At 31.5% G+C, this 139752-nt stretch overlaps 2 protein-coding genes across 2 annotated transcripts; both read left to right on the forward strand.

The window, feature by feature from the left end:
• Positions 1 to 1393: 1393 nt before the first annotated feature.
• LOC115883656 (probable palmitoyltransferase ZDHHC1) lies at positions 1394 to 98763 on the forward strand. Its single transcript, XM_030902046.1, has 9 exons — positions 1394 to 1557; positions 5246 to 5417; positions 22763 to 22941; positions 34981 to 35182; positions 84774 to 85081; positions 86927 to 87080; positions 94781 to 95015; positions 96869 to 97082; positions 98163 to 98763. Exons 1-9 carry the CDS (start codon positions 1481 to 1483, stop codon positions 98386 to 98388), a joined length of 1767 nt encoding a protein of 588 aa, XP_030757906.1. The 5' UTR covers positions 1394 to 1480; the 3' UTR covers positions 98389 to 98763.
• A 9026-nt stretch (positions 98764 to 107789) lies between these two features.
• On the forward strand, positions 107790 to 113379 carry LOC115883676 (tRNA-dihydrouridine(16/17) synthase [NAD(P)(+)]-like). Its single transcript, XM_030902062.1, has 7 exons — positions 107790 to 108236; positions 108294 to 108453; positions 108515 to 108710; positions 108765 to 109013; positions 109066 to 109327; positions 109396 to 109551; positions 113051 to 113379. The coding sequence occupies exons 1-7, from the start codon at positions 108024 to 108026 to the stop codon at positions 113246 to 113248; spliced, it is 1434 nt and encodes a 477-aa protein (XP_030757922.1). The 5' UTR covers positions 107790 to 108023; the 3' UTR covers positions 113249 to 113379.
• Positions 113380 to 139752: the final 26373 nt, after the last annotated feature.

The following is a 139752-nucleotide window of genomic DNA, read 5'->3' on the forward strand; positions in this document are numbered from 1 at the left end:
TATTGTGTTTGTCCCCCTTCTATATCTGCACCCATTCTCCTATCCCTGTGCCCTGCACTAGCTTATGCAGGTCCTTGATAGGATGGGAGCATAGTTCCTCCGGTTCTAGCCTAGCTTTCCCAAATAAAGAGTGTCGCTTGCGATCCAGAGCCTCGCAATGACATATTATGTGCTCCGCTGTTTCAGGATCTTTATCGCAGAGTCTGCAGCAAAGACTTCCTTGATACAGGCTGAGCTTATTCAGATAACACTTGACAGCCATGTGTCCTGTCAAGAGGCCTGTTGTAATCCGCACTTTATTCCTGCTAAGCATTAGCAGTTCTTTTGCGGTTTTAGAGGTAGGTCCTTGGATAAAAGCCTTGCTGTGCCTGTGCCCCTGTCTGTTTCTCCAGTGGACATTGTGCTTTTCCTTGATCCAGAGTTTTAGTGCACTACAGTCCATACATTTGGGTATTCCCAGTACTGGCTCTGGACCAAGATAGGATGCCGATGATCCCTGCCTAGCTAGCTCATCGGCTTTTTCGTTGCCTTGGATGCCGCTGTGGCCCGGCACCCAGAATAATTTAATTCTGTTCCTTCGCACAAGGGTTCTGGTCCAGTTAGTGGAGTATTCGCTTCTTTTCTAGCCAGATCGTTTACTTTGTTATTAATTAATTAATTACTTTCTACTTTTTGGTGGGTTGATGCTAGGAAGACAGTAGGAGGATTTTTTTTACCTAATTTTACATAAAGGTGGCTATTTGTGGTTTCCAATTATTCCTACCTAAAATAAGTTGTACGCGTCTTTCGATGGCGTAGATTTCTGCCTGAAGGGTGCTAGGTAGGTGCCCATTGATTTGGAGTATTTAGTTTTCAGCCGAAATACTCCTATCCCTGTTCCTGTTTTGGTTTTGGAAGCATTGGTGTACCATGTTATATTATGGTTTAACCGCTGATCCAACGTTTCTCCTCTTCAATTCTTTTTGTTGCTCAATGCTACAGAGAGGTGTTTCTCAAAGTTGTAGATTCTTGGTATGTCATCCACTGGGAGTTGAAACGGTTTCTTCACATTAATGTTTTCCATTGAGATTTCTTGTAGACAACTCGAGCTTCTTGAAACTAGATATGTTCTCTAGGTACATTTGATAAAGTTAGTTATACAAGTTTGTATATTTTCCCCAGATTTTTTATAAAACGCTCGATATTTGTCTGGCCCCTGTATATTGTCCCGTCACTGGTCATCCGTCCATCCCCACGCCCCGCCGATGTCTCTTTCGGTCGATACCCCGCGCTCCCCCGCCCCACGGCGCTTCCGTGTCGTAGCGTCGCGGCGCTGCCGCCTCCCTCTACGCTCTTTCTGCACGCCAGTGTGCACGTGACCGCGCCGCCGACCGCATGCCGCCCTCGAGGAGCAGCAGCAGCCGTAGTAGCAGCAGCAGCAGCAACGTCATGGCCGCTCGCAACAACGGTAGCAGCAGCCGACGACAGCCGCCCCTACGCGATGACGCCGCCCACTTCGCAGGCGACGGTCGCCCCTGAGTCGCCGGCTTCGGGCCGCGGCCGGCTGCGCAGATCTGGGTAAGTCGGTGCGGTACTCCAGTCATGACTAGTACTACTATCAGCACAGACCAAAAATTCAAATCATCGTTTTTAAGTCCCGTCTGCAAATAAAGGTTCTTGTCATTTTTACTTGTTCAGTCAAAACACACAGTGTTTTACTTGATACGTTTTGGCCGAACAACCAAAAAAAAAAACGTTTTGCTTTTAATTTACTAATTAGTATTTTAGTAATTAATTGATTTATTTGTTTTATAGCTTATTTTACTTATTACAATATTGGCAAAAACTATTCTATTGATGTACATCTTACAACACTACAAATCGTAATAACAAGTAAGGGGGTGCCATTAGAGCACAATCTAATAATCACAGTATTTGATAAAAACTAACGTGTTTAATAAAAATTTTGAAAGTGGTATGATGTGCTTACCAATCAAACTTCTTCTTTGTCTGCAGTCAAGGGTAATAATTAGGGTAAAAATGATTGTCACGTTCTCGTTCAAAATAGTTTATCAGAGAAACTACAAGCTCTTTGCTTCGACTGTTTAAATGCATATTTTCAACACACAATTTCAAGAAACGCAATACAAAATACAAAAGTACAATTTAAAAATAAACTATGAAAATAAGCAAAAATTTAACAACAACGCAATATTATACAAAATAATGACTGACATTATAATAATTGTCAAATAATAAACGACAACGTTGCTGAACAGGGCGCAATGTGACCAACATAGCGATAATAAAATTCGGTTTACAGTAATTTTTGCAGCTTTAATATAAATAAAATATCTGTTACAATCATTTGCCCTATAAAATAAAATGAAGAGTTGTTCGATATCTTAAATTATACAATAAATTTAAATATTTTTGCCAAAATTTCATTTAGTCAGGTTTATAGGCTTTAGTGTCAATTTCGATATGATTGATGACGTGAATCGGAAAATGTTTTGCGATTACCGTATATTACAGTAAATGCATCATCATTAATAAACGACTTTTAAAAATCTAATATTTTTGCATATTTTCACAAACCAATATAATTTTACAAAATTGTTTACAGATATTAATGATATGACCAAACGATATAATTTTCACAATTAGCATTAGGTGTTTGCAAATAAACTTTGAACTATTAATATAATTTTTTTGGTAAAAATTAATAATAAACACAATACTGTAAAACCGCACTTAAATCATTTAGTGTATACCCTAGATTTCAATCGGTCTTACTTACTTAACTGGTAAAACGTTATGGCTGCAGGCTGCGCAGATCTGGGTAAGTCGGCCGTAGACAATCATCAGTAGTAGTATCAGCACAGACCAGAAATTCAATTTATCATTAGTTTTTTTTATGTAAAAAGTCGGATTATAAGCTCCATTGAAGCTCCGTTTATAAATACTATCGACACTGGGGTTCCGACTGCCGGCATGTGTACCAAAAGGGACAAGGCAAGTAAAGAGCGGGTACTCAAAAAAGTCGACTGTTCGTCGGCTGTTTTTTATTATTGACATTTTGAGAAAAATGCATTTCTCATAAAAAAAATTTCCTTGTTCTAAAATGGTTAATGCCATTTATACTTTTACAAATTAAAATAATGGATGAAAAATATAGTTAAATTTCTTCTTAAATAAAAAGTCTTAAAAATCAAAAGACGTTTCTGTGGCAATATATTTTCGATATATTGACATTATTTCCATTCTTTATTACTTATTATTAATGTTATTAATTTTGATTAACATCATATTTTTTGCTATTATTAATTTATCACATATACCCAACTATTATCGCCCTTTCAGTAGAATTGAACTGAAGAAATTTGGTGCTTTAAAGCTTCATTCGGAACCTCGAAATTAGAGAGAAACAAATTAGGGGTTTCAATTAGACTTTACACTTTTTACTGTATTACACATGTGTTGTGATCATTCACAATGTCTAAAAAATACAATTAAAATTAATAGAATATCCTAGCAACATCTTGCGATAATCAGTTGTATCCACAGAGAAAACCTAATATTTAGCTTATACAGGGTCCGGCAATAGTGCGTCGGGCATCTGTAGCTCCTAGAATAAAAAATTTGGAAATTTTGTTTAAGTGCAAACCTAAAGTACGTACCAGGATGTAATTCAGGAAAATATTTTAACTTCTATAGGGTGGCTCAAAAAAGTGTGAGTGAATCTGGATGATTTTTTTTAAATGGAACACCCGGTATATTATTGCATTTTTGGCTTCCTTTCTGATCACTTTACATAAGCCTAAGATATTAGTAAATATATTTCGATAGTTTCAGAGATATTAAAAACTAAATCAAAGATATATATTTTTCAACCCTTCTTTAAAAAAGAATATTAAAAATACAAGAACTGTTCTGAAATCAAAACTATATTAGGTATTTACTTTAGATGGTCTGTTCTTACTTTGCTATAAATATTGTAATCGTAAATCATACAGGATGTTCAATATTCTACGCCAAAGTTTCTAAAATATCAAAGTAAAATATAAAATATTTTTTCTTTTTTTTTTTAAATACCACACCCTGTATATTATATTTTTATTATATGGATAGTTAAAAAATAAACATTTTTTGCATTTAAAGTATTTCAAAATTTTTAATAGTTTTGCAGATACACACAGTATTATTTCAAATGGCGCATTCAATGGTAAAATACGAGAGAAAAATCATTGGGTGACTTTGATAAAAATTTACTGTGGAAAATGCTATATGAAATATAAACCGCGAATATTTGCGAAACCATTTAAAAGTTTGAAATACTCTAAATACAAAGAATGTTAATTTTTTAATTCTCCATCTATTGATATTTTTTCAATATACAGGGTGTTACATTTAAAAAAACGACGAATAATTATTTTACATTTTAGAAAGTTTTGCGTTGAATTTTAAACATCCTGTATGATTTACGATTTCCATAATTATAGCAAAGTAAATATAGACCATCTAAAGTAAATACCTAATATAGTTTCGATTTCAGGACAGTTCTTGAATTAATTATTCATATTTTTTTAAGAAAGGTTGAAAAATTTATAATTTTTATTTATTTATTAATATCTCTGAAACTACCAAAATACATTTACTCATGTCTTAGGATTATGTTAAGTGATCTGAACGAAAGTCAAAAATACAATAATATACAGAGTGTTCCGTTTAAAAAAACTCATCCCGATCCACTCACACTTTTTTGAGCCACCCTCTAGAAGTTAAAATATTTTCCTGAAATACATCTTCGTACATACTTTAGATTTACACTTAAACAAAATTCCAAAGTTTTTTTTACAACGTTAACTAGAAATTGTTAGAATTTAGCGAGAAACGACTGGAAAACCACAAATTTAATTGATATCGACTGTCGAAAACAAGGTGTGTTATTTTATGGAGGACAATGCACAATGAATGACATAATGCCTCTATTCAATTACTAAGAATGGTAAACAAATGTCTAATGGATTATGTTAGCGGTACGCCTCTGAAAAAGGGCTTTATCTATGGAGTTTCGTAAAGCATACAAACAAGTCCAAGTGGTGACTCTCTATGCGCATTCTGTTAATTTATCTCCGAGACAAACATTGCGACAAGGTGACCTTGTCTGTCTAATATAAAGCAAAAATAATTATTATTTTATAAAATGATAGGTTATTAATATTATAATCTGATTACTAATGGATTATTTCTGTTTACTTTGTAGGTCTGTCCGACTGCGCAGACAGCACGGACTTCAACCGCCCCTGCACCCTTTGCAGCTGTGCGGTTGGGTGGCGCTGGCCGCTCTGGCGGGCGGCTCGCTTCTCCTGCTGGTGCCGGGCCTGCCGCCGCACGCGCAGCCCGCAGCCGCATCAGCCGGCTCTGTTCTGCTCTTGGTAAGCCAAAAATTATTTTACTATTATTATTGATATTGGTTAACCTGACAGACGTTATAACATCTTGTGCCGTTATAACATCTCGTGCATTTTTTTGTGAGATTACTTTAGATCCTTTTTTAAATTTGTAAAAGCTATCAGTAGTCAGTGATCACAGTCGTTCAATCGATCACAAATGCAATCCATAAGTTAAATTTTATATTCTCCTAGTACAGATACAGATTCTTTTAATAGTATCGTTCGGATTCGGCTAAAAAATGTAGGTTTCCTATTCATGTGAAAAAAAGTATTTTTTAGTTATTTATCTTAAAAAAAAATCTTAGTTTAACATGTCTTCGGAATCGTAATGTAAATATGCCATTTTTGCTCTGTAATATTTCTTAATGGACCAATATTAATATGGTAGATTTGCGTCCAAGGTCGTTATGTTATATGAAAATTATGTATATAAAATGGCTTGAAAATGATATCTCCTAAGGAACAACTAGTTACAGCACTGAATTCTACATGAAAAACTCTATGGGACTTATTTCTCACTTAGAGGTTTCAAAGGGGTGATGATAAAAAATGTAAAAATTTCAAATTTTTTTTTTGAAAATATTGTTTGTCCTAAAATTTTTTAGTATGCATTAGTAAACTGTATTAGAAATGTATGAAATGAAATATTATTTGAATTCAGATATTTTATCAATACCAATAATAATTTCTGTATATATTAGGTATCTTATGCATAACTCATTTATCTAATGTTTGCATCTTTGGGGGTAATTATCGATTAAATAAGTTTCATTCTTGTTGCCACGAGACAATAACTAAACCAAACACCTGATTTAGTTGTAACTTTATAATAAAAACTATGTAAAAATTGCAGATCTATAAGAATATTCAAAAACGGAGAAGAATTTTTCAAAACTCTATTTAATAACTGCGTTCCTTTGATAGAGATGAGACTGTAGTGTTTTATAGAAAATAGTTACTTGTCGATTATTATCAATGATGAGCAAACACCCGGCATATTAAATACGCAACCTCTTACACGCGGTATATACCCTGTGGGTATACAAAGGTTATATTGAATTTTGGTAAATATCATTATAACGGTATACCGGTATCATACCTGGTATATACCCAAGTATACTTACTTTGTTATTTAAGGTACTCTAACAAATTTTGACAACAATTTGTTGTTTTCAGCATTAAAGAAACATCTACATACATACATACTGCCATTACTCGCTGACGAGTATTCGACACTCATCAGAAGATGGTCACGCAAGGCGTTTTCTTTCATGAGCTTTTCTGTGACTGAAAAGCCCTATACGTGATGTTATTTGCCTACTGCACTCCAGACATTCAATCTCATTGCTTTGTTGCCTCTTTATTTTTTGGTTGTCGCTGTTAACTGAGAATTCTTCTCCATTGAGTTCTATTGTGAACTGATTCTTCCCACTCCTTCTGCATGTTAATCCCCTTTTAATTTAAATTTTCGTGGAAAATATCCTTGTACCTTTTGAGTTGTCCACCCGGCCTCCTCTTACCGTCTATAAGCTCACCGTAAAGCAGAGATTTTGGTATGCGGTTTTCTTGCATTCTGCATACGTGACCAGCCCATCTTAAGCGGGATTTTGTAACCATGACTTCAATACTCTCGCAGTTAGCTTTTTCAAGAACCGATACGTTTGAGACATGATGGAACCACCGGATTCTTAAGAGTTGTCTAAGGTGTCTCTGTTGCAACTTGTTTAATGCATTCAGTACAGCACGGCACCCAGGTTTCGCTCCCATATAACATGGTGGGGATTATAATTGCTCGTTACAGTGCAAGTTTCGTTGTTGTACTCAAGTTATAATTGTACAAAACCCTGTCTTTTAATTTTCAGAATGCTCTTGAGGTGCTGCTAATCCTGTGCTGAATTTCAGAGTCGATATTGGCCTTTTCCGAAATAAAACTGCCGAGGTAATTAAATTCCGCTACATATTCCAATAGTTCTTCTCCGATTTTTATAGCATTGTTATGACCTTCCGAGGGAGTGCACATGGAAACATCTAAGAATAAATTGTCAGACAAAATAGAACATAAATTCTATCAAAAAATACTACTATAAAAATTACCATGCTTTATACAGACTGTCCTAAATTTGAGGTGAAATTATGACAAAAAAAGATTAAATAATAGCAAAGCTGAGGAACTAGAGGTGCTTAGGTAAAAAGCGATTTAAAACTTGGAAAAATATTGGATAGTTCCGTAGATTTTTGAATTTCTGACATTAATCCTCTTCTTAAATCTTTTTTAATGTTTCATTTAATATTCGTGCCATTGAAATGCGGATCTCGTATGGAAAAACTTCTCAACGTTATATAGGGTGAGTCTTAAATAAGTGGAAATATTTTCAGGGCTGGTAAATATCGACAAAGATATCGATTAAAGAAACATATTTTCTTTTTACCGTTTTTCAAATAAGTAAAAAAAAACGAGTTATTTTACTTTGAAAATTTTCCAAAAAAATATTTTTTGCTTAAATTTTGAGAAACACTGGATCTTTTCTGGGGTTTCTTTCTTGTAAATTTAATCTACTACCTCTATTGCTATATTATCAAGAAATTATGTTTTTAACTGAAAACTAAAAAAAATCCAAAAATTTTTCAAAAAAATTCAAATTTTCAATTTCTTTTTTCACGAAAGGAATTTCATAATCGTGTGTCTAGGGTCGAAATATACTACCCTTTAAAATATTTTCACTTATTTAAGACTCAACCTGTATACCAATTTCTTATAAATTTTAGGTATAAATAAAGCTTTTCAATAAATTGACCCAAAGTCCCAAAGAAATTTGAAACTGTAAACGTTGAAGGAAATATATTTTCTTGAAGTTTTCTTTTAGGTTGCAAAGAAACCGGAGGTACGCAAAGAAAATATTTTGTTTTATTTGCTATAAAAAACACAAGCAATTAAAACTCCGAGAAAAGAGTCATATAATATACAAACCCTCGAGAGTTGAGTGTTCTTTCATCCCTTGAATTTTAATGCCTACACTTTGCGTCAGGTGTCAAATTATTCTCAAGAGGGAAGTAGCACTTTTCCCAGAGGGCTCTCAACAATCAACTTTCATTTTATTATTAGTCACATTTTTATTATAATTTCTAGGTATTATAATACACGACGATAAAATACCATTTTATCGTCTTGTATAAAAAATAACTATTATTTATTAGACAAAAACTGCGTAAAACTGTATCCAATAATTTATTTAGTTTACCTTCACTAGTCAGGAGCCAGTGAATTTTTTTTTGTATTTATTTTTCCAGACATTAAATGACAATTAGTGAGTCTGGCTAAAAATTTCACTAAATAAAAAATTAAAAAATCCACTTATGTCCCTAGTCATAAATATTTAACATTTGTTAAAGTTAATCATTTTATTAATGGAAATATCAATCTGGCACATCCCAAGTCTGGCTGAAAATTTGGGGATGCAAAAATTTGACAGATTTTTGAAATCCGTCCCTTATTTTCCCATGCTTGAACTTTAACGTATTATTTGATACTATCATAAACTATATAGTCAAAGCAAGTCTGGCTGATTTACGAAATTGGCAAATGAGTCTGGCAGCATCGGCATCTTGAAAATTGCAAAAATTACAAAATGTTTGCTCATGTTTTTCCGGATTTGAAAATTTTTCATATAATAAATAATACTATAATTTCATAGAAAATACACGTCTGGCTGTCATTTACCATCACGAAAGCTATAATTCAAAAACTAAAGGAGATACAAAATAAAATCAATAGATCGATTTTGTAGAAATTAAAATTACTACTATAGTCTGTCTATAGTAGACAGACTATAGTACCTACTATAGTCTGTCCAAAAGCTGTCCATCGACAAGATCCTTGACAGTGATAGATGTGTCTGTCATTTTATTTTCAAAGTGATTTATTTTATTTTACAAAGAAATAAGTTGGTACAATCGAAACGCATAGCAGAAAATTAATATCAAAGATTAATATATTTAAAATTTGATTGACAAGTGATTACTTCAAAATATTGTGAAAAAAAACTGTACAAAATTGAAAAAATCTAATCGAGTTATTTTATTAAAAACAATTACAGTATGTGTTAATACAAAACAAGCAAGGGTGTATTTTAAGAAAACACCACATACCAAAAAAAGATATAAAAAAGATTTTCTGCTTTCAAGCCGTGTTTCAAGCTCAAGCAACTTCCTGCATTTATTGTTACATTTATCAATATGATTATTCAATATGATTATTTACCTATCGTGTGAGCTGCTATTTTACAGAGACTCCAGTTTTTGGTTTGGTACAATACATATATAGGTACAAAACAGTATACAAACTTTATTTGTGGCTTTAAAAAATACGAAACACACGTAAACACAGCCCAAAATAGAAAATGCAAAATATTTATCATTTCTATTTGACATAATTTGATACAAAATTATAATCTATAATTTCTCAAGAGTTTGAGAACTCTCAAAAATTTTAAGTCGAGTTCATACGCATCGGCGTCCGTTTGTCGTTCATCGTTCCGTTGAACCAATAATATTGAAATATGATCTGTCATTTTTGAAATAAACCAATAAAATTGGTTAAAAACAACACGAGATAACGCATGACAGATTTATATATAAACCTATCCATAGTTAACTTAAAATTATTAGAAACTTGTTTTAGTTAAATAAATGGATTGGTATGGACGTCATCTGCTTTTTTTCGGTCATCGTCTGTCGAAATCTTACCTGAGAAAAAAAAAGTATATAAACAATATACAACTTTTTTGTATCTTTGATAGTTATAAAGTTATTGGCGAATGAGGGTTTTTGATAACGGACGGACTGACATTTTGTTAAAACTTGGTTTTTGGATTCCTGGGGTCTCAAAACGTTGAGATAAGCAGAAAACGTTTTTAACCATAGCCAAAAATTTTGCCCTAAACCAATTTTTCTTATCATAAATTATAAAAAGCAAAAAAACTTTAGACAGTCATATTATATTCATGCGAAATGAATTTAAGTGACTTGATGAGTTGACATGATTCATAAAAAGGCGCCAAACAAAAATTTATTATAATTTTCTTAATAGAAAAGTATTTTAAGATTTTACGGAAGACGGAAGGTTTTACGGAGGTTTTACGGACGTTTTACGGAAGTATTTTAAGTTTTTTCTTCACCTTATTTCAAAATTAAAATACAATTCACGGGCTAAAAAAATATACAGGGTGTCCTAAACTTGAGGTTAAATTATTGCAAAGTTGCGGAATTAGGTGCTTCTTAGGTGATAGTTTCAAGTTTAGAGAATATTGAATTTTTGACATTAATCATTTCTAATGTTTCATATAATTTTCGTAACATTGAAATGCGGATCTCGTATGGAAAAATAACTCAACGTTATAGGTATAGTAATTCCTGATAAATGTTAGGTGCAAATAAAGCCTTGCACAATAAATTGACGGAAAGTTCCAAAGAAATTTGAAACTGTAAACGTTGAATGAAATTTATTTTCTTGAAGTTTTCCTTTCAGGTTGCTAAGAAACCAGAGGTTCGCAGAGGGAACATTTCAGTTTTATCCGGAGCTTTTACAAATATTGATAAAACATCCAAGTTCAATTTTAACTGAACAAACTAGAATGGAATTGGATTTGATAATTGTCGTAGAAAATAAGACAAAATAGAAAATGGATTTTTAATTTCTTTTAATTCCTGTAAACTCAGATATTATTTTACATAAATATTTAATATATCCACTATCAAAATTTAGATTTATCGTTAGTAGAGAACAATACATTTTAGGTATATTTCATGGATCATACTTTCGTCTATCCAACGAGTCAGGGAAGACTTTGACACACGACGTCCAAAATATGACAGAAAATGCAATGTACGGTAGTGACACAGCTGTCATGCACCCTCCTCTTTAGATGTGTTATATTGTTGATGTATACCTTAAAATAATTCCTAAGTTTAATGTTTTCATTCTTCATTGCTCGACATATACAGGGTGAGTTTTATAAGTACAAATATTTTAGGGGTGGTATATTTCGATCCCAGAAACACGCTTACAAAGTATTTTTCGCGATTTTTTTTTTAAATTTGGAACTTTTCGAATTTTTTTAAATATTTTTAATCGTTAGTTAAAAAACATAGTTTCTTCATAATATAGCAACATAGGTAGTAGATTAAATTTACAAGAAAGAAAAGTCATTTAGGTAACATACAACGGTTCTCAAAATGTAAGCCAATTTTTTTTTATTTTAAGAATAAAATATATTTGGACTTATTTGGACTTATTTGAAAAACAGTAAAGAGAAAATATCTTTCTTTTATCGAGATCTACCAGCTCTGAAAACATTTGCACTTATTTAAGATTCACTCTGTATATTCTGAATATTCTTCTTCATCAGTGTTAGAGTTTCGAGTTATATGGTTATAGATAATACTATATTCTCCATTGTGATTTTAATATATAAATGAGATAACAACGTAGTTCTCTAATGATATACAATTCCTAACATACTTATTCAAATGTTAAGTTATTTGTGCAATCTATTTTAAAATAATTTGGTATTTTATGTTTTTGATATTGAAATCAACACTATTATAAATCTGGCTCTGGATTGAACATCAGACAAGGAAGTTAAATGTCGCATCGAACAAGCCTGATGGATACTTTTGAGGTTTCCAAGAGAACTTATCTGTTCCGATTTTGACATAGACCTAAAGTTATGATTCGTTTATGAAGTGCTACGTGTGGTCGGTTCTCCTTTTGAAATTTATGGTAGAATCCAAGATACCTTCGACGGCTAGTCTAACAAATGAAGAAATTATAAGACGTGTTAACAAAAAATGATTGAATTGATTAAGAAGAATGAAATTAATGATTAAGAAGAAAAACACGCATATCTGAGGCATATATTGCTAAACAGGAAATATCAATTCTTGCATCTGTTTATCGAATGCAAAATCGGAGAGGGATTGTAAGGAAGAAAATGTCTTGGTTGAGGCTTGGTGATAGGTCTTGGTGATAGGTCTTGGTGATAGGGCTACACGATGTACATAGTCGTTAATACAGACAGCCATGTTATAGCAAACATTCATTAGTGAACATGCACTAGAAGAAAAAGGTATAAACATTATATTTAGATATAAAATTAAGTCACTACAAATCCATGTAACTTATCACATATTTGTCTAATAATATTTCAAATTTAATTTTATATGTTTAAAGTTCACAGAAAATAAAATAAGACAAAATTTAAGCCAGTGATGTTTTTTCAATTTTTACAAGGATTTAGACAATGCATTTTTTTAGTAGAATGTAGCTATTCATTTTTCAAAACTTATTTTATAACTTTGTTTGAATAAAAGGATATATATTTACTTTGTACTGCACTCAAACTCCCGTCATAACGAACAAAACTTTTTCTAACTTATCATACAACAAAATAATAATGGTTTTGACCTTTAAAGTTTAAAATAAAAATTCACTGGATTATTTTATCTGAAACTAAATGTTAAAGAGAAACTAAATGTTAAATATGAAGAGGAAATAAACATATTTTACCAATGAATAAGAAAATTGTAATCTGCATGAATACATCGTTCCTGCATTTAACAGTCCGCATATAACTCAAATGGAGCATATTTTTCCGCTTTCACGCTACCTTAATTTTGAATAAATCTGCGAAGGATATACGGTTTATGGTCGATGGTTGGCTAGAGGGAACATTTTTGACACTTTTTCATTTGGCTTGAATAAGTACGATTTGGGAAAGCATACAAATGGACATCATTTTGAGTTTATGTACAAAAAAACCTTAGTGTGATTCTATATGTAAATGGTAAGTAAGAAGTAAATCACAAAGTAAAAAAACCTTGTTATGTATATCACAGAACTTACAGTGATGGATGAAAGGTATTTAAAGATTTGCAAATCAGAAATAACTAAATTAATATTTAGTTATTAATATAATATGATCGAATAGTTACATTACAATTCAGCGAGAGTACACATGATTTCCAAATGAAGCAAAAATATTCAAAGTCTCGGATTTTGGATTTAAAAACCAGAGGTCTCTTTGGGAATAATGAACGCCTTTTTAAATACACGATCTCTACAAAAAACTCCATTATAACATTTAATACAAGGCCCATAGAAAGGACAGATAAATTTAAGTATTGGGCATCTGGCTCTCCGAGGGTTGGACATCAGACAAGGAAATTAAATGTCGTATCGAACAAGCTCGGCAGGCATTCTTGAGGTTTCGAAAAGTACTTGTCTGTTTTGATTTTGACCTAGAGGCTTTCGAAATGTGGCTATCGCAGAATTTTGAAGATATCTTGGATGGCTAGGTTAACAAATGAAGAAGTTATCTGGGGCATATAATGCGAAACCCCAAATATCAATTCTTGCATCTGTTAATCGACGGCAAGATCGAAGGCCGGAGGGGTATCGGAAGAAAGAAAATGTCTTGGCTGGGGAATGTTAGACACTGGACAGGCTACACGATGTACAGTCGTTAATAAACACCGTGCACCGCCAGGAACAGAGAAGCGATGGAAAATGTTATCGCAAACATCCATTAATGGATTTGCACTAGAAGAAGAAAAAGATCTCTACAAACGATATCCAAAAAAATATTAGAACAAAGAAAAATAGATAGAAAATCTGTTTTTAAATGAACTGATTGATAAATGAACTTATCACTGTTACTATAACTTATTATTGTTGCGGAACACGGTTCCTGAAAAATATCTGTCATTATTGTCACTGAATTAACCAATGCAAAAAGCTGGGTTTTACTGGTTTATTTGTCAAACTAGTTTACTAGAATGTCAAAATAGTCAAAGTAGCCTGCCCAAACATCATTGCCAAAACTCATTTATATATTATTTTATAATTGAGAATTGAATAAAACAAGTGAAACAGTTGTATTTCCATACCTTTTAAGTGAAATCGAAGCAGCTGCTGTTGAGTATGATACTTTCAGAATTGGAACTGTACTGTTCCAACCATGAATTTGATCAAAAGTGCGATATTGTAATAAGGTTTAATTTTTGTTTTTGTTTACGATTGCCATTGGATTTAAGTCCATGAAGATATTGTATGTCATAATTCATTATATTATGTTTCCATATCTGTTTGCAGGTTATACCCAGAATATACAATTAAGATGATTTTTCTTATTGTGGGCGTTCTGGAAGGGGTGAGAGATTTACTGTTAACAGAATTTTTTACAGAAAAATTCGATTTCACAGAGATTCATCCGAGCTTAGTGGTGGCAGCTCGCTATGAGTATGTGAAAGGTCAAGGTGTACACAACTGGATCTTGAGTCTCTTCATTTATTGGCAAATGATTTTGGCCTACAAAAAGCATTTTTTCACAAATCATTCGATTATTTCTGGTTTTAAAGATATTTTTTAAATATTTAAAAGAACACAAACTCTTCAATTGTCTTCAAAACCTAATTGTCTGTCAATGCTTTTGTTTATAAAGTTTTTGAAAAGTCTCTACTGTTGTGCGCTATTGTGATTTGTTAATGTTTGTCAAAAGTATAAGACCGCAAAAGAATAGAGTGATACGACAATAGACCCAGCTAATAAATGTCATCCACAGAATCAAATCCCTCAAGTGACAATGGACAGGACACCTGGCAAGAAGGACGGACAACAGATGGACCACAAAAATTACAGCATAGTACCCACGAGGAATTAAGAGATCTAGAGGAAGACCAAACCTGAGACGGGACCATGATATTAGTAAATTAGCAGGGATAACTTGGGACCGCATATCCAACAATAGACAACAAGGACCCTAACTACAAAGGGGTATCTAAACATGTGAAGGCGGCTACACCATAATCGGAAATGGTTGAATCAGCTGAGAATGATAATGATGAATATTTGTCAATATCAACTCAAGACCAGCAAATACTGTTATAAGAATACTTCATTTTTATATATTTGTCTAAATCATTTGTTGAATATATTGCTTGCAAATTTCTAAATTCTAAAATACGTTTCCATATAAAAGTAATACAAATTTCCAACAATTGCACTCTGTATCTTTTATTAATTTGAGATTGGTTATTGTGAATTTTAGCATCTTCTCGTCTTATTTGTCACGGGACAATATTCCAGCCTAAATTGTATACAATTTGTTGCGCGCAACATGTTCTAAATTCTTGCATGCAATTAGCCAAACCTGCGCAATACATAATTTCATTTCTCTGATTTTGTGAGGTTATATTTATGTTACATTTGTTTGTTAAGTTAATTTTTTATGTTTGCCCTATGTTCGATTGTGAGGCTTTTACTGACTGTAATTTGTGCTTCAAATTAAAACATGTCGTGGTCTCAGCAGCAGGTAAAAATGCTTATAGGGCTCTATAGGGAACACCCTTGTTTATATGCAGTAAAAATTATCGAATACAAAAATAAACATGCCAGAAATAGTGCACTCGAAAATTCATTCAGAATTGAAGCTAATTCGGCCATGTGTATCTCAACAGACATGAAATCCAAGTTTAACAATATTCGTACTAACTTTCTATCTGAACACTGAAAATATGTGAATTCATTAAAGAGCGGAATGGGAACTGATGAGGTAAGTTACTACTATAATAATAATAATAAATGGGGTAGTGCAGGTATACTTTTACCTAATATTCACGTTCTTTTTGACCATGATCACAGATGTACAGGGTGAGTCAACGATTGAGTAAAGTCTATTATCTCATTTGTTTCGAGGTTTACAAAAAAATATTAAATATAAAAGTTATAGAGATGGTTAAGATACACATTTTAAAACTATTATACAGTATGCAGGGTGCTTCAAAAAAGTGTGGCGAGTATAACATATGTTTTTTTAAATGCAACACCCTATTTTTTATTTTATCTTTAGATTCTGCGTAAAATTCCATAACTTTTTTTATATATAATGTTATATACCTAAAATTAATAGTTTTTGTTATATCTAAATTTGTTTATACAAATGTTAGATTGCAGTGGGTTAAAAAATTGTCAATGATGGCATTGATTCTGAAGTTGGACAACTAAAATTTGGTAGGAGAATTTTATAGAGATATAGAAAAAGACCTATGTAAAGATATTTTAGTTAGATGTTACAGGGTGTTCAAAATATATTTAGGAATTTGAACTAATTAAAATTAAGGTATTTCAATTTTTTTAAATGGTACACCCTATATATTATCATTTTTTCTGATAGATTTTACCAAACCCTTCAACTTTTATTAAGAATGTCATATACCTATTTTTATTAGTTTGCGATTTATTCCAATTTTTTCTATTTTTACCCATATTTTTAATACAAGTGCGCTATAACATCATAGTTGCCATGACAAAAAGTAATAATTATCACAATTTCATGTCTGTTAAGCAAGTTAAGAGCAAAATTTTAATTTTAGTTTAATTTGTTGTAATAAGTATAAATGGTAGAGATAATAGTTACAGATTTTCTTGAAATGAATTAGTCAATGTGATTGATATACACGGACAAGCTTAGAAAACCACATTTTTTGGTTCAGTACTATATATTATATAGTACTTTGCTAACTACTATAAGGATATAGATGTATATTATCTAGAAAACATCTTCAGTGTGTAATGGGACGGTTTCGCGACAGTAGTAATATTGGCTTTACCAAATGAATTATAAACCACAATTACTACGAGAAAAAACTTTACTGTATGTCGGAGAAAATTCATATATCAGTAGTCTTCAGCAATTAGGTAATGTAGTATTACCCTAATCTGTGACTATTCGTCCCGACGAAAAATCCCAAGTGTCATCTTTCATAATATAGAAATACACCAAGAAATTCACTACTGCGATTTAGTTTATTTGAGTAAAGTTAATTAATTTTAACTAATACCAGCGATTGTAACTAATTATGAAGCTATTTGTTAAAGGTAAGTAATAAATAGTTTTGTTTTGTCATGGCAACTATGATTTTATAGGGTAATAGTATTAAAAATATGGGTAAAAATAGAAAAAAATGGGAATAAATCGCAAACTATTAAAAATAGGGATATGACATACTAATAAAAATTGAAGAGTTTTGTCAAATCTATCAGAAAAAATGATAATATATAGGGTGTACCTATTTAAAAAATTTCAGATTTTTTAATTTTAACTAGTTGAAATTAATAAATATATTTTGAGCACCCTGTATCATTTAACTAAAATATCTTTACATTTCATCTCTATAAAACTCTCCTACCAATTTTTGGTACTCCAACTTCAGAAACAATGGCACCACTGACAATTTTTTACCACACTGCATTTTAACATTTGTCTAAATAAATTGAAATATTACAAAAACTATTAGTTTTAGGTATATAATATTATATATAAAAAAGTTATGGAATTTTGCGCAGAATCTATAAATAAAATAAAAAATAGGGTGTTGCATTTAAAAAAACATATGTTATAGCCGCCACACTTTTTTGAAGCACCTTGTATACTTTATAATAGTTTTAATATGTGTATCTTAACCATCCCTATAACTTTTATATTAAACATTTTTTTGTAAACCTTGAAACAAATGAGATAATGGACTTTACTCTATCGTTGACTCACCCTGTACCACCAAACATATGGTATTACGAGCAGATGCAATTTATTCTTGAACACAGTATTCCACGCCAATCTGTAGATAGCATTATGTCACCGCAAACATCTTCCAACATAACTGGGTCTTGTGAGAACTCTTGTGAAGATTTACTATTATACTCTCAATCTGAAGACAATGTCGATAATACTGAAATTGGTACACTAAATGAAGAGGTACTGTATTTACATTATTTTTATGCATTTAATACTAAATATTGTGCTCACATAGGAATTGCAATTGATCACTGAGGAAACAGATTTTCAACAGACGCAGTCTACCCAAAAATATAATATTATTAAAGTTGAAAACATTCCTCCAGTAGTTGATTATCAGCGTATACAGCCAACACTCACAGCAGTTATTCCAAGGTAGCCCCGGTTAAAAGTCTAACCCCAAATGTAGTTACGAACGTTAAGTAAAAAAGGAAAAGAAGTGACATCAATGAAGATGATGCCATGAAAAATGCCAATAAAATCTTGAACGAAATAACTACAGCTATTACCTCACCTTTAACTAACACCCAACAGGAAAAATCTAAAATCCGCTCAGAGAGTGAAATTTTTGGTAAATATGTTACTAAGCAATTAACAGCAATAGAGGAGGACGACGAACTCTTTTTAGATACTGCTCATAATTATTAACAATGTGTTGCATAATGCTAGGAAAAAAATATTGCAAAAAAAACATGTAATAAAAATCTCATTTTGATATTTTCAGAAATAAAAAAATGTATTAAATAAGTCTACATATTATGTCTTCGAACCATATCATCTTACCATTCCACACTCTCTGAACTATTAAAATAATTTTTAAATTCCTCCCATATCAATTGTGCAAACCCTACACTTCTGTTACTTCCTTGTTGTAGAAGCTTTTCTAATAAATTTGCTATAATTTCATCTTGAGATTGTGTAATTTCTCCAATTTTCTGTAGCCAGATAATTATGAAGAGCAATACATGCTAAAGTAATAATTTTAACTTTTCTGTGTTTAAATTAATAGGGTTTAAAAGAATTCTGAACCTATTTGCTAAAATTCCAAATGCACTCTCGATAATTCGACGAGCTCTGGAAAGCCTGTAGTTGAAAACTTTTTGTTCATATGTTAACCCACGACATGGAAAAGGCTTCATTATTCTTGCAGAAAGGGGGAAAGCATCGTCTGCCACAATCACATACGGAACTTCCAACATTCGTCCAGGCAGTGGTCTATTTTGTAAGTAAGTAAGAGTAAATTCCCTGAAGACATGGTTTGAAACAAACCACTTTCTCTAAAAACTCCACTATCACTTGTCCTTCCATTTACTCCTACGTTACAATAAATAAATTTGTAATTTGTATCTGCCATAGCTAAAAGAACAATAGAGTGATTACCCTTATAATTGTAATAGTAAGATCCTGCTGAAATGGGTGCTCTAAATTTTATGTCGTCCATCTAAAGCTTCAACGCAATTAGGAAAGTGCCATAATGCATCAAATTCTTCGGCTATATTCAACTAATCTTTTCAATCTGGTGTCTAAAAATACAGAAATCGGCGTAATATTACATCCATTTATATAGGTATACTTATAAAGTTTGTAATTATAAATTTGGTATATGTATGTTGACGTCCAATTTTTTTTTGGCTGGAGCACTTTAAGTCGCAACCAGAATCACCCCTATGTATCATTTCCTCTGCCAATTTTTCTTTCTACACATATTTTCACGATTCCGCCTTCTTTTTTTAGTATTAATATTAACGAAATTACACCAACTGCACCGGCTACTAATATCAATTTTTCTTTTTCCATAGTTATAGTATAGTTTATTTTTTTTTGTATTCAAGAATCAACAGCAAGAAATTAATAATAACGTCAATAAATCCCGCTCTTTTCTGCGCATGCACTTGTACTAAATTTATTACCTGTAATCATTGTATTGTGACATACATACATATTTCTTGCGTACAATATTTTATAAAATATAACCCAAACTATTTTTCAGTTCTTAAATTTAAGTCCCATGTCAAACGGTCCTTAATTTATAATTATTAAAATCGGTTCAGCAATTTTAATAAAGGAAATGTAAACGAGTGATGTAATTTCTATACAAGGTGGTGCAAATAATTGTATTCGGGAAACTTTGGCAGCATATTCTGGCAGATAAAAATACTTAAAAAGGTTTATAGAAATTTAGGTCCTAAAATGCTTAGTTTTATAGATACAGGTTGTAGAAGTTTCATTTTTATTTCGATTTTTTCGAAATAATTTTTCCAAAAAAACTAATGTAGATATTTGGTTGGAAATTGGTGTTTGACATGAGAAATTTGATTTTGATGTCAATATGACTCTCACTTATAGGGGGCGCCACCTACATATTTTTTAAGAGGTTAGAAGATCAATGACTTTTCGTTCGTACCTGTATAAACCTACTAGGTGAAAAAATATACATTTCCGTCGTTTTTCAAATCGCTACGGGCAACCGTGCTCAAGATATTTCTAATCTAAATAATCAACACATGTCATCATTTTTGTGTCAAAGATTTTACAAAACTGTTTTATCATAATATTTACAGAAAAAATTACAATTAATTTAAAAAAAATTATCCATTATTATCATGAACGTTTTGTTTAAGATTTAGCAAATTTTCTTGGAAGAAATGAAGGAAAGAATTGTTTGGAAAGCAACAAGCTATATAAAAGTAATCAATAAAACGATTCTTGCTTCTTTACTAAGCGTAATATATACCAAGCCTCCTTGATTTGAATTTTTGTTCCAAAAAGCCCACTCTATCGTTTCGAATAAATAAATTATTCGCACGGTCCCATGTCACGCAATGAGTTATACTAATTTAACCTTTAAAGTAATTAGAGAATTTTGATTTAAACATATTCTTTTTCAAAACATTTTAGGTACATTTTTGCTATCATTGATAGATTTGGCTGAATTATTTCCTTGCAGTTGGTTAATGCATTCACACATAATTTTAAACTGTAGCAAAATCTTCCGAGTAAGAAAAAAAAGTAAAATTATGCCGGTCATTGTGTATTTCTAGAATTAAAAATATACTAATTGTATTTTTCCCTTTTTAGCTTGTTTCTCTTCCTTATAACTTACTCACTTAACTTTACTTCCAATTTAAGTAAATTCTCTTAGGAAAACTTGGTCTTTCTCCCAAAAGGGCCCCCCAACGCCTTTCAATAACAATAAATCACACTAAACAAAAGCAAACTAGGAATTATTGACACGAACTCCCATCACGCGATAGACCGGCTTAAACTAAATTAACGCCCTAAGTGGATTAAGGGCACTGAGTATGCCCAAAGGCAACGGACAGAGCGAGCGGTTTGGGCAACCATTCTATAGGGACTTATTAAAAAAGGCTTTGTCCTAATCAGTTTCCATGCAAAGTTCCACAATGACTAATTATATAATTTATCTCACTTTAAATATGAATTCAGTTGAAATGGAATTAGTCGATTACATATTATAATATACAAACATAACTTTCGTGGTAACATATATAAGGTGGCGCACCTCATTCGCCTCGGTTGATTATACGAAAACGGAAAGATGTAGAAACACTTTTTTTATGGATATATGTAGTGAGGCAATGTGCATAATTTAAAATTATTTTCAAATGTACAGGGTGTGTCAGAACTAAGATCCATAGCAAAGTTATATTTTTTCTTATGGAACACACACACCCGGTATTTTATTTTATTTTTGGATTCTTGGGCATAAAATAAGGCATTTATTATAAAGGTTCAATATGTCTAAAAGCTGCATTTTATACTCTTTGTTGTAAATGTTGAGGTATATTGATTTCACTTTTACAAATGACGTCAAGTAATGCCTCCGCCCCTTGGCGACAGGTTTAGGAACCTCGCTGGCCATTATGCTGCTCCACCATTCCCAATCCATCTTCTGAGGAAATTATTTTATTGTTTATATTATTTATTTTATATTATTTTTTATTATTTTATTGTATTTGATTTTCCATATTCAATGTTTTATCTCATGTCATTGTCCAATTTTAAACTCCTCAATATTGTAACAATGAATAGATTAAATATTAAAAAAAAAACAGAACCGGACTTGAAATTAGTTTAAATAAATTGTGTTCAAATTTCCGAAACAAAAAAATATAAGAGTGGCATATCATTGTACTCAGGAGGCCGAGTTCTTTCAAAATCTGAAACAAAAAATGCAGTGCCGTATTTAGAGAAATCAAGTTGGCCTCTGTATCTCACAAATTATCAGATAATTTATAAATCTGAAAATACTATCAGATAGTCCTAATAAAGTGGCTATGAGAATGTGCAATTAGTTTTTTGAACTTTTAAAAAGTAACGACAGGAAAAAATAAAATTGATTTTCAAAAAAATTCGTTTTTTTTTAAACTCAGCAATCCTTGATATTTTTAAAACTTTTTTGATGGCATCTTGGTGAACATCCCAAGGCGCAACTTTGCCCCAATTTAACCATCTTCGTATCTATTACGGTATCCGAGATACCAATGCTCGTACCTCGAATTTGTAGCACCCTGTATAGATGAAAGAAACCAAATTGTTTGTGAAAATGTTTGCAAAGAAAAAGTATAAGAACCATCGTAATAATTAAACAACAAAGAAAATTACAAATGGATCTCAATAATCACACTCATGTGTGGGCTAGCTCTCAAGCTATTAGCTAATTAAATTATTTTGCAGATTCATCTGGCCACCCATCTGGCGGCCGCTCTTATAGATCCGGCGGAAGAGGCTCTACGCCACAGGGAGATATTGCCCCTGCCGCAGCTCGACAGAGACAAACACGCTCATGTAATCGAGGGAGGCACTTGCCTGCTCTGTCATATAACGGTGACAAGTTCCAGAACTAAGCACTGCAGGTATTAATTAGTTAATTGTATAATTAATATGGTATAATATGCTAATACGTTGAACTAATTTATGTGGTTATCGTGCTCACGTACACCGACATATTGTTAGAGACACTAGCATACGTAAATTGAATTAATGGTAATTTTGTCTCTGATGTCTACAGAATAATTAAAAGACATGATATAAGTGATAGGAATGTACGATATCATAAAATATTCCTGAATATTAATAATTAGTAGTCATAATAAGTACTTGCAAGAAAATTATAATAAATCGAAAGATTATTAAGAATTTAACACCCTGTAGCTACGAAACAAAGCAGAATCGGACCTATGTTGATATGAAAAATAAGTCTTATTATTACGTGAGGAATCTCCCCCCCAAGAGATGGCACATGTTTTTTAAAACACCCTGTATAAGGCGAATTAATGGTAGACCTTTATGGAGCTTCTCCATAAAAGCCTAACTGGTTGCCGGTAACAGGATTTTTTTGAAAATTCGGATTATAGCATAAAGGCATCTGTTAAGGCAAAAAATATAAAAATAAAGGCAACATAGGCAAACATAAAGGCAATTTATCTTTGGTATTTTAAATGGAACACTTGGTATTAGAGATGAGCAAAACTGCGATTCTCCAATTGTAATTGAAACTGCGACCCGCGATTGCGATTTTAATATTTAAATATTGTACTAGGTATATAATTGTCTGGGTATGTATCTTAACAGTTCAAAAAAGTTAATAATAATCGGTAGTTTAGTATTTAAGTTTTTTTTAATTTGCAACACATTATAGGGATTAAAACTTTATATATGCTGCAACCTGCAACTGCTGCAACTACACATACCTACTCTTTCTACGGTTCTCAATTATCTAATTCTTTATCCAATTCTAAAAAAATCTAAAACAATTATTTTTTAAGATGGCTCACCCCTCACCCCTTCGTAAAAAATGCTTTTTCTAAATATGCCAAGGAGCTAACCTCGTTCCATTTGAAAACATTGAGATATCATTAAAAATACGATTTGGACATCTTTTAACTGGCCAGGAGAAGACACGAAAAACAATAGCTGATTAAATCTATTTTTCAAAGGCATCTTGATTAAAAATTTGTGTTTTTAAAATAGCCATGATATTCTAGATTGAAATTTAAAATACCATTTTTTAAGCGAAAATGTCAAAAGTTGCCATATGACACACCATTCTATTCAGAGTGTCATTTTCTATCGAATAAATATTGTATATACCGGGTGCGTCTCAAAAGTGGCTCACCCCTATAACTTTTTATTTTTTCAGATAAAAAACGAGATTTGGTATGTTAGAATATGACACAAATTAGGATTGATTGACGTAATCATTTGTTTTTCGTCACTTCTTGTTCTGGCCAGTTAGAAAATGCTCAAATCGTATTTTTGTATCATATCTCAATTTTTAGCCGACCATACCAACAGGTATGGTAGGCTATTAAGATCGGCAAAAAAAAGTTTTTTTAATTTCACTCAAAATGAGTTATTTGGTTTGGTCTGTCCGTCTGTCCGTCTGTAACACGCTAACTCAAAAACCGCTAAACCGATTTTAACCAAATTTGGCACAAAAATACTGTGGCACCCGAGAATCTGGCAATTAGTTTGGGGGTTGGTAAGGGGGGGTATGGGAAGGGGGTTAAAAATTTTAAAAAATCGTAACTCCAAAATTACAGTAGCTAGCGAAACGCGGTTTTCAATTTAAGATTAGGATAATATTTGCAACAAAATTTGTAATAACATCAAAATCAGTCAAAGTCGGATACAAAATTGAAAAAATTCCTTTACTTTGAAATTAAAAGAACTGCCTACCAACTTTTTATTAACATATTTTAGTATGGGCGGCTATACGTGCCTCCCGACGCCAGTTTTTTCAAATTAAACGAGGGTGGCTCATTAGCATATTTGGAAACAGCATTTTTTAACGAATAATTTGATACCACACACTTGTTATTTCGAGTTAAATTTTCGTTATAAACCGCAAGTTATAATTTCAAATAAACCATATGCGAAAATGTCGAAAGTTGACATATGATATGTCATTCTATTCAGAATGTCATTTCCTATCAAATAAAGTAAAACAAATACCGAGGGTGCCATTTAAAAATCAAAAGTTTTAGTAGTTTCCGGTGAAACAGGAAGTGACCGAAAACAATTGAATACGTCAATCAATCCTAATTTATGTCATAGACTAACATACCAAATCTCGTTTTTTAACTGAGAAAATAAAAAAGTTATAGCGGTGAGCCATTTTTGAGATGCACCCGGTATATATAAATTATTTTCTATAATAAATCAATGAAATAATTACTACTTAAATATAATAACCTAATCTATTTAATAATTATACAGCAAAAACTGTAAAATTTTAGAATTACTGTGACATACTGTACTACTCTCCATAAACACAATTACCATTAATCTTTTTAATTGATATTCATGGTTGTATTATTTTCTACTGTTGAACAGGTAGGTAATACTTTATCCACCTGTAACTATATAGTAAGCTCGCGTGTTTTAAGACAAATAAAACTTTGAAACCCTGAACTTTAAAAAGAGTTTAGTCATACAGATGCAGTGGTAATAAGCGGTGTTTAATATTATATATATTTATTTAAATCATATTTGAAAAATATATAATAACTTCTTATATTTTTTACAAAGATATTATATTTTGTACAATGATATACAGGGTGGTCCGAATTGTATTCGGGAAACTTCGGCACCATATTCTGCAGATAAAAATAAGTTAAAAAGTTCGTATACATTTATGTCCTAAAATGGTTAGTTTCCGAGCTAAAGGGTGTAACATTTCATTTTGTTTTGATTTTTCCTACCAACCTCTATATTTGGATGAAAATTGGTTTCTCATGTCAAAAAACATGTAAAAAAATGGAGTTTTTTGACATGTGAAATTTTAATTCGAAGTCAATATGTATCCTACTTGCAGAGGGCGCGACCTACATATATTTTAAATAGTTTGAAGAGTAATCAATTTTCGTCCGTAGCTGTAGAAAACTAATGAGTAAATAAATATATATTTTTGCCGTTTTTTACATAAAAAAGAGATTTTAGTAAAAATCGGTACGAGTAATGGTTCTTGAGATATTTGGGCTCGAAATAAAATCAATACATGTCATCAATGACATAAATTAAACATGTTAACGTGTAAACTACAGTTCATACCAAATAAACGTGATTTAGTCACGTGATTAAACTTGACCGGCACAGCGTTGCCCACTTTTATATATTTTCTTTTAATCAAAATATTTTAGGAAACAAAAATAAATTAATTATAAATATATAAATAGTTAGTATTTACATCAACAAAATTCACCTTCTTAACGCCACTTAAGGGACATAAAGGACCATTACTACCGGTTTCCCGTTCAAAATATTCTAATAAAGTTGCGATGAGCTTTTTACGGCACTTGTTTTTTACTAATCTTGTATAGTTCGCACTAAAAGAGGTTCTAAAAATAACTATGTTCGACTGCAAGGTCTGAAAATAAACATTTTTAAGCTTAAAATATCACAACACTGTTTATTTAAACCAAAAACTCGTAATACAAAGCTAAAGTGTCAAAACGAATGACAATGTCAGGAAATAAATAAATAAATGCGGCAACTTGACATTTATTACAGCAGAGCTACCACCTGATTCCTCAGCGCGAAATTTAAATTCCAGTTAGTCAGCACGGTGCCGGCGCCAAATATGTCGATGGTTGGCAACAATGAATTTAAAAATTGCTCCCTCGATGACGTAACTAAAAGTTCAATTCATATGGAATATAGATAATTATTAGACTTAAATAATACATTTGAAATGTTTTTGTGCCAAAAATTCAACAGAACCTATTTTATCATAATTATTTCAAAGAAAATTTATCATTAATTTAAAAAAAATTAAAAGTTCCCAAATTAATCCTTTTCATTCAAATAACTACCTATTCAACAAATTTTTTTTTAAATAACGACATGTATTGACTATTTCCATTCTAAGTATCTTGAAAACAAGTTGCTTGTGGAGATTTTTATGAAGAAAGCTTTTTTACGTATAAAAAGACGGAAATGTATATTTTTTACTCAGTAAAATTACAGGTACGGTTAAGTTGTTCCTCTTCAAATATAGAAAAAATCATGTAGGTGGCGCCTCCTACAAGTAGGAGTCATATTGACATCAAAATCAAATTTCTTATGTCAAAAAAATATCCAGACCAATTTTCATCCAAATATCGATATTAGTTCAGAAAATATTTAGAAAAAATCGAAATAAAAAAACTTAGCTCCGAAACTAAACATTTTAGGACTTAAATGTATACGAACTTTTTTACTTATTTTTATCTGCAGAATAAAGCTTTCCTAGTACAATTCCGATCACCCTGTATATTAACATTAATACAATATAATACCAAAATCCACTATAATAACAGATACAGTATTTATAGCTGGTAATAATATAATATTGAATTTCATTTAATACTTAAATTTTTCGCATTGTTAGTAGACAAAGCCTGTATATTAGTCATTTACCACCATAAAATAAATAAAAGTGCAATGTAATCTATTCACCATCAACTGGAACTAAATTAAAACTTACTTTATTTGTCATTACCGAGTATTTCTTATCAAACACAGTTTAATTACTTTACATGCTAGTGTAGTACAATAAGGGGATATAATTTAATTTGTATAGTTATTGCTTACAGTTAAATTATACCGTGCTGGCAACTATTACTTTTGGGTAGGCATTTATATGTGTGGAAGTAAATCGCATAGAGATCTTATTAAGTCGGAGTGGGGGAAATGTGACGGTGTGCTGTTGCGGCGTTGCCGGTACGCCTTTCCCTATCTAGTAAAGTAAAATCACGATCGCAAACCGCTTATTTTTAAAAGACTTTTTATTCAAGAGATAACTAGATAAAATCATTAGATATGTTTCTAAGCATCTGAAATGGAATTATAAGAATATCGTTAGGGCGTCATTTTTTTATAACGAGAAAACGTCAGTAATCGCGATAATTTAAAAACTCAACTTTTTAACACATAACAGGCCATAACTCAAGGTACCACTTTAGATATTGAAACTTTTTTTTATTTTTAAGATCGGGTATTTTACAATATGTTTACATAAGAAAAATTCGATAAGGTTGTTTTTTTCATTCAAAAATTGTAAACAATCCATCCATTTACTTTTATAGCATAGCAATTTTCAGCAATTTTGTAATTTTTTATTGATAAAGATTTCCACATACTGTCTACAAAGAAAATACAGCATAAATATTTACAAAGTTCTTGAAAAAACTACAATCTATTATTTCTAATAGATTTCGAGATATCGATTTTTGAATTCAAAATTCTAATAGCACGACCACTATCGAACACCCACTCAATTCCATTTATTTTTACCAAAAATGCAAGTGTTTCTAGCTTGCACTTAAAAAAATTCAAGCGATAGGGAAAATTACGACTCGTTAATAAATAAACAAATTGAGTATCACGAGACGTATTTAAATCGTGAAGCTGAACGCATGACATACACCTTTTCTAGAACTGTAAGTACTGACAGAGGTATTGATATTGATTGGGTCGACCGGTTAACTGCAACAAATCTGCTATATCCCCTTCCACGTCTCTTAGCGATGTGCACAATTTCTCGATTTATTTCATACGTTTGGCAACGTATTTACTGTCCTCTCTTTGTTCAGTACATTATAAACGCATTATACTCTTCTTACATACGGAAATCTCGACCCAAGACTAACGTTTGCCAGCCCTTAGTATATTAGGCTTATTAATCTTCTGGTTAAATGGTATATAATTTGCTATTGTTGTCTTGCAATATATTATAATATACAGGGTGTTTCAAAAAACATGTGTCTTTTCCCGTGGAGAGATTCCTCACGTAAAAATACGATTTATTTTTCATATCACCATAGGTCCGATTCTGCTTTGTTTCGTAGCTACAGGGTGTTAAAGTTTTAATATTTTTTCGATTTATTTTAATTTTCTTCCAAGTACTTTTAGTGATTAGAATGAAATTGAATGAAATTTTGAGGGTAAAAGTTACTATAAATGCGACATATTATAAATCTAAAAAAGTGTCGACATATTCCTCAGGGACGTGCATATGGGTTATCACTGGAATATTTTTCTAAAAAAGCATGTACGCTACTGACATTTATTTCTCTTTTTAGCGAAATAGTGCAAGCAGTTTAATGCCGATTAAAAGTTGTCTCTTGATATTTTGTCGATTTTGGTCTCCTTGATGAGAAAAATGCAATTTTATGAATTTGCATTGATCCAAGTATAATAGCAACCTTTAAGAATATTAATATCATTAACTTACGAAAGTTTTAAATAAGTACTTATTGATTCCTCATCAAAAAATATGAAAAAAAGTTCTATAAACATGGGTATGGAAATGCATAGTTTTAGAGTTACAGGATGTTAAAACTTCTTAAAATTAGGTGTTTTGTAATTATCTTAAATACCATTATTTCTTTATTTGAAATTGCTGTATGTTGGACTAATAGTAATAAAAGTAATAACAACTAATAGTATTAGTATATAATATTAAATTAGTTAAAATATACAATTTATTAATTTTATTTTTATTAATTGTGATTAATAAAATTGCGTTTATCTCATCAAGGAGGCCGAATTCGACAAAATATCAAAAGATACCTTTTAATTAGCATTAAACGACCTACACCATTTTGATATCAAAAGAAAAGTCAGTGACGCAATTGTTTTATTTTTGAAAAATATTCTAGTGATAACCCATATGCACGTCCCTGATGAATTTATCGACATTTTTTTAGCATTAAAATATGTAGCACTTATAGTAACTTTCACCCTCAAAATATCATTAGAATCACTAAAAGTACTTGGAAGAAAATTATAATAAATCGAAAGATTATTAAGATTTTAACACCCTGTAGCTACGAAACAAAGCAGAATCGGGCCTACGTTGATATGAAAAATAAATCTTATTTTTACGTGAGGAATCTCCCCACGAGAGATGGCATATATTTTTTGAAACACCCTGTAGAGGTTGAATATTAATATTTGAAATTTGATACAAATGATCTCCCTTATCCTCTAAACAAATTATTTATAATCCAGCTAATTATGTAATTTTATATACTAGTTATATGACATATAATGTTTTATTCGAAATTGTAATACTATAGATACAATATAAAAAACATTTATGATAATTTCCACAATTTACTGGTATATGAATTACCCTTCTTTGCTATGTAACTTTAGGTCAAGTACAAGAAATGTAAAAAGTATTGATTCTTTACCAATTTAGAGTTTTTCTAGGACAAAAGAAATATAAATATGTATATTTTAATATACATTTTTTAATATTTTATTTTTCATTTTTTAGTCCGTTTGTTACATATTATTATGCAATTTATTTAGAGATGGTATTTATTTTTTAACTAGGATTAGATATTTCAACTTTCGCAAATAATTTATATTACGTATCAAATAATTTATATTACGTATTATTATATTTAGGTACTTAATATTAACGAGAATAGGTATTTTTAAATTATATTTTTTTATAGCAAATTATTAAAATTTAACGTATTAATTTTAGTTAACAATTAAATTATATACACAATAGTAGAATTTTATATAGTAGAATTATTTGTGTGAGGAAATGTTTTAAAACACATTTTAGCAATGTTTAAAATGTAATAATTAATTTATTATGTCTGACTGTTTAATTAGGCAGCTTAATTAAATATTGTATTTAACACACTACGACCAGTAATTGAATAAACTGCTTTCAAATTGTACGTCGTATTTAAATAATAAACAGGGGAAATGTTTTATAAGGTACACGTTGTATTTAAACTAGATTTAAATACACAGGGTGTTTTCATAAACATGTGCCATCTCTGGAGAGATTCCTCACGTAAAAATAAGATTGATTTTTCATATCAACATAGGTCCGATTCTGATTTGTTTCGTAGATACAGGGTGTTCTTAATATTTTTTCGATTTATTATAATTTTCTTCCAAGTACCTTTAGCGTTTCAAATAAAATTTTGAGGGTAAAAGTTACTATAAAAGCGACATATTTTAAATCTAAAAAAGTGTCGACATACTCACCAGGGACGTGCATATGGGTTATCACGAATATTTAAAAAAAATGCATGTACACCACTGACTTTTTTCTTTTGTTAGCAAAATAGTGTAAGCAGTTTAATGCCGATTAAAAGTGGTCTCTTGATATTTTGTCGATTTCGGCCTCCTTAATGAGATAAACGCAATTTTATTAATTTGCCTTTATCCAAATCTAATAGCAACCTTTAAAAATTTTTAGTATCATTACCTAACTTGCGAAAGTTTTAAATAAGTACACATTGATTCCTCATCAAAAGATATGAAAAAAAGTTCCTATAAACATGGGTATGGAAATGCATCGTTTTGGAGTTAAAACAGGATATTAAAACTTTTTAAAATTAGGTTTTTTGTAATTATCTTAAATACCATTATTTTTTTTATTTGGAATTGCTGTAGGTTGGACTAATAGTAATAATAACTAGTGGTAATAATATTTAATAATTAATTAGGTAAAATGTATAATTTATTAATTTTATTTTTATTTTAATTTTGTTAATTGTGATTAATAAAATTACGTTTATCCCATCAAGGAGGCCCAATTCGAGAAAATATCAAGAGTTAACTGTTAATTAGCATTAAACGGCCTACACAATTTTTATATCAAAAGAAAAAAGTCAGTGCAGCACATGATTTTTTTTTGGAAAAATATTCCAGTTATAACCCATATGCACGTCCCTGAGGAATTTATCGACACTTTTTTAGCATAAAATATGTAGCACTTATAGTAACTTTTGCCCTCAAAATTTCATTCGAATCATCCAAACCAAACCAAGCTAAATGTACTTGGAAGAAAATTATAATAAATCGAAAGATTATTAATAATTTAATACACTGTAGCTGCAAAACAAAGCAGAATCGGACTTATGTTGATATGAAAAATAAATCTTATTTTTACGTGAAGAATCTCCCCACGAGAGATGACATATGTTTTTTGAAACACCCTGTATATGTATATCTACAGTGTGGTGCATCGGAAAACGGGACATAGGAAATCCCACGTAAAGTTTGAAGAGATCAAATAGATTATCTGGGATCTCCCCAGATAATCTTATTATGCGAAAGTTATATTAGGCTTTTTTGAAGAGGCTTTAAAGTTGTACTTTTGTCTGTAATTTTGTTTCATTTGGAATAGGCATTTAAAAGTTATTTGAAAAAATCTACCTTCGAATTAGAAAAAAATTAGATTACGACCCCGAGAAAGCTACAATTAAAATACCAGCAAAAATGTGATAAATGTGATAATTTGTTTACAAGAATTTGAAGGTGATTTTGTATAAAGAAATTATCATTTTCAGAACTTCTGATAAAGTTACGATGTCAAGAGTTTAAAGAATAAAATAGAGGGTTGAAACTAAAAGCACGGAAGCACATGGAAGTGTGAAGACAAAAATAATGAACAGGAAGAAAACAGCAATGACTTTGCTGTGACTTTGCTGTTTTATGGCAAGAAAAACATTGATTCCCGTCTGTTGGGAATACAGTAGGAGAAGACCACACTCAAAAACAGTCTTTATGGGATATTAAATACAGAAATTTAGATAAACTGAATACGGCCATTTCTGTGGAATGCTAAAGATTCTCCCCTTAACAGCTTCGTATTATGAGGCGTGAATTTTACACTCATTTAGGGTATTGTTTGGCTGTGAATGGGAGATTATGTGCACATTTTATTAATTAGTATAAATTGTCTAAGAAAGGTTTTTGATTACAAATATTTCGATTATTTTTTAAATTATTGTGGATGTATGAGCGAGGCCCGAGAGTGATCGAGTAATGAACAGCAAATACACCGCGAATAGTATTCTCAGTTCAATTAATTCTTTTGTTTTCTGATAAATCAGATCACAATTCAGAAAAAAAATAACCAGCCTTTCCAAACTACACCACACAAATCCTTGTATACAAAATATGACATTGCAATTGACAATGACAAAATCATATTTTTGTTGGTATTTCAATTGTAGCGTTCTCTGGGCCGTATTATAAATTTTTATTAATTTGAAGGTAGATTTAAATGCCTATTCCAAAAGCAACGAAATTCTAGATAAAAGTACAACTTGAACGGCTCTCTCGCAAAAAAGTCTAATACCACTTTTGTATAAATAAATAAATAAATAAATAAATAAATGCCTCTATTGTCAAACAAATTTTCAATTTGTAGACAAAGGTAAACTAACAAACAAAGTAAAAAAACAAGGTACATAAACAAACAAACAAAAGATAATACAAAACATTATACAAATAATATTGTCAGTCTTATTGTTAAAATAAACATTTATAAATGTTTACATGTCAAAGAACAAAAAATAAAAATAATATTCAAAAATATTTAACTAGTTTATAGTAAAATATCAATGACCTCTAAATAAATTCATTTCGATGTCATTAGTAAATATAGCAATAGCAAACATTAGACCAGTGTTTACAAGATCAAATTCGATTTTCAAAATATAATTCATTTACAGCGTAGAAAGCCTTGTCTAGTAAATAAGAGTTCAATGCTTGGATTGAGAATGTTATGGATTTGATTTCAAATGGCAGGTGATTGTGCATTTTTTTCGAGTTGTATAATATTGAACTTTTAACTAACTCTGAGCGTGGGGTAGGTAGATAAAGATCTTGCTCCGCGTTCCTGAGTGGATAAGTGTGAGATGGCCTTTCTTGAGAAGCTGATACATGTTTACGTATTAGGCAAACGGATTCAAATATAAATAAGGAAGGAAGAGTCAATATTTTTAATTCTTTAAAAAAGTCCTGGCAATGAGTTCTGCTGTTTAGTCCCAGTGAATATCAAACAGCTCTCTTCTGGAGCTTGAAAATGCGGTCAAATTGAGTCGCACAACACGTACCCCAGAATGGAAGGGCATACCTGAGGTGCGACTCAAAGAGTGCATAATAAACAGTTCTAGCCACTGACAAGTTAATCTCCTTAGAAACAGACATTGCAAAACAGGCAGAGCTCAATTTTTTCGACAAAGCTTCGATATGTATGTCCCATTTCAGAGAATTGTCCACAACAAGCCCTAAGAATTTTACAGATTTTACGACGTCAATGGTGGTGTTGTTAAGTACAAAAGGCTGCAACGAGTTTTTATACGACAAAGCTTTAGTTTTAGAAATGTTGAGACTCAGGAGGTTCGAATCGCACCAAGATTTAATGGTGATTAAGTCATTTGATATAATCCTATGAAGTGCCGTGATGTCCTTGTTGCTGCAAGTGAAGCTAGTGTCGTCCGCAAAAAGACATATTTTGCCACTGATATTTATGTTAGCAATGTCGTTAATAAAAAGAAGAAACAAAATAGGGCCTAGTACTGAGCCTTGTGGTACTCCACATTCTATTGGCTTGCTAGAAGACAACGTGGTACCCACCCTCACAAGTTGACTTCTGTTGCTCAGATACGACTTAAACCATTCGAGAGATGATCCCCTGAACCCATAGTGCTGCAGTTTATTAATTAGGATCTTATGATTTACACAATCGAACGCCTTAGAAAAAATCATATATATTATGTACATAAAATCATCTGGGGAGAAAATATTTGAACTTTTCAAAATTTACATGGGATTTCCTATGTCTTGTGTTTCAATGCATCACACGGTATATTAATAATTATTGTAGACATCTCTATTTTGTTCTATATTTTTTTCAAAGGAAGTGGGCCAATACAGTTTATTTGAATACTATTTACTAATGATTTATGATAAATGAATTTAAAATCAGTGATAAACACGTATACCTTAATTGAAATTGTTACTGAAACTGTCAAAAGAAGTACCAAACAAATTCCTTCGCGTGAACACAAATGCGTAGATATTTTTGCAAAAAGCTCCAGTGATGATAAAATATTTACAATAATTTTCCTTTTTCATTTTAGCGTTTGCAACAAGTGCGTGGCCAATTTCGACCACCACTGCAAGTGGCTGAACCACTGCATAGGAGGTCGCAACTACGCACTCTTTCTAATGTGCGTTTCCAGTGCAGTAGCTGCTGCAGCCCTGGTGGCCGTTCTCGCTGTTGTCAATATTGTATATCATCATATAGGATACGGCGACTCTTCAGATGAAGCTGACCAGAAGGTAAGAGCATTTACATATTAATCTGCCGTCTACATGAAAGTGATTATAAGTGCGGGCAAACTTATAATTTGTGCAAACTTCTTTTCATATGTCAGAAACTGATATCGAAAAAACATGTAACATATCTGTTACCAAAAGTCGTACACCACTGTGACGTGATCACGACTTTTGGTAGCAGCGTTTTTCAGAATACTGCGGACAAATTCGTCGGTCGGTGTTAGTTGGTATCTAGCGTAACGTAAATGCCACCTGCATTGCTGCTATTATTATTCGTAATTTTCCGAAAACAATTCGAAAGAGAATCAACCGAAAACAATTGATCGAAAAGAAAATTAACCAAAAAAGTAGTCGCCCGAAAAAAAAAATCATCGAATTACAATTGACACAAATAAAAATTTCTCAAATTGTCGATTTTTGGTAAAAGATTGTCCTAATACAGGGCATTTAAATACACGGTCCATTTAATAAAAATCAAACTAAACAAAAAGAACACATGTTTCTTCACCCGTGCCTTTTTGATACAAATAACTGTGGAGTAACAGTTTGTGTTTTCCCTGTTCACTGATTAGAAATTCGGCTTCCATATTACATGTTTATGCCGGATGATGATAGGCACAATACATACAATTTTCCAGAAATTCGGGAAACTTTCTTGTTCGCTCAAATGTTTTTAGGAAAACTCTGATTTCGGGCAATTTTTCATTAGAGCAGTCTTCTTTTCGGTGATTTGCTTTCGGTCAATTTTCCTTCGGCTATTTTTTCTCGGACAATTTTCTGGATATGCAATACAGCTATGTGCAAAGTCTATCCCATTCTAACCATAGTTTGTGGTAAAACATCAGAGATTTTCAAGTGTGTTGAATTAGCCACACTATAAAAGAGAGCTGCTGCCTTACTTTTATTTTGTCCCAAGTGACCATCACAAAATAATAGGCAGAATGTGTCATTTTCTCTCGCACGCATTTTCATAACTCATCAAAGGACCTATCTCAAATTCCATATTTCTTGTAGTATAAAAATTGGTTGTGATAGAAAAGTATGGCAGACAACGTGGAGGGTCTGCAAACGCTTCTACAAAGACTAAACAACACGTGTAAAGTCTATGAACCTTAAGAAAATTAAATTTATGATAATCACTAAGAGAGAAGATGTCCAAGCCAATGTTCTAATAGATGATACACCTATGGAGAGAGTACAAAAATATAAATATTTTGTCAGTTGGTTGACCGAAAACTTGGATCAATCAGCAGAAATAAAAGCTCGAATATAAATAGCCAGAGCATCCTTTGTAAAACTCAAAAAATGTCTCTGCAGTTGAGACATCAACTTAAAGCTTAGATTAAGAATGCTAAGGGGTTACATATTTGCAACTCTACTCTATGGTTCAGAGGCTTGGACACTTAAAAGGCCGAAATGGAGAAGCTTGAGGCATTCGAAAGATGGTGTTATCGGCGTATGCTGAGGATTGCATGGACTGACAAGGTTACAAATGTAGAACTGCGACGCAGAATTCAGGAGGACGAAGAGGTGATTAATACCCTTAAAAGGAGAAAACTTGAGTACTTTGGACATATAATGAGAGGACCTAAATATGCCCAGCTGCAGAACATAATAGAAGGAAAGATAAAGGACAGAAGGAGCCAAGGAAGAAGAAGAACATCATGGCTCAAGAATTTGAGAGAATGGTTTGGAATGACTTCAAACCAGTTATTCAGAGTAGCCATTAACAAAGTTAGAATTGCCATGATGATTTCCAACCTCCATTAGGAGATGGATCCCGAAGAAGAATTGATATAAAAAAAGAGTCCTATCTCAACATACGTCTCTTCGTCAGTTTGTATCTACAGTAGCGTAAATGCCTCCTGCATTGCTGCTTATGACTGACTGCATTACTGCTTACTGCAACAAGTTACGAAATGACCGGAAATCGGATGTTAACGTATCGTAACGGAAAACCATGAAAGACCGTTCAGGATAAACAGTTATTTTGTTTAGAACTGTTTCCAAACAATATACGTAATATATTATGTTGTCAGCCTATGCTGTGAAATTATTTAATTATTAGTCTTATTGTTGTTTAAAATGTAATAATGTAATGTAATAATAAGTTTTAATTGTTTTAAAAAATCTGTTTTTAAATGGGCAAAAAGAAAAGATCACGTGTATAATTGTTGAAGTTTGTTGAGCTGTTTCCCCCATTCATCAAATCTATTTAAAGTTCTTATAAATTTGTATACCTACAACTAATTTGAAATATTCTATTTATAACACCAAACTATCTATAAATAAAACTAGAATATTTAGTGATGAATATAAAGGGAATGGCACAAAAATAAATTATTCCGCTGTTTTCCTCGACAAACAGGAGCGACTTTCCGTGAAATAACGACAGTTCGATCGGTATAAGCGGGTTTGGCCCGGTCATTTATCGAATTCTCCATGTTTCCATGTCCATCGACCTTTTCTAATGTGTTTTGATTCACCAGTCGCAGGTGGATGCGCATTATTTGCCGAAATAAAAATAGATTTAAAAAGGAATAAAGGGATTTTATTCGAACCTACGGAATTTTGTTTCTCCTAAAAATAATACTAGGAAAACTGTGAAAATGTGTGACTGTATTTATTGTTTTTTATTTGTATTATTTATTTATACAGTGTGGTCTACTAAATATGCAACATACGAGATTTTTTTTTATTAGAAGTTCTATCCAAATGGGAATACTGTTAAAAGTTAGTGCAAATCCGATAACCATATCAGCGGTAGTTATGATGACTTCAAGTTAAACAACCTACAGGGTTAAAGGAGGATGCCTAGAGGTGGTTGAAGAGTACCTTTATTTCAAAGAATTTTCAAAAATACTACAAATAAATGTTGTTTGAAATTAAAATGTAAGCAAAAATAGCTAAATACAAAGTTACTTACTTACTGCCATTACTCTCTGACGAGTATTTGACACGCATCAGAAGATGATTGCGCAAGGCGTTTTCTTTTGCGAACTTTTCTGTGACTGAAAAGTCCGATACGTGATCTCTCTTTTTTCTCTTCGGCACTCCGGTGTGCTCTATGTGCACTGATTCGGCATAGTTATCCCCTTTAAGTTTTCATGGAAAATATTCTGGTATATTTTGAGTTGTCCAGCCGGTTTCTTCTTACCCTTTATAAGCTCACCATAAAGAAGAGCTTTCGGTAGGCGGTTTTCTTGTATCCTGCATACGTGGCCAGCCAATTTTAAGCGGGATTTAGTAATCATGACTTCAGCGCTTTCGCAGCTAGCTTTTTCAAGGACGGATACGTTTAAGACATGGTAGTACCATTTGATTTTTAATAGTTGTCTAAAGGTGTCTCTGTTGCAACTTCTTTAATGCGTTCATGTGTCGGCGGTACGGCACCCAGGTTTCGCTTCCATATAATATGGTGGGGAATATTATTGCTCGGTACACTGCAAGTTTTGTTTTTGTGCTCAAGTTATGATTGTAGAAAACCCTGTCTTTTAATTTCCAGAATGCTCTTGAGGCGCTGCTAATTCTGTACTGAATTTCAGAGTCGATATTTACCTTTTCCGAAATCAAACTGCCGAAGTAATTGAATTCCGCTACATATTCCAGTAGTTCTTCTCCGATTTTTATATTACTGTTATAAATTTCCGGGGGAGTGCACATGACTTCAGTTTTATCGATGTTCAGCTTAAGGTCCAAAGCCTCGTATGCCCATGTATATGTGTTCAGCATTTCCTGTAATTGCTGTAACGTTTTTGCAACTAAAGCGCAGTCATCAGCGTATTGAAGTTCTCTGATAAATTTTATACGCGTTTTTGCCCTAATTATTTTATGTTGAAAAGACCACCGTCCCCGTACCTGTATCTAACATCCATTCCTCTTTCCTGCAGCTTGCTCTCCACTATAATAGAGAGCGCTGCCATGAGTATGTTGAATAAGAGAGGAGCTAAGAAACATCCCTGCCTAACTCCTATATTTGTCAGGAAGGGATCGTTCAGTGATACATGATGGTGACACTCTCGACTTGTTGTTATAGAGGCTTTTACACAAACTTTTACAAATACACAGAAAAAAAAATGTCGATAGTTAAGCTCGGAAATACTCGAGTTTTTTAAAGATTTCCAGAAGAATCAGCAAATGTACCAGACTCTAAATAGATCAAACTATTAGGAATAGCAGTTTAATCAAAATTATGTTACAGTACTAAAATATGCAGATGGAAATTAAACTGAGCCAGTAATTAAAAATCCTTTATTTCAGTATGTCGTGTAAATAAATATTTATGGTTACTATAATAAGTGTAGTAAGTAGTATTAAATTTAAAACAGTAACCTTATCAACAAATTATCCCGTTGAAACAAGAAATATTGTAATATAAGATATTTAGAATATTTTATGCATATACAAGGTGTCCCAGAAATAAGTGCAAGTATTTTAACTGGTAGTATAGTTCAACCCCAGAAACACACATGAGTCTCTTTCCGCGAAAAAAAAATTGAAAATTCGAAATTTTTTTGGAAATTTTTCCTACACTTGGCATTTCATCAGCCGACTATTTTTATTAAATTGAAAATAGTTTGGGTACCTAGGTCGACTCAGCCTTAAATGAATTCTTGGGATTCACAATCCTGAGGTAATAATAGGCGGTTGAAGCGTAGTGCTAGCCACATTACCTTCCTTGTACACCGAACGGTTCTAGCATAGCAAGCTGTACCTTGCTACTCCCAAGGCGTTTAACGCTATATACGGGAGCTATTATTATTATTATTCTAATTTTTCGTTAAAAACATAATAAATCTTGATAATGTGGCATAGGTAATAGATTAAATTTACAAGAAAGAAAATCCAGAAAAGATCCAGTGGTTCTCAAAATTTTAGCAAAAAATCATTCTTTTGGAAATTTTGAAAGTAAAATAATACCGTTATTTTGGACTTATTTGAAAAACTAAATTTATTTTAGAATTTTAACATAAGGAAGTTTAAATTAAATTTTAGATAAACGTAAACTCCTTGTTACTTTTGAGTTTATGACATGGAAACCTGTGAGGTGATAAACCAGCTGAAAGCCCATTGACACGTCCATTTTTTTCTTAAATTATTTTTTATTTTAATATTTCAATAATTCTTAATAATTATTAACACGTAATTGCTAATTAAATAAACAAAACAATTTATTCTAAAATTCATTAAATTAAATCAAAGTAATGATACTTGGTCATAGTTAATAATAAAATTTCCGAACGACAATCTATGTTTTTAAACTTTTTATCAATGAAATATCGTCTTATATCATATTTAAAGTCGTAATGTAAAGCATTGTTTATGCCATTATGTGTGTAATTTATTGCCCTATTTTTTTCGACCTTATCTTCACCAGTTTTAGTGCGGTTTCACATGGAGCGGACCGTAATCGCTTATTTTGTGTATTTTCCTGCAGGGCCATGTAAGTTAATTATTCAAAATGGTTCCAGCAAAAGTTTTCGATATACGACGACTGTTGGCGCTGATCGTCAAAATCATGTAAAAATGTTTGTACAGGGATTTTGCTTACCGACAATACGACGTGAGCTACGACCGGACCAGGACCATCAGAACGATCAGTCCACAGAACACACTAAAGAAGAACGCTAACTCCCATGCATTTTTTAGTTTCAAAACGGTTTCAAATTTGTAAAGAAATCTGTATTCTGTATATTGAAGTGGCGCCATCTAGCCACCCAGGAAAGTAACAAATGTAGCGGCAAATTTAAATAGATGCAATTTATTTTTAAGCAAGACGTATTGACTTGTTCGCCAATTAGAGCCAATCAGATTTCTACAAAATAATGTGTAGTCATCTGATTGGTCCCAAGTTGGCAAACAAGTCAAATGGTAAAAAACAAGGATTTATATATAAAGGTTAAACCAGGTTAAACTATTGTAAAGTGTTAAATGGTTTGCTTATATCATTTTATGTGCATAAAAACCTACAATAAATAATTTATTTTAATTTACAGAAAATTATACCATGAAACATTTTACAAACAAATAAAACAACAGATTAAAAAGTATAATATTTATTATAGTACCAGATTTAAGAACACATAACAAATATCGTTGGAATACAAGAGAAAGTGACGTCCATTAGAAACAATGTTTTATTTACGTGTATTTTTATATATGGACTTGAACAACTGTGTAATATCACATTGTGAAGTTTATGTACAAAAATATGGAGTTGATCAATTTTTTTTTGTAAAAATATATGGCGTTGTAAATATTACATTGTTAAAAAATAAAATTCACGAACATTTGGACTTGGTTAGGTTACCTCACCTCACTTTCTCAGATTATTAAATAAAATTATTAGATAAATCAAAGACCTTTAACTTAAACCTTACCTTTAATAAAAATCTTAAAAATCAAACACAAAACAAAGTTCAAAAAAATTCAAAAATACAAAATCACGATTGTAAAATGTAAAAAACACAGGCAAACAACCAGAAAACAGCGAAACGTACATCTCCGTTCAATTGCAAAACACAACTGGAGAGGAAGGAGGAAGCCGGAAACGGAAATCTGATTTGACATACAGAACAATGACAGAACATAATTAATAGGCCTATTTAGGCAACTATAAAAACAATTTTGTACGCAATTGTTAGGCAACTAGAAAAATTAAAATAAAAATACGCCATCTAGGGTCCCAGGAAATTACTACCCCAAAAAAAAGATCGTTCAAGGTCGTATATCTCAGTTGACTGGCCCTGGATCAGTCTTTCTTGGACATTTGCCGCGGAAGTGTGTGTTAATTTCTGTTGTGATAAGTGTGGTTGTGTTTGCAGTTTGATTTTTCGGTTTTGATATTCTGTTAAAATTAATTTTGAAGTATTGTATCACCTGTTTTTATGTAATAGTACTTTTTTTAGTTCTATGATCTGATATGTTATGATTTGTTAATGTTTGTTTAACAATGTTATACCAAAGAGGTTATACTTAATATATCAATTTGCATAGCATAGAATGTAGAATGTTTAGGAGGGGAGTTAATCACCGCGACTTTATAGATCTATTGTGTGTTCCCCTTTCTTGAGTTATAACGAGTTATAACTCATCATACAGTCTTAGGGCTTTAAGAAAAGCCATTATCTGAAACGGCTCCACAGAGGCCAGCTCTCCATCCTCGTTGCATAGCATAACTTTTTATCAATAAACTTTGTAGATTTTCAGATTATTTAATTCCTTTTGTTTCCGTTTGTAATTTTATTTTTAAGACATATTATGTGATTGTTTCACATAATATGTTTTAAAAATAAAATTGCAAATAGCGAATAAAAATAATTAACATAATAAAGTGTATTTTACAATTCCCGCCTGTTGCCCCCGGCCCCGCACCCCTTTGGCTATCCTGTAAATGTCAGCTACAACTAGAGATGGCGCTACGAAAATGGAACCGATTTATTGTAAGGAACTTGGGTTTCTTTTTCGTTAGTATATTCTGTGGTCACCTGTACTTTCAATCTGCGCATATGGAACAACGTATTTAGCCATGTAGCATAGCCACGCGCGGATGGTCCGTCAAGACAAGGGCTTGCCGTCGGACGAAATCATTCAGACGGATCATCCGCGCATATCGTCAGCTTTATAACGAGAAGACGTATCTCGATTTTTGCTACTATTCGGGAGGACAATTTAAAGGAAATCACTTTGGCCAATAAATGTAAAGTCTTTCATTTTTTAATAGTGTTTACAACACTTAAATGGAGACCTTGATGAAATGTTCTAGAGATAAATTAACAGGAAATTCTAATAAATTATTTATTTCTAATTGTTTAGTAGAGATAGGCCTTTTTGTTTTAATATAATAAATTTATTACCGAACGAATAAGTATACATAAGCCTATATAAAATAAACTAACGTGTACCCGCGACTTCGTTGGCGTCGAATTAATCATTTGTAATGGTGATGATAAAGCAAAGTAAGAATTTCCATTAACATACAAACTGGATAAAATTTTCTCACATTTATGACAGCATGAGAAAAAACAATATGACGATATTATTATATAACTTGGTAATATTTGAAGGGTAGTTTCATCTCGTTGGAATTTGACTTTCGAAAAATCCGTTTGCCAAAAATAAGCCATTTACTTCAAGCAGTTTAAGCAGAATCGTGGTTAATCAATTACCCAACTTTTTGGAACACCCTGTATGATTTTTTAAAAAATTTCAAAATATGTTAAAAAACAAAATAAATTATGCGTGTTCAAGCGTTTTCCCGAATGACTAACCGTTTTTTAAATAACAAATATTCTAATATTTGAGGGGCGTTTTCACTTGGAATTTGAGATTCGAGAAACCCCTTCTTATCGAACCTCTACACCCCACAGTCAATCTGTTTGCCAAAAATCAGCTTTAAACGTCAAGGAGTTTAAGCAGAATCGTGATTACTCAATGGTCTCAATTTTATGAAACACCCTGTATAAATTTTTAAAAAATCTTAAAATATGTAAAACAACAAAATAAAATACACGTGTTTAAGAGTTTTTCCGAAAAACTCACCGGTTTTTAAATAAAAAATATTCTAATATTTGAGGGGTGGTTTCACCCCCTTCGAGTTTCGAAAAATCCCTTATAGAAAATCGAACCTCTACACCTTAAAGTCAATCCGTTTTCCAAAAATCAGCTTTTTACGTCAAGCGCTTTAAGCAGGATCGTGATTAATCAATGACCAGCTTTTTCGAAACACCCTGTATACATTTTTAAAAAATCTTAAAATATGTAAAAAAAAACAAAATAAAATAGACGTGTTTAGGCGTTTTTTTCGGAAACTTGGCCGTTTTTTAAATAAAAATATTGTAATATTTGAGGGGTGGTTTCACCCCCTTGGAATTGGAATTTCGAAAAATCCCTTCTTATCGAACCTCTACATCCTAGAATCAACCTGCATGCCAAAATTGAGCTTCTTACGTTGAGTGGTTTGAGCAGGATCGTGATTAATCAGTGAGTCTCTTAAGGATTTTATATATTAGTATAGATATAAAAATGATGATAAAATGTTCTTAATAAGGAAAAAAATAATATAATATTTACTTTAGATACATACAACAAAAAAAAATAGAAATCGCCAAAATATCAGAAACAAAAAAAAAATAAATTACCTTAATTCTCGTTGGATTAAATCAACTGAAAACAAAGACAGTCTTCAATCTAGAAGCAAAAACTACTAATATATTTTTGGTAATTATTTAGTTTATTGAGGCAATGATTTGAAATAAAACATCTCCTGGTGATTTAATGACAGGTTTATCACCAGTACTTGTTGTTGTAGATCTTGATATTTTCGTAATATTATAATAGGTTTTGGCCCTGAGTTTAGAGTAGAATGAGATGTTTCAAAAATTAGCTTTCGTTAAATTACCGGTAACAGCTGGTTAGGCATAAATAATTGCCTGTTTTTTTTTATTGCATGAGCAATACAACGGATTTGGTAAAATTGCCCGAAAACAATTCGAAGGAGAATTACCCGAAAACAATTGATAGAAAAGAAAATTAACCAAAAAGGTAGTTGCCCGAAAAGAAAAATGATCGAATTACAATTGACAGAAATAAACATTTCCCAAAATGTCGATTTTTGGTAAAAGATTGTTCTAATACAAGGCAAACTAAACAAAAACAACAAATGTTTCTTCACCCGTGCCTTTTTGATACAAATAACTGTGGAGTAACAGTTTGTATTTTCCCTGTTAACTGATTATGAATTTGGCTTCCATTTTACATGTTTATGCCCGATGATGATATGCACAATAAATACAATTTTCCAGAAATTGGCAGTGATGACAATGACAATGGCCTGACAGTCATAATGAGCTGACAATTATTGTATTTTTTCGAAAAACTTTTTGGTTCGCTAAAATATTCTTAGGGAAACTATAATTTCGGGCAATTTTCCATTAGAGCAGTCTTCGTTTCGGTGACTTGCTTTCGGTCAATTTTCCTTCGGATCTTTGTTCTCGGACAAAAAGTCTAACTGATTCAAACCATAGTTTGTGGCAAAACATCAGAGACTTATTTCTTTCAAGTGTGTTGAATTAGCCACACTGTAAAAGAGAGCTGCTACCTTACTTTTATTTTGTGCCAAGTAACCATTAGAAACTAATAGGCAAAATGTGTCATTTTCTCTCGCACGCATTTTCATAGCTTATCAAAGGACCTGAGATTCCATATTTCTTGTAGTATAAAAATTAGTATAACAATTGATATAAAAAGAGCCCTATCTCAACATACTCGTCATAACGAAGAAGTCTAGCATTTGGAATGGAGCAAATTTTTAAATTAATATAAAATGAAAAAGGTATAATATAATGAGATAGTATAATACAAATACAATTGAGATGCGCAAATGCGCTATGTTAAAAAATGACCCAATGGGCATGTCGTGACATTAAAATTTCAAAATCGCCAAAAATTGAGTTACGTCTTTTCGTCATAAATCCGGTGATATGTGAAAATATTTATATAAACTTATGGTACCTGTTCATCTAACGGAGGATCAGCGCGCGGACGGTCCGCTCCATGTGAAACAGCACTTAGTTAATCAAATTGAAATTATACGTCATACCGAACAAAAAACATTATTTTATATCTCGGGCGAGCCCAAATTTGATATTTAATGAGAACGCAGTAATTAAATACCAGAACCGTATTTGTTTCTTTTGTGTTAATGTACCCATTAAAATAAATAATAACAAAAGAGTTTGTTTTGTTTCTTGTTATTGGCCAGTGCTAAGTGCGATTAAGAAATTATTAAGAATTGTAAAATATTAAACAAATCTATTTTAATTCTATTTATCAAGTCGTATTATAAATCTGGATTTATTTCTAATATCTAAAAACTATCAAAAGTATTTCCCCAATTGAGTATATTAGGCTGCATATTAACCATGCAGTGACGGCGTGTGACTCTATACTTTGTGAGGGTACTACTAAAAATTAAACGATTATGCCACTATACGCTCAAAAAAGGATCTTTTTGGCTCATCATCATATCGGCAATCTATGACTGCAATTTAAGAGCCCATTTCACTAGTCCGAAAAAGTAGCAAAATAAGCGTTCGGCATTTAACGTTTTATGTCAAACTGGCTAGGTATTTTTACATAAATGAAGAAGGAAATTAAAGATAAAGGATTATACTATATCCGTATTGCAGCACATTTTTAGACAACTTCTTTATTTTTAAGATTTTGCTGGTCAAACATCAACAAAATATTCCTTATGTTTGGAATAAATTTTCTCGAAAATAAAGACATAATTTAAAGATATAGATTGAAGTTTTGTGAATTACAGTGATATGTAATTTATATAGTTTCGAACAAATTGTTCGCTATTTTATGGCAAATGCTGAAGCTCTGCAAACCTTATTCAAGCCTTAATCAAAGCACGTGTGTTTGGAATTTTGGGTGTCGCTTAACACGACAGGGTTGGGTTAAGCCTTAGGCAGATTTTTGAAATATAATATATATTTCCTTCGGCCACGCACCCGCTTTACCCAACCCGAAAATACAGCGTAATAGATTCTTAAAGGATCCTGTTTTCTATAAAAACTGAAAAACCCATCTATCAAAATTATAACACTAGAATGTTAGTTGATAACACTAGTTGATAACACTAGACTAGAATGTTAGTTGATAACACTAGTTTGTATTGAAAAATAGTAATTTAATATATTGAAAAATATGTCCATATTAAATCTCAGGATATGGTGATATAGAGACGGAGGTGCGAGAACGGACAACGAAGGCAACGGTACGGCCAATAGTGACATACACTGCAGAAACTCGACCTGATACAACGAAAACTAAACAACTACTAGAGACAACTGAAGTGAGAGTACTACGCAGAATAGCTGGAAACACGCTTCTGGACAGGGAGAGAAATGAAAGCATAAGAAGAGCATGCAAGGTGGAAAATGTAAATGAGTCGATACTCAGCAGAAAGAAAGAATGGAACGAGCATATCAGCAGAATGGACAACAGAAGGATAGTGAGAGTTGCACGCGACAAATCACCGCTAGGTTGCAGAAGCTTAGGACGTCCACGAAAACGATGGAGGGACGAGACCAAACAGGCGATTCGCCTAGTATGAAGAAGAGAAGAAGAAAAACATGTCGGATTTACAAAGAACAAAGTCAAAACCCGAAATTTTCAAGTATATAGATAAAGAAAATCCAAAAAATGAATTGATATTATTTGCTAATTTTTCAATGGAGAAGTACCAATCACTAATCTTAAAATCCTCTATCATTGTATTCTTTACCCGATTCCTTAAAGGCGTGCTACCGAAATTCCCGGTTCCGAAAAACTGTTTCGAGTCCGGAAACCCTACTCCGTTCATGGAATATGTATATTAATATTATCGGAAAACTTGCCTAAGCCTGAGCTCGATTGGGTCGCAAATTATAACGCGAAAAAAGCTTTTGTACATTGGTATATAGATAAAGGTGAGATCTCTGAATCAATAAAAGGTACAACTTGTTACTGCTTCGGAAACGACGAAGAAGAACTAGATACTGGAGAAAGCGAAGGCAAAGATGGCGAAGATTTGAGTATTAATAAGAGTACTAACACGATCCTTGTCCATAAGTAATTTATTTGTTATAAAAATTCGAAAACAAAATGTAAAGAAACGTACATACGCCATTGATATAACCAATTTTTAAACTTAAACCGTAACAAAATCAATTTTCAAAAGGGAACGTCTTTAAGGAGTAATAGTCCCTTATCACGTATTTTGAGAATCCAAATCGGGTTATACCCTCTGCACCCTATTCTACGTTTGACTTTTATTCTAGCAGACGTTGGCTGACTGCCAAAAATTATTCACTGAGAAGCAGTTATGAAATTTGGAAAAGTTATTGGCGTTAAGTCGACGCTCCTGAGAGTAATGGAGGATATTCAAGCTTTTTAGATCGGGTTTTAAGGATGCTGTGGTGAAAATAAAATATTTAAGAGTACCTAATTAATATTTTAACTAACATAATACAATTTTGATAATATTGCAAACTACTTGGTTTTGTAAATTCCAATTCTGAGAAGAGCAAGTATCTATTTGTGAAAATCATGTTAAAATATTAAAGATTTTTTATGCGGAAAATAGTAAAATCGAAGTTATAATGCTTTAATATAACTAAAATACAGCATACATATTTGGTGCAACCAAACGAAATGTAGTTTTTGAATAATATATACAATAATGAAGGTAAATTACCCCTATATAGCGACCTACATTTATCAGTGGATAATGTATTCTCTACGCTTCTAGTTTTTGATTCTCTGTTCTATTTTTATTTATATATTTTCAGTATATACACTCATAGAGAAAAATTTTGCATATTTTATTTGAAGTCATTATTTTTAGTTTATTTATTTTCCGTTAACACTTTTTGAGTTGTTTAATGGCGGATCCCTTGCAGTGGAAGGTTTTACACTTAATTTGACTTAATTGTGGACAAAATAATGTTTAGAGATAGACTTATACTGAAGAAGCAATAGAGTTACAAACGACAAACATAGCACAAATGTATCATATTGTCCCTTGACAGCTAATATGATGCTGTTTTGTTTGTTTGTTGTCAGAATTACATTTCCAGTGATTTATTTTTTGATTTTGTATTTTTGGTGATGAAGATGTCACATTTAAGTGTGTTAGATTCTGTTAAAATTGTTATTTTATTCATTGAAAAATGTACGATCTCTCTCAATGATGTACAAAGTCTACCTAATGAAAAATATCCTCTCAGAATTATTACGGTTTTTTATACTATCGCCATTTTTTTGAAAATAAACATATGTGTATGCATATCAAATTTCAACAACCAATATTTTTGAATTAACAAAACATTATTTTTAATTGTCTTTTCGAAGACTGTAACTTCCTCGGAAAGCATCTTTGGGCATATAAACATAGGAACTTTTTAGAATCAACCAATAAAGTTTGGTACACTATGTTTTTGACACCCTGGTCTACGAATCCTTTGCCGCGCACGGTATATAAGATTTTATAGTGTTGTATGCCCAAAGATGTATTAAAATAACTTATTTCAATTCTATTCAGCGCCAAAATAAAACGGCAAAGAAAATATGTATCATAAAACCTTTATAACCCTTAAAGCAAACAACCGGCTATATATTTTAATTTATAGCTATTGTTGGATTATAGCATGGTGGAATTTCTTGTGGTTTATTCAGTAAAGCCATTTAAAAGATAATAGTTCTACTGTTTGATAAAAAAAACGGCGACCAGTTGGCTGGGAACTGATGATCGATGACATTTCCCATATAAATTTACATATAATATGACAGCGATCTTCATTTCACAGCCATCGCTGACGCCGACGATCGATCATACGGTATATGTAGTGCTTCCTTTAAAGTACATCGTTACCATGACAAATATTCAAACTTTATAAGTATCAATTAGACTTTACTTGCTAAATTTTTAAAATTGTCATGGTAACGAAATTTTTGAAATATATAATATAATATAACAATAGAATTATTAATTTTTAAAGAGCTCTACTTAAGAAACCGGAAGGTATAGGTATAGGAACATGATATATCGTTGAAAAGCTATTTTATCAATCTTAATCTTGATTTTTTGTTTTTCTGTGTAATATCCGATTAGTTGGTTTAGGCAGATCGAATATTGTGACTTTCGTTAATTTATAATCCAGATTTCAACTTTTTTAAAATGTTCAACTAATACTTTTTTACAAATGCTTATTCAAAATCATATTTTTGTCAATTTTACATATTATGTTTTATTTATTATCTCAAAAAATATTAGAGATAGGTATAGGTTAGTATAATAGAAAAAATATGAGATATGAAAGTAGTTTCCAAAAAAATGTATTAATATACCAGGTTCCATTTAAAATAAGAAAGATGCTACCCCTTTTCAAATGATGCGGCAACATTGTAACGCTGAAAATATTTTAGAGAGATGGAGTAGGTCCTTTTTTCCAAAAATTCAAAAAAATCCAAATTTTCCAAAAAATTCTATCACCGCTTCTTCATAAAAGTCTAACGTGCCATCGGCATCGGCATCGCCGTGAATCACCTGATACGCCAGGTACCGCAAAAAGTTAAATACAAAAGTTATAGGATTTTTAAATATCTATTAGTGAGTAATAAATTTAAGTATACAGGGACGATCATAAAGTCGTGGCACATAAAAGTTTCATTTTTTTAATTAGAACCCCCTGTATATTATTACATATTTCAATTCTTCCTTCAATTCTAAACAAAAATCGAGATACACAATATACCTCCAACCAACTGTTTCCGAGTTATTGACTTTTGAACATATCACTTAACAATTTGATTTAATTAATTTCGATATGTTCAGTTTCATTTAATGATGCTATTCTGCCCAAACTGTGATACTGTTATAATGAGTTTTTAAATGCCTATTAGCTACTAGTAAATTTAAATATACAGGGTCGGCATAAAGTTGTGGCACATCAAACTTTATTTTTTTTAAATGGAATCCCGAGGGGTAAACCGCAGAGGAATTATGGTGTACACTATGAAGGAATTCTACAGGAATTCCAAGGAATTACGAGGAATTCCAAGGAATTCCATAGGAATTACTGGGAATTCCAATTATTTCCGTAAGAATTCCAATGAATTCCAAGGAATTCCTTAGAAATTTAGAGGAATTCCACAGTAATTAAGAGGAATTACAAGCAACTTTATAAAAAATTAACGAACATTAGTAAACCATGAATACTATAATAGGTAGTACTAAATTTAAAGAAAAACGTTTTACAGGCGATTTTTTACTATCCGTTTTTCGTTTTCGCTTCCAAAATTTCCCAATATCAAATATCTACAGGTTAGATATTCTTTTAATTTAATATTGTACCCTCGATTATATATCTAAAATATTTTCCAATAGTACGGCCGAACCACCCCCGAGAGATCTACTTATAACGTTCCCTGATTTCGCCATTTTCAAGAAACCCTCATAAGATTTTTTTTATTCAGTACTCAGAAAGTGTAAAGTTGATTTTTTCATTTCCTCGGAATAATACCTAGGTATATACTATAGGGAAATTAATACAACTTTAGGTGCACTTCATCAATGATACCATGCGTAATCTTATGGAATTTACTGGTGATCGTATTATGACGTGCAACTGAAGTTTTATTAATTTCCTTTCCTATAGACGATAGAGTAGATAGAGTATAACTAGGTACCTAGCATTTTCAAAAAATCCCGAGAAAAAATAATTTTAATAAGTAAGTGCCGACATATTTCCAGTATTTTTACCTCATGATCCCCTATTAGTCCTAAAATTTAACTAAAAAAACGTAAATTTCGTAATAGTACTTTTTATTGTTAGATCTAGTACTTATAGAGACATTAAACATTTATAAAAATCACCAGAAAATTCATAGCGGAACTGCGAAACCGAGGTGGCAACGCTGGTTCAGACTGAAAGAGTTACCGAGTTCGTACCAAGGAATTCCAAGGAAGACCTTGAATGATTGACCTTGAACTTGAAGACCAGGAAATCCAAGGAATTCCGAAGGAATTACGAGGAATTCTGAGGAATTATTTGAGTAAAAGGAATTACGGTGTACACTTTTCCCTCTGCGGTTTACCCCTCCTGGAATCCCCTGTATATTTTTGCATATTTCAATTCTAAGCGATAATCGTAATACACAATGTACATAAATTGAAGAATTGAAATGTTAAACGAAGATTTTGTAATTTCCAGACTTGATATAATCTCATTTCATACATACATAAATGCTAACTTGAGAACTGATGTCAAATATTATTAAGTATCACAGTTTCAGCAGAACATATCAAAATTAATTAAATCAAATTGTTAGTGATATTTTCAAATGTCAATATCTCGGAAATCGTTGGTTTGAGGTACATTGTGTGTATCTCGATTTTTGCTTAGAATTGAAAGATGGCTTTATGACCGACCCTGTACACTTAAATTTATTACTCGCTAATAGATATTTAAAAATCCTACAACTTTTGTATTTAACTTTTTGCGGTACTTCCTATATTTTACCAAATAATCGATGTTTCCATACATAACAGCGACCCTGTATACAGAGTGGCGCACCTCATTCGCCTCGATTGATTATACGAAAACGGAAAGATGTAGAAACAAAATATTTTATGGGTATATGTGGGGAGGTAATGTGCACAATTTAAAATTATTTTGAAATGTATAGGGTGTTTCAGAACTAAAATCCATGCCAAAGTTATATTTTTTCTTGTGGAACACCCCATATTTTATTTCATTTTTGGATTCTTGGGCACAAAAAAAGTTATTTATTATAAAGGTTAAATATGTTTAAATCTTTGGTTTTTGAGATATTGAAAGCTATTTAAATTTGCATGCTACAATCGAATAGATTTTCTTAAATGTATACAGGGGTATTAAAAATTGCTAGTCTATTTTAAATATTTATTTTTCATAAAAACTACGATATTTCAAATGCAACACTATCTATTTTTTTAAATAAGTCGAAGCAGATTGAAATGCTCTTTCAAACTATATTAGGGTTTCCTATACCTATCTGGCTCAGATTTTGAATAAAAAGCGATTTTTCAATAAAATTGTAATCAAGATGGCTAGTGTTGTCATGGCATATTTCTAGTGACAGTTAGTAGATATTTTCAAAATCGAAATTAGTTTATGGACTTATTTAAATTTATACCAGTTCATTTTTATTTAATTTACCTACAGCAGTTTAATAAATAATATTTATTAAATATGTGTTTATTATTCTATCAAGAAAAACAAAGAAGTAGTATTTGAATTATTTTACGATGAATTGTAGATACATGGATTTTCTATAAAAGAGCCAATTACGGTAAATTAATTTTCTTCACTTCCAACGACAGGTTTCTGCCTAATAGGTTTTTTTATAAACCACACTACCAGGCGAAATAGGACTAGAAGTTTTTCAAAGAAACTCTTATCAGGAAGATTCCTATTTGGATATCTTTGAGCATAAGCCCTTGAGGCCAAGAAGCAATTTTCCTCACAATATATTATCACTAGTAACATATCTATTCGTTCCGTCAGCAGATACTGCTTTATTTTTCTTGATAAAATAATGAATGCTTACTTATAAAACTATTGTAAAATCGCTTATTTCTGGGGCTTACTCAACGGATCTTACAATGCATATTCACCTCAAATATCCATTTAGTTGGTCATTGGTAAACACTCTCTCATTGTACATGAAAATAACAAAACAAACATTTACTGATCTGGATAAAATTGATAGTTAAATAGTAAAACTCACCCGGGGGTACTCCGCCCCCTAGCCACTGTCATCACTGACATTCTATTCAATTTTTCACATTTCATACCTTCCATCTAATTCAAATATTATTCGGATCTATTGGTTAATAATCTTCAACAACTAGCTAGTGTCACCTGAAATAGTATAGGGGCTTCCCCCGGACGCAATTCTGCCGCTAAACAGATTCGCATCCCAATCGAATAAGCTAATTGAGGTAGCTCACTACCCCAACGCCTCATCGTGTCAATCGAGAAGACAAGGGAGACCTCAAACTCTCAAGACCAATCTCGAAGGCAAGACATCACAAGAGGTTTTCTTCTCATGGTCAAACGGCCCGTTGCCTTACAGTACATGCAACGTTTATAGTCAAAAGACTCTCAACCCCCAAATATCAGCTCTATGACAAAACACAACACAACAGCCGGCAGGCCTATCAACTACTGATTAACCTGCCGCGCGTCGGCAAGCTAAGCCTCCTCTTACATCACAATTTTACCGGATCGCAAATATTTTCATTACTTGCCAATGAATCATACTATTTTCTCTAATCGACTTTAAAATAGAGTGTTTTAGCATTACTAGAAAAATAAATAGAGAGTTTGCGAATTATAAAACCATTATTATAACCAACTTATTTTCCAAGTTTTACACTATTGTAGGTAAATTTAAGTAAACTGTTATAAATTATAAATAATAATGTCAATAAACTAATGTTGACTTTGAAAATAGTTACCAGCCATCTTGATTACAATTTTATTTAAAAATCGCTTTTTATTCAAAATCTGAGCTAGATAGATATAAGAAACCCTAATATAGTTTGAAAGAGCATTTGAATCTGCTTTTATTTATTTAAAAAAATACAGGGTGTTACATTTGAAATAACAAAGTTTTTATATAAAATATATCCTTAAAATAGATCAGCAACTTTTGATAGCCCTGTATAAATTTAAGGAACCAATACCATTTTTCAGTAAAGTTTATTTTTTTACCTTTAAACTCAGCACAATAATTAAATATGAAAAGTAATGTACAGGGTGTTAATAGTCTATTCTATTTTAGCATGTAAATTTAAATATTTTTAAATATCTCAAAAACTAAAAATTTTAAACATATTTAACCCTTATAATAAATGCCTTTTTCTGGGCCCAAGAATCCAAAAATGAAATAAAATACCGAGTGTTCCATAAGAAAAAATATAACTTTGGTATGGATCTTAGTTCTGAAACACCCTGTATATTTCAAAATAAATTTAAATTGTGTACGTTGTCTCCGCGCATATATCCTTAAAATATTTTGTTTCTACATCTTTCCGTTTTTGTATAATCAACCGAGCCGAATGAGGTGCGCCACCCTGTATAAATTTATTGTAACATATATTCCTAACAAAACTTATTTTCTTTCTATTTCAAGCAGTTCCATTTTTAGCATAAAATCAGTATCACCCACATAAATTCAGAATGAAATGAAAAATCTTTTATTAATAATTTATTTCATGGGGGCCGTATCGAGGTGTAGGAGATCAGTAAGATTAGATTTAATTAATTTTTCCATGTAATTAATTTCATTCCTAAAAATCGTACTCAGAAAGAATTACGTGATTTAATTTAGGTAACATTTTTTGATTAAAAATCATATCTACAGGAGTTTTTGTTTTTTATAAGTTTATTTATATTGCATCTACACAATTTTTCTTTTTCAATTCGTTTATTCAGATTCAGAATGTTTCAAATTCGGGGTGATAATTAAAGGTATACTTCATTTATAGAATATTTTTCTCTTTCTAGTGGTTTCAATTTAACTGGACGTGGTTGTCAATGTATTTAATTTAAATATAACTTGTAGCGTTTTTTCTTTTTATAAAATTCCAAATTTTAATATTGCTGGCGCCATCTATTCGCTAGATGTTAAACTTCATTCAGTACAGGTAGCGGTTCCTTTCCATAAAAACAAATTTCATTCAGTATAGACGATAGAGTTCACTTAATTGCCTTTGGTCATATGACCTGTCAATTCGAAGACTTCCGTTTTGCGAAAAAGGAGGAAGGAGGCTTTTTCCCGAGAGATTGAGATCAGAAAAGACGCGTGGTTCAGCGTCCGACGAATCTCAGAGAAAAGGGCTTTCTCAAACACTTTCCTAACAGTAAAGGCACGGGTATCCAAAAGTGGAGATTTGAAATCCTGTAGAATATACTGTTTCAGAGCCTAGTTCGTGTTTTTTTGGCCTTTTCCTGGAATAAGATCACAGTAAGTGTATCTACCATTTTGTATCGCCATGTCTAACTAAATTTTATTTCAGTTATTCCCGTTTTTTATTTATTTTGATAATGTTTGATTGTGCATTACTGGTTTGGATCAGCATATAGTTTGGCTATATTTTGGAATGTGTACAGCTGATTTTCAGACCGTAAGTTATTTTTTTTGGTATTCGGTGACTGTTCTGAGAGTTTTTTTTTATATAGAGTAACTGGCGTATAAGAAATTGACGTATAAGTAATTGGCATATGAGTAACCACTTTTGAGACAGTATTTATGACTCTACATTTATTCTACTGATATCGAAGACTCCTGCTACTATCGAAGAGTCTACATCCACTTCCGTTAGTCTGGAGACTGCCTGCCTACCTGTTCACTACGTCACAAAATTAAAAAAAAAAAACAATACAGATAAGTTCTAAGTTCAACACACAAGGTATTCCCTAAATTTTTTTACTTTGAGACAATATTTTGAATATCTCTGTAAATTGTTGTCATTTATTCCATATATTATAGTCAAAATTTACCTTTTGAAGTTAACATTATAAGTCATGCTTTGTCCTCAACGGTACATGTTTTACTTCAGTATGATCTTTTATGTGAGAATCGCTAACACGGATTCATTTTTGAAGGTTATTGTACACGACTTGTTTCAGAAACATCATCGTATTGGTACTTACATAAATTTCACCTGTTTATATATTACGTAGTATAGTATACTGAGAACTCTAACTAAATTTGAGTTTACTTAAAGTAACTAACGATTTCATTGGGATAATTGAAACTGGGTTTAAACTGATTGATAATTGTGTTCGTTTTTAAATAAATGTTCAACGTAGGATAGTTATATCTGACTTTTATTCTTGATGAACATAATAGACCCTTATTGCTGTTGATTATTTTATTTTAGCTATTTCATGATCAAATTTTCTTACTGGTTTCTTTTACTTTACCTTTTCATACCCAAAGTAAGTGGCGCCTTTTTACTGTCTTTGACCATTACTATTTGAATACTTAACATCAATTTTAGAATCTTTGCAGCCTATACATTATTACTTTTATTTTATTATTTAACAACATTATTAAGTCACCACAGGTCACAAGCCTTACCTACGAACCCAGCTCTCCTCTAACCCTGAGCAACGGATACCTTTTTCTTTCTGTTTGAGTGATGACAGAAAAAGTCGTCACACAAATAGAAGAATAAAGAATATGACGCCCTGTCACGTGGGGCTTTACTTGGTTTAATTGGCTCGACTTAGTTTAATTGGCTCAATTTAATTTAATTTGCTTCACTTATTTGGTAGACTTTGTAAAATAATTTTTGTTAGGCTCAGATAAATTTTCTATAAGGCAAAGACTATAGTTTTGAAATTTTATTTTCATTATTTCTGTAATTAAATTCTAATAATTTCAGTTCAACAGCAATTTTTTTGTTTTATAAATTCTTGAGGGTGTTTGTTTATCTATTTAAAACCCAGATAAATAACTTAATACGTATTTCTGACTACATTTTTTATTGACGTTTCGATTTTGATTTAAATATACAGGTATGGTTATATTTTGAATATACAGAGTGGACATAATTTCAGTATACAGGGTAGCACTGTTAGTATTTCATAAAATTTTGGAATTTGTTTCGAATACTTGAATCTTTTTTGGTTTTGACATTGAACATATTTTCTTTCTGATAGTTTGCGCCGAATCATAACAGCTTTTTGTTAAAATTAGTAAGTTTTTCTGAATCATTTAGTCTTTAGTATTTCATATAGCTGAATTACAATGGAGAAAGAATCTTTTAAAGTTAATCATTTACGACAAGTAGAATTAGATTACGAACTTCTTATTAGGGGTATTAAAACATCTAAAAATGTTGACAGTAAACGTAAAATTTTGTCAGGTCTTTTAAGTAGAGAAGTAAATAACCCTTTTTGTTTAGTTAATATGGAAGATTATCCTGTTTCTTTTGATCAAGAAATTTCAGAAATTAAAGCAACTTTAGATTCAATTTCCTTGTCAATTTCTGAATTTGAGGGTGGAGTAAATGATTCAATGTTCAAAGTTATAAGATCTCGTCTTGCGCATTTGGCTGGTAGAATCAAGAGAATAATTTTAGATGAAAATCGTGCTGATGCAGAAACTATTCAAACTGATGTTTATACTAGTTGTTATCAACTTGAAGCTGACCTGCTTGTCAAAACTTCAGACATTAATGAAACTTTAAACGTTAGTTCTGTTCCTTCAGGACCAGTTATTAATGTACCGCCTCCTATTGTTACTTATGTTGCTAAACCTTGTCCAGTGTCAGACTGGCCTATTAAATTTAATGGTAATCCTCAAGATTTATTTTCATTTTTAGAAACTGTTACTGAGCTTTCTGAATCACGTAAAGTTAGTGAACAAGATTTATTTTCTTCTGCAGTAGAACTTTTTACTGGTAATGCTTTTATTTGGTATAGAAGTATTAAACAACATGTCGCAGATTGGAAATCTCTTGTAGAAAGATTAAAGAAAGACTTTTTACCACCAGATAATGATGATAATATTTGGTCACAAATTAAATCTTATAAACAGCGAAAAAATGAAAGTATTTTAATTTTTATAGCAACTTTAGAGAATCTTTTTAGTAGATTAAGTAAATGCCCTAGTGAGGTTACTAAAATAAAAATCATTAGACAAAATTTACTTCCTGAATACATTACTCAGTTAGCTTTAGTTGATGTTTTATCTGTGTCTGAACTGTCTAATTTGTGTAGAAAATTAGAAAATGCTAAACATCAGAATGAAAAACATTCTAGAAATTTAAATGTTTCTGAATTAAATACCACTCCTGATTCTAGCTCGTTTGATTCTCGTCGCGTACAGTTTAGTAAAAAATCTAAGAATGTAAATGCTCAGAACAAAAATAAAAATACTACTGCTAGGTCTCCTTGTTCTGCTGTAGCGTCGTCGTCTTCTGACCCTGATATGGTAAATACTTCGAGTATGCCCCGATCTGTAGAAAATTCAGGTAAGGAAACAGCTTCGCGTTTAGTTTGTTGGAATTGTTCTGGTCCGAATCATACGTTTCATGATTGTCGACAGAAACGTAGGGTTTTTTGTTTTAAATGTGGTAATTTAGGGGTTAAATCACCGGCGTGTCCAAAATGTTCAAAAAACTAATCGGACGAACTCGTGTTTCTGGTCATGTAGTTCAAAAAAAATTCAAACCCAGAAATTTATTTTCAGAATCTGATTGGAAAAAGTGGTTATTATGTGTTAAAAATTTTTATAGATCCACCACTACCAATCATAAAGTTTCTCCTCTTTTTTGTCCTAAGGTATCTGATAACAGACCTTATATTTTAGTAGAAATTCTTGGCGTTGAAATTTGTGGTCTTTTAGATTTTGGAAGTACATCTACAGTTATTGGAGCTGCTGGTATTCCTGTTATTGAGAATCTAAATTTGAATATTAGGGAACCAACTCATTTGTCAATTAGTACTGCAGACAATACTGAAAAGAAAATAGTTGGTGTAGTCGATCTACCTTTAGTCGTTGATGGTTCATGTCAAGTTATCAGTGCTATTGTAGTACCTTCATTGCCTCATAGTTTTATTTTTGGTTGTGATTTTATCTTGCGGTTTGATCTTATGGAAGATCTTAAGAAGAATTGGTGGGAAGTCAACTCTAGATCTCAGCCAAAGTTTTCTTCATTTCCCTATAACACTCATGCAGTAAATATGTTGTGTACCCTTGATGATTTAACACCAAATCAGAGAAAACCAGCTGAACTTCTTATTAACTCTTTTGACAGTATTAACAGTGATCATGGTCTTGGTCGTACCGATAAAATTACTATGTCAATTGACACTGGTGATGCCAAACCATTTCGTCAAAAACCTTTTTTAATGTCACCTTATATGTCAAAAATCTTAAATGAGGAATTAAATGATATGCTTAAACTTGGTGTTGTGGAACCTTCTAATAGTCCGTGGTGTTCCCCAGTGCTTTTAGTTAAAAAACCAACTGGTGAATTTCGTTTTTGTTTCGATGGTCGATCTTTAAATCAGGTTACAAAGTATGACTCCTACCCTATGCCAAATATAGATAGAATTTTAAACTCTCTTCGTGGAGCTACGTATATTTCGAGTATAGATTTGCGTAAAAGTTTCTGGCAAATTCCATTATCAGAGGATTCAAAACCAAAAACTGCTTTCAGTATAGTTGGTAGAGGTCAATTTCAATTCACTACGGTGCCATTTGGTTTGTGCAATGCCGCTCAGACACAACAAAGACTTGTTGATGCTATTTTTGGACCACGTTATGAACCACACATTTTTTGCTATTTGGATGATATAATCATATGTTCACCCAGTTTTGAGGAACATACCAAATTGCTTTCTGAAGTTAGAGACAAGTTAAAAGATGCTAACTTAACTATAAATATAAAGAAGTGTGAGTTTTTCAAGAAATCTTTAAAATTTCTTGGATATATTGTTGGCTCTAATTCATTAAGAACTGATCCAGAAAAAATTTCAGCAATGTTAAACTTTCCTCGCCCTACCACGACGACTGAAATTAAACGATTTATAGGTTTGTGTAGTTGGTACCGTCGTTTTATAAGAAATTTTTCGACATTAGTTTCACCCATTAATGATTTGTTAAAAGGTAAAAAGAAAGGTCAAGGAATTCAGTGGAGTCCTGCCGCTGAAGATTCTTTTTTGAAAATTAAACAACTTCTGGTTTCTGCTCCAATTTTGTCCCAGCCGGATTTTTCTAAACCCTTTATTATAGAAACAGATGCATCTAACACCGGTCTTGGTGGAGTTCTTCTACAAAAAATTAATGACGAAGACCGTGTAATTTCTTATGCTAGCAGATCTCTTACTAGATCCGAGCGGAATTATAGTGTAACTGAGCGAGAATGCTTAGCTGTTATTTTTAGTTTGGAAAAATTTCGTCCTTGGATTGATGGCGTACGTTTTACCGTTTGTACAGATCATTACTCTCTTTTGTGGCTTAATAAATTACAGAATCCTACTGGTCGTCTTGCTAGATGGGCTGTCAGACTTAGACAGTTTACTTTTGATTTAGTTCATCGTAAAGGTTCACATAACGTAGTTCCTGATTTTCTTAGTAGAATACCTGGCGATGATTCTCCTTCAGATATTTCAGATAATGATTCCTTTGTATGTCCACAAATTTCTATTTTGAATATAGATTTAGATCATACTGATGCATGGTATGAGACAATGAAGCGAAAGATTTTAGCTTCGCCTAGTTCATTTCCACAGTGGAAAGTTGAAGATGGTTTTCTTTTTAAGTTTATTCCGGTACAGCTACCATTTTCATCAAATCTTCAAGAATGGAAGAAGGTTGTTCCACGTCCTCAACGTCGTAATATTATCGAATCATGTCATAATCCGCCAACTTGTTCGCATTTGGGTTTCTATAAGACTTTATCAAGACTTCAAGAACAATTTTACTGGCCCAAGATGAGAGCCGATGTTCTTAAATTTGTTAGGAGTTGTCGTGTTTGTGGAGCTCAGAAATCTTCAAATACTATGCCGTTAGGTAGGATGGGAAGAGAAAAACAAGTTAATATGCCTTTTCAGACAATCGCTTTAGATCTTATGGGTCCTTTTCCTAGATCAAAAAAGGGTCATAAGTGGCTTTTAGTTGTTGGCGATTGGTTTTCGAAGTATGTTCTTCTGTGTCCGTTACGTTCATCAAAATCTCCGTATGTTGTGAAGTATCTTGAGAGTGAAGTTTTCCTTACTTATGGAGTACCTCAATATATAATTTGTGATAATGGTCCTCAGTTTGTTGCTAAAGAGTTCAGAGATTTAGCAAAGAAATATCAAGTTCAGAAGATCTGGTATAATGCTGTGTATTCTCCTCAATGTAACTTTGTTGAGCGAATGAATAAAACAATAGGAACAGCTATTAGAACTTATGTTAAACAACATACAGATTGGGATGTTCAACTCTCTAATATTCAGTTTGCTTTAAACACTTCTAAACATGAGGTCACAGGTTTTTCTCCTTCGTTTTTAGTTTTCGGTAGGCATATTCCCATCTCTGGTAATTATTATGGTCAAGTTAAGTTCTCTGAAGATTTTGAAATTATGCCTGGCGATCGCAACTCTTACGCTTCAGAACTCAAAAATCTTTATAGTGTCTTTAGCGAAGTCCGTAAGAAACTTCATGCTGCTTACGAAAGAAACTCAAAGTCTTATAATTTGCGTAGACGTGATCTATCTTTTCAGGTTGGTGATTTGGTTTGGAGACGTAATAAGGTCTTATCAAATGCTGGTGTTAACTTTTCAGCCAAGTTAGCCCCTCGTTTTGTTTTATCTTCAGTACGAAAGAAAATTTCGAATTTAGTTTATGTTTTAGTAGACGAGGATGGTAATAACGCAGGCCGCTGGCATATAAAAGATCTTAAACCATACCAAGGTCACATGATTGACGACGATGATACAGGAAATGTCTCTACTACGTCACAGTAATTTAAATAATCTATTATGTCCGATTCCTTTTTAGGGTTTAGTCTAAAGGATACATAGATTATATTTTAGTTTTTTTAGTTTATATTAAAAAGTTATACAACAATTCGCTTATCGTTTTTACGGATTTGTCGCGAATCAGCATAACTATTGTGTTATTTAGTTTTTTTGCGTATATTTTCAGTATAATATAGTATTTCTATTTAGAAATGCGAGCATATAGCAGTATTTTTCTTTTTCCGAGTATTCTACAGATTACCTAATTTTGAGTAAATATTTTGTGGGATGGTAATTCTGTTAATCACTCATATGGTTTTGTGCCATTTGCTCCATTCTATGACATTCAGTTCACAAGAATCTGAAATTTAAGCAATTCTTGTATTTTGAGAACACGACTTCGTGACAAAACGAAAAGTTGTTATGATTCTGATTGCAACCTAATGGTGAGACATAGCTGACCTCATAACTTCGTAAGTTTACTGTGTATTGGGTATGATTGTGATTTTCTTTCCATATTTGCAATAGCGTTTCATAGGCTGGAATCCTATGTTACGGATATTTTGGGTCATTCGTGACAATCTTTTCTCTCTTCCTTTATATGTTTATCTATTGTGATTTCTATTGTTATTTTCCTTTCTTTTTCTCATACAGGTGAGTTACCTTGAATGGTTAACCGGTGAGCACACAGGTTGTGGCGAAGGTAGTTTGTTTTGGTCACGCCAAACTTACCTCTTATAGTGATCCGTAGCATGGCTTTTGTTGAGGTTCTTTTGTTGTTTGTTTTGTTCTCCGCTTCCTTGGGTGTGAGGGGTCGCATGACTGATTACACGCGATTTGTGAATCTTTCGTTGCCTCACACTAGGTGGGTTGAGTACGGACAATCAGCTTGAGGATTTCTTCAGGAACATCTGCGCTTCCATGGGATTCTTTCTTTCTTTCTTTTCCTATCCCATACTTTTAGGTTTAGATTTAGTTTTAGTTTTCATATATAGTTTATATGAATGTTTTTATTTGGATTATATGGTGATTTGACTTTCCCGATTGTGTAATCTCACTGATTTGACATACCGATTGCGACTTACCAATAGTGACTCCTTTATGGACGTGTGATACACGAAGTTATCATCCACCAAATTTTCATTTGAAAAATCCAAAACCCTGTACAAACTTAGTTTAGTTTTCCTATGTGGTGTTTGGGCGAAAGTCCTCTTTGAGGGCCTTTCTTTTTTTTGGAGGGGGGCAGTGTAGCGTTTTATTTTTCTTTTTATAAAATTCCAAATTTTAATATTGCTGGCGCCATCTATTCGCTAGATGTTAAACTTCATTCAGTACAGGTAGCGGTTCCTTTCCATAAAAACAAATTTCATTCAGTATAGACGATAGAGTTCACTTAATTGCCTTTGGTCATATGACCTGTCAATTCGAAGACTTCCGTTTTGCGAAAAGGAGGAAGGAGGCTTTTTCCGAGAGATTGAGATCAGAAAAAGACGCGTGGTTCAGCGTCCGACGAATCTCAGAGAAAAGGGCTTTCTGAAACACTTTTCCTAACAGTAACGGCACGGGTATCCAAAAGTGGGAGATTTGAAATCCTGTAGAATATACTGTTCAGAGCCTAGTTCGTGTTTTTTGGCCTTTTCCTGGAATAAGATCACAGTAAGTATATCTACCATTTTGTATCGCCATGTCTAACTAAATTTTATTTCAGTTATTCCTGCTTTTTATTTATTTTGATAATGTTTGATTGTGCATTACTGGTTTGGATCAGCATATAGTTTGGCTATATTTTGGAATGTGTACAGCTGATTTTCAGACCGTAAGTTATTTTTTGGTATTCGGTGACTGTTCTGAGAGTTTTTTTTATAGAGTAACTGGCGTATAAGAAATTGACGTATAAGTAATTGGCATATGAGTAACCACTTTTGAGACAGTATTTATGACTCTACATTTATTCTACTGATATCGAAGACTCCTGCTACTATCGAAGAGTCTACATCCACTTCCGCTGTTAGTCTGGAGACTGCCTGCCTACCTGTTCACTACGTCACAAAATTAAAAAAAAATACAGATAAGTTCTAAGTTCAACACACAAGGTATTCCCTAAATTTTTTTTTACTTTGAGACAATATTTTGAATATCTCTGTAAATTGTTGTCATTTATTCCATATATTATAGTCAAAATTTACCTTTTAGTTAACATTATAAGTCATGCTTTGTCCTCAACGGTACGTTTTAACTTCAGTATGATCTTTTATGTGAGAATCGCTAACACGGATTCATTTTTGAAGGTTATTGTACACGACTTGTTTCGAAACATCATCGTATTGGTACTTACATAAATTTCACCTGTTTATATATTACGTAGTATAGTATACTGGAGAGAACTCTAACTAAATTTGAGTTTACTTAAAGTAACTAACGATTTCATTGGGATAATTGAAACTGGGTATAAACTGATTGATAATTGTGTTCGTTTTTAAATAAATGTTCAACGTAGGATAGTTATATCTGACTTTTATTCTTGATGAACATAATAGACCCTTATTGCTGTTGATTATTTTATTTTAGCTATTTCTCATGATCAAATTTTCTTACTGGTTTCTTACTTTACCTTTTCATACCCAAAGTAAGTGGCGCCCTTTTTACTGTCTTTGACCATTACTATTTGAATACTTAACATCAGTTTTAGAATCTTTGCAGCCTATACATTATTACTTTTATTTTATTATTTAACAACATTATTAAGTCACCACAGGTCACAAGCCTTACCTACGAACCCAGCTCTCCTCTAACCCTGAGCAACGGATACCCTTTTTCTTTCTGTTTGAGTGATGACAGAAAAAGTCGTCACAAACTGTCAAAAATAGGCTCGAACTTCGACCAAGGGAGAACCTCTACACCCTAAAGCCAATCTGTTTTCGAAAAATCAGCTTTTTACATCAAGCGCTTTAAGCACGATCGTGATTAATCAATGACCAGATTTTTCGAAACACCCTGTATACATTTTTAAAAAATCTTAAAGTATGTAAAAAAACAAAATAAAATATAGGTGTTAAGCGTTTTTTCGGAAACTTGACCGTTTTTGAAATAAAAAATATTGTAATATTTGAGAGGTGGTTTCACCCTCTTGGAATTGGAATTTCGAAAAATCCCTTCTTATCGAACCTCTACACCCTAGAATCAACCTGTATGCCAAAATTGAGCTTCTTAAGTTGAGTGGTTTGAGCAGGATCCTGATTAATCAGTATGTCAGTCACTTAAGGATTTTATATATTAGTATAGATACAAAAAGCTTATATAGGGTGTTCCTTAATGACATGCTAATATTTAAGGACGTGATTCTTAGACCTATTCTAAGAGAAAAACTTCATATAAAGGTATGTCCTAAACATTATTATTATCTTAATTTATGAGATACAGGGTGGTGGGTGGTAAATTTTTCTAAAAAAAACTTTTTTTCATAATAACTCTGACTTTATTACATATATATCTTCATGAAACTTGATACACGTCTTCATGCATCAAAATATCTTTTTTGGTGTACAAAGTATTTTATTTATTTCAACCAGTGCCGTCCATACGGGTTTTACATTGAATATTTTTGGAGAAAAAAGTGGTGCACTACTGACTTCTGTTAAAATAAAAATTATTTACAAAATCTCCATTCATTTCTAAACATTTTTATCTCTTGATTTTTCTCGTCCGACGTTTAGACTTTGCTTAAAAAAATTAAGTTAGTTTATTTCAGGGCAAAATCGCTGAAAATATGATGCAGTGACTGTGTGGAAATTATTTCTGCATCGGCTGGAAGGAAATTAAGAAATAAAACATTTTTTTTTGTATATCAAAACAAGCATTTTGATGCATAAAATACGTGTATCAAATATACCATCAGAGATATTTTCCAAAAAAAAAATTAGAAAATTTTACCACCCTGTATCTGAAAAGTTAAGATGTTTAGAACATATATATTCATATGAAGTTTTTTTCGAAAGGCGATTCCATTGCAATGAAGCAAATGGGCAGCCTATTTCGACCGGTGAAAAATCAATGCATTATATGTGTGCATATTGCTGTATATCATACCTTCAAAAGTTATGATCAAAATATTTTTTTTATTAATTAATAAATACTAATTATATTATGGATTATATCAATTATATTTCTTTATTTTTTTTGCATAGTAACATATTATGCATCAAATTATGAGATTTAAATGACCAATTAAAGTTTTACACAATATCTCAATTTAACTGAAATAATTATGGTAACAATAGCATTTCTCTGTTATTGTAATTTAGTCCCTATGCAGCAAGACTGACCTTTTCTATCTGAAAATTTAATAGCTTTAATTGTAGGTAAAAATAAATTTAAATAATTTATATCTGAGTGCAGAGATGGTAAATAGGTAAAGTTTCTTGGAAATTCATTAACTTTAAACAGAGTTTTAAAGTCATAATTAAAGTTAGTAAATTGTTTATAATTAAGTTTTAAGTTTCCAATTAACATTTTATTAGAGGAAAAATATAAAATAAAACATATTTTGGTAGATCGTGCGTTTGTAACAAGAAATGTTAGTAACGATTAGTAAGTTAAAAAAATATATATAATTAAGAAAAGAGCTGGTACTACTACTTTACTCAACAGTTAATAACTTTGATATAGCCAATAACTTTAGTGCCTATGATTTTTAGATCCTTTTTTTAGTGGACATAAAATATTTATGGATCATATAATGACTATACAGTGTGACGCAGTATTCCGAAAATTCACGATTTTTACAAAATGCGCAAGCAATGGTAAAACGAACAGTTTTGTTTTGTTTTTTAATGGATTGATATTGATTTGATATGCTTAGTTATATTTGCTATCACGTTTCCATTCCAAAAATACCATAGTGTTGTGAACTATACAAAATGTAGAAAAAGTTTTTAATTTTTAGAAAAATTTTCTAGACAATTAAAGTTCTCTGTGATCTATAATACAGTAAATTATTAATACATTATATTGAAAGTATTTTATAATGGGGTACTATTCAAAATCTAGATACATATACTAAAATATGCTATATTATCCAATTTTACAGGATAAGTCAAAAAGAGGGATGTTGCATCTTTCTAATTGAAATGCAACATCCTTATTTTATACAACTTGATCCAATTTTTTTATTCTGGTAATCACAACCTATACAAAATATCAATATACATTTTTTACATTTTTTGAAAAAGAAAAACTGTAAACAAACAAATTTCAGTCTTTTGAAAATAAAATAAGTATTTTTCATCCGCTTTCAATACTAATATGTAGACTGTTATCAGTATAAGTAACATAGCTATCTGAAACAAAAATTAGCTTATATAATAAACCAAAATGTCTATAAAGTTTGTAAGTAGTTTCACAATAATTTCACATTTTGAGGGTAAAAGTTACTATAAATGCGACATATTTTAAAGCTAAAAACGTGTCGACATATTCACCAGGGACGTGCATATGGGTTATCACTGGAATATTTTTCTATAAATAGCATGTATGCTACTGACTTTTTTTCTTTTGTTAGCGAGATAATGTAAGCAGTTTAATGCCGATTAAAAGTTGTCTTTTGATATTTTGTCGATATCAGCCTTCTTGATGGGATAAACGCAATTTTATTAATTTGCCTTGAGCAAAAGTCTTAATAGCAACCTTTAAAAAAAATTAATATCATTAACTTGCGAAAGTTTTAAATAAGTACTCATTGATTCCTTATTAAAAAATTAGAAAAAAGGTTTCTATAAACATGGGTATGAAAATGCATAGTTTTAGAGTTACAGGATGTTAAAACTTTTTAAAATTAGGTTTTTGTAATTATCTTAAATACCATTATTTTTTTATTTGTAATTGCTGTAGGTTGGACTAACAGTAGTAATAACTAGCGATGGGAACTATCGAATGAATTAGACTATCGAATGGTTACTGAATGAATGATTTCAACTATCGAATGGTTTTATTCGAATAAAACCATTCATTCATTTGTATACTAAAGCATATGTGACAACCTCGCCGTGCGACTAAATGGCTATCGTTGAGCCACGACTATCGAATGCTTTTTATAAATGAAATTTAGTATTCGTTTGATTTTTGTGTGCGTCAGTGCATTATTAGTTCTTCCAAATTTTTATAACTTCACCTTATAAATACTGTTCTATTTTTGCGTTTATTAAAATATTTAAAATACTAAAACAGTAGTTTTTTTAATTGACGATTGTGTGTGTGCAGGTGTCTCAAAATTTTTCCGAAAATTTGTGTGATTTTCCGTAGTCCGATCTTTCAATTATTTTATTTTATATGGTATATCTGGTTTATTTTTTAATGGGAAATTTTGAGAAGTAGCAATTTTTAAGAGAGATGAGATGAACATAGAATTAATTTTAAAAATACATATTTGTATTTTAGATGTTTTAATAATATGAATTAGTTGAACTTAATAAGCATATTTAAGTAATGTGGTTAAGTAAATGGTTATCGAACTCAAACTATGGGGTGAGAAAATTAAATTGAAAATTTTACACGTGCCAATTTAAAAAAAAAAGTTAACGATGTTTGTATTTTGTTTATGCTAATTCTCTTACATGTTGTTTTTTTGCGAAGAAATATTTCATTTATTTTTTAAAGTAAATGCCAGTAAAAGTAAATATTATTTTTAAATAGTAATATAAAGTACCTAATATAAATAATTTTGATTTCTAATTTTTTATTTATATTTTTCTTCCATTACACTGCATGTTTAGAAAATTAATAAATGTTTATATTTCAGGATTTTAAAGTTTGTTGTTAATATAACAAATTAGTTCTGTAATTATTATTATTTAATAAACCAACGTTGCCACAAAAAATTTAAAGACTAGATATATTATTTTTAAATAGGATCTAATATAAATAATTTTGACATCTAATTTGTTGTTTATATTTTGCTACTACGTAAAAAAATGTTTATATTAAATTATTTTAAATTTTGTTGTTAATAGGTATAACAAATTATTACTGTTATTATTATTTTTATTAAACCAGTCTTTGCTTAAAAACATTAAAAATAATTTTCCTACATCCAAAATAACAAGTATTATTGCAGTGTAACAACAGAATATTAATAAAAAAAATGCAAAATATATAGACATACTATCCCTAACTAACTAAAGCCAAACAATAATATTCTTTGCTAATACCAACTAATACCAATATATGGCAACAGCGCCCTTCATAATGTATGTTCTGTGTACATACTAGCACCTCAATAAAAAAAATAATGTGTCCTTATCTTTATCTACTCCGCAAAAAATCAAAGATGCCGCCTTCTTTCATAGCATTGCGACCGACTGCTGTCGGGTTTCCCGGAAAGAAACCTACGTCGCCGGGCGACAACTAAAATCCAGTTAATATTTTATTATAATCGATCCTGACGAATAAATGAATTTCATAAATGAATGAATTTTATAAATGAATGGTTTTTGCTGCCGAATTACTAGAATACAATATTTCAAGGCAGATGACGCGTCTATTCGATAATTTTTATTCGAATAGTTTTCAACGAATGTTTTTTTACTAGCTATCGAATTATTCGAATGAATTGCAACTATCGAATGTTTCGATAGTATTCATTCGATAGTTCCCACTACTAGTAATAACTAATAGTAATAATAGTTAATAATAAATTAGGTAAAATATATAATTTATTAATTTTATTTTTATTTTAATTTGATTAATCGTGATTAATAAAATTGCGTTTATCTTATCAAGCAGGCCGAATTCGACAAAATATCAAGAGATAACTTTTAATTGTCATTGAACGGCCTACACAATTTTAATATAAAAAGAAAAAGAGTCAGTAGAGCACATGTTTTTTTTTGAAAAATATTCCAGTGAAAACCTATATGCACGTGCCTGATAAATTTATCGACAATTTTTAGCATTAAAATATGGGTAATTATGCAGTATAGGTGTTTTTCGTATTTTTAGAGATTTCTTAAAAATTCTTTTTTTCCGTGATTCTAGAGATTAAATATTTTTACTAATACTGTGCCTTTTTTAGCCAGACTTCGCCCATTTATTTATTAAATAAAGCCATTATTATTAAATATAACACAAATCTGTGTGCGCACGTTGAAAATTTTTTTTACTCCTCTTCATATCGAGCGTTGGGCTGGTTGGTTAGCGTGGTTATTTGGAGGGTGTTAATTCATTGGTTAGTCATAGGTAATGATTAATTTACCTATGACTAACCAATTAATTAACACTCTCCAAATAACCACGCTAACCAACCCGCCCAACGCTCGATATGAAGAGGAGTTCGGCTCAACTTGTCTTAATATCAGAAAAAAAAATCAACGTGCGCACACGGATTTGTGTTGTATTTGGTCTCTAGAATCATGTAAAAAAAGAATTTTTGAGAAATCACTAAAAATACGAAAAACACCTATACTGCATTATTACCAAAATATGTATCACTTTTAGTAACTTTTACCCTCAAAATTTAATTCGAATCACTAAAAGTACTTGGAAGAAAATTATAATAAATCAAAAGATTTATTAAGATTTTAACACCCTGTAGCTACAAAATAAAGCAGAATCGGACCTATGTTGATATGAAAAATAAATATTATTTTTACGTGGGGAATTTCTTCAAGAGAGATGGCACGTGTTTTTTGAAACACTCTGTATAAAATTATTTATTATGGCGATGCAGCTGAAAATTTTCATTATAAACATGAAATTAGTAAAAATACAACGATTTTGGATATACCGTGCGTAGTATACGAGTGACTCACCCTTATAACTTTTTTTTCAGATAAAAAAACGAGATTTTGCATATTAGTGTATAACATAAATTAGGATTGATTAACCTATTTAACTGTTTTTGGTCAATGACTATAACTTTTGATTTTTAAATGACACACCCAGTATATTTTTAAATTATTCGATAGAAAATGACACTCTGAATAGAATGCATATCATATGCAAATTTTTGACATTTAGAAGACTAAGTAAGTTTCGTGTGGGATATTAAGATTAGTGATGGGAAAAACTGATTAATTTCAATAACCGAGTACTCGAGTATCAAGCGATTGTAATAACCGAGTGATCACTCGAGCGAAATATCGCTCGTATTTAAATAAAGGTCTTTTTGTCTGTCGCATGTTGTAAGTACTCGTTAACGCCAAGCGCCAAGCAGTAAGCTGCGTGCGCTGGGCACATATTCTTTCGGTAATGAACGGCAAGTAGTAAGCAGCGAGCGTTTGATTGCTTGATTTAGTTTATTTCAAATCAAATCAAATCAAATCTTTTTATTAGGCCCCAATATAAAAAATATACAAAATACAAACCATACTTTGGCTGACTAATAGCCTAATAGCCTAATAAGGAGTGCACTGCGATTATAAAACTGATTCACTGATTGCCTGATGACACACTGCTGAAGGCATCAGTGTGGCACACTTCCTGTAAAAAGTAACTAAACAGAATTTCATTTTCAATACAATAATATACCAACAACAAAGAAATCCGTAAGAAAATCAGAGGACCACCGGCAAAGCAAAAAGAAACCCCGAGCGCACAGAACAAAGCGTCTGCAAGACCAATTTAGCAATGTTAAAAAGTATATAAATACAATTTCACACATACACAAATATTTTCCAAAATTGTAAAGCTGAGCAGTGAGTCAGTCAAAACCATATCAAATTAAAGGCCCGTTCACCACAGTTTGCCAAAATAACAAAAGATAAAAGATAAATTTAGAAATAAGTTATATTCGATTGTAAAACCAGCAAATTATTCTTAACATATTTATTAAAATAATGTGATTTAAAGCATTTAACACTGATTGGAAGAGAATTCCATAATTGCGGCGCAAGAAAAGAAAACGATTTCTGAAAGCCAGCCGTCCTATGTTGAGGTATTCTGAAACAATGTAAGTTTCTTGTTACATGAGTGTGGTTAAAAGGAATAAACAATGATTTTAAATAAGGCGGTTGGCCAGTTTGTAAGATACGGTAGATAAATGTTAACATATGAAGTTTTCGCCTATTTACCATAGACAGAATATTAAATTGATTTAAATATGGCGTAATATGTGTATGAAATGAGATATTATACGAAAATCTCATGCAGGAATTTTGAAGTTTTTGAATGGATATGGCAACCATTTGAGTCAATGAAGAGCCGTATACCACATCTCCATAATCAAACAAGGACAAAATTAGCGAATTGCAAAGATCATATTTTGTATTCTGAGGAAGATGTTTCTTAAAATAAACCAAACCTTTTAGTCGCATATATGCAATTTTCAATTTATTTCTTACATGTATATCAAATTTTAAATTAGAGTCAAAATATATGCCGAGATTTCTAGCGTCCTTAACTATTGGTATTTTAGTATTATTAACACATATATCAAGATTGTCTGATAGATAATTGAGAATAGTCTGATTATTTCCAAACAGCATAATAAACGATTTGGATGCATTTAATTTTAGATTATGTTCCATTGAATATTTGTATATGTTATTAATATCTGTTTTAAAATTTTCTTCAGCTTGTTTTAAATTATCAGATGCAAAAGCACAGTAAATTTGTGAATCATCTGCATACTGTTGTAATGTAGAAAACTCAATTTCTTTATTCATATCGGCAACATATAATGAAAATAGCAATGGCCCTAATATGGATCCTTGAGGAATTCCACATGTCATAGAAACGTAATTTGACTTTAATTGATGATTCCCCTGTCTTACTTGAACGCAATGCAGACGATTAGAAAGATAATTTTTAAAAAACGTTATAGAGTTTTCTGATAATCCGAAGTAATGGAGTTTAGCTAGTAACATATCATAATTTATAGTATCAAATGCCTTGCTAAAATCAAGCAAAACAAGACAGGTAATTTTTTTGTCTTCCATATTTACTCCAATGTCATTCACCAGTTTTACAAGACATGTGGTTGTACTAAATTTTTAATAACTGCTTATGAATATGTTTCTCAATAATCTTAGAGACCACCGATAGAACACTGATTGGTCGTAAATCATTAAAAGTTTTTGGAACAGATACCTTGGCTAGAGGTCTAATAATAGATTTTTTCCAGATATCTGGATATACGCAATCAAGTATGCAAGAGTTGATTATATTTATTAAAGCGTCCTTATTTCGAAGCATTGTCGATGTAGGTCGTAAAATGTTGTCCCTCAGATACGCAACGGATAAATATACCGGGTGCGTCTCAAAACTGGCTCACCCCTATAACTTTTTTATTTTTTCAGATAAAACAACGTGATTTGGTATATTAGTATATGACATAAATTAGAATTGATTGACATATTCAATTGTTTACGGTCACTTCCGGTTTCACCGGAAATGACTACAACTTTTGATTTTTAAATCGCACCCTCGGTATTTTTTTACTTTATTTGGTAGAAAATGACACTCTGAATAGAATGACATATCACATGTCAACTTTTGACATTTTCGAATATGATTTATTTGAAATTGTAACATGCGGTTCATAACGACAATTTGACTCGAAGTACCAAGTGTGTGGTATCAAATTATTCGTAAAGAAATTCTTTTTCGAAATATGCTAATGAGCCAATCACGTTCCATTTGAAAAAAATTGAGATATGATCAAAAATACGATACGGGCATCTTTTAACCGGCCAGGGCAAGACACTAAAAACATTAGATGATCAAATCTATTTTTCCAAGGGTCCTTGATTAAAAATTAGTGTTTTTAACACAGCCCCATGGCACTCTAGATTGAAATTTAAAATACAATTTGTTTTTAAGCGAATATGTCAAAAGTTGACATATGATACGTTATTCTATTTAGAATGTCATTTTCTATTGAATAAAGTAAAAAAAAATACCGAGGGTACCATTTAAAAATCAAAAATTGTAGTCATTTTCGGTGAAACGGGAAGTGACAGAAAACAACTGAATACGTCAATCAATCCTAATTTATGTCATATACTAACATACTAAATCTCATTTTTTATCTAAAAAAATAAAAAGTAATAGGGGTGAGCCACTTTTGCTACCTGCGATGTATGTAGAAAATTCGCTCGGCTTTTTATCGAGTATGTCACATTAAAATCGGATTTCAATTTATTTCATTCTAGGATCGCTGGCGTTCGTCGCCTCGCTTGGTACTCGTCACTTTCATCGCTCGTTCATAATCGAGCGATGTCGGTTATTTCAATAATACTCGAGCGAATTTTCGCTCGAGTTATCCCATCACTATTTAAAATACTCCACGCGAGTAATGTAAGGATAAATGAACAAATAAATGTAAATGTATTAAATTCGACTAAGAATTAAACAGTATTTCTAAAAAAATATGTTGCAAAAAATATATAGGCAGAGATAAATATTTCTAAACCAAGAAAGTCTCAGTGACACCGGCTTTCATTCTGTGCAGTGCTTTCTTGTTTAGCAATCTGGGAGTTTGTCTCGAATTTCAAAGCTGAGAGGTGCGGGGGTGTGATACTGTAAAGCTCTTAGCGTAAAAGTTTGTACACAAAGAACCCTCCAAAAAGAGACGCTGTTATAAGACGCGTTGAAACGAAATCCACTAGCGATGTTTTCCTTTTATGTAAGGTGTTTAACTATATTTATGAGAAATTCTTTGGCTTTCGATATTTTTCTTCAAAAATATATTTTTCTATAAAATGTTTTTTTTATAATCTTACCGAATTATTTTTATAAACTCAGTTTAGTAATATAAAATATTAAAATGTTATAAAATATTGCAATATTTAAACAGAAACAATTCAAACTGCATAATTATTTGAAGCTTACTCTATAAATCTCATGACCTTTTTTGGAAAAAATATATCAAATCAAGGCAGTTATAATTAAATATTTTTTTAACATATTGAAAAAAATGGCGTCTTAAATCGTGAGATATTTAAAGAGAATTATATTTAAAGCCGTGTAGTTAGTTTTCGTATTATTTTAATGTAATATTTTGTATATAATAATTTAGGCTAAATTACTAGGTTAAATACCAGTTTAACAAAGCTTGTGTATAACACAGGGCGTCCGAATATTCCGTGAACATAGAACTACTATCTACGCCTTTTTGGAGTCAAAATAAGTTCCTTGGATACATTTTTTAAGGTATTTTCAGAACCGTTATTCTGATTTGAATGAGATTTGGGGTACCTATGTTTTGCTAAGTACTTTAACTTTTGACTTTTACAAAAATCAAAAAAATGTACGTCCCTATATAAATTTTATTAGAAATATTTTCCAAATTTTATTAAAATGTGACAAATGTCATAGTTAAAGGTGTTAAAGGTGGGCGACTAATAAACGAAAATTAAAACAGCATTTTCTTATTTTTCGGTTGTAGATAAAACGTTGTACAGGGTGAGTCAACGATAGAGTAAAGTCCATTATCTCATTTGTTTCAAGGTTTACAAAAAAATGTTTAATATAAAAGTTATAGGGATGGTTAAGATACACATTTTAAAATTATTATAGAGTATACAAGGTGCTTCAAAAAAGTGTGGCGGCTATAACATATGTTTTTTTAAATGCAACACCCCATTTTTTATTTTATTTTTAGATTTTGCGTAAAATTCCATAACTTTTTTGTATATAATATTATATACCTAAAATTAATAGTTTTTGTAATATTTCAATTTATTTAAACAAATGTTAAATTGCAGTGTGGTAAAAGATTGTCAGTGGTGCCATTGTGTCTGAAGTTGGAGTACCAAAAATTGGTAGCAGAGTTTTATAGAGATGAAAAAACGTAAAATTCCATAACTTTTTGATATATAATGTTATATACCTAAAATTAATGGTTTTTCTTATATTTAAATTTGTTGAAACAAATGTTAGATTGCAGTGGGTTAAAAAATTGTCAAAGATGGCATTGATTCTAAAGTTGGACAACTAAAATTTGGTAGGAGAATTTTATAGAGATATAGAAAAAGACCTATGTAAAGATATTTTAGTTAGATGTTACAGGGTGTTCAAAATATATTTAGGAATTTCAACTACTTAAAATTAAGGAATTCCAATTTTTTTAAATGGTACACCCTATAGGTATATTATCATTTTTTCTGATAGATTTTACCAAACTCTTCAACTTTTATTAAGAATGTCATATACCTATTTTTATTAGTTTGCGATTTATTCCAATTTTTTTTATTTTTACCCATATTTTTAATACAATTGCGCTATAACATCATAGTTGCCATGACAAAAAGTAATAATTATCACAATTTCATGTCTATTAAGCAAGTTAAGAACAAAATTTGAATTTTAGTTTAATTTGTTGTAATAAGTATAAATAGTAGAGATAATAGTTACAGATTTTCTTGAAATGAATTAGTCAATGTGATTGATATACACGGACAAGCTTAGAAAACCACATTTTTTGGATCAGTACTATATATTATATAGTACCTACTTTACTAACTACTATAAGGATAGATGAATATTATCTAGAAAACATCTTCAATGTGTAATGGGACGGTTTAACCAGGTAATAAACCAGAATTACTACGAGAAAAAACCTTACTGTATGTCGAAGAAAATTTATTTATCAGTATAGTCTTCAGCAATTAGGTAATCTAGTATTATTCAGACACAATGGCACCACTGACAATCTTTTACCACACTGCAATTTAACATTTGTTTAAATAAATTGAAATATTACAAAAACTATTAATTTTAGGTATATAATATTATATATAAAAAAGTTATGGAATTTTATGCAGAATCTAAAAATAAAATAAAAAATAGGGTGTTGCATTTAAAAAAACATATGTTATAGCCGCCACACTTTTTTGAAGCACCTTGTATACTCTATAATAATTTTAAAATGTGTATCTTAACCATCCCTATAACTTTTATATTAAACATTTTTTTGTAAACCTTGAAACAAATGAGATAATGGACTTTACTCTATCGTTGACTCACCCTGTACAACGTTTTATCTACAACCGAAAAATAAGAAAATGCTGTTTTAATTTTCGTTTATTAGTCGCCCACCTTTAACACCTTTAACTATGACATTTGTCACATTTTTTTCTGAAAAGTCAGTTTGCCCTGTCAAGTAAACTCGAGCACTTTTTGCCCAGAAAAATCATTTTAAAAATTACGATGAGCGATTCCGAAAGTCTCCCTTCAGATGTAGAAGTTGCCGCAGTACATGCCACGGAATCATTATTGCCGGAAAAGTTAATATATTTAGATGTTCGTAGTTGTTTTTCATTATTATAAAAACTAGTTGTGTTATAGATTCATAACATCACAAGTTGTGTTATGAATCTCATAACGTAACTGAAATACTAAAAAAATAGTGATGTAAAAACGTTATAACTAAGCGGTTGTAGATAAAATATATATTATGCACTAATAATCTAGTGGGCAAAAAAATATGAGAATTTTATGTTAGTATCACCAATGATATTTGACAATAAGATTCAAATTATTATTATTTATAACGTTTGGGTTTAAATTTTTCATTGATACCCTCAACGGACAAACTAAGCACTTTTGTATAGAGGTAAATTGTATTCAATCACTGAACAATTCCGATTATAAAATCTTTGGAATCAGAATAAAGTACTATGTTCACTATATATCCTGTACATACAGAATGCGTGCAGAAATAGAATTTAATTTCAATAACTCATACGATATTCTACAATTTAAAACAATTTTTGTGGAAAAATAACTCATAGGCGTGTTTCTGCGGTTAATATACAGGTTGGTCCGAATCGTACTCGGAAAACTTCAGCAACGTATTCTCCAAATAAAAAATTGACCGCATTTTCAAGCTCCAGAAGAGAGCTGTTCGATATTCACTGGGACTAAACAGCAGAACTCATTGCCAGGACTTTTTTAAAAAATTAAAAATATTGACTCTTCCTTCCTTATTTATATTTGAATCCGTTTGCCTAATACGTAAGCATGTATCAGCTTCTCAAGAGAAAGGCCATCTCACACTTATCCACTCAGGAACGCGGAGCAAGATCTTTATCTACCTACCCCACGCTCAGAGCTAGTTAAAAGTTCAATATTATACAACTCGAAAAAAATGCACAATCACCTGCCATTTGAAATCAAAGCCATAACATCATTTTCTTCATTTCGCAATACATTGAACTCTTATTTACTAGATAAGGCTTTCTACGCCGTAAATGAATTATATTTTGAAAATCGAATTTGATCTTGTAAACACTGGTCTAATGTTTGCTATTGCTATATTTACTAATGACATCGAAATAAATTTATTTAGAAGGCATTGATATTTACTATAAACTAACTAAATATTTTTGAATGTTATTTTTATTTTTTTGTTCTTTGGCATTGTAAACATTTATAAATGTTTATTTTAAACAATAAGACTGACAATATTATTTCTATAATGTCTTGTATTATCTTTTGTTTGTTTGTTTGTGTACCTTTTTTGTTTACTTTGTTTGTTTTGTTTACCTTTGTCTACAAATTGAAAAATTTTTTGACAATAAAGGCATTTATTTATTTATTTATTTATTTAAAATAATATTTTTTTGTCCGTACCTATACGACAGGGAGAAAACATACATTCAAACTGTTTTATCATAATTTCTTTCTAGAATTTTTTTTATGATAAAACAGAGGTAAAAAAAACGACGGAAATATATATTTTGGTTTTAGTGTAATATAGGTAAGACAAAAAGTTATTACTCTTCAAAACAGTTAAAAAATATGTAGTTGGTGCCACTTAGGAGTTATACTGACATCGAAATCGAATTTTTTCATGTCAAGACATTCAGACACCAATTTTATTGAAAGGAAAATATAATTTCTACACCCTGTATCTCCGAAATGAAGCATTTTAGGACATATGAACTGTTTTACTTATTTTTGTCTAAAGAATATGTTACCGAAGTTTCCCGAATGTAATTCGAAGCACTCTCTATATGATTAACATTCTCATTGTAATTTTTCTTTAAATTTACGAGACTTTCTTAAACGTTACTTTTCAGAATCATATAAAATTCACTGTATTCTCTGATCGTGCATCCTTCACTTAACTTCTCCAATTTGAAAAGGTCAACAGTGCTGCACCGAGAGGAAATAACAGTCGTTGATATAGCCGGTTGTCCTAGTTAAATGCCATGAATGTTTTATGGTACAGACTTCCTTTGTCATTTAAATCCCATCAAATATTCACGAAGTTATATGACTAATCCAGCACACTCCATAAAATGTAATTTTAAGTATATAATATATGGTTATTTAATCTGATTAAGTGTTGGTATTTAGCTGGGTTGCCAACTTTCAAAACAAAAAATAGAGGACAAGAGGACGACATTTTCAACAAAACTTTTTTTTCAAAACATAAGCTAACAGTAAATAAACATAAAATAGTTAAACATGTTTATCGCATCCACAATTCATCCACATTCTTCATTTTCTTTTCTGTTCAAACGAGCGTGAGCAGCGAAAGACACAGACTAACAGTTTTTTAAAGCATTGTGGCGATATTTTTTAGATTTTGAGTTTGACATGTAAAAAAGACGACTTTTTAAATACGCGAGAGAAAAGAGGAGAGTGAAATCAAAAAGAGGAATGTCCTCTGGAATAGGGGACGGTTGGCAACCCTATATTTAGCAACCTTATAATTAAATTTTATAATTATTAGTCCAGTAAATAAGGATGCGAAAAGACCCAAGTCTCGGCTTAATTCGACGACCATGACTTTTTAGGTGGATTGTGTATTTTTTGAGGAGTAGTTTTAGTGAAAAAATTGTAACACCGTGCTCGGCCAAAGCTTTGGACGAAAAACGGCTTCTTCTTTGATCGAAAAATTCTTGGAAAACGCTTAAAACGGCTCTAAAAGGTCAAAGAACGGGTTTTCCGCCAATATTGACCGAAATATGGCATGTAGATGATTTTCATGATCAAATGGAATATTGGGTTCTTAGCTAGAAAAAAACTACTGTTAAAAAAATCTTAACAAATAAGTTATTAATAGTAGTGAAAATATGAATAAGTTAAATCTGAACATTTTTGGGTAAAGGAATGTTTGCCCGGTTTTTTTATTGTCATAAAATATGACAAAATTTAAGTTTGATTTTTTTTTAAGTTCCAAAATTTGAAAGCTGTTGTTCTACCTTTTAAACAAACTTTGAATCTTCAAAAATAATTAATTTTAGCCGAGTTATTAAACAATTTGTTCTATCAATAAATGATAGGCTTATGAAATCTATCTTCGGAGCGTTAAGATTTGACGAGAAAATTGAGGGTTCTTCGAGGTGGAATATCTCTAAAACTACTAATTCTACGTAAAAAATGATAAGAGTAATTTTTGTTGATAGTTACCTAACTATTTTTATATATACTATATAACTACCTTTATTTTAAGAAAATTGCACACTTTTTTCGGCCATTTAGGGCAATTTTTTCGGTGTTGATTTTCCCCCTAAACGTACTCCCCAAAAGGTACACAATCCGCCTGAAAGTGCCGGTCGACGAATTAAGCCGTGGTTTCACCTTCATTTACTGGACTATTATACATTTTGTGTGTTTGAAGATTTGGTTTCATTTCATCTTGATCTAAATATAGCATAAATGTATTACAAAAAAGGTAAATATTAAAGACCAGAATAAATACCTACTACTATTAAAAAATGGTATTTGAAACACTCACTCAATAAAAATTGAAGAGTTTATAAAATGAGTAACATTAAAAAAAATATAAACAGGGTGAGTTTTAGATAAGTGCAAATATTTTTTGGTAAATTATATTTCGAACCCAAAATCCCCTGTATATATAAAAAATTTCAAAAATAAAGTTAAAAATTACTAAAAATTAAAAAAAATAATATAATAATTTTTGTTTAAATTTTTAGTTCAAAAATATAATATATTGATTGCAACAGAGGCAGTAGGTTAAATCTACAAGAGGGAAAACCCGGAAAAGGTCCAGCGGTTCTCAACATTTATGCAAAAAATCATTTTTTGAAAATTTTTGTAAAATAGTAAAAATTTTAAGTAAAGTATTTCGGTTATTTTTGAGTTAATTTAAAACCGGTAAAGAGAAAATGTTTCTTTTATCGAGATCTACCAACCCTGAAAATTACAGTTGGGGGTTGGAACTTTTGGTGTTACACAGCAAAATAAAACACTAAATCACCACAATACACCAAAACACTTTTACTTTTACACTGCCAAACAAAACCAAGCCAAACCAAACCGAAAGCACTATTACTTTTTTAAATTATCTGCTGATGATGCTAACATGGTTAGCGAAACGCGCGTCCAGTGTAAAAGTGTTTTGGTCTATTGGGGCGATTTAGTTTTCTATTTAACCTTGAAAATGTTTGCCCTTACTTAAGACTCACTCTGTACATGAGAGTGCTATTTAAAAAATATATATTTTAAAGTAAATCATTTATAAAATACCTACGAAATATGTAAAACATATCCAACTCCTGATAAGTTACTACCGTTTATCAATAACATAGAAAGGTTTAGCTATTTTTGGTATATCAACTGCCATTTACAAATCATACAAAAATGTTCATTTATTTCTTTTGTCTATCATATTGATATTTCCCTATGGTAACATAATATTACTTTTGTATGGAAAAGCTTTGGATGAGTTTATCGTAGGTTGATAAATTTCTAATGGCTTCGGGGATAATAGACACGCTACAACATGCTTCTCCTAATGTTGACCGATATATCTTTTAATTTAGCTAAAAGTGTTTAGATTGAGGTAAAATCTAGGTTAACACATAATAGAGAACCATTAGTATAGTAAGATTAGAACACCGGAAAAATTTTTAATATTTTTTAGATAAAAAATATAGTTAAACAGTATAACTATTTTACAAATATATAGTGTAAAATAATAATTTGTGGAAACGACCCAAGCTCACCTGATGATGGGGTAGAGCCCCGAAACCGGTAGTGAGAGCAGGTTGATCCACATTATGTCGAACACAGCGTGGAATTAATTTCTATATTAGCAGTTCAAGGCAAGAAACTCTTACTTTACCTAAAAACTGCAAGAAATTTATTTTCCGTTATATATTTTGGGTTAGCCGAAAAATGCCTATATTTACTATCGATAGTTGTGCCTCGGTGGTACGAAAGTACTACCATTGCACGCAGGCCGCTATCTCGCGATGCGGGACTTAATATCTTACCGCTACTTTACAAGTCGTATTTATATACTCGGCGCTATGCTCGTCATTTTGTGGAAAGGACCCAAGCTCACCTGATGATGGGGTAGGGTCTCGAAACCGTGAGAGCAAGTTGATCCACATTATGACGAACACAGCGTGGAATTAATTTCTATATTAGCAGTTCCAAGGCAAGAAACTCTTATATAATTTTATTATATTTTACAAATATGTATATTAATATAATACACCCTAATGCAATTCAATAGATATCTAGTATTTATTGTTTATAGGAATCATGCAAATATTAATTATTATGATTGCTAAGTAAATAATTTTTATTAATTATATCTGCGAGATAATTTTAAACTTATAACTTACTTTGAAGTTGCTCACGCAAAGTTATATAAACTTTATTACGATTCTTGTTAGAAATATTTAATTATCACATTACACTTGTAAGATTTAAAGGTTTAATAAATGTTTCATAACTTCGGATTTGTGTAAACAAAAATATTTATTAAAAGTAACAAGTAATTATCTACCTACAGTGTATCAGCCATAGACTTAAAATAAAATAATATAATAATATTTTATTTTAAGTCTATGGTATCAGCGAAATGGACTAATTACGATAGTAGGCAGGTTGAGTCTTAAATCAGTCAAATATTTTCAGAGCTGATAGATCTCGAAAAATTTCTTGAAAGAAATAGCTATTTTATATTTATTTCAGATCTTTTGAAGTTCCTATAATGTTTATTAATAATTATTGAAGTTTAAATACACTACTCAAAACAATTATCGCATATTTTCTAAAAAATAATATTAATTTTAAAAACAAGACACTTTGAATTCCCTGACTTACGATTTCAAATAGTATGGATAATGTGAAGGGAAATTCGATACAATACGCCTGCGCACTAACCTGTAATTTTTAGTCGGCCGATTATCTAGTTGCAAAAGTAAAAACAATACATACTTATGAAGTCGATCGGTTGTAACTATTTGATTGCATGTGAGCGTGGCTTCATAAGGAAATATTGGTTTCAAATATGCAACTAAATAGTCAGCCGACCAATGTAATCAAATATTGGGCCAATCGGCTCTATACGAATGTATTGTTTTCACTTTTGCAACTAAATAGTCGGCCGACTAAAAATTACATGTAAGTGCGTACCCTAATTATCCTAAAAAACTCACAAGAGAATGGCAGAAAAATGCATGCTTCATTTAGAAATATGTAATAATTATTTTTGTTCAAATATGCGATAATTGTTTTGAGTAGTGTATGTTATTTTATTATTTAGTATAATGTTACTAAATGTATTAGTTATATTTTTAAGTTTTTAATTGAAAATTAAAGTTTTTTTTTCAAATTTAGTTAAGTTGGCTTATGTTGTTTGATGTAAATTTTAAGTTACCTATGTTTTTTTCGTTTTTTTCTTCGCTTGTGTTCATTTGTGTTTATGTTATTTTTTCATGACTGATTGCTTAATAATTTGATATTATTTTTATTCAAAACTCAATTTTTTTATCGGTTTTACTTTTGAAAACCATTCCTTGCTTAGTGATTGACAAACTGCACAATCATAGAACAAACATTTGCTATTACCGACAAAACCGGTAAATCCTGATTCCTTAGAGGCATGCTTCCGAAATTCCCTGTTCCTAAAAACAGTTTTGGTTCCGCAAACCCTAATTAATACTCCCAGTTAGGGTTCAGAACTGGCAAATTCCGGTTTTGAAAATACCGGGAATTTCTGGATCTTTTTGGACAGTACAGAACCAAATTAATTCCCGGTTTTTCGGGAATCGGTAAATAATTAAAAATGTATTTTTTTGTTACGTGAGAAAGTCCTCTAAGAGCCAAAATCAAACTTTTCTAAATAAGTACATAGTATTTCTATTTCTTATTGTTCTTGCTTCTTTTCTCTTTTCAAGTTCCTATATTGTTTATTAGCAATTAATAAACATGAACACATGCAAAGAAAAAATATAAGTTAAAATTCACATAAACAAACTTAACTAAATTTGAGAAAAGAACCTTAAAATATTGAATTTAAAATGCAAATATTTAGTAAAACATAACACAAAAACCATAAGTAATACATTGAACAATATTCTATACTACTTAAATAATAAAATAACTTATTTAAACTTCAATAATAATTATTGAAGTTTAAATATTTGCGGTTTCTAAGAGACGCGATACCGAACATACCACGACTAACATACCAAATCTCGTTTTTTTATCAGAAAAAAATAAAAAAGTTAGGGGGTGAGCCACAATAAATATAATCAATAGGTTCTTATTATAAAATAGCACCCATTACCAAACACTGTTATTAAAGTCATATATTTTTTTTTCAGGAAGAGCCTTTTTTGAAACCAAATTTAACCTCCCCGCCCCCATTTCCGTCCTCGTTGCCGTCTAGCGATGCAGCTTTCCTAGCTGTCGTAGCTGCATTGGGATTGTTAGCAGCCATCACTGCAGGTCTGCTGTTACATCTGTGCTTCTTTCACATCTACATATCATTTCTGGGTCTCACCACATACGAGTATATCCGCCAGCAACGCCAAAATAATTCCCAACAGCCTGTTCCTCAGACTGAAATAGTTAATATGGAAAATGTGGAACGAGACGCAGACATGGAAAGAAACCCTACGCTGAGACACAGGTACGTGTAGAAAAATCAAGGAGTTAATTGCTAATTAATAACATTTACCTTATTCAAATCAATAACTTAAAAATCGGACAAGAAGTGTGCTTCGTCTCGGATCGGACTCGCCCACAAAGGGTTCCTTAGATATTTACACATACTACAGTTTTTTACATTCTTTGTCATAAATCGAAAAATATACGTCATAAAAATAATTAAAAATCTGTTTTAAGTTTGTGCAAATTAATCCCTTTCATATATTATGATACCCTACATTACAGGGCTAACTCAAACTTATGTTTTTATATAATTACTCTCTATCAGATATAACTCTGATAGAGAGTGCCGTTGGTTTCATCTGTTTTTATGTAGTAATTTGAGATTAAGACATGTAACGGAAAAATGCCCATTTTTTATAATTTGCGTATCATAGTGTCAAAGATTATGTAATGAATATTGATTTTGAACCAGTCCAAGTTATTTAGTTTGGCCCAGTATTACCCTTGTGGGATCCTGTGTCTAGGATTCACAAAAAAAAACATCAGAAAACAATCATAGCAAAGAATTTGTTACCTAAAATCTGGATATTCAAATTTTGGAAATAAAAATAATTGGACCATTTTTCCAATTACCAAACCAAACTCGCATTTTGTTTAACAAAATTGTAGTAAATTTCAGTTTATGTTTTATATTTTTTCAATTTTTGTTTTATATTTTTGTATTGATAGTATATTATAGTTGAGGGTTGGAACCTTTGGTGTTACAAGAGCAAAATAAAACACTAATTTAACACAATTCACCAAAATACTACGTTTTCACTGGACGCGCGTTTGGTAAATTGATAGTATAGTTGTAGTTTTGATATATTTATACAGGGTGAGTCTTAAATAAGTGCAAATATTTCCAGGGGTGGTATATTTTGACCCCAGGAACACTTCTATGAGTTTTTTTTCGCAAAAAAGATGGTGAAAATCGTGCATTTTCTTTTAAATTTCCCTGTACATTTTTCGAAAACTTTTTAGAACTGCCTGTTCACCGCAAATTTTCCCACAGTATAATTTTTTAATCTCTGATATTACCATGGTTACGGCACTAAAAGGGATGCAATATTGCTACTTCCTACATGACCTATATTTCCAATTATTAATACGAGAAAATGCCACTAGTAAGTAAAAAATTGCTGAAAGAGGGTGAAAATTTCAGAAAAGGTGGGAACAAAACACCCAGTGTAGTAAAGTGCAGAGATACTAGTTACGCCATTATGATCAATTTATCTATTTCAGCATAAAAACATCCCAACCCCTTTAACAGTAAGTTTTTAAGTTTAATTATAAATAACGAGAACTAAATCGTATACAATTACAACTTTCGGTACTAGTATTATTACATCTCATTATTACTTCTCTATTTAATACCTGTAAAATGAATCACGAAGTAACGAATACACAAAAAGTGTGTTTTGAGTATAATAAGTTGTTTGTACTCGATTTTAAGTGTCTTACCTTGTCAGATAAAATTTTGTACTTAATTTATATTACAGTTGTGGGTTGGAACTTTTAACCAACTAAATAAAACCAAACCAAATATTTTATTTTTAACACTAGATGCACGTTTCGTTAACCATGTTAGCATTATCAGCAGATGATTAGACTAAGCTTTTAATCATCTGCTAATGATGCTAACATGGTTAACAAAACGCGCGTCTAGTGTTAAAAGAAAAGTGGTTTGGGGTATTATGGTAAATTGAAGTTTTATTGTGCTGTTGTAACACCAACGGTTCCACTCCCCCAACTGGAATTATGTAATCGTTTAGGATTCATATAAGATCTATCTAATTGACCTTAAAATTTCCTTATTTTTTAGGCCCGTTAATCTTCAATGTGACGGAAAAACCAGAACTACCTTTTTTAGTTGTACAGTACTAGAAGAAACATTCTCCAGTTGTAATCCCGAGCCAACTCCTACACCTCCCAGCACTCCTCAAGATTGCCAAATGTGCATTATGAGTAATAATTCGGTAAGAAGCCTATTAGATTTAAATTTACATTTCCATAGCTTTAACAATTTTATAATTATTTTGACCTAAGCTTCATTCAGAACCTCGCAATTAGTGGAATAAATTAGTGGTTTCAATTAACGTAGAAGTTTGTTCCTTTAATTTCAATATAAACCTTCGGAACGTCAAAATTAGTGGTAGACATTTTCAGTTAGTAGAAAAAGTTATCAAACTTTTAAACTTTTTCATTAATTATACTTCAAAACTTACAGAAATGTCATTTTGGCCTTTGATTATCTTCCGTCAAGAGAAATTGTGGTTATAAATTAAAAGTTGATTGTTTTATAAGCTAAATATTAGGCTTTTTCTATGGGTAAAACTGACTAACGCAAGCTGTTACACAATCATCTGTCATTATATTCTATTAATTTTAATTGTGTTTTTTAAATATTGTGAATGATCGTAAACTAAAAAGTATAAAATTGAAACCACTAATTTATTCCACTAATAGCGAGGTTCTGAATGAAGCTTTAAAGATTATAAACATATATCATATATATTGAAATAATTAAAAACCTGCTACAATTATACATTATTACTAATTTTGTTTTATAATATTTTCTCTTCTGGTACCTAGACTATCACTACTACTTACACTAGAAATCACTTCTACTTTTTTTTACTTCATAACAAGTACCAGGTATTCAAAATTATTAGAAATAACAGTCACACATTATTTAATACCAGCTTTGTTTGTTTTTTGAATTTTCCTCATATATATGTATATGGCAGCAGTCTGAGAGTCTAAATTTATTATTTCTATAAAGCTTTGCGTTCTATCTTCTTCTTCTTTCTCTGCTTATCCATTAATGGATGTTTGCGACCACACTTTCCATGGCTTCCCTATCTCTGGGTGTGTGGATGAACTTCTGTATGTTACTAATGCCTGTCCACTGTCTTATGTTCCGCAGCCACGACATTTTTTTCCGTCCCAAACCCCTTCTGCCCTCGATCTTGCCCTCGATAATCAACTGAAGAAATTGGTATTTATGGTTACGCATGACGTGACCCAGGTATGCAGTCTTTCATTTTTTATGGTGTTAAAGAGTTCACGTTCTCTATTACTACGTCTTAGTACATCCTCGTTTCTTATCTTGGCCGTCCATGGTATCTTAAGGATTCTACGTTCTATCACTATACCCTATCATAATTAAAATTTCGATGCGTTCGGTTTCATTTAAAGATGCCATTTTACGGAAAGACTGTGATACTCAATAATATTTGACATTACCTGTCAAGTTAACATTTATAGGTGCATAAAACGATATTAAATCAAGTCTGAAATTACATAATAAATCGTTTAACATTTCAAAACGAAAACTCGATAACTCGCCGGAAATAGTTGGATTTAGGTACATTATACAGGGTCTGGCAATAGTGCATCAGGCATCTGTAGCTCCTAGAGTAAAAAACTTAGGAATTTTCTTTAAGTGCAAATCTATAGTTGGTTCTAGGATATATTCTAGGAAAATATTTTAACTTCTATATGGTGGCTCAAAAAAGTGTGAGTGGATCGGGATGATTTTTTTAAATGGAATTATTGCATTTCTGGCTTCTTTTCAGATTACTTTACATAATCCTAAGATATGAGTAAATATATTTCGATTGTTTCAAAGACATTAATAAATAAATAAAAGATATATATTTTTCAGCCTTTCTAAAAAAAATATTAAAAATACGAGAGCTGTCCTGAAATCAAAACTATATTAGATATTATTAATATGGTAATCGTATATCATACAGGATATTCAATATTTTACGTCAAACTTTCTAAAATATAAAATAATTTTTCTTCGTTTTTTTTAAATGGAACACCCTGTATATTATTTTTTCAATGTATAGAGAATTAAAAAATGAACATTTTTTATATTTAGAGTATTTCAATATTTTTAACGGTTTCGCAGATATACGCGGTTTTATATTTCATATGGCATTTTCCATAATAATTTTTTATCAAAGCCACCCAGTGATTTTTCTCTCGTATTTTACCGTTGAGAGAACCATATGAAATAATACTGCGTGTATCTGCGAAACATTTTTTTTAAAGTATTTCAAAATTTTAAAAATTTTGAAATACTTTAAATACAAAAAATGTTCATTTTTTAATTCTCCATTTAATAAAAAAATAATATACCATTTAAAAAAAAGAAGAAAAATTATTTTATATTTTAGGAAGTTTGGCGTAGAATTTTGAACATCCTGTATGATTTAAGATTACGATATTTATAGCAAAATTAAGTATATACCATCTAAAGTAAATACCTAATATAGTTTTGATTTCAGGACAGTTCTTGTATTTGTAATATTTTTTTTAATGATGGTTGAAAAATATATATTTTTTTTATTTATTTATTAATATCTCTGAAACTATCGAAATATATTTATTCATATCTTCGGATTATGTAAAGTGATCCGAAAGGAAGTCAAAAATGCAAAAACAAAATGCCCAAGTTTTTTATTCTAGGAGCTACAGATGGCCGACGCACTATTAAAATTAAAATTAAAATTGAAGGAAAAATTGAAATACTCAATAATATTCATGGCGTTTTATTTAAAAGAAAATAAATCTTTGAGGTGCCATGACTTCATGATATACCCTGTCTACTTAAATTTGTTACTAGCTTATACGTATTTAAAACCCTATAACTTTTGTATTTAACTTTTTTGCAGTGCCTCGTATATTTTGCTCAATAATCGACCGTTTTCATACATATCAGCGACCCTGTATATTGGAATATATCAGATTTTACATGAATTGTTTGTGACAAATGGCTTCTTTCTAATCAGTAAATGCTACTACCATGTTCAGACTTACTTTGCTCAGTAAATGGACAATACATTTTTCTGTTTTATATTTTCTTTTTTGTTTTTTCTTAAATGTGTCTTTTTTTGAATAAGAATAGTGTTAAGATAGGTTTACTAAGTGTAGTGTAGGATAATTTTGAGCTATAATAGTTGTTTATTTTATTTATTTATTTATTATTCTAAATAACTTTATTATTTATATTTAGCTGATTTGCATACAGATATAAAACTCTTTGTTAAAATTTATTAATTTCAATTCACCGACTTTCATAATTTTACATTCGACGATACACATTTCATATTTAAAAATATAAATTCTTTGAATTAAAAAATTAATGAACATATTAATTACTTTAAAGAGCGTTTTAGTGCATGGAATATCTGAGTGCAGTAAACTATTCTGACTAGCCTTTTTGTTTCATGCTATATGAAATTTTGTAATAATAGTATTTAACTAATACGACCGACACACAATGGCATATGCGTGTCTAGTGTGAATGATATTAATAAACTTACTTTCCGATCAATATTGGTATAAAAATATACATGGTTTTATAACTCAGCAGTAAGTAAGAAGTTTTAATACTAATTAGTTCACATTCTAATTATTTATAATGAATAATACTAAATTTTAAGTTGTATTTTTAACTTTTAAGTTAACTTCTTTTAAGTAAGATTTTGATGTCAGGTAATTTAGTTCTAGATAGTCGATAATTTTTTTTATTAAAAAATTATTATTAAGCATTAATTTAGAGTATAAAATATGCTATATGTCAAATGTCATTCAGGCATATACAGGGTGTTCCTTAATGACATGCTAATATTTAAGAAGGTGATTCTTGGACCTATTCTAAGGAAAAAACCGCATATGTATGTCTTAAATATCTCAACTTTTGAGATAGAAATATCTGTGACGCAATATTTGACACACGTCTTCCATGTATCAAAATACTTATTTTGACATAAAAAAAATTAAAAATAACAACATATCGATAACTAAGATGAAATAGAATACTCGATATATGGATATATAACAACATATCGACATATCGATAACTAATATATAACAACATATCGATAACTAAGATGAACATAGATGAAATGCGATAGCTTATGGATAGGTAAAATCCATTATCGCCCTTTCTTAGGCGAAACAAGAATAATTGAAAATTGGAAGAATTTTACAAAAATATCAACAGAAAGAAAATGTCTTTGTTCTTACTCATCTAAATATCATTTCTATCCTACATAAGTGTAACTTTATTAATAAATTTTTGTCATAGTTAAAATGTCTATGATAATAAATTAACGTTTACGTAATCCACAAATAACCTTTCAAAACATTCTTAGTTCGTTAAAGTCTAAAAGCAAGCCCTTTAAACTTGTCATACAATAGAAGTTTAATTAAAGTTTGGATATGTAGTCAATGAGGCCATTTATGTCGTCGGTTTGAACTGGAGTCATTGAATTTTGGTTATATAAATCACCTTCTCTATGTTTCCAATTACAGCAATAAATTATATTTATGGCTATATATGGAGGATGCCATAAAATACCTTATTACATGGATATGCGATACGTTAATTTTGTAACGAATAAAAATACAGAATGTGTGAGAATATAAATGGTGCATATTTATAGAACAATTCTAATTTTGTCGACAATAGCTTATTATAGCAAAGATTTTATATTTATTTTTAGGCAATTGTTTAGAAATTTTTTGACCGTATTTATTGATTATTGTCGTGTTCATGTTGTGGTCGAAATTTTGACAAAAATATCTTTCAAAGAAACTATCGGTCAAATATTCCTTTTATTGAAAACACAGTTATACAGGGTGGCCCAACGAAAACGTCCCGCAAGGCATAACGGCCAGGGTAATTTTTTTTTTTTCAGAAAATCCAAAAACACGTCAATTTTGTTTGTGAGGGGGACAACTTTTGCCCCAAAAATGATTGCAAAATCTTTAGCCCTCTATGCGGGGGTGTCATCCCCCAACTTTTTTCAAATGGGAAGGGGGGTCAAGTGGCGCCGCAACGAAAATAGCTTTCTATTCTCTATATTCCACCGCTTCGTTTTTGAAAATCGGTCGAATCGTTGAGAAAATATGAAGGATTGAAATTTAAAAAGTTTATTTAATCATTTATCAGAGTAAATGATAAGGATAAACTTCTTCGACCAATTTGCTGTTTTTTCTTATTATTTCTAGATGTTTACGCATTTTTTCACTAGCCACAAGGTTGAACGATCAGGTGCGGTAGTTGCTAGATAGTTGGTCTGTGACTTGTGCGCTGAAGTTCTTCTCAATATACAATAATTGTTAAACTTTTTAACAATTATGTGTACTCACTTGCAGAAAAAGTGAAAATAATCGAACTTTATTTTAAAAATAATGAATGTGGCAATTGGTTTGCACAGATATTCAATGAACGCCATCCTGACAAACACCTTTATGGCAAAATTGGTCGCGAGTTAGTAGCAAGTTAGTAAATTTCGCGAAACTGGTTCCGTTAAGAATAAAAAGAGGCGCAGAGGGAAAATTCTGTAGTAAATAAAGCTATGGGGGTATTCGTACTGGGCCAAGTTGCCATGGATAGTACGCTGAGTACAAGAAAATTAGCCAATGAGACCGGGGTGAATCGTACAAGTGTCCAAAGGATATTATAAAAACACAAGTTCCACCCGTACAAAATTCAGTTGGTACAAGAACTCAACGAAGACGATTTTGATCGTCGCGGGCTGGTATTTTCGGAAATTCTATTGTGGGTCAGTTTAACGATATTGAGACCGCACCTGATCGTGCAACCTTGTGGCAAGTGAAAAAATGCGTAAACATCTAGAAATAATAAGAAAAAACAGCAAATTGGTCGAAGAAGTTTATCCTTATCATTTACTCTGATAAATGTTTAAATAAACTTTTCAAATTTCAATCTTTCATATTTTCTCTATGACTCGACTGATTTTCAAAAACGAAGCAGTGAAATATAGAGAATAGAAAGCTCTTTTCATTGCGGCGTCACTTGACCACCCTTACCATTGTAATGTTCTTATTTGGGTTCGCAATTACATGCTCTGAAGGAAACTCTAAGACCTTATTAAAAAACCAACTTTATTTCGAATAACTAGTACAATCTGTTCTTGTGTAAATCTTAATAGTAATTGAATTCGGTTAACCCTAATTAGCATATCGCGCGACATCCAATAATGCATAGTTGCATTCCTAATATTATATAAACAACTAATTCTAAACATATAATATAAACTGGTCTTAATTAACTTAACATAAGAAATACTTATATCTAAACTATTATGTACAGGGTGTAATAATATTTATACACTACACCATTTCAAAAAAGTTAGGGGATGACACCCCCGCTTAAAGGGTTGAAGATTTTGCAATCATTTTTGGGGCAAAAGTCCCCCTCACAAACAAAATTGTCATGTTTTTGGATTGTCTGAAAAAAAAATTACCCCGGCCGTTATGCCTTGCGGAACGTTTTCGATGGGCCACCCTGTAGATTTTCCTATGACACCCTGTCATCCTGCTGTTAAAACATAACAGCTGTTTTTTATACAGGGTTGTTCACCACATACGACACGACGAGTATTGTAGGTAAACGATTAGATTTTTACAAATTGTACGTTTTGGGCTCGTTGAAGGACTATTAGAGCTACAATTTAAACATAATTTTACAAGATACAGAGTATTTCAAATAACTAAAAAATATTACGGTTATATTTTTTTAAATGGAACACCCTGTATATTATTCTATTTTTAGATTCTACGATTGAAATAAAGGTAAATTTGATTAAGATTTATCACACTTAAACCTTACCGTTTTTAAAATATTTTCAATTTTGTAAAATTGCAGTAAAAAAAATAAGGCTTATTCATTTCTCCAAGGGTATCAAAGTTTTTAATACTAAATATTTACTGAAAATTATTTATTGATCAGATATTGTGTTGCAATAATAAAATTTATACTACCGTATACAGAGTGTCCGAAAATTTATATTAAATAATTACTAGCTTTAAACGGCAATAACTCGTATAATTTAAATGGAACACCCTGTATATTTTATGTGATTCAGATGCACTAAAAATGTCAATATTCCATAGGTATAGTGATAAATGAGGTCTAAATTATAAGAAAATGCATTTTCTACGAAAACTTGAAGAGATAGGTAAAAATGGTATAATACAATTTGATAGACAATTAAATTGTGCATCTGATCCTCGTAAAATATACAGGATGTACCATTTAAATTAAACAAGTTATTGCCGTTTAAATCTAGTAATTATTTAATATAAATTTTTAGACACTCTGTATAAGGGAGTATATTGTTTATTATTGCAACACAATATCTGATCAATAAATAATCTTCAGTAAATATTTAGTATTAAAAACTTTGATACCCTTGGAGAAATGAAGCCTTAAAATTTTTACTGCAATTTCATAAAATTGAAAATATTTCAAAAACGGTGAAGTTTAAGTATGATAAATCTTAATCAAATTTACCTTTATTTCAATCGTAGAATCGAAAAATAGAATAATATACAGGGTGTTCCATTTAAAAAAATTAAAACTATAATATTTTTTACTTATTTGGGACACTCTGTATCTTGTAAAAATATTTTTAAATTGTAGCTCTAATAGTCTTCAACGAACACAAAACTTACAATTTATAAAAATCTAATCGTTTACCTACAATACTCCGTGTCGTATGTGGTGAACAACCCTGTATATACATACCTATATGAATACGTATCGAAAATTATTAAAATAAATAATAATTAATTAATAAGTAAATTATATCGATTTCAGTTTTAACGTTTACGTCATTTTTTGATATAGGTAGCTCCAGAACTAAAAATACCTCCGAAAAAAGTGCGCAAAAAATGGAACTGTTGCGTATCGGTCCCGGACAGTCCGGACGATAACCAGAGCCCCTCAGAGCCCCGCTGTCTCATTTCCTTGTGCAAGCACAAAGTCAAGAGCAAAAAGCTGCCGCCCCCTCTGGACGGTCGGCCACACAGAACGCACGGCCATTGGTCGAGCGCCAAAATAAGGTTATTGTTTAGAGTGTTAGGTAAGTCTAATAATAATGGTTGATCCCATTTTTTTTAAGTATGAAATTACTTGATGAACTATACAGGGTGTCCCAGAAATAAGTATTTTAAGGGGTGGTAGATATCGATAAAAGAAACATATTTTCTCTTTTCCGTTTTTCAAATAAGTCCAAAATAACGGAGTTATTTTACTTTGAAAATTTCCAAAAAAAAAATGATTTTTTGCTTAAATTTTGAGAACCACTGAATCTTTTCTAGATTTTCTTTTTGTAAATTTAATCTACTACCTATGTTGCCATATTATCAAGAAATTATGTTTTTTAACTAAAAACTAAAAAAAATTCCAAAAATTGTTTCAACAAATTTCAAATTTTCAAAATTTTTTTTTCACGAATAAAAAAACTCATAGGCGTGTTTCTGGGGTTGAACTATACAACCAGTTAAAATACTTGCACTTATTTCTGGGACATCTTGTATACGTAAATACTTGATCCCGGGATGAGTTCCTGATACCAATTCTAATAAACCGTCCACGCTATCTATATGCCAGCTGAATTAAGAGATAAGAGAAACCAGTTTTAAAAAAATAATAACAGTAATGACACTTAATATTTTTACTTAAGTTCTTTTTTTGAAAAAAAAACAGTTTTTCCGAAATGAAAAAAAAAATTAACAGTAGTCTACTTACTTAAAATACCAAAAATTGTACGTATTAACTTAACGTGTCCTAACAACTTGGTTTAATTATGTTCAGCTAGTGAAACTTAAGAATAATTTTGTTGTTGTTGTATATATATATATATATATATATATATATATATATATATATATATATATATATATATATATATATATATATATATATATATATATATATATAATTCTTGATTGTTTTATTTGCTTTGTTCTCTTAAGAAGAATTGTATATATATATATATATATATATATATATATATATATATATATATATATATACAATTCTTCTTAAGAGAACAAATAAGTTAAAGACAATCAAATATGACTTTTTTATTTATTTGCTACATAGCTAGAAATAAAATATATTATTATATTATACAGGGTGAGACTCAAATAAATGCAAATATTTTCGGGGTGTTATATCCCACGAACGATGAGGTTTTTTCGCAAAAAAAAAGATGTTGAAGATTTTTCTGTATATTTTAGAAAACTTTTTAGAGCTGCCTGTTCATCGCAAATTATCTCACGGTATAATTTCTTATTACCCACTAAAAGGGGTGGAAATATAGAAGAAATCCGGCGGCTCTCAAATTTTTATTTTAATCATATATCGAGTTTTTTAAAATGTTCAAACTTGAATAACTCGGTTATTTTAGACTTATTTGAAAAACGGTAAAGAGAAAATACATTTCTTTTATCGAGATCTACCGGCTCTGAAAATATTTGCACTTATTTAAAACTCATTTTGTATAATCTTAAAATATATTTTAAGTATGCTATACACGGTGTACACATTTACACATTATTTATTATTTATAATAAACATAATTTTTTTATTTTTTCAGATAAAAAACGACATTTTGTATATTAGTATATGACATATATTACAATACACTTACAAATTTAATTTTTTTTACAATTCAATTGTTTTCGGTCACTTTTTTGTTTCACCGGAAATGACTACAACTTCTGATTTTTAAATAGCACCCTCGGTATTTTTTTACTTTTTTTATTTTTTTATTTTTTTACGAATATTAGTTACGAATATGGCCTCTTGTAAAGATTGTCATATCAGATTTTTTATAGTCTGTATGATAATAATATTATACTAATAACTTATTTAGGTATTGAAACGGATTATTGTATTCAATGTTTTGTTATTTCTCATTTTTTTTAGGTAGTTTAGGTCAGCACAAACGCAGAAACCAGCAACAGGCCCAAAATAACCAGGGCCAGATTCCCAAGAATAATCAAGTGGGACCTTTGACTGATCCCACTTCAAACTCTCCCGTCCCCATACAGACTGTCAGTAACCTGGTGCCAGTTTCATGTTATCCAGAAGTTTCTCGTAGAGCCAATACCTTACCTGCTTTACCGACTCCTCCAAGAAAGTAATTGTCATTGATCATTATTGTTCTGCCTTAATGAATTTTAAAATTCAATAATAGCTACCTAAATTGTAATTTACCCTGTATAGCTTGTATATTTAGTTAAAATAACCATCAGTTACTCCTTTATTTTAAATGGAACACCCAGTATATTATTCCGATATTCAATGGAGAATTGATATATCTTCAAAAAAACTTTAGGCATCAAAGTTGCCTACCTCTTATAGACAAAGATTTTCATAGATATTTTTACTTTTATGATTTTGATTTTGCGTCAATAAATCTTTATTATTCGATAAAATCTACGTGGCTGTGGATATATTTTTTTTTAATTTAACAACAATTAAATGATGTAAAGTAAAATATTCATCGGTAATAAAAAAATACACTTTTAAAACATTTTTTAATTATTACGGCTAAAAATTTAGGAACACTTTAAATACAAAAAATATTCACCTTTTAATTCTTCATCTGAAAGAAAAATAATATACAAGATGTTGCATTTTAAAAAAAATGAGATACAACATTTTAAATATTCCGATTTTGGTGACTCCATAAAAAATACCCTGTACATATAGATAATGTAAATTTTTCTACACGAATTTATTCTGTTATCCTTCGTGTTTATGAAAACATAGCTAAGTATTAATAAAGGTATATTCACTCTAGTTTTTTACCACTTTTCGGATATAATGTTTTTAACCAAAGTTTTAGTAAATAAGGAATAGACTGGCAACACTGCAGAGTGCTTCAAATAAAAAGAGTGTACTACATATATGCAGAATTTTATGCCGAATACAGTTATCTACAGAAAAATGGGGGGGGGGAACCAAAAACTTAAAACTTTATCATAACTTTTTTATGTGACACCCGGTATGCAACAAAAAACAACAAATTTTGTTATGCAATAAAATATTTTTAGTATATGCTCCTTTATAAACCATGTAACATCTGTATAAAACTTTTTTTATTTTGACAATAACGACGTTATGGGAATATGTGTATAAAATTGTACAATTTATGTAGAAATTAACTTTGATTTGACATCCCTTATTTTGCTAATGTTTTTTTTTCTTATGTTAGGCGACTGATAAGCGAAACCGAGCTTGCCAACGCGCTCACCCTTCTCCAGCAGCAGCAACGGTGCGGACGCCGCCCTTCGTACCGCCGGCGTAGGCGCAGCGTCGCCCACCGCACCAAGACGCCCGCCCTGTCGCCTATTCGCGAGAGCGGCCTCAGCAACCCCGCGTCGCCCTCCAGACAGACCTGCGCAGTGTCGGCCTTAGGCTCGTGTACGAGAACGAGCTAGGATGAGAGAACAGCTATGGTTGTGTAAAAGTGTTAAAAAAATGCCTTGGTCGGGATGATTGCTTGGTTGCTGTTATTTGTCTATTAGCACTTTCAGTTAACGCCTACATTTCTGACAAAAAAAATGGGGAAAATAGCCACTGATATAGAGAATTAAAAATTATGATTCTCGGAAACAGTTCTCAATATACTTCGTAATAATGGTAATAAACTAACCAGTAGCCTGGTCCTGATCTTAGTATTAAAAAAAATCTGAAACACTTAAATATAATTTTGAAAATTGACATATGTACTTATTTGATATGTAGGCTCGAAACTAACAGGACACTGTTTCCCCAACGGACACCTCAGTAGGCTGAAACTCAGGAACAACGGCGACAGCAGATTCTGTGGGGATAATGGGGAAACACCATATACATATAACTAAATATACTCAGTGTTCCCTATTTAACCCCGTGTGCTGTTTCCGTGCCGTAAGAAAAAGACAACATAAGTCAGCTCCATATTAATGCTGCATAAGTCTATTTCACCCGGATATCGATTGAACTGCGATTGCGCCAAACTCCCATTGATTGTAGTTTTCGTTCTGTTTGGATTACTTTTTATTTATGCGCGTAAAAGAATGATTTTGTTTAGTTTATTGTTTCCAACTATTTTTGATATGTTTCCAACTTCATGATGATGTGTAATAAATAATAAAAATATAAATAAAATTGAACGTTAGGTAAAAATGTCAGTTAACCACTTCCCTTTAAAAACACCGACCAACGGAAACTTCTTCAGGTAAGGCATGCGCAGTTAAATGAATATCCGGGTGAAATAGACTTATGCAGAATTCCATATTTCTCTTTCATTGTTTGGGCTTCACTTTTTAGAGATTAGGCTGAGTATATTTAGTTATACAGGGTGAGTCTTAAACAAGTGTAAATATTTTCAGGGCCGGTAGATCTCGATAAAAGAAACATATTTTCTCTTTACCATTTTTCAAATAACTCCAAAATAACTGAGTTATTTTACTTCAAAAAAAAATTTTTCAAAAAAAAATATTTTTTGCTTAAATTTTGAGAACCGCTGAATCTTTTCGGGATTTTCTTTCTTTTAAATTTAATCTACTACCTATGTTGCCATATTATCAGGAAAGTATATTTTTTGACAAAAAACTAAAAAAAAATTTTCCAAATTTTTTTTAAAAAAATTCCGAATTTTTAATATTTTTTTTCACGAAAAAAAACTCATAATCGTGTTTCTGGGGTCAAAATATACCACCCATAAAAATATTTGTACTTATTTAAGACTCACCCTGTATTTATATGGGAAACACCAGAGCACCTTATCACTGAGTGCGCTGAGACGACGCGACGACCGTTCGTGCCATGAACTTTGGTACAGCTGATGTCGAGGATGGAGAGCTGGCCTCTGTGTAGCCGTCTCAAATACTGGCTTTTGTGAAAGCCGTGAGACTCTTTGATGAGTTATAACTCATTATAATCCAAAAAAGGGAAACACACAATAGATCTGTAAGGTCGCGGTGAATAAACATCCCTCACCCAACACACCCCTCCTAAACATTCTACATACCTTGGATCCTCCTTTTTCGCATCATATGGACCAATCAAAACGATAATTAGCTTTCCTACATTTTGTTCAAGTCACTCCCATAATTATTCCTATTTGACTGGCCTAAGTGAATTATTAAGAAAGAAAAAATACCCTCTATTAGACAAAAAAATTTTCACCTCAAAAAAATTAAGTAAAAAAATGTGGTATTTTATATTGTTAAGAAATTATCATTTTAAAGCTTAACAAAATTGTGCTACTAGACCAATAAAAGGAGCTATTGCGTGACAGCTAGTTTAGGAAAAATTTATAAATAAGACTTAACCTCCCGTTAAATTCTAAACATAATTTATAGCCTTATATAAATTTAACGTCATGTCGTTCGTTGAGCTGTTCATTTCATTAAATGCAGATATATTTTATAAATAAACTACTATAACAAAAAAGAGACTCGTATTACATTGTTAGCTTTTACTGAATTCTGAATTTGTAACAAAAAATATCGATGTAGCAGAACTTGACGTGTACCTATTATGTTAAGGTAATAAGAAAATATTGTTCTAATTGTATTTTTCTAAAATAAATCTTTAAGCTAGGTATATAAATAGATTTTTTTACAGAGGTATGTTACAGGACAAGAGTAGGAAACAAACTATAAGAAAAAAAATGTTCTCTGTAACGTTAACTTTCAGCACAGATGGCACAGAATGCTACCTGTGAATATAGTAAATTAAATCTTTCAACCACAGTATAACACTAAAATGTAGTTTTTTGGACTATCTTCTTCTTTAACTCGCTTTTTCAAACTTTTTAAATTTATTATTACCATAGCAGTAATATAGATAATTGAATAAGAACGTCCGCCCACGGGTCGTCTCAAGCTCGAAGCGGAAGAGTCTCGAACTCCGAACGAATCACCCTCCACTCTACCTTCATAGTTTCGTAAGTAAATAATTAATAGGCTTGGTGCGTTTCAGTTGATTTCAAAAAATTCCGACCGCAGCGCTCTCTACGACAGAAATCAGAAATTTTCGCTATAATATATCGAATTATAACAAAAAAAAATAGTAAGGTTTGGTAAAATAGTTATGATGCCGTCACATTGGTCATTTAAAAAAACGAAGGTAGACCTAATATACAGGGTGGTCCGAACTGTATTCCGGAAACTTTAGCAGCATACTCTGCAGATGAAAATAAGTAAAAAAGTTCGTATAAATGTATGTTCTAAAATGCTTAGTTTTGGAGATACAGAGTGTAGAAATTTCGTTTTTATTACGATTTTTTCCAAATACTTTCTGAACTAACGTCACTATCTCAATGAAAATTGGTATCTGGGAGTTTTTTGACATGAGAAATTTGATTTTGATGTCAATATGGCTCCTATTTGTAGGTGGCGCCACCACATGTGTTTTAAATGTTTTGAAGAGTAATAACTTTTCGTCCGTACCTGTATAAAAATACCGAGTGCAAAAATATATTTCAGTGACTTTCTACGTAAAAAATGTCTCTTGGTAAAAATTGTTACGGGCAACCGTTCTCAAAATATTCAGAACGGAAATAGTCAATACATGCCATTATTGGCAAAATATAAACACACGTTGAGTAGATAGTTATTTGACTGAAATAATACATTTGGAAAATTTTTTATATAATTTTTTTGCGAAAAAATGATAATACAGTTTCTGTTGAACTTTTGGCACAAAAACAATTCAAATTTATGATTTCAGTCTATTAACTATTTAGTCAACATGTTTAATTTATGTCAATGAGGACAGGTGTTGATAATTTCCATTCCAAATATCTCGAGAACCATTACTACAAGCGACTTTTACCAAGAGACCTCTTTTAGGTAAAAATGTCGTAAATGTATATTTTTTACTCCGCAGTTTTATACAGGTACGGACGAAAAGTTATTACTCTTCAAACCAGTTAAAAAATATGTAGGTGGCGCCCTCTACAAGGAGTCATATTGACATCAAAATTAAATTTCTCATGTCAAAAAACCCCCAGACACAAATTTTCATCTAAATATTGATGTTACTTCAGAAACTATTTGGAAAAAATCGCAATAAAAATGAAACTTCTACACTTTTAGGCCATAGATTTATACGAACTTTTTACTTATTTTTATATGCAGAATATGCTGTCGAAGTTTCCGGAATACAGTTCGGACCACGCTGTATACTCCCCGGCACAAAATTACGCCACCCTAAAAATTTGACTAAAGGATGATTCACAGTACACCGGACCGTGTCTGAGCCGGGCACGTTCCGTGAAGTAGACACGTAGCCACGTCCTTCTGTATATGCAACACCGAGTTGATAACGGGGTTCATATTAGTTCCGAGTATATTAGAAAACACAGCCCCATAGACACACGAAGATTTAATACGAACAATGCCAAAGTTCTCGCAATTGGAATTGGTACCAATTGCAGTTGATGAATAAAGAACAACTGCATGGGAAACACCTGCTCAAAGGGAAAGATAAAAGACCTATCTTCATTACATCCTTTCGTTGTCCAGTTTGATGCATACCCTGTCGTCAAATAGTGCTGTAAGATTCACTAATACGTGTAGTCTTTGCTAATACCTATTACAGACATGATAAAACGTGTACTTTGTTTATATCATGACTGCAGATTGCAGTCGGAGTACCAGGAAAAGTACATTCATGCTTTCCGCAACCTGGCGAGAACGGAGCGGATCCGAAAAAAATGTACGCCGACATTTCTGTGACGGGGCACGGACGAGTTCCAGCGAAGCTCGGGTCGTGTTCGGCCTGGCATGAATGTATATGTGTAAAGAACACTTGACAATGTTTGGCCGTGTCACCGACGCACGACTCGGATTCGTCACGGTATAGCGTGAAGCATCCTTAAGTTTGGTGTTTCATAACTTTTTATTTTGTAATCCGATTTTTATGATTATGGTATCAGTGTAAAGATCAATTTATCGGCATTATTTAGAAGGGTTAGGGTTTAAGGTGGGTTATTTATACCGGGAAAACATTGTTTTTTGTTATAAATTCAAAACACCCTGTGGAAAAAATAATGGGACGAGCATTTTGGATAAAAACACTTTCCTGTAATCTTAGATGTATTCCTAACATTTTATTTTTTGAATTATCCCATTATCTCTATTCTTTTATGAGCTACACATTTTTAAGTAAAGTATTGATTTCAAAGATTCTTTTATTGACATAAACAATAATTTTATACTAATTTTAATAGCGAGCATGTCCACCTCTCCGCAGGAATAACAACTCGAGATCTTTGTCGTATCGAATGAATAGGGGTAGTTATTCTTTCTTGATCTACAGCTTGATGAATATCAGCTACGACGACGAAAAGCTCTTTTAAGTTCATCGCAAAATGTTCGATTGGATTGAGGTCGGGACTACAAGGAGGCCATTCCAATCTTCGTAGTCGAACCTCATCCAGGTACTTGTTAAGTACTCGTACTTCTAACTTTTTACCCCGCGCAACGTGGGGCTTGGCATTATCATGCATCAGTACAAACTGATTTCCAACGAAAGGCGCAAATGGAACGATCACTTCTTGGAGGACATCCTCAATATAACGGTGGGCATTGAGAGCTCTATTTTCGACAAATTCAAGATTGTAAAAATATGAGTACTTTATTTAAAAACGTGTAGCTCATAAAAGAATAGAGATAACAGGATAATTAAAAAAATGAAATGTTAGGAAAACATAAGATTACAGAAAAGTGTTTTTTAACCAGAATGCCCTTTCCATTTTTTCCACAGGGTGTTTTACCCAGGGAAAAACCCACCTAACCGAAATATATAAGCCATTAAAATAATAAAAAATAATGCCAACAAATTCATCTACAAACGAATACCATAATTATAAAAATCGGATTACAAATTCAAAAGTTATGAAACATCAAACTTGGCCAAAATTTTAGGGCGACGGAATTTTGTGCCGGTGAGTTTATAATGAAAAATAAATCATAGCCAATCCAACTTGACTTCCAGCTATCATTGCAGCTGTACAATTTTCTGATATTAGACCAAACCAAGGTACACAAGGTATAAATTTGAGTCACCCTGTACATAGATTGAAATAGAGAGTCTTCCTTTGTAACTTTTTTCTTGCTAATTATTATCATTTAAAAAATATATATAGACAAAACAACAAATTATTTTTTATGGATTATGCTGTGGTAGAAGATTATTTATTGATTAGAAACAAGCCTTTATTTTTCTCCTTACCTCAATCACGTGGTAAAGGAAAAGACCGATAACCTCTGATATTCAATTATTTCGCATCCAACAATGGAGTAATGTGGAAGTTACGTGTCGAGTTAACGCAAGTTAGTCGCCGTATTTTAATCGAATGCTTGTTCCTAATCAGTTTCAGCCCTTTGTCGCAGTACAAGAAACTTTAAGGAAAAGCTAGGGAAACTAAAGCGCCAGCCATTATTTCAAATATTATGTCTACAGTAAACTAACATGTGTACGCGTATGAATTGTTTTTCTTTAGCATGCTATTTTAAGGCCATTGTTAACTAAAATTCAGATGATATGTGTATGGTATTATCAGGTATTATAGGAAACGATCCCCTTGCAAGATATGTATATCTAGTGCCTCAACCTTTAAAATAGAAAAATAATATGTGTAGATGGTTTACTCAGTTACCTCCGACAAAGATCTACCTTAACGAGTTGCTATGTTTATTCTTTATTGTATTTTTACATCGTATATACTTTATAATTGGATTATTTTGAGTAAACATTATTATTTATAAAACTAAAAACACTTCATTATATAGATCAACCTAAAAAGTGAAAAGTATTTTTTAGTCTTAAATAAATGCAAATATTTTCAATGCTAGTAGATCTCGATAAAAGAAACATTTTCACTTTATCGTTTTTCAAATAAGCCCAAAATAACCGAGTTATTTTATTTTGAAATTTAAAAAGCTGATTTTTAGCTTAAATTTTGAGAACCGCTGGATCTTTACTGGGTTTTGCTTCTTGCAAATTTAATCTACCACCAATGTTGTCATATCAATCATATCAAAACTAAAAAATTAAAAAAATTCACTTTTTTTTTAAATCAATTTTTCAATTTTTTTTGGCGAAAAAACCACATAGTCGTTTTTTTCTAGGGTGGTATTATGCTATCCCTAAAAATATTTGCACTTATTTAAGACTCACCCTGTATAGGTAACTGCTTAATAGATGGTTATTTTCTTTTATCTGTGTATATGTTACTGTAAATGTCCGAAATGCGGTAAAACCTAGGATAAACGCGCTAAACCTAGCAAATAGCAATGAATAACACCCTCCAAATAACCACGCTAACCAACCCGAAATTCGGTAAAACCTAGGTTTTACCGCATTTCGGACATTTACAGTGACATTATAATACGAGTATATAACTGTGAGTTAAGATGACCGACAGACCTGTCATTTTTCACTGTCATCCTCTCGTTATACCCTAGCGTTATACAGACTATATATATATCGTATGATCGAATAAAAAAACGGCGTCAGCGATGGCTATGAAATGAAAATCGCTCTCATTTTATATGTAAAATTATATAGGAAATGTCATCGATCGTCATTTCATAGCCATCGCTGACGCCGTTTTTATTCGATTATACGGTATTATATCTATGTATGTACCGTATGGTGGAAACAAAACGGCGTCAGCGATGGCTACGAAATGAAGATCTCTCATTTTATATGTAGATTTATACGGGCTTTAAATGTTATTACATTTATATGGCATTTAAATGTCATCGATCGTCATTTCCCAGCCAACTGGGACGCCGTTTTTTTTCGATCATACGGTATTACAATGTATATCGAATACTTCAGGCTTCTCGCATTTTGTATTACTTTTTTGTTTATAATTTTAATATTATTTTAGATTCTCCAAAAGGTTATTTAATTTTATTAGCTTTGTTGACTTAAATTACATCTTAATAATTAAACATTATTTTTAAGTTGGTCTACACAAGTTGACACAAGCATGTTTTTAGTTTCATTAAACTAATCTACTTTATAAGTGTTTAGAACCGAAATTCTTAAATAAATTTTATTTGAATTTTGGATGATTTGTGAACTATAGTCTGTCCAACAAGAGAACACATGATAGTGAAAGTTGTATGTGTTATTTTAATGCTCAGGTAAATTGTATTTCCTGTAATTCTAGCTGCTATTGGTCCGAATCCTCCGTAGCTCGTTATACAGAGTTTATATTATATTTATGTACAGTCTATTCAACGGTAGGATCTGTGACTGACAGTTGTGTCTGTCATATTAATTCACAAGCAAATTGTACTTTCTGTCATTTTTTAGAGATAGTCTGTAGAAATCTCCCTTAATTCGTTGCACTATACAATTTTACTGTAGATTGCTTATTTAAAATGGATAGTGATTATTTTAAATAAGCAACTAAATTAACATTAACGGTGTATAAAATGTGATTTTTTTCCATGAAATGTGATTTTTGGTATGAGTTTATTATTATTAGTTCTGATAACTGTGGTCATAATATTTAAAGAAACTTATTAAATTATTGTATTGTTATCGCTCCTTGAGACGTGTGCAAAGTTTGACTATCATCTGACGTCTTAATAAGTGGTTGAAAATAACGTTCAAATACTATATTACCTAATCAAAAATATTGAGCCCTATTATTTTTTTAATGAATAGAATACTTATAAAGTCAAATATATTATATTATATGAATTCATTGACAATGTATGCTTTAAATATGGTGCTCCTCAATGTTTATATGAAACAAAAATATAATTTGTCCAAAAACCATATAAGAACAATGTACTCTAATAACTAATTCCTTTTGTACCAATGCATTAAATATAAACTAGTTATTAGTCGTTTTATAATATGTATTGTTATAACTAGAAAGGAAATTATCGTATTGATATGTTAAAGTGACTGTTAAATTTATATAAACGTTTTTCAAGTTTATGATGCATATGTATATGGAAAATATATTAAATAAAAGGTGTGTGATTTTCAAATGATGTGCATTAAACCATGTTGTTAGTACAAAGCGTTAAAAATTCATATATTGTATAACCAGAAATAATTCTTCATAATTATTATTGAATTTACACCTATATTTCAACTTTAGATCAATTTTAATTCCAACAATAGTTTAAGTAGAACTGAAATTAAATAGGTGTACCCTGGGTGTACCCCAAAGGTGTACCCTGCATTTTTTACGGTTATGAGTTCAAATTCCCCATAACATAATTATTTATTTTGTTTATATATATTTTTTTTATATAAACTAGTTTATTTATTAGCATAATATAACATTCTACGTATAGGTTGTATATAAATATATTATGGCTATTGTAAGAAAGGTTCGTTTTAAGAAAAGGCAATTTTAAAAGTAATTGTAAATTATTTCAGAATATGTTCATTGTCTTTATTGCGAGTAATTTGTTGTTATATAGTATTAAACTATTATATTTATAATGTCTTTGATTTTCTAAATATATTTTCAAATCTGTTTTTTATATTATTTTAGGACTTATTCAATATACCCTGGTGCGATAGACAAAGAAAGTGCAAAGAAATAAAAATATTAGGTAATATTTTTATTTCATTGTCTATGCCTGGTGCTAACTAGGGTTACTGTTAGAATTAAATTTCAGAAATTCGATAAAACATTTGAATATAAAAAATATCATTTAAGATATATTTGACTGAAATAATTAGAATGAAAGTCCACATAGTTCAAATAAATATTATAAAAAAATAAAAAGTGGTAAAGTAAATCCAAATACGTTTAAATTTAGTAAATCAGTTTGATGCAACCAAACAAACAAGATCTTTTTATCATGCATTCTGTAGTTCCAGCATATACAACCTGAATTACAAAAACTAAATGTCAAGTTTTTAGGTTATATTTAAATATTTATATTTTTCTCATGTTTTAATATATTTTATAAATATTGTCTAATTAAATAACATTAAAATCTACTACTTTTAATAATTTTATGCATACTTTTATTAAGTTAATCATTTCCAAATAATTTAGTTAATAATAAATGGTTGTCAATGGTTTATAATGGATTTTTGGAAGCATACTCTAGGTAGCCCAACAAAAATTGTTGCTCCCATGGTTGATGCCAGTGAGTTACCGTGGCGACTTTTGAGTAGACAATACGGGGCACAGCTCTGTTATACACCTATGTTACATAGTGCATTGTTTTCTAGAGATCTTAAATATCGGACTGAGGCACTAGCCTCTTGCGATGAAGACAAGCCCTTAATAGTTCAGGTAAGTAATATATCCAAAGAGGTTGTTATATTAGGAAGTTGAAATTACCTTTTGTAGTTGTGTGGTAATGAGCCACAAACAATGCTTGAAGCAGCACTTTTGGCACAGGATCACTGTTTAGCTATTGACATAAATTTGGGATGTCCACAGGCTATTGCTAAGCGAGGGCATTATGGAGCATTTTTACAAGATGAGTGGCCTCTTCTAAGTGAAATGGGTGAGTTAAAAACCCTACCTAGATAGAATGAACATTTTAGTAATGTATTTTACATATTTAGTCAGTTTATTAAGTAAGAATTTAAAAATCCCTGTAACATGTAAAGTACGAAGGTTTGAAACTAAAGAAAAAACTATAGAATATGCAAAATTGTTAGAAAATGCAGGATGTAGTATTCTTACAGTTCATGGGAGAACTAGAGAGCAAAAGGGTCCTTTAACAGGTTTAGCTGATTGGACTTATGTAAAGTCTGTGAGGTATTGATAATTTCCTTTATAGTTTTAACAAAAACTAAAGCACTCACTTTTAAGTGATGCCGTGAATATACCTGTATTTTCTAATGGAAACGTTCAAAATATTCAAGATTTAGAGAGATGTTTAGAAGAAACCGGTGCTGTTGGTGTAATGACTGCTGAGGGTAATCTGTACAATCCAGCTATTTTTATGGGTCAGAATCCTCCAATTTGGGAACCAGCATTAAAATATCTTGATTTAGTAAAAAAGTATCCTTGCCCAAACAGTTACATTCGAGGGCATTTATTCAAACTGTTTCATCATGTGTAAGGGCAAATCTTAAAGTATAAACTCATAATATAATCATATAAATTTCAGATTATCACTGCCAGAAAATAATAATTTAAGAATTGAATTAGGTGCAGCAAATACATTAGACCAATTTACAAATATCACTAATAAAATTAGGTCTATGTACGAACTTTACCATACCGGTGATAAAGTTTGGGAAGCACCTGTTGAACCGGAAAGTCATAATTTATTGTTGCCACCATGGTTATGTCAGCCCTATGTAAGGGATACACCTGAAGGTCATATTAAAAAAGTGGAGGATAAAGTTAAAGAGGCTGAGAAAAGATTGGTTAGTACATGAAGTTAATAATTTACTATAAAATGCTTACTTTATCCAATGCCAGATTTTTTATTTAGAGTGAAGGAACAAAGAGGTTTTATGAAGATGCTGAAGGGAATCCCATAAGCCGAAAGAAAATGAAAAAGATTAGAAGAATAAGTAGGCGACCTGAAAAACCAGAAAATTGTAGTCCAAAATCTATGGAAAAGTGTTCACTTTGTGAAAATCCATTGGTAAGTTTACAATTAAAATATATCTGTTTTATTCTGGTACATATCTGCTATTACAATAATTACAAAAATATTAAAATTCGACAGTGATTACATTTTGTGGTAGTTTAATATATACAGAGTCACAGAGTGTCTCAAAAAACATGTGCCATCTCTCATGGGGAGATTCTTCACGTAAAAATAAGATTTATTTTTCATATCAACCTAGGTCCAATTCTACTTTGTTTCGTAGCTACAGGATGTTAAAGTCAATTAATAATGATTTGATTTAATATAATCATTAAGTCATTAATAATGATTTGATTTAATATAATTTTCTTCCAAGTACCGTATGATCGAATAAAAACGGCGTCAGCGATGGCTATGAAATGAAGATCGCTGTCATTTTATATGTAAAATTATATTGGAATAGGGTTCCCAACCGTCCCGGTTTGGCCGGGATTAACCAGGAATCAGAAAGTTTGTCCCGGCGAAAGTTTTGTCTTGGCCGGGACAAGCCGGGACCTGGTAACTAAAAAAGTGTGTACTACACACATAATATATTTTTTTTCTAATATTTAATGTTTTGTTTCAATTATTTAAAAGCTTAAAGATAATTGTCCCGGAATCGCCGATGCTCAAGTTGGGAACCCTATATTGGAAATGTCATCGATCGTCATTTCCAAGCCAACTGGACACCATTTTTTTCGAACATACGGTACTTTTAATGACTTGAATTAAATTTTGAGGGTAAAGTTACTATAAGCACTACATATTTTAATGCTAAAAAAATTCATCAGGGACGTGCATACGCACCTGATGTTTTTGCACAAAATTATAAACTCTCTATTAACTCACCTTTGTTTTTTAATTAAATAACTTTTTACTGACAAAGACTAAAAAAATAATTTTTGCAAGAATGTATAACTTGATATAGCATGTAAGAAAATTTATAAAAAATAGGGTTGCCACTTTAAAAAGTCGGTACCGTCATGTCTCAAATTTTAGACAAGATTGTATACAATTTTCTTATATTAAAAAAGCAGAATTTAAAATACAAATCGACGCACAGTGGGCGGGAGACCGGGCCGCTAGTAAGACGAAACTTCTACGACAATCTGATTCAACGCAACTTAATAATTTCTGTATAAAACCATCTAATTATGTTTATTGTTTTCAAAATATGTCTAAACTATTGATTTTGTGGAAAACAAAAGCTGACTAGACTCGTACATAAAATACAAGTAAAATTAACTCATGTTGTATTAACATATTTAAAAAAATTGCAAAATAAACTAAAGCTGCCAATTAAGTACAAAGCTACAATCTACAGTCTAAATTAGTATAAAGCTAAAAAGTTAAGTACAAATCTACAATCAAGTACAGGGTGTTCATTTATAATGTGCCCCCCTTTAACTTCTTTGTTTTTTGCATTAGAAAAAAATGTTATAGACAAAAATTGTAGGGTTAAATGTAAACTATTTGCAGCGTATATTTTTTCATATACAGAGTCTTGCGTAAACGTGTGACAGGTCAAAATTATATATTTTTAAATGGAACACCCTGTATATTATTACATTTCTAAAACCTTCACAAAATTTTAAGTACTTTTTATATAATATGACATATGCTTAAATTTAATAATTTCGGAAATATCCGCCTGTGAATTATAAAAAGTAATTAAAATTTTGTGAAGGTTTTAAAACTGTAATAACATACAGGGTGTTCCATTTAAAAATATATAATTTTGACATGTCACGCGTTTATACAAGATCCTGTATATGAAAAAACATATTGTGCAAATAGTTCACATTTAACCCTACAACTTTTGTCTAGAAATTTTTTTTCTAATGAGAAAAACAAAGAAGTTAAAGGGATGCACATTATAAATGAACACCCTGTACTTGATTGTACTTAATTTGTACTTTTAGTGGTGGAATTCTTTAACAACCTCGTTTAACTTCAAAAAGTGTTACTTGAACGTAATTCGTGTTATATTAAAATAATATTTCATGCCCGAAATTTGAGACAAATCGATTGATAAATAAAAAGTCTGCCACTTGGATCCGCTATTAATTTTTACCAACAAAAAAAAAGCATATTAAAAAGTAGAACATATTTTACTAATCATAAATCTGAAAACCGCATGTTCATATCTGTTTTGGTTCGAAAGTTATGAATTTATTCCTTTTACAAATGCACTAAAAGATTTGACTAAGCTTCAGTGCAGCAACAATGAAATATCGTTAAAAAATGGCTAAACGGGCAAGAACGGGCAAGTGATCTTGACATTATGTCGAAGTGCGATTTATAAAGTTTTATTTAAAATGAGAATTAAATAGTACTTTGGTTTACTTTGTATTTCCACCTCTGTCAATTGGCAAAATTATTAAAAAAATAAGTAATTATATATCAGTCCACAATAATTAAAATCTATAATGATCTGAAGCTAACTTACATCTATTATATTCAACCATCGCAATATGTTTTATTTTAAAAATAACTTCACTCAAAAATTAGTGTCAAGTTTGTTTCGCCTGTACATGCAAAATAGACGCTCGCTTGGGTACAAAATGTCGCTGATACTTTCAATTGTTTATGGTATGCTCAAAGCCTACTACGAAATTATTTCGAGATGTATCGAGCGGGATATAAAGTTTTTTAACTTTAATTCAGTAATAAAGTCTTGAAAAGGAGCTTAAAAAAATAGAAGGTTTTGTCTCGCCGTATCATCCGCCTACGCCTACTGTGCGACGTGTTGATGAATACCTATTTCTATGCCTTTTCTCCCAAAAAATATTTTTGATTTACTCAATTTACTCCAAGTATCTAGCAATGTTGCAGTAAGTTTTTGCAATCAAAATCTTTATAATGCAAATCTAAGTGAATTATAATAACAGATCTGTAACAAATTATAAATTTGAATAACTGAGGTAATTATTGGCGTATCACTTAGAACATTTGTTACTTTTTGAGTGGACGCTAATTATAATAAACAGTATAGAAAAAAAATAATCTGTTTTGTTAAACCTCATAATTAATGGAAGATGTTTTTAGTTACTGGTGTCAGTAATATTAAATATTAGTAAGATATATTTTCTGTTTTTTTTTTGTTATTTTGGTAAATAAATCTGTTTTCAAAACCACAGTGATAAGAACTATTGGTACTTTATTTATGTCTAGTTTAAATAATTTGAAATGAAAAGTGTTTTTGTCTTCTATAAATTTTCTGGATGTAATAAAACGGCATTTTATAATCTGGCTAGTCTTTTAACAGAATTTTTTTATTATTCTATACGCCTGCGACATATATATTCATAAATTATAATACATAAACTACTATTGCTAAGTGTTTACCTAATATTCAGGTATAGCAAAAAGTCTATCTATGGGGTGACACTAATTAAAAATATTTTTCTTAATTTCTTATTTCTTTCGCTGTTGAAATGAAATCTAAACTTTATTTTATCACACTCTAACAATATTTTTTAATATAATATTAGGTATCGTATTTATGTTACAGGGTTCAAAATGTGGTTATCAGCTTTGCAAAAAATGCTGCAGGGACAAGTGTTTTATAGAAAATCTTGATTGTGAAGGTCATAGAATTCTAGTAAAAACTAGAAGGGAAATGGCTAAAAAACATGCAAATCAAAAGAACAAAGGCAAAAGTGCGATAGCGAGTAATAGTGAATTAACTGAAGTAAAATGTGACTCATAACAATAAATTATATTATATTTGACTTATCGTATTTTTATTGTTTAAATGCTCTATTGTTGCTCTCAGTGCGTATAACTATTTCTAACGCTAACTACTTTTTGTTGTTTTATTAGATGATTTGTACAGAAATAAAATACTGATAAAAAGAATAACAACACTTACTTTTATTTACAGTTTCCATATTTTTTAATAAATCTATTTTTAGATCTTTGTATACCATACGACCCAAAGGCGATCGAAAAGAGTTTTTTTTTTTCGTTCATACGACACATACCACGCTGGCAACTCTTATTTTTGTGTCTGTAGTCGGTATTTATATGTGTGGAAGTGAACCGCTTTTAACGGCAGTTTCGCACAACAAAATTTGGTATACCTCGCATCATCTTGGGTTTAGGTTTAACAAGTGCTTTAAGTATGTTACATTCAGAAAGCTCATTAATAACAATAAAATGGAAAACAAATTTCTTGCAACATAGGTATTTAATCTATACTAATATATAAAATCCTTAAGTGACTGACATACTGATTAATCACGATCCTGCTCAAACCACTCAACGTAAGAAGCTCAATTTTGATATCTGTAGAACAGGTTGATTTTGGCATACTAGGGTGTAGGTAGAGGTTCGATAAGAAGGAATTTTTCGAAATTCCAGTTCCAAGAAGGTGAAACCACCTCTCAAATATTACAATATTTTTTATTTTAAAAACGGTCAAGTTTCCGAAAAAAACGCTTAAACAAGTATATTTTATTTTGTTTTTTTACATATTTTAAGATTTTTTAAAAATGTATACAGGGTGTTTCGAAAAATCTGGTCATTGATTAATCACGATCCTGCTTAAAGCGCTTGACGTAAAAAGCTGATTTTTGGCAAACAGATTGACTTAGGGTGTAGAGGTTCGATAAGAAGGGATTTTTTGAAACTCGAATTCTAAGGGGGTGAAACTCAAGGACTGTATATATTCTAAAGAACTGTTCGATCGCGTAAAATCGCCGCTGTCGTAGTCGTCGTGGAATGCTACGTCACGCGCTGACCAGCGCTCCACAGTGCGGCGGATGGTTATTCTAGCGGGACAAAATCTCAAGAGCAATGTTTGGGACTTAAAATCTAAGAACGTAGCGAATGGTCTAATATATAGCAACTATATGGTTAAATTTATTTATTTATTAATAAATAAATACAAGATAATAAAACTATGATATTATTCGTACATGACACACAAAAATCGTATTGTAAACTATTGCCAAATACATAAAATTATGATATCAAAAAACTCTTTAGCAGTTTTTTTTAATTAATTTGTAATCTTGTGACACCCTCTATAATTTATTTTAAAAAAATATATTTTATTTTGAAAATAATAAATAAGATAGATATTTTAATTTTAATTTTAACACTCGGTAATTGTAAATTCATATACATATAGTAAGTATCTAAGAGAATTTTTTGAACTCAGTGCCTTTTGATGGAGTTGTTTTGTTTTTATACTATCCAATTGAAATGAATCTTTTTGGGCATTCACCTGTTAAGCTTGAACTCCCTGTGACTGTGACTACCTGTGTTGGTAACTATTGGTAACTCAAAAGATCTACATCATTCAATATATCGATATTTGAAAAAAAAGTGAAAGTTTGATATCTGCAGAACAAAGGCACGAAGGATTTTGACAAATAATATACGTACAGTAGAAAAGTATATACCTTTGACAATCTTCAGCATAATTTGGCTTTCTAATAAAATGTATAAGCACTTGTAAATATTTTGTTTTCGTATGATCTCTGCCTTGCTGAGCAGAAAACGACTAAATTTGGTTGATAAAAATGTATCGAAATACAAAGAATATTCATGCATTTTTGTATCAATTGGAATGTCTACTATTTATTCTTATCAGTACACATTTTTTGGCTTATTTCTAACCAAACGCTTTTGTCCCGCTAAATTTATCTTCCAACGCACTGTGCGCTCGTCCGTCAAATGCAAAAATAACTGTCACTGTCTAAAATCTTTAGCGCCATCTTCAACTCGGTCAGTAGATGACGTAAAAAAACTGACAGTGCAGGAAGATAGGAATCGAACTATCCTTATCTCTATAGTATCCTTGGGTGAAACTATCCCTCAAATATTAAAATATTTTTTATTTAAAACCTGTGAGTTTTTTGGAAAAAGTCTTAAACACGTATATTTTATTTTGTTGTTTTACATATTTTAAGATTTTTTATAAATTTATACAGGGTGTTTCATAAAATATGACCATTGAGTAATCACCATTCTGCTTAAACTGCTTGACGTTTAAAGCTGATTTTTGGCAAACGGATTGACTGTGGGGTGTAGAGGTTCGATAAGGAGGGGTTTCTCGAATCTCAAATTCCAAGAGGGTGAAAACACCCCTCAAATATTACAATATTTGTTATTTAAAAAACGGTTAGTCTTTCGGGAAAACGCTTGGACATGCATAATTTATTTGTTTTTTTTTACATATTTTGAAATTTTTAAAAAAATCATACAGGGTGTTCCAAAAAGTTGGGTAATTTCTTAATCACGATTCTGCTTAAACTGCTTGACGTAAAAAGCTTATTTTTGGCAGACGGATTTTTCGAAAGTCAAATTCCAACGAGATGAAACTACCCCTCAAATATTACCAAGTTATATAATAATATCGCCATATTGTTTTTTCTCATGCAGGCATAAGTGTGAGAAAATTTTATCCAGTTTGTAATGGAAATTCTTGCTTTGCTTTATCATCACCATTACAAATGATTAATTCGACGCGAACGAAGTCACTGGTACACGCTATAGTAAAATTATATAAGAATTCTTGCCACTTAACTGCTGATATAGAAATTTAATTCCACGCTGTGTTTGTCATAATGTGGATCAACCTGCTCTCACTACCGGTTTCGGAGCCCTACTCCATCATCAGGTGAGCTTGGGTAGTTCCACAAAATGACAACCACAGTGCACAGTAGTTAATTCCGACTTGTCGGAAAGTATCGGTTAGATATTAAGTCCCGAATGGGAGTTAGCGGCCTGCGTGCTATGGTAGTACTTTCGTACCACCGATACTATCGATTCAAGGTACGTATTTACTATCGATAGTTGCGCCTCAGTGGTACGAAAGTACTACCATTGCACGCAGGCCGCTATCTCCCGTTCGGGAGTTAATATCTAACCGATACTTTCCGACAAGTCGGATTTAACTACTCTGCGCTGTGGTTGCCATTTTGTGGAACTACCCAAGCTCACCTGATGATGGAGTAGGGCTCCGAAACCGGTAGTGAGAGCAGGTTGATCCCATAAAATAATTAACTAGAAAGAAGTGTCAACTCTGTGTTAAATCGTGGAAACACGATACGCCACCGAAAGCCTTCGTTGTCGTCTGGAGAACTAATTTTCCAATTGACAGGTTGACATGATGGCTTCATTTTTATTTCCGTTTCCGGTTATTCAATGGCGGGCTCTCTTTCAGTTTAAATGTATTTTGTACTCTTTCTTATCATAAATAAAACAAAACAAAATTTTATTCAAACATATTTATTTGAAATATGAGACAACGGGACTAAATAAATATAAAAAATAAAGAATTGAATGATTTCTACAGCAATTACTTAATTATATGCAATTTTAATGTAAATTAGTAAGGTATAAGCATGACTTACAGTAATTTGTAAATAAATACGCGTATTCACAGCCATCAAGGATAGAAAACGGGGGCAGACATGAAAACGGGAGCCTTATACAAAAATCTGAAAACAGAAAAACACATTTTTTTATACTAAAATTAACAATGTAAAAATATCAAGGTATAAAATATAAATATACTGTTTAAAAAAAGCGTCCATTATCCTAAAGAGACCTGGTTTATAAATCAAAAAGAAGCAAAAGAGACTTTTAGTCGGATAACAATCAGATTGTATCAGTCAGATTTTACTGCATTATTGACAATAAATCGCACATACTGGAGATAACTAATGTTATATATATATATATATTATATATATATATATATATATATTGCTATATATTATTATACAACATTAGTTATATGTTAAGTTAAATATGATCTTACTTAAATTGTTTCCTTATTTTTTTGTCACAAAATATATATATCACAACTTATATATACTTCTTTTGCATCTCTTTTAATTTCGGCACTTCCTGAATTAAAATGAAATTTTGATTCAGGAATATTTGATTGTTTTGATTTTGCTACGAATATGACCCTTACTTAATTTATTGTATTATCGGTGAAGTAAACCAGAAAGGATATTGTCTACCATGAAATTTGGTTCGTAGTATACATTCGTCAAATATTGAATAAATTGTTCGATAAAGATATTCGCAAGCGGATATAGGGCTTGTTTCTCTCTACAATTTCCTGTCTCACAATGTATCGTTTGTGTCGGGGAAGGGATCATAGTTTCATAGTTGTCGATTTTTTAAAGAAATCAGTACGTGTATATTATTTCGTATATTTTTCATTTTATTGATTTTATGGACAGCACTGTTCATTAAAATGCTGTATCCTATGCTATAGGGCTTGTTTCTCTCTACAATTTCCTGTCTCACAATGTACCGTTTGTGTCGGGGAAGGGATCATAGTTTCATAGTTGTCGATTTTCGAAAGAAATCAGTGCATGTATATTATTTCGTAAATTTTTCATTGTATTGATTTTATGGAAAGCACTGTTCATTAAAATGTTGTATCCTATGTTATAGGGCTTGTTTCTCTCTACAATTTCTTGTCTCACAATGTACCGTTTGTGTCGCGGGAAGGCATCATATTGTCATAGTTGTCGATTTTCGAAAGAAATCAGTACATGTATATTATTTCGTATATTTTTCATTTGATTGAGTTTATGGAAAGCACTGTTCATTAAAATGTTGTATCCTATGTTAAAGGGCTTGTTTCTCTCTACAATTTCCCGTCTCACACCGTATGTGTCCGGGAAGTTTCACAGTTGTCGATTTTTGAAAGAAATCAGTACATGTATATTAATTCATATATTTTTCATTTTATTGATTTTATGTGTTCATTAAAATGTTGTATCCTATGTTATAGGGCTTGCTTCTCTCTACAATTTCCTGTCTCACAATGTACCGTTTGTGTCGGGGAAGGGTTCATAGTCTCATAGTTGTCGATTTTCGGAAGAAATCAGTACATTTATATTATTTCGTAAATTTTTCATTTTATTGATTTTATGGAAATCACTGTTCATTAAAATGTTGTATCCTATGCTATAGGGCTTGTTTCTCTCTACAATTTCCTGTCTCACAATGTACCGTTTGTGTCGGGGAAGGGATCATAGTTTCATAGTTGTGTATTTTCGAAAGAAATCAGTACATGTATATTATTTCGTAAATTTTTCATTTTATTGATTTTATGGAAAGCACTGTTCATTAAAATGTTGTATCCTATGCTATAGGGCTTGTTTCTCTCTACAATTTCTTGTTTCACAATGTACCGTTTGTGTCGGGGAAAGGATCATAGTTTCATAGTTGTCTATTTTCGAAAGAAATCAGTACATGTATATTATTTCGTAAAATTTTTCATTTTATTGATTTTATGGAAATCACTGTTCATTAAAATGTTGTATCCTATGTTATAGGGCTTGTTTCTCTCTACAATTTCCTGTCTCACAATGTACCGTTTGTGTCGGGGAAGGGATCATAGTTTCATAGTTGTCTATTTTCTATGAAAATATCTAGGAAACTCTTTGTCTAGAGGGGTAGGAACCTTAATAATTTTTTGAAGATATATCAATTCTCCATTGAATATCGAAATAATATACTGCGTGTTCCATTTAAAATGAAAAATTACTTGCTTTTAAATGTGACCAATGTTTAATATTAATTTTGTCTCACCCTGTATAGCTTCTCAGGTCAAATTTTAATTTAATTTAACATACAAGGTTTATTTTAACTAATACAGGATACATTACAATTTAGGTAGCTGTTATTGAAATTTAAAATTTATTCTTCATTTTCACGAAATGTGAAATATGTCAAAATCCTTACATTTTCGGCATATGCTTCTTTAACGAAACTAATCTTTATTTTTTTCCTAGAATCCGAAAATTAATTAGTATATAGGATGTTCTATTACAAAAACCTAACTTTGATGAGTAACGTTTTTTGAAGACACCCTGTAGAATCCTCTATATTTAAAAAAAATGCTCTAAACTAACCTACATATGTTACCAAAATTTCATTTCGATATAAAGTACCGTTCTCCATGGAACCTCCGCGTCGGATGAGAGGGGCCACCCTGTATTTATACACCTTTGAAAAACATTCACTTTAATTAAGTATCGACAACCGGCACCGATTTAATTCGGTATGAAATTGTAAATTGGTCGTCGAAAAATTACCGATATCTTAATTGCGGCGATTTTCCGATGTTCGCAACGCGCGTGTACGCTGACGATTAAACAGGCGCCACATTTATTTAGGCACCATTAATGTTTATAAATCTTAATTACCGATCGAGACGGTATTATAGATTAATGACTTAATAATTTAATCGATATTTTTTTGATACCGATTTCGAAAATATTTGTCTCTTTTATCTTAACATTTTTTGTAACAGGTACGCACGTCATCATTATTATAATTTGGCGTTATTCTTTGAATAAACTTATTAAGGAAGGAGTATAATGTTACCCATGTATTCATGCATGGTCTGGCATGGTAGACGGAATCAACATTATAGGTCCCCATCCTTGTCAGTTCTCTTAACTCTGTTATCGATGGATCTAAATATTTTACATTTCAATTAAAACATTTGAATTTGATTTGAAATTTTGTGGAATAGTTTTTCTTTGCTAGGCTTATTTTATGTTATTTATTATTTATTAGAGGTAATATATAAACGATACCAATTAAACTTTTAGTTACGTAATCGAGGACGCGATTTTTAAATTCATTGTTACCAACCATGGACATATTCGGTAACTGACTAACTGGGAATTTAAATTTCCCCTGCGGATTCAGACGGTAGCTTGGTAGCTCTGCTGTAAAAAATGTCAAGTTTCCACGGGTCGAGTTCGTTTTCATGTCATCATGACTTGAGTACAAAAACAAAACTTGCAGTGTACCAAGCAGTAATAATCTCCACCATCTTATATGGGAGAGACCTCAGGGTGCCCTACCGCCGCGCCGGCACATGAACGCATTAAACAAGATGCAACAGGGACACCTTAGACTCTTAGACAACTGTTAAAGATCAAATGGTATCACCATGTCTCAAACGTATCGGTCCTTGAAAAAGCTAGCTGCTGAGTGCTAGCGAAAAGCTAGCTAGAGTGCTGAAATCACGATTACGAAATCCCGCTTAAGATGGGCTGGTCACGTATGCAGGATACAAGAAATCCGCCTACCGAAATTTCTTCTTTACGGTGAGCTTGTAGACGGTAAGAGCAAACCGGGTGGACAACTCAGGAGATACAAGGATATTTTCCATGAAAACTTAGAGGGGATAAGCATTTAGAATCAGTGGGAGGAATCAGCGCACAACAGAACACAATGGAGAAGAATTACACAAGTATACACGGTTTTGGACCTGAGCAACTAAAAGCAATTTCTCAGATAATTTTTGGAGCTGAATTCAAATCAGCAGTCCATTTTTTAAAATTGGTTCTAGTTTTCGAAATATTCAATAAATTTATTATTTTACTATTTTTGACCGTTAACGGTCATTTATTGAATTAAACAATATAAATCAGAAATGAACTGAGGTTGAACTGGTCTTTTATACTGCTTGGGGGATCTGTTTCACGGATTAGGGTCCAACAGTAATCGCTCATCATGCCTTCGTCCCAACATCCTTGGTATCGCCTTTCGATTTTCGCTATATCTTGGTGTAGCCGCTCTCCTTGCTCGTCGCTCGTGTCGCCCAAGTTTTGTGGAAAAAAATCAAGATGTGAATGCAGAAAATGTATCTTGAGAGACATTCGAGCTCCAATCTTGTGGTAATTTTGCAACAAATTGTCGATTACTTGCTTGTAATCCGGTGATTTATGATTACCGAGAAAGTTGTGAAACGATGCCCATGCATTCATTGCAAACACTTTGAAACGATGCCCATGCTGCTGCCTCATCAAGCGTTAAACATTTTGAAAACGTTGCGTCAGCCATTAGTTTTCGAATATCAGGTTCGACAAATATTCCTTCTTTGATTTTTGCGTATGACAGTTTTGGAAACAACTTGGTTAAGTACTGGAAAGGCGGTCCTTCGAGATTGAGCGCTTTGACAAAGTTTTTAATAAGGTCAAGTTTAATGTGAAGAGGTGGCAGTAAAACGTCCTGTGGGTTTACAAGTGGTACAGAGGACACATTTTGTTGTCAGTGCTACTGCCATGCGCGAACTCGAAAACTAAAGCCAATCTTGACAAACGGATTGAAGACCTGAGTTTAGGGCATCTAATAACGTTCAAAATCGTTCTCATCTGTTCGGGTCCAAAAGTTGACCCGAATTTGTAAACATGTGTTATTGTAAACTCAGTAAACAACGACAACCAAAAAGTAAAGAGGCAACAAACTAACAAACAAACTAACAAACTAAACAAAACAAAGTAATGAGATTTTTGAATGTCCGGAGTGCGGAAGAGAGATAACATCACGTATACAGCTTTTCAATCACAAAAAGCGCATGAAAGAAAACGCCTTGCGTAACCATCTTCTGATGCGTGTCAGATACTTGTCAGCCAGTAATAGCCATGATGATAATAATGTAAAAAAATCATTTGTTGGGAATTTTTTGCCGGTTATTGGTTATTATACAGGGTGGCGCACCTCATTCGCCTCGGTTGATTATACGAAAACGGAAAGATGTAGAAACAAAATATTTTATGGGTATATGTAGGGACACAATGTGCATAATTTAAAATTATTTTCAAATATACAGGGTGTTTCAGGACTAAGATCCATACCAAAGTTATAGTTTTTCTTATGGAACACCCGGTATTTATTTCATTTTTGGATTCTTGGGCCCAAAAAAAGGTATTTATAGATTTTAGACATATTTAACCATTATAGTTAAATATGTCTAAAATCTTTGGTTTTTGAGATATTTAAAGATATTTAAATTTGCATGCTACAATAGAATAGGTTATTAACACCCTGTACATTACTTTTCAGAATTTATTCTTATGTTGAGGTTAAAGGTAGAGAAATAAACTTTACTGAAAAATGGTATTGCATCCTTAAATTTATACAGGGCTATTAAATGTTGCTGATCTATTTTAAGGATGTATTTTATATAAAAACTTCGTTATTTCAAAAGCAACACCCTGTATTTTTTTAAATAAATCGAAACAGATTCAAATGCTCTTTCAAACTATATTAAGGTTTCCTATACGTATCTAGCTCAGATTTAGAATAAAAAGCGATTTTTAAATAAAATTGTCGCCATGACAATTTTCTAGTGACATTTAGTAACTATTTTCAAAGTCGACATTAGTTTATGAACATTATTATTTATAATTTATAACAGTTTGCTTTAATTTACCTACAATAGTTTAATAAATAAGTATTCATTATTTTATCTAGAAAAATAAAGCAGTATCTGCTGGCGGAACGAATAGATATGTTACTAGTGATTTTATTTTGTGAGGAAAATTGCTTCTTGGCCTCAAGGGCTTATGTTCAAAGATATCCAAATAAAAATCTTCCTGATAAGCGTTCCTTTGAAAAAGTACTTGTCCTATTTCGCAGAGCTTGTAGTGTGGTTTATAGAAAACCTATTAGGCAGAAACCTGTCGTTAGTAGTGAAGAAAATGAATTTGCCGTTATTGACTCTTTTCGAAAAAAATCCATATATCTACAAGTCATCGTAAAATAAATCAAAGAACTATTTCTTCGTTTTTCTTGATAGAATAATAAATACATATTTAATAAATATTATTTATTAAACTGTTGTAGGTAAATTAAATAAATGTAAACTGATATACATTTAAATAAGTCCATAAACTAAATTCGATTTTGAAAATAGCTACTGTCATTAGAAACTTGACATGACGACACTAGCCCTCTTGGTTTCCATTTTATTGAAAAATTGCTCTTTATTCAAAATCTGTGCTAGATCGGTATAGGAAACCCTAATATAGTTTGAAGGAGCATTTGAATCGGCTGCGATTTATTTAAAAAAATACAGGATGTTGTATTTGAAATAACAAAGTTTTTATGTAAAATATATTCTTAAAATAGATCAGCAATTTTTGATACCCCTGTATAAACTTAAGAAAGCAATAACATTTTTCTCTAAAGTTTATTTCTCTACCTTTAAACTCAGCACAAGAATTAATTCTGAAAAGTAATATACAGGGTGTTAATAATCTATTCTATTGTGGTATGCAAATTTAAATATCTTTACATATCTTAAAAACCAAAGATTTTAAACATATTTAATCCTTATAATAAATGTCTTTTTTGGGCCCAATAAGAAAAAAATATAACTTCTGTATGGATCTTAGTTCTGAAACACCCTGTATTTTTCAAAATAATTTTAAATTGTACACATTGTCTCCCTACATATACTCATAAAATAGTTTATTTCTACATCTTTCCGTTTTCGTATAGTCAACCGAGGCGAATGAGGTGCTCCACCCTGTATATTATTGTAGTATTACTGATAAAAAAGATTAGACATTTAAAAACATCTGCTGCAAAAAAATATGTGAAATAGGTAATTCGATAGTACTCCCCCAATGGATAATTTTCACAGATTCGTCTAGACAGCTGGGCATAAGGTTTATATCAAGCGAATTACTGTATCTAATAGATACAAAAAAAAAGAAGCCGCGTAGTTCTTTTATTCGTCCTTTGTATACTTTTCGCAACTAAAAAATCGTTTTTGACTATTTTTATACAAAACCAATAAGCGGGCGCCTCGGATTTAGCGATTTGTTTGCCGGTCTTAATCAAAGCGATGCTGTTTTAAAGATCAACGTTCTTTAACCGAACTAACAAACAAAGCCGCTGATACTATCCAGACATGTGTAAAACGATTTTTATGATCCAATGTCAACCTTATTTAAATAAAAACGACCGGCTGTCTACACCAAAAACTAAAAAAAAATAATAAACTTAAGGTTAAGCAATTAAAACATTACTTTACATCATGTTGTCATTAATAGTATTAAATAATGTATTATCAAAAGATTTATAATATTGCATTCCTTGATGGTCAAGTTAATTATTAATAATTAATTTATTTATTTAATGACACATGATAAAATCGCCTTCTGACCACTGAAGACGAGCTTCCACAAATTGCCGCAAATAGGTACTTTATTACAGTTGAGGGTTGGAACCTTTGGTGTTACACAGCAAAATAAAAACACTAGATCACCACAATACACCAAAACACTTTTACTTTTACACTGGACGCACGTTTCGCTAACCATGTTAGCATAATCAGCAGATGATTATAAACTAAAATACAATCTACAAGTTGAGCGTTTATATACTCGCTCAGTGGGCACCGAGTGGGCGCGGCAAAATCTAGCCAACCGAGTCAGAGCCCACTGAGCGTAACAGTTAGATTTCCGCCACTAGAGTAGTAGGAACAAAGAACTTGAAGGAATTGGACCGTTGACTCTGTTCATACTATCTTTACATTTATTAATTCTGATGCTTTCATATGCATCTAATTGCCTGTTATTTGAGACTTGTTTAGCTAATTTTAAATTATTAAGATCTATACAATGTTCTTTGCCGAACAATATTGTTGATAAAGAAGATTTATAGATCTGCCATATCTTAAATTAATTAAACAAGTCTCAAATTACAGGCAATTAGATGCATATAGAAAGCATCAGAATTAATAAATGTAAAGATAGTATGAACAGAGTCAACGGTCCAATTCCTTCAAGTTCTTTGTTCCTACTACATCTAGTGGCGGAAATGTAACTGTTACGCTCAGTGGGCTCTGACTCGGTTGGCTAGATTTTGCCACGCCCACTCGGTGCCCACTGGCTCTGAGTATATAAACGCTCAACTTGTAGATTGTACTTTAGTTTATAATCATCTGCTGATGATGCTAACATGGTTAGCGAAACGTGCGTCCAGTGTAAAAGTAAAAGTGTTTTGGTGTATTGTGGTGATTTAGTGTTTTTATTTTGCTAGGTACTTTATGTTATTTTAGGGCTGTATAGTATCCGTCTAATCTTTTATTACGCATAGAATATAGAATGTATGTGAGGGGGATTGATCACGGCGCCTTTACAGATCTTTTTTGACCCCCTTTCTTGAGTTATAACTCATCATACAGTCTCAGAACTTTGACAAAAGCTAGAATCTGAGACGGTTTTACAGAGGTTAGTTCTCTATCTTCGACGGTACCTCATCTACGGCTGACGAACCAACTCGTAACGTAATTCATACAGTTTTGCCATTGCTACTGCACATTTATGCGTCGGTGTGTTGTCCTGGTGGAAGAGCACTTTCTTCTTCGCTAAATGCGGTCGTTTTTGCTTCAAATCGGCGTCGAATCGGCCCAACAGCTTTGAGTAATATTCGCCGGTGATCGTTTTGCCCTTTTCAAGGTAATCGATATGAATAATACCGTGCGCATCCCAAAAAACTGTGGCCATGACTTTGTTGGCAGACAGACCCACCTTGGCTTTCTTTGGCTTTGACTCGCCCTGAGAAATCCACTGCTTTGACTGTTCCTTCGTCTCTGGCGTATTGTGATGGATCCAAGTTTCATCCACGGTTACAAACCGGTGCAAAAAGTCCTTCTTATTGTGGTTAAACATTGCTAAACACGCCTTTGAAGTTGTCACACGGTTTCGCTTGTTGTCGACATTGAGCAAATGCGGCACCCATCTGGCAGAGTCTACAGGGGTGGATGGGCCATATGGGAAAACGGGAAAATTCCCGGTGGGTCGGTGGGAAGATGGGCCGGTGGGCCGGTCCCGATCAGAGCTCAAAAAAAGATTGATTTAGCAAAAATTAAATGGTTAATCTTCTAACTAAAATTACGTAAGATTCTTAGTGACTGACTAACTAACTAATCAATTTGCATCAATATAATCGTTAGTTGCTTTTAAACACATAAACACAAATTTGTAAAATAACTATTGTTAGATGTCTTCCTCTGAGACACTTATAATTTTAATAAACATCTGTTGTTTGTTGTTCCATTTGAAATGTTTTATTATACAAGGTGAGTCTATAAGTGCACCTTATTTGTGCTGCTTTGTGCAAATATTTTCAGGGCTGGTAGATATGAATAAAAGAAACATAATATATTCTCTTTACCGTGTTTCAAATAAGTCCAAAATAACCGAGTTATTAAAGTTTGAATTAAAAAAAAACTGATTTATTTTTAAAAAATTTTGCCACTTAAATCTTTCTGTATTTGCATCTCTTTTTGTGTTTGTAATATCAAATATTAAGAAACTATACTAACCGTGGGAAAATTTTTGGTGAACAGGAAGTTCTAAAAATTTTTCTAAAATATACAGGAAAATTTAAACGAAAAAGCACGATTTTCAACATCTTTTCTTACAAAAAAAAATATAGACATGTTCCTGGGGTCGAAATATACCACCCCTGAAAATATTTGCACTTATTTAAGACTCATTCTGTATAGTTTTACCACTATTCTTTTATTAAAACACATTTATATCCACTGCTTAGGCATTGCCTAGATTTTTTTCGTTTGAGTCATGGCATTATCATACAAGATGCCAAATGTAGAAACTAGGAAAAGTTACGTGATGGGAGTTATACCAAAATTAAAACACGTATACATGACGAAGCTGCTGCTGTACGAGAAAAGAGAGAATTTCTTTCTAAAATCTCTAAGAAAGTATATACCTGAAAAGCTAAAAATAATGTATTTCACAGAGGGATTGGGCCAGCTGAACTGAATGAATTAGGAAGTCTTAAAGTTTCTCAAAACCGTGATTCAAAATCGTAGCATATTCAAGATTAAATTAATTACCGTTATCGATAATGGAAATAAAACTGTAGGTAGAACCCTGTGAAACTGAGCGATTTTCTAGTAAAAATTCAGTCATGTCCGACCCGATATTGATCTTTATAAAAATTTTGATCAAGATAATTTCAATATTTTTAAAAAATTGGAGGCAAAAGATATTTTTTCGCCCGAGCGAAAATCACCCTTACTTGGGGTGATTTGACCCTTACCCAGGGTGTCCTAGAAATAAGTGCAAGTATTTTAAGGGGGGTAGATTTGGCCAAAAGAAACATTTTTTCTCTTTATCGTTTTTCAAGTAAGTCCAAAATAACCGATTTATTTTACTTTGAAAATTGAAACAAAAAATGCTTTTTTGCTTAAATTTTGAGTACCACTGGATCTTTTCTGTATTTTCTTTCATGTACATTTAATCTACTACCTATGTTGCCAGATTATCAAGAAATTATGTTTTCTTAACTTAAAACTAAAAAAAATTCCAAAAATTTCTTCAAAAAATTCCAAATTTTTGCAAAAAAAAACTGATAGGCGTGTTTCTGGGGCCGAAATATACTACCAGATAAAATACTGGCACTTATTTCTGGGACACCCTGTATATTAATAAATCAAATATGTTTCTTCGTTATGGTCATTTTGTTTTTGTGGATTCGGGACTGTTGCCTGTTATTCCCGGGCTGGTTTCCACTTCCCCATCTACCCCTGGGCAGAGAGCTTCCTCATTCCCCAAATATTCGTGCAATATATTCTCCACTCGTTCGCGTGAGATGCCCACAGCCTCAGCAATCTCGCACACTCTTACCCGTCGATCGTCAAGTACCATACCGAGCATTTTATCGACCACCTGGTGTGGTGAGCTCTCTTGGACGGCCTGGACGCTCATCATCAAAAATTATCGTACGGCCGCGTTTAAATTCGGCAGTCCAATATTTTATTGTTGATAACGAAGGTGCAGAGTCCCCATACACATCATCCAGTTCGATTTTGATCTTATCGTTCGTTTTCTTTTTTAAAAACAAGAATCTAATCACTGCGCCTTCAATCACTGTCAAGTACAAACTAAGTGACGCAGCTCGCTGAAAATTTGACAGAAGTCACTTGAAAGATAGTTTTTACGAAAAACAATTGCATTTGTTCCTAGCGCCGCCAACTCTTGCCGAGGCCGATTATTTCTCAGCCCAGCCTCGTATCAAAATATTTAATAAAATATTTTTAAAACGATGCATTTATGCTACACCTAATGTTCCATAAAGGAAAAATTCTCAGTTGTAAATGTATGTGTAATATAGCTGTATTAGTTTGTATACCTATTTCACATCTTAACATATTTAATGAAACACAAACTTATTCATGCCACATTTATGTTATTTGCTGTAACATGGAGCCCATTAAATGGGAATATACACCATAAAATAGTAAGTAACGACTACCGGCAAGCAGTTTCATTTCAAGTGAATATTCCAAGTATACTGCTATTAAAAAGTTACTATAAAAACAAGATAAAAACGGTGATTTTTTTAAGCAACTCAAATCAATATCTCGATAGCTTTTTAAGCTGTCTTTAGGAACATTTTGGTTTAAATTAAAGACAATTGGACCAATTGGATTACAGAGAATTGATCTCATTTTGAATCCAAGACAAATCGATTAAAGAGAATTGTTCGCATTTTGAAAAATTAATTATATCTCCTATTCCGTTTTACAAGGTGAAACTTTTTTTATACTTTCAACTATCCCCATCAAGTAATTAATCCTAGATATTAAAATACGATATTTAAAAACAAAAACAAAATATATAAGCATTGATTTTTTAAAGTAATACAGTGCAATGCCTTGGTAGCTATTTAGGATATCTTTAAGAAATTTTTGGTGTGAATTAAAGACAACGGGGAGGGTGCAGTAGAAGGCTCATTTTACCATCCATTTAAAGTATCCCCGCTAGTTTATTTTAACTGAAAAAAACTAATTTTGCTGATCGTGTTGATTGCTGTGGTTTGGTTGATTGCTGTGGATCGTACGATTGCTTTGGCTGATCGTGATGCCATATTTATATATAATCGCCAAAAATTATATTTGAACAGATTTAGATGAAATTCATTGGTGTACCACTGTGAAAAAGATGCTCCCTCTCTCTCTTGACTAGTCTAAATAAAAAAGGAACATCAGGAAAGATCAGGCGATTAACTAAACAATATAGCATTAAAACTGTGTTTAAATCTGGAACTACTATAAGAAGCGTCTTGACAAGAAAAAGAGCGGAAACATCAAAAGAAGGTAAGAAGTGTATCTACCAGGTACCTTGTAAATGAGGTAAGTCCCATATTGGAGAGACAAGAAGTCCTCTAAATGTACGACTTAACGAACATAGAAAACATACGCAAAGAAGTGAAGCAATGAAGTGAGTGAACCTTACAACAGGGAACCTTATTGGAATACGACAATAAGATCCTTAGCAATCCAAGTATGGAATTTTCAGCAATATGGCAACCACGACGGCTAACACTATCATACGTACCAATTTTGGCGTTTTCAGTGGATAACCCCACGCTTGTCTGCGCCCAACTCTCTCATGTGTAAATGTCTTTTGCTGGTATACAGGGTGGTCCGAACTGTATTCCGGAAACTTCGGCAACATATTCTGCAGATAAAAATAAGTATAAAAGGTCGTATAAATGTATGTCCTAAAATGCTTAGTTTTGGAGATACAGGGTGTAGAAGTTTCATTTTTATTTGGATTTTTTCCAAATAATTTCTGAAGTAACGTCAATATTTGGATGAAAATTGGTGTCTGGGAGTTTTTTGACATGAGAAATTTGATTTTGATGTCAATATGACTCCTACTAGTAGAGGGCGCCACCTACATATTTTTTAACTGGTTTGAAGAGTAATAACTGTTCGTCTGTACCTTTATAAAACTACTCAGTAAAAAAATATACATTTACGACATTTTTTACGTGAAAAAGGTCTCTTGGTAAAAACCGCTGCAAGTGGTTTTTGAGATATTTGCAATAGAAATTATCAATACCTGTCATCATTGACATAAATTAAACATGTTGACTAAATATAGTTATTAGACTCAAATCATAAATTTGAAATGTTTTTGTGCCAAATGTTCAACAGAAACTATTTTATCATCATTTTTTGCAGAAAAATTTATGATTAATTTCAAAAAATAAAAATTTCCCAAATTTATTATTTCAGTGATATAAAACTATCAACTCAACGTGTTTATTTTTCGTCAATAATGACATGTATTTACTATTTCCATTCTAAATATCTTAAGAACGGTTACTCGTAGCGATTTTTACAAAGAGATATTTTTTACGTAAAAAATCACAGAGATGTATATTTTTTCGCTCGGTAGTTTTATATAGGTACGGATAAAAAGTTATTACGCTTCAAAACAGTTAAAACACACGTAAGTGACGCCCCTCTACTAGTAGCAGTCATATTGACATCAAAAAATAATTTCTCACGTCAAAAAACTCCCAGACACCAATTTTCATCCAAATATTGACGTTATTTCAGAAATTATTTAGAAAAAATCGAAATAAAAATGAAACTCCTACACCCTGTATCTCTGAAACTAAGCATTTTAGGACATACATTTATACGAACTTTTTTACTTATTTTTATCTGCAGAATATGTTGCCGAAGTTTCCGGAATACAGTTTGGACCACCCTGTATATGCTCAAATTGATAACGGTCAGTGATACTAGTGGAATAAATTAGTGATTTAAATTAAATTAGAAGTTTGTTTCTCTAATTTCAATGTGAAACATTTAGAACGTGTGTGAACTTTCTGATTAGTGGTGGTAATTTTCAATTAGTAGAAAAAGTAAACAAACTTTTAACTTTTTCCACTAATATACTTCAGAAATTCTGAAAAATATCATTTTTCCCTTTGATTATTATTATCATCTGTCAAGAGAAATTGTGGATAAAAATCAAAAGTTTAATGTTTGATAAGCTAATTATTAGGTTTTCTCTATTATGAAGACAATTGACTAACGCAAGCTGTTGCTAGGATATTCTATTAATTTTAATTTTTTAGACATTGTGAATGATCGAAACTCATAAGTAGAAATTATAATCCTAACCACTAATTCGTGCCACTAATTTTGAGGTTCTGAATTAAGCTTCATTCGGAACCTCGCAAATAGTGGAATAAATTAGTGGTTTTAATTAGCGTAGAATTTTGTTCCCCTAATTTGAATGTAAACATTCAGAACATCAAAATTATTAGTAGGAATTTTCAGTTAGTGGTTGGTAAGTTATCAAACTTTAGTTTACCACTAATTATACCTACTTCAAAACTTGCGGCGAATGTAATTTTGGTTTTGATTATCATCCGTCAAGAGAAAATGTGGTTAAAATTCAAAAGTTTATGTTTTATAAGCTATTACTATGGATACAACTGATTACCGCAAGCTGTTGCTAGGATATTCTATTAATTTTAATTGTGTTTTTTAGACATTGTGACTGATCGTAAACTAAAAAGTATAAAGTGTAATTAAAACCACTAATTTATTCCACTAATTGCGAAGTTCTAATTGAACCTTTAGGCTTAAGTTTTTACAATTAAAGACAATATTCATCACAAAACGATATTTTATTTCATAATACATCATTGTCTACTAATTTCAAGGAAACATATGATTGAAAATCTTACGCGAGGAGAACTATACTGTACCGGGTGCGTGTCAAAAGTGGCTCACCCCTATAACTTTTTCATTTTTTCAGATAAAAATCGAGATTTGGTTGTTAGTATATGACATAAATTAGGATTGATTGCCGTATTCAATTGTTTTCGGTCACTTCCTGTTTCACCGGAAATGATTACAACGTTTGATTTTTAATTGGTATCCTCGGTATTTTTCTACTTTATTCGATAGACAATGACATTCTGAATAAAATGACATATCTTATGTCAACTTTTGACATTTTTGCTTAAAACAAAATTGTATTTTAAATTTCAATCTAGAGTGCCATAAAAACACTAATTTTTAATCAAGGAGCCTTGGAAAAATAGATTTGATCGTCTAATGTTTTTAGTGTCTTGTCCCGGCCGGTTAAAATATGCTCAAATCGTATTTTTAATCATATGTCATTTTTTTAAAATGAAACGAGGGTGGCTCATTAGCATATTTGAAAAAAGCATTTTTTACAAATAATTTGGTACCACATACTTGGTATTTCGAGTCAAATTGTCGTTATGAATCGCATGTTGCAATTTCAAATAAACCATATTCAAAAGTGTCAAAAGTTGACAATGTGACATTCTATTCAGAGTGTCATTTTCTATCGAATAAAGTAAGACAATACGGGGGGTGCCATTTAAAAAAAAATAGTAGTCGTTTCCGGTGAAACAGGAAGTGACCGAAAACAATTGAATACGTCAATCATTCCTAATTTATCATATACTAACATACCAAATCTCGATTTTTTATCTAAAAATTGGTGCCGGGAGGCACGTATAGCCGCCCACACTAAAATATGTTAATAATCAATTATCTCAAAAACTGCGACTGACTGATTTTGATGTTATTACAAATTTTGTTGCAAATATTATTTCTAATCTTAAATTGAAAACCGCGTTTCGCTAGTTACTGTAATTTTGGTGTTACGATTTTTTAAAATTTTTAACCCCCTCCCATACCCCCTTACCAACCCCTCATCCCTACCAAAAACTAATGGCCAGATTCTCGGGTGCCACAGTATTTTTGTGCCAAATTTGGTTAAAATCGGTTTAGCGGTTTATGAGTTATCGTGTTACAGACGGCAGACGGACAGACAGACAAACAGACAGACACCATGAAAATATTTTGTATTTAGGTCATTTATGACCCAAATAACTCATTTTAGTCTCAGAAATTACGACCGAGATCTTAATAGCCTACCATACCTATTGGTATGGTCGGCTAAAGAAAATAAAAAAGTTATAGGGGTGAGCCACTTTTGAGACTCACCCGGTATATTTTATTGATATAACAAATATCTATACCGAAATATTCCTTCTTTTTTTTACAACCTCAACGACCTAAAGCCAAGAATAAAAAGAAAAAAAAAAGATATTCCTACTTAAAATATAAACACAACATAAACAAATATAATAAAAATTCTTTAAGAAAACGCATCTAGTGGAAACTTAAAATCCTGTTAAATAATGATGTTCCTAGAAGAAAATGAAGTGCAACTCTATAAAAGTGTTCTTTCCTTTATTATTGACTTTTAAGCGGTGGCATGTATTATTGAGGAACTTCTTCCTTTACAACGCCAATAAATACGGGATAGATTTTTAATTTTGTCTAAATTTTTGAAATTTTTTGGCCGGTTCCATTTATAAAAACGGGTTAGTTATTTGTAGGTTGCAAATTTTCTTCCATTTTAGCTGAAAATGTTATATTTTTTTCTCGTACAAAAAAGTTTAATTAAAATATATCTTTAAATACAGCCTTTTAATGAATTTACTTAAATATATCCAAATTCCATAAATATACTACTAACAAATCTAGTATATCGTTACTGAATTATACTGTTTAATAGAAGTATTAAACGAGGACTTAAAGGGGTGACCCATGTATCTAATAAATAGATATAATTAGAATTAATTTTTACTAATGTAATCATGCTTATTTAATTTTAGTTACCGATAAATATGATTACGAATTAATTGTTTGTTCTCCGCTCTGTGGAGACTTTTTAAAAAGTAGACCCCCATAAAATTTATTGGTGATATAAAAATTGTTCTGGGAATTTGTATCTTTTAAAAACCTCTTTTTATTTTATGTTAATGGGCGATGATGTGGTCAAACCTAAACTAATTTGCATATGGGTAGGTAGGTTTCATTGAGGTTTAGCAGTGATTACTAAAAAACCACAATAAAGTGCATTTTTTAAGAAATTGGTCAATTTGATATAATATATTTTATTCTTATTATATTACTTTATTTAATTCAATAAGTTTTACTAGAGAACAAATGAATTTAAATAAGAAAAAAGAAACGTAATGTTGATATGGTGTGCAATGTAGAAGTAAAAATAGGTTTTGTTCAGTGATTCATCTTACCGAAACTTGTGAAAACTTCAAATAAAAGAAAATGGTAGGTAAAGATGTTTTATTTTATAGTTCATCATTGTCTACCATTTCAAATCAAAGGACTATATCAAACTGAATACACTATGGAAAGATGCGTACAACTTATCATAGATTGGAACTATCAGAAACAAGAAGTGGTCATCTTATCCGATAGTCAAGCAGCATTAAAAAATATCGACTTAGTAACCGTCAAGTTGGTCAAAAAATGCCTAAAGAAGCTGAACTAGGCAAAGAAAATGAAGTCCTCCTACTCTGGGTGCCAGCCCACCAAGGGATATGAAAAAGCAATAAATCTAGCTAGAAAAGGAGCGGATAGTCCATTAACTGCACCAGAACCGTTCTGCTTCCCGAGTGAAAACCAACTTAAAGAGGAGTTCAAGAACCTGGAAGACTCCATCCGTAACCTACAATGGGAATCCTCCAACGGTCTAAGATACTCGAAAAAATTCTCAGAAATTACGACCGAGAAAAATCAAACATTTTCCTTGATATAGTAAGAACAATCTTAGGATTGTCACGCGGTTTTAGTAGGACTCTGTCTCCTCAATCAACACTTCAGTAGATTGAAGCTAAGAAACAAAAGCGAATGGGGAAGGGGGAATGGGGAAACACCAGAACGCAGTTGACAGTTTCGAGGGAAACAATCTTGCCTACTCCTTCATCAATATAGTTGTTACTAGAAACGATACTTGACACTGAACGTTCCTAAAACTCTTGTGAGTCGGGCGATGCGAATTAGCAAGAGAAAATGAATTGTAAGAGTGCAAAATCTGATCTGATCAGTGAAGGGAGGGTAACACTTTAGACCTCTTGAACGTTCTCTCCTAAACTACTACCCAGCTTAACTTAGAAAAGAAGATGAGAATGTAAGTAGTGATCTTCCATATATAGTTACATTAGGCCAGTTACATTATCACACCTAGGTGCATATGGTATTTTATACTGCTAGGCGATGGTCTCCACCACATACATTTGGGACAAGTATTGGAACCAACGTAACTTTGAATGTAGTAGACAATGATTAAGTCCGAAATTCCTTTAGTTTTAATATTGGAACCAACGATGCTAAGGTATTTGATGCTGGAGCCGACTTAAGCAGAATGACTAAACTCATACTGCCTTCGGGAGCAGCACCGTTAGTTAGCAACACCCTTCAAGGTTTGAAGCCACTTTTCCATATTCTTGTATAAGTTTTCTTGTCATCATGGTTTCGACTAAACCCTTCGATCATTTGTATCCTGCAAGAAGACTGGAATATAGTAAATAATAAGTATCATCGCGTAGCGGTATTCCCTTTCATTTACACTTGCTCATCCAGTTTGACTTGTGTCGTTGTGATATAGCATCTTTGCAGCTTTTATAACATTGGCATTTCTGTATATCTCCTCCAAGTTTTTTATAGCAAACTTATAGTACCATACGGTGGTAGACGGTGGCCAACATATCCATATCCATAATACCTCAAAAAAAGAGTGTACTCGTATAGTCAATGTATTCACTTACGGATACCTGGACACTAATTAGGGTTGAAAGTGCATCATGCATCTACTGTCCAGTTGATGATGTTCAACATGCACTGTTTGCGCGTGAACGATGGCAGGTCTTTAGGGGACCATTCCGTATGGAATCTAGCAGGGACTTACCCGCACTTATGATATACTGAGTTGAAGGGGAAGAAAAATGAAATCTAATATATCGGATAGTCCAAAGTATAATAAACTGTAAGATAGAGGGGGAAGATAGAGAATGGGAATCATCAAGTAAATCTGGAGACCCTTTACACTGAAGCAATGCGAGAGCGGATTCTGGTGTAAAGTGGTATTTGGAGGAGGATTTTTTCGGCCGTAGGAATCCGGCACTACCCAAATGTGGGTGTCTTATGCAAGATTTTTCCCTCTTTATCGAAAAAAGAGATAGATACATAAATAGATTTAGAGTGGATTCACTTCTCGATTTTTTACTTTTTTTTCTGGTACTTGCAGTATATTGTGCGTTCTTGTATTCCTTTTCTTTCATATCTGTAAGAGTTGCTATAGCAAAAAGTCCTTAAACTTTGCTCTGGTGCGGAAGATCCAAACTGCGACCCGTACCGAACCGTTCGGCAGGGCAGGGTACGGCTCCTCGTAGTACCAGCGTCTCTTGTCGGGTCCAGAACGACTCGCAGCGTCGTCACAGCGAGTAGCCCCAGCAAGTGCGTCCAGCGGAATAGCCTAGCGATCTTTTCGGCGTTGGCGATTTTTCGAACAACAATCGTTGACCGTATGATATCTGCGCGCCGGTGTTTTTGTTTTTCGCTTCGAGGTTTGTGGCTGTGGCTGTGTGTCGGCTGGTTCAGTGTGGCGATTATGCGCTAGCGGGAAAGAAGCCGTAGCCGAGTAGGTTGTGTGCGCGCACGGAGGATTATTTGCCACGATATGTGGCCCTCGTCCAAGCCGATCGCGCTTCTTGTGGGATGCTGTGTCCTGCCGGTGCTTTTTGTCCCTTCGGCTTTCGGAGATAACGCACAAGAAGTAAGTATTTCTAATTGAATATGTCAATAGAACATTTAATATGAAAACGAGGAAGGTACATGAACTAGGGTTTCCGGAACCGGAGCTGATTTTCGGAACTGGGAATTTCGATACCGCGCCTCTTAGTAACCCGTTTTTTTCGGTACTGATGATTAATTTTTGTTCAATGGTGGTGCAGTTCATCAATCAGAAAGCAAGGGATGGTTTTTCAAAGTAAAATGGATAAAAAAATGAGATTTTTAATGAAAATATTATCAAATTATTAAGTAATCAGTCATGAAAAAATTAACATGAACACAAGTAAAGAAAAAAGTATAGGTAACTTAAATTTCACATCAAATCTTTGTCTCAAATTCTTTGAGACAAAAGCCCTAAAATATTGAATTAAAAATGCAAATGTCAATTACAATAAACATAACATAATAAGTATTATAGGAACTTCAAAGAGAAAAGAAGCAAGAACAAATAAAGAAATAGCATCATTACTTACTTAGAAGAGTTTGATTTCGACCGCTAGAAAGTATCAAAGAACTTTCTCGATAAAAAATGTTTAATTGTTACCGAGGTCCGGTTCTGTGATGGCCTAAAAAGATCTGAACCCTAATTGTTAGTATTAATTAGAGTTTCCAGAACCGTACTAAAATATTTTCGTTCAACGATTGTGGAGTTCGTCAATTAGCAATCAAGGGATCGTTCTCAAAAGTAAAACCGATAAAAATTGAGTTTCAAATGAAAATAGTATCAAATTTTTTAAATCAGTAGAAACTAAACATGAACACAAAAAATGAACACAAGCGAAAAGAAAAAGAAAACACATAGGTAGCTTAAAAATTCAAACTACATCAACCAACCTCGAAACCAACTTAACTAAATTAGAAAAAAATAACATTTTCAATTAAAGATGCAAACGCCTATAAAAACATAACACAAAAAAAATATAACTAATACATTCAGCAATATTATCCTAAATAACAAAATAACATATTTAAACTTCAATAATTGCTAATAAACATTATAGAAACTTCAAAATAACTAAGTAAGAACAGTAAGAGATAGCATCACTACTTATTTAGGAGAGTTTGATTTCGCCCGCTAGAAAGTATCAAAATCTTTCGCATGAACAAAAATAAGCTTTTAATTATTATTACCGAGTCCCGAAAGAACCGGGAATTAATAACTTCGAGTCCCGGTTCTTTGATGTCTCAAAAGAACCGGGAATTCCCGGGACTTTCGATACCGGGATTTCCCGGTTCCCTTTTGCTCTGGCAACCCTACCTGTACCTTATAACTGAAATCAAACGCCCTCAGAGTGACTTTTGGAATTACAAACGCTGAATATCGTTTATTAAGTCATTTGTTGAAATGTGACATAAAAATTTGTCAAGATTTAATATATAATTTAGAAAAAAAGTAAAAAGTTTTAGATACAAAATTATTTATAAAAATATTTTTTAAAACTTTTTTTCATTTAAATCCAATAATTGTTTGACAATTTTTTTATTATCATCTAGTTTTATTATTGGCAGCTGGTAAAATTTTGGTATAGAACAATACCAAATTTTAAACAGGATTAACTCAGGGTCTACCAGAAACATATATTTGTATTATTAAAAACAATTTTAAAATTTCCGTTTTTTTTATTTTAGCGTGTGTACCACCAACGCCCAACGCCACTTAAAAATAAAAAAATAATTTTGTTTTTAATTTTTCATAATTTTTATCATATTTTTTCCAACATTTTTAAAAATTGTCAAAAGAATCAAAGTGACTGAAATTACAGCGTTCTGTTTTTTTTCCTGAATAAAAAAATTAATAAAGTGTTGTATTTTCACAGCGATTATGATTTATTTGCCGATATTCAAAATTTTTCGATAAAATATAATAAAAACTATAAAAAAATTACAAAATTGCAAAAATGAAAAAGTCGCAAATTTCAAATTTGCTTTTAATAGTAGAGAAATGTTTCTGGTAGGTTTTAAATTACTAAGATTTGGTGTAGGTCTCATGCCGAGAATCAAAGATACAGTACATCGAAATTTTATTAGTCGCCGCTGAACCCGACAATTTTCCGACTTTTTTTAAATATTACCAAATTTTTCCTCTCGGGATTCAATTATTCGTTTATTCCAGCTAGCATTTTTGAAAATATTAAAATCCATATTATTTATTTATATTATCCATATACAGGGTGGTCCCGACTGTATTCCGGAAACTTCGGCTGCACATTCTACAGATAAAAATAAGTAAAAAAGTTTGTATAAATGTATGTCCTAAAATACTTATATACAGGGTGTAGAAGTTTCATTTTTATTTCGATTTTTTCCAAATAATCTATGAAGTAACATCAATATTTGGATGGAAATTGGTATCTGAGAGTTTTTTGATACGAGAAATTTGATTTTGATGTCAATACGACTCCTATTTGTGGGGAGCGCCAACTACATGTGTTTTAACTGTTTTGAAAAGTGATAACTTTTCGTCCGTACCTGTATAAAACTACTGTGTGAAAAAGTATACATTTCCATGGTTTTCTAAGTAAAAAATGTCTCTTGATAAAAATCGCTATGAGCAACCGTTCTCAAGATATTTAGAATTGAAGTAGTCAATACATCTCATTATTGACGAAAAATAAACATGTTGACATCAAAATCAAATTTTTCTTGTCAAAAAAACTCCCAGATGCCAATTTTCATCCGAATATTGACGATTCCTCAGAAATTATTTGGAAAAAATGGAAATAAAAATATAACTTCTACACACTGTATCTCCAAAACTAAACATTTTAGAACATACATTTATACGAACTTTTTTTTATCTATTTTTATCTGCAGAATATGTTGCCGAAGTTTCCGGACTACAGTTCGGACCACCCTGTATATTACTTCCATATAATAGGTACTAATGGCTAATAGTTTATTAGGCACATATGTTTCGGGCCTACTCCTCATCCTAAGTT

The sequence above is a fragment of the Sitophilus oryzae genome, unplaced genomic scaffold (assembly GCF_002938485.1).
Source record: "Sitophilus oryzae breed Bouriz unplaced genomic scaffold, Soryzae_2.0 scaffold_111_pilon_pilon, whole genome shotgun sequence".
In the NCBI taxonomy this organism is placed as follows: Eukaryota; Metazoa; Arthropoda; class Insecta; order Coleoptera; family Curculionidae; genus Sitophilus; species Sitophilus oryzae.

Coding starts and splice junctions, on each gene's coding strand:
- LOC115883656 (XM_030902046.1), top strand. CDS start 1,481: ATGACGCCGCCCACTTCGCAGGCGACGGTCGCCCCTGAGTCGCCGGCT. Junction 1,558..5,245: donor GGCCGGCTGCGCAGATCTGG/GTAAGTCGGTGC, acceptor TTTACTTTGTAG/GTCTGTCCGACTGCGCAGAC. Junction 97,083..98,162: donor TTACCGACTCCTCCAAGAAA/GTAATTGTCATT, acceptor TTCTTATGTTAG/GCGACTGATAAGCGAAACCG.
- LOC115883676 (XM_030902062.1), top strand. CDS start 108,024: ATGGATTTTTGGAAGCATACTCTAGGTAGCCCAACAAAAATTGTTGCT. Junction 108,711..108,764: donor ACTTATGTAAAGTCTGTGAG/GTATTGATAATT, acceptor CTCACTTTTAAG/TGATGCCGTGAATATACCTG. Junction 109,552..113,050: donor CACTTTGTGAAAATCCATTG/GTAAGTTTACAA, acceptor TTTATGTTACAG/GGTTCAAAATGTGGTTATCA.